Here is a 144,179-nt window from a genome sequence, read left to right on the forward strand (position 1 = left end):
CTGAACAAGCCAACTGCATTTGTTTTACTTCTCTTTCTCAGTGAACCCTGCTTAATGGAAGCCTTGCTCTTCAAATTGAAAACATAACAAAAAAGCATCTGGTAAAATCTTCCCTAAATCGCAGGCAAAGTTATCAAGAAGAAAATAAGTAAGTGGATGATACAAATTGATTCCAGAGGAAACATACTTTCCTTCTCAAAGCAGAGATGAGAGCCTACTGTTATCAACTATTGTATATGCTATCATATTGTTTTTATTTTATGACAAGGGACAGATCTGTGGCATTAAAAAAAATGCAAAAGGCATCTACAGAGCTTGGGGCAGGGGGGAGGTCATCCTTATCCTGAGGACAGAAATATGTATCAGAGAAAATAATAAACCCAGTGATAAGGGGAAGTTGGATTGAGCGCTGAATTTGGACTGTATTGTATGAACTTAGGTAAATCATGTAATCTTTCCGGGCCTTAGTTTACCCATCTGTAAGAAAAGTGGTCTTGAGACTCAATGAAAGCTAGAAATTCAGGATCCTCTGAAACACATTGGCCAAGCAAGTCTGGGGTAATGGTCAAAGATGTAATATTGTCAAATGATCACAAGATAGAGCTAGTGTGCCATAAGACACACATAAGACATAAAAGCTAAACACGGCCTGGGTAGAAATCCACATTCTGGAACAAGGGCAGAATGTCTTTAGCCAATAGGATGTAAGACATCTCCCTTTTCTCCAACCCGAAGGACTTTTGGCTCCTAATCTAAAACCAAGGGCGAGGTCAACCTGCAAGACAAGTGGGACATGGGTTGTAAACCTTTTCATTGATTCGGAGATCCAAGCTTGGGGTTAGGAATTAAATTAAGAAAATTGTTGGGCAGGGCAGTTAGGTGGATAAAGAACCAGCCCTGAAATCGGGAGGAGCCTGGTTCAAATCTGACTCAGACACTTAACACTCCCTAGCTGTGTGACCCTGAGCAAGTTTGCCTTAGGGGAAAAAAAAAAAGAAAATCATTGGGTCCCTAAACAGTATTAGCTTAAATTTCTTTACTTCAAGAGTTATTCACTTGCTCATTCATCTCTCAGATATTTATTAATCATCTAGTATGTTGCTTATGCCAGGAAGGATCTAGGTGCCTCGTTGAGTAGCATGCTAGGCTCAAAGATAGTGTAGGCTGGATCATGGAAGGATTCATGAAAGCCTTTTCCTGTGGTCCTAGGCCACATGACCTTTAGAGAGGAGAGAGTACAACTGCTAATAAGAAAGAGAAGGGTATTTTGATGCAAGACTGGAATTAGCTAATCTGCTAATAAGTGTTTTGGAATTTTTTTTATATTTTTCATACTTAGATCACTCATATCTTTTGTTTTATTCATATTACATTTATTTCTTTGGTACTTAGATCACTTATATTTTTTATTATATTTATATTATATTTATATCTGGTACTTAGATCACTCATATTTTTAATTTATTTATATTATATTTATTTCTTTCATACTTAGATCACTCATTTTTAAATTTTATTCATATTATATTTCTTTGGTACTTAGATCACTTATATTTTTATTTTATTTATGTTATATTTCTTTGATACTTAATCACTCATATTTTTTATTTTATTTATATTATATTTATATTTTTGGTACTTAGATCACTTATATTTTTTATTTTATTTCTATTATATTTCTTTGGCACTTTAGATCACATATTTCTTATTTTATTTATATTATATCTTTGGCACTCAGATTACTTATATTTCCCAATGCATCCCTTCCCCCATTCCCTCCTAAGAAATCTAGTAGGTAATTTGCATTTCTCCAGTCAGTAATGAGTTAGAATATTTTGTTTCAGATGACTTTGATTATTTCATCTGAAAACTGTTCTTATCTTTGGATCATTTCATACAACAAATGAAAAAAAAAAAAAGAGCAGCAAAATTAATGCATAAAAATTTGACACAACAGGGAATGTTCCACACTCACTGTTCCTCACCTCTCCAAAGAAGTTTAGAGTACGGATTATCACATCTCTTCCTTTGGTCATGATCCTTTTGTAGCATTCAGTTTCAATGATTTCATTGTTGCTTTCTGTTTCCCTTGTTGCAGTCATTGTATACATTGTTGTTCTGGTCCCGCTCATTTTACTTTGTGTCAACTTACAAAAAGCTTTCCATGCATCTCTGCATTCATCACATGTTCCAAGTACATTCTTGCCCCACAAGTCATTGCCCAATCAATGAGTATCCATTTTGCTTTCATTTCTTCTCTTCCATGAAAAGTGCTGTTATAAATATTTTGGCATTTTTGGGGGCGTTCTTTATCCCAGTGACATTCTGGGAGCATATGTCTCACAGTAGAATCTCTGAGTCAAAGAATATGCACATTTTAGTTATTGCATTTTAATCATTTCAAATCACTTTCCAAAATTATTGTCACTGATACATAGCTCACCAATAATACATGACCGGTACTATTGCATTAATATCACAATCTTTAGCTATAATCACCAGCACTTATGCAATACTTTAAGGAGTGCTGGTGATTATAGCTAAGGATTGTGATGTTAATGCAATTGTTAATGCAAAGATGCTTTACAGATACTATTATTATCCCCATTTTACAGGTGAGGCTCAGGGAGAGTTAGTTGCCCGGATCACATGGCTAGGGTCTAAGGCCAAATTTGAACTCAAATCTTCCTGTCTAGTATCCTAACCACTGTGCCATCTAGCTGCAATTCTTCCAACACTAGCTAATTCCTGTTTTTGGTCAGTTTTTGCTAATTTGTTGGAAAGAATCTGAAATTTCAAGGTTGTTTTGGTATATATTTACTACTGATTTGGGGAATTATTTTATGTGATTATTACCACCTCACTCACTTCTCCCACACTATTTTGAGGCCTCCAAAATTCTGAGCTAGTTCTGGTGATGTGGATTCATCTACTTTTATCTATGTGGATGTCTCTGGAAAGTATACTGCTGAGGTAATAGGGCACATGGAAGTAGACTGACCCTTGCTGCCTTTCCTCAGGAAGATGGGAGGCTTGAGATCAGAGAAAGGTCTTGCTTCTCTTCTCTGCAGCTATGGCCTTGCTGCTATTTTTCTACCACATGATAGCCTTGAAAAATAGAACCTCTTAGTGTGAACCACTATATAACATTCCCAATCCCTCTGTTTTTGTCCACCTACATTTTTTATTTCCTTCACAGGTTAAGTGTACATTATTTCAAAACCGATTCTTTTTGTGTAGCAAAATAACTGTATGGACATATATACATATGTTGTATTTTACTTATACTTTAACATATTTAATATGTATTGGTCAACCTGCCATCTGGGGGAAGGGGTGGGGGGAAAGAGGGGAAAAATTGGAACAAAAGGTTTTGCAACTGTCAATGCTGAAAAATTATCCATGCATATATCTTGTAAATAAAAAGCTATAAGAAGAAGAAGAAAAATAGAACCTCTTAGCTAGACACCCAGAGCTTACTGTTACTTCTAAACAGGTTTGGGACAGATGCTTCTGGGAGTGAGGGAGGAAAATTTGGAATACAAAATCTTATAAAAAATGAAATGTTGAGAACTCTCTCTACGTGTGTTCAGAAAAAATAAATACTATTAATAAAATATTAAAATAGATATAAATTATAAATATAAATAAATAAAATATTAATAAAATAAAGGGGAAATTGATGCTAAGTCATTTAGAGAGTATAATTTTTTTGCTGATATTGGTTTACTGTCTGTGGTTCCTTTTAGTACAACATAGTTTCTCTGTTTATCCCTTTTTATTTTTGAATGTTTATTTTCACTTTGATAGCATGATGGTATTCTGCTTTTTTGGATTCACCTGATGCATAGTAAAAAAAAAAAAAAAAAAGACATTTTATGTTTGCCTTTATTTTTAAATGTGTTTCTTGTAAGCAAAATGTTGAAGTTTTCTTTTCTTATAAAATGTCACTTTTTTATTGGATTGTTTAATTCATTCTTATTTAAAGTTACGAGCTAAGTTTATATTTTCTTCCATTTGTCTGATAGCATGATTACAACTCTTACTTTTTTGGACTCACTTAATGCACAGTAGATTTGTTCTGGGTTTTCTCACTTTCATTTTCCATGTCTTTATTTTTAGATGTTTTAAAAAATTATTTATGGATTGTGTGCATGTGTTTTTAATTGTTTGCCCCTCTCATTATATTGTGTTTATACACAGTTAAACTTCTGATTATCAGGCTCGTATTTTATCAGTTTTTCTTCAAAAATTATTTCCTTCCTTTTAAGATAGTATTTTTTTCCTCCTACAAATAGTTGTGCTTATTTCTTCCCACAAGGCTCACATGACCAAAGTTAAGGCCTTTATCATTTTTCATGTCTACATGATTACAAGAGCCCTCAAATAAGCCTCCAGTCTCTCTCTATCCCAAATCATGTTCCATGCAGCTATTAGTGATTCTCCTAATGTCCAGCTCTGACCATGTCACTCTCCTATTCAATAAACTTCAGTGTCTCCTTATTGCTTTTAAGATCATGCATAAATTAGATCAGCTTTTAAAGTCCTTCATACACTGATTCAAAGGCCCTTTTCCAAATTGTTATACATCACTTCCTTTCTTGCACTCTGCAATCAAGCTTGACTGACTTGCTTGCTGCTCCTGACTCCCCAAACCTACCCATCCCTATGCGATTGAACTGGCTAGCCCTTGTTACTGTGCTGTATTCCCTCCTCATCTCTGCTTGTTTCCTTGAAATTTTAGCTCAAATGTTAAATTTTGCTGAAAACTGACTTTCCTGGCTCCCTCAGGTGCTGAAGGCCTCATCTTAAACAATTTGCATTTATTTTATATACATTTACATATGTTTGTAGATGTGCATGTTGTCTTCTCTGACAGAATATAAGGTCCTTGAGAGCAGAAATTGTTTACTTTTTTCTTCTTGTATCCCCAGAATGTAGCAAGCATTTAATAAGGAATAAGAGCATATAACTGCTGTTAAATCTGTATAATATGCACTGTTCGTTTTTGTTTCTTTTTGTAATTTTACCTTGCTCATTTTTTCCATTTTGGTAACTTAGTTTTCCTTCCTCCTTTTAAAAAAAAGTTTGCTAAATTTTTGTTGATTTTGGTGGTCTTTTGAAAGGCCAGTGGTTAGTTTTCTTTTGTTATTTTATACAGTCTTTTTGTTAGCACAAATAATACATATTATATATGTAGAGAGAGTATCCATAAATATATATACACATATATATGTATGTGTATATATATATATATAAATACATAGTCTTCTAATGTGTAGTATTATCTTATAAATCTTATCTTTATCTAGTGTGTAGTGGTCTTATCTTATTAAAGATAAAATTTTATCTTTAATCTTCTCATTTTAAAGATTTCTCCTTTGGGTTTTGATTTTTGTTTTTGGTTTTACTTGATTTTCTACTTTTAAAAATTGCATAGAGGTAGCTATGATGTCATGGGTAGAGAATTGATCATACCATCGGCAAACTCTGAATTTAAATACCTCAGACATCTGGCTGTAAGCCAGTAAGCCACTTGACTTCTCAGAGTTCTCAGCAAGTCTCAAAGACTATAAATTGCAGAGGAGGTGCTGACTTGCATTCATTGAAGAAGTTTCCTAATCATGGTGTTCCCCATATCAATCATAGACCCACTCTAGCCCAAGCTTACATTTCAAATTTAAGTCCATTAACCCTTATTTTTATGTTTTGTTGATGTATACATGCTGAGATATAATCATTTCCCTTGAGGACTTTAACAGATGCATCCCAGAACTTCTGGCATTTGGCTCATCAGTATCATTCTTCTTCACATAAAGTGTCTATGATTTGCTTGTTGACCCACTCAGTCAAAATATCATTATTATTTCTATTTATGTCTATGTTTTTGTTGCATTCCCTGTTTTGATTATTATTTTTATTGTGTAATGGTCTGTAAAGTACCACATGTTGTAGAGAAATGTATTTTTTGTGTTCCCCTACAAAAGATGCCATGGATCTTTCGGATATAAGATCTCCAAAGGGTTTGTCCAGTTTTTTTTTTCTTTTTGTTTTTTTATTGGACTTATTCATACTTGGGAGAAACATTAAAATCTTTGGTTATTACCAAAATTCAAATTTTTGGTTACTGTTTCTAACTTTTGGCAATTCAATTGACTTTCCCATTATAATTTAAATTTTGTGCATTTTGGTGAATATATTTAGCATAATAGCATTTTCCTGTTTACATTTATTGGTACTCCCAACTGAGTACTTAACAGTAACTTTCAGTAACATAGAGTGTGGCCCATCTATGCTCATTGATGCCATTTAGCTTCCATTCAAAAAGTCGTGACGGGGTCCAGCCAACATGCTGGAGGACTTCCATGCTTTGTCCCGACATCGTGAGGGTTCCCTGATTCTCCAGTTCCTTGATGACATTTTTACTCTTGTTCTCCTTTGCAATTCTTTGTTGGTTCTAAGCTGCACCCTGCTCATACACATCATTTACCTTTCCACTGACTTTCTCTTGATGTTAGTTTTTATTTTCTTAAATTTATTTCTACTTTGATAGCATGATTGCATTTCTTACTTTTCTGTAATCATAGATTTTGTTCTATTCTATCACTTTTATGTTGTATGTCTTTTTTTATTTATAGATTTTAAAAATCCATTTTTACTGCTCATTCATTTAATCCTTGCATATTTAAAGATGTTAATCAGACCTGTAGTTTCTTTTATTAGCTAAAAAATTTACTCTTTTTAACTTTTTAAAAATTCATTCATTTTTTTTTCCTGAGACAATTGGGATTAAGTGACTTGCCCAGGGTCACAAAGCTAGGAAGTATTAAGTGCCTGAGACCATATTTGAGCTCAGGTCCTCCTGACTTCAGGGCTGATGCTCTATCCACTGTGCCATCTAGCTGTCCCTCTCTTTTTTATATTAAGATAATATTTTGTCCCTGCAAATAGTTTGACTTACACTTTGATACACACACACACACACACACACACACACACACACTCTTCCATGCCCTCATTTATTCACTGTCAAATTCTTTTAAGTTATTACTTTGTCAATTTTCTTTTTAAAAAATTCTCTCCTGTCATTTGATCTTTCTCTTTCCCCATCTTGTAGCTCAAAATCTGCCCATCCCAGTCTATTATCTCAAGCAGCATTCTTTTGCTGCATCCTCCTTTTGCAAAAAAGCCCAAAACTTTCCTTTGCTTTCTCCTCATTATGTTTCTCCCTTACAGTTTATTCTTAATTGGATTCTCTAATTTATGAGCTTATATTTTTATTTTCTTACTTAAATCTGTCCCTTGTTAGGGGTAAATTTTAAATACCAAATTTGAGCTTTCTCTTCTATCCCGTGACTATGTACTGTTTTTCATAGATCTTCCCTGATCCTTTCTATACTCTGCTGAAAAATATCAGTTTATAAAAGAAGGACTCTAGGAGGCATCCTTACTCCCCCACATTTTGCCTTTTTTTTGCTCCTTCTCCCAGTGAGTCCAGATTCTATTCGAGACGACTCAGGAAATGGTGAGCACATATGCACCAGCGAGCCATCCCTTCCCTCTTGCTTTTCCCCTTCCCAACTGCTCATAGATGAGGATGAGAGGACAATCAGCACCTTTTCACCAGATGTGATGGAAGAGCTTCATTTCCTCCATCTCTAGGCCCCGCAGTCTCCAAGCACTGCCATTTGGCCTGGTGATGTCCCTTAAGAACTTCTGGGTCTTTCCATCTGCCCCACAGCTGAATTTTTTTAGCATTATCTTTCTCCATTACAGAGCGAGCTCCCTGATTAGAATAGAGCGAACTCTATTGATTTTTCTATTTGTCATCCTAGGGCTTAGCAGAGTGTTCCATTCATTCACCAGATGGAAGCAGCATCCTCTGGTGGGAATGTCCTAAGTCAAGATGTCTGGCCCTCCCTTCCCTATCCTTAGGATGAGTGAGCCCACCTGTAAGGGCTCATTATCTTACCCCGTTTCATGTTTTATCCTCACTGTCTATCCTCCCTCGTCCCCAGGAACTCTTCGGTCCCTTCTCCTTAGGTAGGATGCAGCATTAAGAGGGGGCCAGCCTTTTCTTTGAAAATTCGATCTTCTCATGTGCCCCCAAGAGAAAATGCCTGACAAGGCCCTTTTGTTGACCCACTCTTGCTGCCCCATAGTGCCTTTCCTTTCCCCTTTGGGGCAAGATCCCACTCCCCACTGGGAAACTGTCCCATTTATTGTTTTTAGACTATTTTCCTACAGCCTCCACTCTTATGCCCTTTCTTTGGTAGCAAAATCGGTGCCTGCTGCCTCTTTGGAGGGTATCAGAGTATGTGGCTGACATGAGGGGATGGGGCAGGAATCCTCAAAACCAGACCCTGAATGAGCGGGCAGCAAGGTCGCTTGTGCTCACTGCTCTAGTAATGGACTGAGGGGTGAGGATGCTGAGGAGGCAGCCCTTTGGGTAATCGAATTATCTACTGATAATTTCATGTTTTATACCTGAAGTAGTGATTCTGGATTTAATCTGGGGGAGGGGGTTTAGCTTTAATTACACCATATTTGGTACATGGCTTCATTCCGTGAGGTGTGTGAGTTTGCAAGAAAACAAATATTCAGCCATCTTGCTGGTCCCCCAAAAGAAAATGTCTATAACCCAAGTCACTCCTTCGGAAATATCCAAAACATAAAATTCCATTGGAAAATCAACCTTTATTTAAAAAATAAACTTTAGAAACAAAAGGAGAAAATAATTCTCAGTACAGAAAAGGTTGTGTTAATTGCTGGCGATTCCATCAACTTTTAAAGGGCAAGGAAGACACTGACAGTGGATCATTGCATATAATCAAAATGAACTGTACATGTGATCGAAGTGATTCAGCACAAAAGCTCCTTAGTGCATCTCACGCTGCTCTCATCGCTCGCTCTGCAGATGTACACGTCTGCTTCCCGTTCTCTTAACCTGATCATAATTTAGTCCCAAAATAAGCTTGTTGTACTTATTAGAATCTTGTTTTCCATGTTCATCATTTTCAAAGCCAATGAGAGCGACTTTTACATTTCTCTAAAACTCCATCAAAGCCAGTCATGCTGTTCTGGCCGCTTTCAGGTGCTGTGTTCAATGATGGTTAGAACTGGCCCTTCCATAGATCTTCCAATGGGAGATCTCAAAGCACATTAACAATAGTACCCTATTTTCTGAACATTTCTGTGAGGTAGATAGAATTATACAGGATGTACACTTAAAAAAAAAAATAAACCAAGTCAAGCCATTTGGCAAGATTACACATAGTTTTAAAAACCCAAGGACACTTTTTTCTACCCATCAACTTTTCAAATTACTGCATTTGTCCTGGAAAGGTGCCTAAAATAGATTGCTCCTTATTTTGGGCTTTTATTAATGAACAGAGGATGGTGAAAATGAATGGGCAAGAAATGACTTACTTTCCAAATACTGTACGATAAATTCCACTATAACTACTTTTGATGCAAAAATCTAACTTTAGGTACAAAAAGTCTTCCAGTTAACAGTCTAGATGCCAATGCAACATATTTCTATTTAATTTTTAGCTTTTGTACATCTTTTAAGAAGTTGGGCAAATATCAATTCCACATATAATCTACAAGTCTTCTCCATGGGATGCATTAACAAAACCTATGCGTTATTTCTTCCCCTTTAAAAAATCACTGGAATTTCCAAATTTCAGGAGGAAATGACTTCATTATTTATTGCTTTCCATGAACCATATTCCATCCTTATCCCATGAGTGGATGAGTAATATTCTATACAATTGGTTAATAATGTCATGTCCTGTTTTAATCAAGGTTCAATTATACCATCTCAGCAGATAATCAAACCTGGACAAGTATTTGCTGAGTATTCATAATGTATACAAGATTTGTGACCTCAAGGAAGTTCAAATCTATGTTGTTCATTTAGGTTCAATGGCAATTTTTAAAACCCCACAGCTAAACTAAACTAAATCTCCAATGGTCCTGCTAAGACGGACTATTGATTTACTGTAACTGTGTTGTGCTTGGGTGACTGTTCTCAGCACCTTGTTCCACATCACTGTAGAAGTTAACACTGGTTGGCAGTTAAGGTTGATCCTTTCTGCCAGGGCTTATTCAGATTTTAAATGACACACTATCTTATTTACAATCTTCCCTGGAATTAGTTTTCTCCAGAATGAAGAAATATTAAATAGATAGATAGGCAGGTAGATGATAAAGAGTAGAAATATATTGCAGTTTTTTAAAGTTAGTTCCCAATTGTTAACAAACAACCAGATTTAATACTATTGCTGCTACAATGTGATGTGGCTTAATATACAATTTGATCAACAGTCTATTTTCAGTCTAAAAACAGAATAACTTCATTCTCATCCCAGAGTAGAACAGATAGAAACTATGGTGTTTGGCAGATCAGAGACCTCATCATAACACAGGAAAGCAATACTTTACATTTTCTCCGGGTAGAAAATGATTTCAGAATGCTAGTTTCTTATATAACATTTGTAAAAATATAACTTTAATCAGATGGTTTTAAAATTGGAAAAATCAAGAAATTCCATTATATTAATTACTTTCTGGTTGTTTGCCATATTATTCCTAAGGTGAGCAAAATAAATATTGACTATTATTTAAATAAGGAAAAAAAATCAAACATTTTTTCACCTCATTTCTACTTCTTTGCCTTACAGAGGCATGACAGTAAGGTTTCTGTGTCAAGGAAACATAGACTCTGTCAGGTTCAACTGAGTAGGGAAGGCTTTGGATGCAGACTCGGTGAGGGATCAGCCTGCAATCTGCAGGCCTAGCTGAATTTGGAGAGAGGCTTATTCCTGCTTGGTTGGACATCAGCTTTTCAGCTACAGGGATTCATGAGGAGCCATCTCTGAGGTGGGAAAGGGCTGGAATTTCCCTCCAAGGGAAAGGCTGAAATCACTAGTCCCTGAAGCATTAGGGACATCAAGATTAACCTTTAACAGGCTAGGTTTACATTTAAAAGGCTAATGATTTACCTATGAGTTCATTGTGGTTTCCTACATTGATTTTCAGTCCAGAAAAGCTGCTTATGAGTGCATTTAGTCTGATGTAACACATCACATGTGGTATATCACATGGGACTGCAAGGAACCAGCATCCTGTGTGACTTTTCTTGCGTTGTAAGTGTGAATGTACCTGTGGTCTTGTCTCAGCTGTGAAGCAAGATGTAAATAAGCTGGTGTCTGGCTGGGCCCTGAGATCCGTCCGTCTTTGTTTCACGTGGCCTCATAAAATTCTTCCTATGACATTCAAGTAGTCACCCTCTCTGCAGGAAGGGCAAGAGGTGTGAATAACTCACTACCGAGGAATAAGACTGAAAAAGAACCAGGAGCTAGACGTGGCTCTATGGCTTAAGAAAGTCTCCTTTCATCACAGGCAGGGGAGCAGTCAAAATAACCAGGAGCAAATAAGAGGGCCCTTTGTTTAAAGGGGACTTGGCTTTTCTGTGTGTGTGTGTGTGTGTGTGTGTGTGTGTGTGTGTGTGTGTGCACGGACACATGGGGGGGTATGTGTGGCTGTGTACACATATGTGTGAGAGTGCAGACTCATTATTCTAACCTTTGGACAGTCCTGGATAATAATTACACTAAAAACCTGCTTCATACCAAGGAGTTTTCACTTGCAAAAATCATCACAAGAATTATGATTTTTTCCTCTACTCTATGCTATTTATTTTGATAAAGGAATCATTTTTGAAAACTGAAGAAAAAAATTATAAGATAAAACTGAAAATAAGAAATGATCCTGAGAATCATTTACTGGTCTTTAGCCTTGCTGTTCATACTTTTGCTTTGAAAGTGTCTGAAGCAATTAGCAACCTACAAAGAAAATCCAACAGTTTTTGTGTAATAAGCCAAAAAATTGCTAGTATGTCACTGAAATAAACAGGTATCCTTTGTCAGTTGTTTTTAAAAACATATCATTAGATTCAAAATTCTGTCACAGCATTCTTTTATATGAATGTATCCCTAAACATGCAAACCCAGGTGAACACATTTTGACCAATTTAATGTGTCACATCAAACAATTTGTTTAAGAAAAAGTGGGTTTTTTCAACTGAGTTAGGGTCATCTATGTCAATATGATTTGAGCATACAAACATAACCTGTATCATATTAAACTTATAAAATAACATAAATAAATGATTTTTAAAAAAATAAGTCATTTAACGACAACTAGATTTTTAGAAAACTAAAAGTGCTTTGTTAAGAGCTTGGCTTAATTCCGTTTTTAAAAAACTAAGAGACTATATTTTTTATCCTATCCTCCAATGCATTTTTCCAAGTCCTGTTCAAGGTTCTGAATATATAGTCTTTTAAAAAATAACTGCTAAGTTAGTCTGTATTTTCTAGTGCCATCAAAATACAGCTAGAGATATGGAAAAGGAAATGTTTCTCAAGTTGTTTCACAACTAACTCATTTTATATATGCAAGGGCTTTTTGTTTTGTTTTGTTTCAGGAGGTGTGTGTGTGTGTTTGTGCGATAAACAACATAAAATTGTCATAGTGATATTGTAGCCTTATAGCAATCTTAAGAATCCACAATGGTTCCAGACTCTCAAGTAAAAAAAAAAAAATTAAAGGGAAGAATTTCTGATTAAAGATTTAAGACTCTGATAAATAAGAACAATGGAAACAATAAGAGGAGACCCAAACTCAAAAGATTCCAGTGAAAACCTCAAGAAGCTGTGAAAATCCCTGTATTAGGTACCAAAGGGCTGATAACATCTATAAAAATGACTTTATAGAAACAACCCCCAGAAGCCCAGAAGCTATGGCAACTGGAAGCAAGAGAGACAAAAAGGAAGGCAACCTATGAGCAAAGGGAGAGAAGGCAGGAGGCACGTAACGAGCAGCCCGGGGGGCAGCAGGCTGGGGACCCTGGCAGCAGAGAAAAGAGCATCTCTGTGGCCTGAGGCGGTTAGTGCGGGGAAGAGCCTCTGTCCTTCAGTACGATATAGTCCCCCCCAAGCCCAGACAGAGAGGGGATGTGTGCCCCAAAAGAGAGTAAAGTGCATCTCCCCAAGGTTTCACAGTAGGCCACCAGCCAGGCTTGTTATTTCATAGTGTGGGGAAGTCACTCCCTGTCTCTGTGTGGATGACAGTGAGAAGCAGTGAGGTAAGTTCACACTGACGCTAGCTGATCCCATTCCTATTCCGAGAGTAAAACACACTTGAAATACCTACCATATTTTGGAAAACTCCAATACCTAGAAAAAGTCTCATCTATCTAAAAAGAAAAATCACCTTATCCGGAATGTATTATTCTCTGGAAATTCTGGATAACAGAAGTTTTACATTAACAAAAGCCACAATAACAACCAAAAATTTTTCATAAGCACAAAGCAGAGCAACTTGAATTAAGAGAGTGAATTATCAGGAATAAAAGGAAAAACAATAATCTACAAACAGCAACATAATCCAAGTCTCTTGTACCCCCATTCTGAGCAGCCAAACAGCCACTATTTCTGTGAAGACCGAGTTGTTTGTCCTATTTGGTTACTTAGGTGAAGATGGGGAGACTCTGTCCCAGCCATCCTGGTCCCTCAGTGAGGTTCCCTTATTCTGACTTAGAGGTTCTGAAAGGTCTTATGATAACTAAGAGATGTGGCCATCACCAATCAGGATGGCTCTCTCTGCTCCCTCTACTCCCGGCCTGTGCCCCAGTGAAACCGCATCCCCAGCTCCGCTGGCCTTCAGCCCTTCTCTGCACGGCCTTGGAAGGATTCCACAAATTCATGCAACCACATAAAACAACAAGTTGGAAAATAAACATGTAAAAACCACCAGAGAACCATTGACACCTTTTCCCTCCGGTATTCTATGTGCAGTATACAGAAAATTTCTAAAATGAAAATTCTTTTCCAAAATAGAATAAAACAATATTACATAAATTCTCTTTTAAAAAATCTTCCAAGTTCAGTTCTTAAAATCAACTTACACAAATATTGTGCAAAAACAAACACTGACCTCAAATAAATAACACAAGAAAATAAATCGATTTTTCTTTAAAGAATAAGAAAACCCCCAATTATTTTTCAAAATGCTAACACAATGAAAAATATGGAGAACATGGTCAGCAACCTGTTTGCGGAGTCACGTTCCAAGCTGTCCTCTCAGGTGAAATCGTGAGGTTACTTTTTTCATCTTCCTTAAAATTCACAATGTATTCCTCCGCTCAGGTCTTTCACAGTCCCTTCTTTCACGATCTTTTGCAGAAATTTGGTTTCTGTTGTCAGATTATGCATAGTTTGTTCATTCATTGCTGCCATGCAGAGGTTGTCAAAGTAGTGTAAAGGAGTCTTGGGCTGGTTGAGATCATATCCAAAACCCGCCAAACTGACTTCATCACACAGATGAGTGGCCAGGACAACAGCAACGATGCCCATTGTGGGGACGTTCTGGAAAGGGAAAGAGATTTATTTTTTTTAAAAGGTTGCCCAATTCACATCTTTCCCATAATTGACACCCTACCTTAGAAGAATAACTCTTCCTGTAGAGCACATGTCAGTGCCTTTAATCACTCTTCATCAGTTTCTAGAACCTTTGAAATCCCACACACTCCTATTTGTCAAAATCTCTCTTAAAATGTGACAATCTGGATTGAGTTCCGTACTCTGGAGTGGGCTGCTCAGAGCAGTGTATGGTGGGATTCTCACCTTCCTTGACTTGGTCTTTGCGCTTTCATTAATGCTACCTATGATTCTTCAGCCGCCAAAGTACATTGTTAACTTCTGCTGAACATATCGTCAACTAAAACCTCCTAAATTTTCACACACTCTTGTCAAATCACTGTCCTCGATCCTATGTTTATACAATTGATTTTCTGAATGAAAATATAAGGTTTTACATTTAGAATCACAGGATCAGATTTTAAAATTGGCAGGAAGCCTGGAGAATTTTGAGTCCAACCCCTTCATTTTACATTCGCTACCCCTGACAATGACAGAGAGTAAATGGTTTACTCAGGTTCACATAGCTAGGATATATCAGGGAATGATTTGAACTTGGTTATTCCTGATCATCACTTTATCCACTGGACTGTAAAACTGAAATTTAACCTATTAAATTTTCTTTCTTTTTTTTTTTTTGGCTAAAGCAATTGGGGCTAATTGGGACTTGCCCAGGGTCACACAGCAGGAAGTATTAAGTGTCTGAGACCAGATTTGAGCTCAGATCCTCCTGACTTCAGGGCTGGTGCTCTATCCACTGCGCCACCCAGCTGCTCCTATCATGTTGTTTTAAGACTATTATTTCAGCCCACGAATGTCTTTAAACAATTGTTTTATATCATGTCATTATCCCTCCAAGCTCCATTTCATCTGCAAATCCAATAGAAATGTTGTCAGATCTTTAACAAGAATAAATAATGGGAAGGATAATCAAAACAGGGCCTGGAACTGAGTCCCAGATGATGTTAATAGAGACTGCCCTTCCTGGTGACAATGGTCCAATTAATTAATACTGCTGATACAACTGTTAGACCAGCCTCAAATGGATCACCATCATTCAATCTATATTTCATCAATTTATGTCCACAAGAATATCATGATGTTTTATCAAAGATCTTACTAAAAATCAAGACTCTTCATTTCCCTGATTAAAAATGAGGTGTTTGTCATCAACCAGTGAAGCACACAAACTTTTCTAATCCATTTTACAATCCTATACAAAGAGTCAGCATCATGCTTACAGGTCTGACATTGCTACAAATCACCTTTTCTCTCTTTCTCTTTTTAAACAACAGAACAAGAAACTCTCCAGAATCCTAACAGATGTTGCTGAGCCATCTTTTCAATCTCGTCCAACATTTTGTGCCCTTTTTGGGGCTTTCTTGGCAAAGATACTGGAGCAATTTGCTGCTTCCTTCTCCATCTCATTTCAGGATTAAATGACTTGCCCAGGATGACACAGCTAGTGATTCCTCTCCCAGAGCTCTATCCACTGAGTCACCTGGTTATTCCTAGATCTGCAGTGCTCCAGTCAGCCAGTCATGGATTAAATTATTTCCTGTTCCCTGAGAGGCCAGCCCTGTCTTTCCTTTCCAACTGAATCTGTGGATGGTCTGAGGAGAGACAGCTGTGGAGGACCGTAAACTGCTGAAGAGAGATTCAGGCCTAACAGGAAATGTCTCACAAAAAGAAATATTTTGATGAAGAAAGTGGAAGACTATTTCTGAAGATGCTGCTGCAGGTGTAGAGTGAACTCCTCAGCCAAGTCCCACTAGAAGAGGGAAGCAGATTCATTCTATTCTCTTCTTATTTTTAAGCTGTGGAAGAAGAGAACCATTAAAGAATGGGTTCTTGGCTTGGGAGGTAGGCAAGGGGAAGGAAATGATGAAAGGCACAAGAGAAATAAGGTGCAGGGGCCCGATTCTCTCTTTTACTTCCATTTTCTCTACCAGTGAGTTCTAGGCTTTAGAATGGGAAAGGAGAGAACATCAAAGGGCTGATTGGCAGCCCACGCTGGAGCTGAGCAGAGATAGCAAGGACAGGAATCATCAAGGCCCAGAAGAAGATGCAGATGTAACTGCTGCGCATTGTCAGGGAAATCTGAAGCGTCACTGGAGAGGAGTCAATTCCTTGAGTAAGGTTTACTCTTTCTCTTCTAAATCACTTCTCCTGCTCATTCTTTCCTCTAGAGGCTTTTATTTCATTGATTATCTCTTGCTGCATTTCTTTCAGATAGTCATATAATATTTGTGGAAAATCTGGGTTTTTTTTAAATTTGTTTTTGCATTTGTTATTTATATTTGCAATGATTACAGAGCTACTTGCTCCTTGGCTTTGGGGATCCAATTTGCAGACTGAAACACCTTTGATTTTCTCATTTCTTCCACTTTAATTCCTGAGCTGGGGCTTTGTTCCAGGGCCAGCTCCTCTTCCCCTCTGCTGCACCTTCAAGCTCACTTGGGCTTGCCTCCCACCATTAGGCTTCCAGAATGCTGGATCTTCAGGTCCTTTTCTAGCATCTCTGATGTCAGAGACTTCAGAGCCACTGAGCAGTCTTTTTTGTAGGAGTGCTGGGGCCATAATGGTTGCTGTTTACCACCTCTGTTCTCTAAGATTTTGAGGCTTTTTAGAGGCCTTCATTCTCCCTGCCTTCAGGTAAGAGCTCTGCAGACTCTTAAGTGTTTCCCAGTCTGTCTCTCATCGCTGAGAATCTCTTCCATCTTGGCACTGGCTTTGGTGATAGATTCCTTTTCCAATTGCCCTCTGGTTTCTGGTTGACTTTTGTCCAGTTATGAGATAGAAAAAATTTATTACTGTAGTTTCCCAATGAATTTCTTGATAGTTTTCTTCAGGCATCTGAAGGGATGATACATGAAAGGATTAAACGTGTTTCCCACAGGAAGAATGAGGAGCAATGAGTGGAAATTGAAAAGACATAAACAGGGGTCTGATGTGAAGGAAAGCTTCCTGACAATCAGAGCTATTCCAAGATGTGATACACTAATTGAGGACATTATCTGTGAATGCAAAGATGTGTGAGAACATGAGATGTGGGAGTAGAATAAACAAAAGTTAGCAAATTGGGAGGTAAGAGGAGAAGAAGAACTCAGAAAGGGGACTGAGGTTGCAAATCTGGCTGACTGGATGACAGGAAGAAGGAAGTTTGGAAAAGGAAATACAGTAGTTTGGGGAGAAAGATGAGATCCATTTTGGATATGTCAATATTGAGATACATGTGGACATCCGGGTGGAAATACGTCCAGGAGGCAGCTGGCAATATAGGATTGGAGTCCAGGAGAACGATGAAGGCTTGCTCTTCTACGTCTGGGAGTCTCTAACAAATATGATCAATGATCCATGGGAATGGATGGTCTCACCAAGAGAAGGTACAAGAGAGAGCTCTGGGGAACCTAAACTAATTAGGCTGGGAATACCATCGTCAGATACACAGGAGGAAAACCAAGACAGAACAGTATCATGGACGCCAAAGGAGGAAAGACTATCCAAGAAGAAGAGACTGGAGATTGCAATTATGCCAAAGAAGCTAAGCAGGAAAAAAACTGGGAAAAAGCCATCCAATTTAGCAGATCAGAGACATTGGGTCAGTTTAAGAATTTTCACTCAGGAGGCAGTTTGAAAGGGTGCAAGAAATGTGACGTTTGACATGGGAAGCAATAAGTGTCAACGACATCCTCTAGCAATGTGGCTAAGAAAAAAGAGAACAGATACAGGAGTATAGCATGAGGAGATGAAGGACCAATCAGACCTTTTCTTTCCTCTCATAGGATATGGAAGATCTAGGCAGATTGCTAAAAGGCAAGGGTGGAGCCTATAAATGAGAAGAAACTGAAGATGAAGAATAGAGGGAACAACTAAGAGGGCAAGATTGCACAGACATGAAGGAGAGGGGCATCAAGAACATGAGCTGAGGAATTGGCTTGGCAAGGAGAAGGACCCTTTGGATGAAAAACCTTAAAGTCTATTTAAATGCTGTTTCAATAGTTATATTCACAAATAAGTTAACAATCTTATGCCCTAATCTCTATATAAGAAATCTTAATAAAACTAATTTTTTTTTTCAAAACCACACTAAATGGGACTTCTTCCACATTAGAAGAAGTCTGGCTATTCAGACCAGAAGGTCATGACCTTCTCTAATCCTACTGCTCATTCAAAAATACAGCCAGAGGATCTAAAAGAAAATAAACAGACTCCTGAGTGCTTGACATTAAAGTGACATCAAACACCATGCATCAATTTTCAGCTTAGCACTCAAGTTCCTCTACAAATCCGGTTACAACCTATGTCTAGCCCTCATATTCTCCCAAAAGTGCTTGAATTTCCAAATAAACTTGATTATTTGCTAGTTCCCCAAATAATTTTTTTCTTTTTTTTTTGCATGCTGTTCCCAATCAGCCACGTGTGATTTCCACTTCCCCCTTTCTCTCTCTCTTTGTGTCTCTGTCTCTATCTCTGCCTTTCTGTCTCTGTCTCACTCTATCTCTCTGTCTCTTTGTCTCTATCTCTGTGTCTGCCTGTCTGTCTGTTTCTTCTCTCTCTTTCTCTCTGTCTCTATCTGTCTCTGTCTAGTGTTCACGTCTCCTCTTAATTCCCAAGGCATTTTGTGACCTTATCATGCCCTACAGTGTGATTTTTATATTTATATATTTATATTATAGTTTATATAATTTATATTTCTATTTAGTTTATATAGTTTATATTTATATAACAGGATCAAAACAACAAAGCAACAATAAAGTTATTTTCCCTATGTAGATTCTGCCTATGCTCCTCGAGGGCAGGTCTTGCTCTGTGTTCCTTTTTGCAAATCTCCCACAAGCAGAGAACTTTCATTAAATATTCCCCTGCTTTCACATGATACAAACTGAACCTTACTAGACAGACAAAATTTGTATTTTATTTTTCAAATAAACAGGGTTTAGCACAGTCACATACTGAATTGGGTCTTGTATAATTCCAATAGACTTGGGATGGAAAACACCACCTCAATCTAGAGAGAGAACTACGGAGACTAAATATAGATCAAAGTATATCATTCCCATCCTTTTGCTTGCTTGCTTTTTCTTCTTTCTCTTGTTCCCCTCCCCTTTTTTTTTCCCAACTTGAAAAATAAGGAAATATGTTTAAAGCTTTTATACATGTATAATCTAAATCAGATTGCTTGCTGCCTTGGGATGGAGAGAGATAAAGAAGGGAGAAAAATTTGGAACACAAAGTCTCACAAAAATGAATGTTGAAAATTATCTTTGCATGTATTTGGAAAAATAAAATACTATTGAGAAAAAAACTGAGTCTTGTAGCAACAATTTCCTAAAGAGAGTCATATTGTATTTACTCTTAGATGGGTCACTGAAGCCCAATGAATCATCCGAACAGTAAAAGATGAAGAGCCTTCTATTTAAAGCCCTGAGTCACAGACAGCTATGGTTTAACGGATGTCCTGGGATGACCAGGGTCACTCTCACTGTATCAGGCACTGGCCACTGAGCCTTTATAACATTTAGCAAAGGGCTAACTGTGGCCCCTCCCCAGAAATGGCAGTTTTTGTTGTGTCACCAAGGACCGTACCTGACTCCAGCCCCAGATTCTAGCTTGAGGTTCTGGGTAATGCAGCATGTCCATCGCAGTATTTTTGATGATGGCTGGGTTCAGGATCCTAAACTGCTTTGACTGGAGTGGTATTTTCTCAGCGACGTGCTTCCAAAAGAACAGGCGCACCCAGAGCGGCTGAAGAGGGGAAGCAATTTTTCGTATTAATAACTGGGATTCATGTTTTTCTAAGAGGCAGCAGATCAGAGGGCTAGCCTGGGAGCCAGGAAGCTCAGGTGTCACGTCACACCTCCGACGTCCCCTGGACGTCTGACCCTGGACACGCTCTCATTTATTGGGTCACTAAACCAGGCTGCAGCGGTGCTCCCCTCCTCTCTCCCCGCCAGCGGTGGCTGTTTCCTCACCTGAGAACGCCCTAGGACAAGAAAACCCCAAATCCGATCCCTGCCCCTGTCTGTGTAGCAGCTTTTTGTCATGGGGGGTCCTTGGAAGGAACGGGAACTGATTAACCTGAAAAAGCAACTGAGGGTCGAGGCAGGGTGAGAGAAAATGAGGGTTTTCAAGTATTCAAGGGGGAGACGTGGGAGACAAACCCTGGCCCGATGCATGTAAGTTGTATTGCAGCAGGCCTAGGCTGATAGGAAGGCAAACTTCCAATAATTAGAGATGCCCCCAGCGGACCCCCCAGAGACGATCCCTCCCCAGGGCCTTTAAGGACAATAGGAATGACCACTCGGAGGAGGCGCCTGCAATGGGGTCTGGGGTTAGATTAGCCTTCGTTTTGGGTCCCCTCCAACTCCGAATTGGTTCCCTTTCTCCAAACCAAGTGCGTTTCCCAACCTGTGAGGCCGGTGCTGCGAGCTTTAGGACTCGAGGCAAGGCTGGAGCCCAGACTGGGTAGCACCACACCTGGCACTAGCACTTAGTCTTCTCACTCCAAGCTCCAGGTTTCTTTCCCTTAACCTGTGGTTTACCATACAACTCAGACTACAGAAAAACTTGTTCTCGTGATCTACGCCTGTTAAGAGGGATAATATAGAGAGAACAGACAGCCTTCCAAATGATCACTAGCAATTTAGGTCAACCAAATAGTACATAATATGCTTTTCTTTTCTTTCTTTCTTTTTTTTTTTTTTTTGCCACTGCCTCCAACTTTAGAAGGAAGGTTATTTCCTTCCTTCTTTATATCCTTTCTCCCTCTCTCCTTCCATCCTTCTTTCCTTCCTTCCTTCCTTTTTTCTCTTCAGTTCCTCCTCCCTTTCTCTTCCCTTCCAAACTTACTCAAGGTTTTTTAGAATGGCATAAAGGAGAAATATACAGTTTTGATTTTTAATTTAAAAACTTTTTCAGAAGATAAGCCAGAGAAGATAGCATCCTAACTGCCCTATAGAAAAAGATGACAATTTTGAAGACCTTCATATTGCCAGCTTTGAAGATCCCCGAAGGCATAACAATGTGGTATGCATTTGGAAGGTTAAATAATAGGTATATTTTTAAAATTGTGTGTATATATGACACTCCATTTTTTTCACATGTTTAATACTTCTGTATATCTACAAATATGCAAAAATATATTTGTTGTTGTTGTTCAGGCATGTCTGACTCTTTATTAGCAGATTTAGGGTTTTCTTGGCAAAGATAATGGAATGTTTTGCCCTTTCCTTCTCCAGTTCATTTTACAAATGAGGAAACTGAAGCAAACAGGGTTAAATAATTTCCCCAGGGTCTCAGAATTATTAAGTTTTTGAGGCTGAATGTGAGCTCAGTCCTTCCTGACTCCAAGTCCATTGCTTTATCCACTGTGCCACCTGGCTGACCACAAAAAATAGACATATAACCCCCCAAATATAGAGATAGACAGACATACTCCTGAAAACAGTAACCTTTTTGCAAGGGACATTATGATTTGGATCACATATATAAGCTGTGACAATAAAATAGTGTGTCTTTTTATATTTAAAAAAAGTCCAACAACTCTAAATGATGTTGACTTTGCTCAAAATATTTTTGGAAGTTCTCTTTTGGAACTGTCTTTATAACATGTATCACATCCTTTTAAATATGCTCAGTAGTGGTGTATTTTTATTCTTTGAGAGTAAAATCAATTTTCGAGAATGGCCAAAAGTCATCAGGAACCAGACCTTCATTTTTATATGCATATTGGTTCATAAATGTGGAAGAGATCCATTATCCATAATAAATGAAAGACGATTAAATTGGGGAACGTCATTTTTTCATGATTTTAGTGATGAGGCTGGTTTTTTTTTTTTTTTTTTTTTTTTTTTGGATTGGCTTATTATGTGGTTCTGAAGGCAAATGACGAAGAAATATTCCCAAAATGAGTTGTGCAAACTCTTCAACTTCAGGATCAGGATATAGCTTCCCCAAGGAAGACAGATATTTCATTTGAATGAACAAGGTTTGCCATGTTTGTTTTAAATCAGTCTACTGCTACTTCAGACTTAGCTGATGGTGAAAAAATGAATCTCAATTTCTTCATGTGTAAAATGCATCAATTGGACTGGATGTCTCCTAAGGTCCTCTTCCAGCACTAAATCTCTCTCTCTCTCTTTTTTTTCCTTCTTTAGTTTGTTTGTTTATTTGTTTATTTATTTATTTAAGCTTTTTATTGATAGAACCCATGCCAGGGTAATTTTTTACAGCATTATCCCTTGCACTCACTTTTTCCCCTCCCCCAGATGGCAAGCAGTCCTTTACATGTTAAATAGGTTACAGTATATCCTAGATACAATATATGTGCCAGCACTAAATCTCAAAGCATATATTTTGTAGATGAATTTTTGTTCCTTACCACTGTTTCATTTTTTATCATTGCTTCAAGCCAGTTGAAGTCAACGCTCTTAAATAAAACAGCAACAAACAAGTCATTAGAAAAATACTCGAGGTCAGACAATGGAGCTCCCTCTGGATAAGTCATCCTTATAGTAGTTTTATTCCCAACATGATCTGTATATCCCTGAACTGGTGCACTGTTTAACCTATTGGAAAAAAGTAAAAGTAAATTTTAAAATAAAAACCACAACTTTATTAGACTAATTATCTGTTGCTGACCTTTGTGTTATTCAAACTAGGTGTGTCATGCAGTTAAAACCATAAATGCACATTTATGATGTCTTTTCCATATCATACACAAATTTAAGATTGTTATTTAACTCCAATGAATCAAATTTCCTTTATTTTTGGGTAATAATTAACAAGAAAAAAAACTTACAATCTGGCAGTATACTTAGTACACTTCTCAGTCAGCCAAAACTATGCTTGGTTAAAGAACATTTTTACAAAACCTGTTTCCTTCTCATCTGACATAAACATAGAGCATCCTCACAAATTTTATTTACACAAAAAAGAAGGCATATGGGTCAATACATGTTAATGTTGGCTTGGTCACCATTTTTTTTTGGTAGTAATATCTATATTCTTTTTCATTCTTTTAAAATATTAAAGTTTTTGAAATATTTTGAAAATCAATCCCTTAATTATCCTTAAAATTATGTTATCTGCTGCATGGATTTCTTTTGTTTATATATTTTTTTCTTTATGTTCTTCCTACAATCTCCTTAAGTGCATTTTTTATATATCCTTACCAAATACCTAAAAGCACTTAGATAGTAAAATCAAAACTATGAAAAGGGATTCTTAAGAAATGCTAGTAATAAATGTGGAAATATGTTTAGAAGAACTACACATATTTAACCTCTATCGGATTACTTGCTGCTAGAGGAGGAGGGAAATGGAGAGGGAGGGAAAAAAAATAGAACACAAGGTTTTACAAGGGTGAATGTTGAAAACTATCTTTGCATGTATTTTGAAAAATAAAAAGCTATTATAAAAAATAAATGCTGGCAAATCTACTTCATTTTGCATTTATTTGTTATTCTATTTGTCTGAGAAGTCTAGTCTTTGCTGGATTCTCCACTATCTCCCATTATCTAAGTGTGAATGTCCCTCAAACTGATCTGGGTTCTTTTCTCTATCCAATCTTTCCCTTAATAATCTCAATCATTTCTGCAGGTATAGAGGTAATTCACACATTTAGATATTCAACTCTAATTCTCCTCAGTTCTAGTCCCACAATGGAGCACAGATTTATAGGTTCACGGATTCATAGACCTTCATTTTTATATGCATATTGGTTCATAAATGTGGAAGAGATCCATTATCCATTCCAATTTGCTTCTGACTTCCTGCCCATAGTATAAGGTCACCAAGAAATTTCATTTGCATCTTAAACTCCAAATGGCCCAAAAAATGAGACATCTCGATTTCCCTATCTTTTAAGGGCATTAACTTATCTCCCAAACAGATTTGTAATCTCAAAGTCTTCCTTAATCTTTCACTTTCCCCTAGGCTAATCACTTAAATCCTGTCAATTCTATCTCTGCAATATTTCTCAGATCACACAACTTCCTCAAATGACATATCCACAACCCTAGTTCTCAACCTCTCTCTCACTATAGTATTATAAGAGTCTCTCCTGGCTTCCAGCTTATTTTTTCCCCCATCCATTTTCCACAAGGCTGCTATAAACATCCTAAGACACAAATCTAACCATGTCACTCACTTCCCCACTCACTCCCCTGCTCTGCCTTCAGCAAATCTGACTCTAGGATAAAATACAACTTCCTTAGGCTGGTGCTTTCGGACCTCCACAGTTTGGTATCACTCCCCATCTTAAACTTGAACTTTTAACCAAAATTACTCTTCCTTCTCAACATTCCATTCTATCCCTTTGTATATTTGCATAAACTGTGTCCCAATAGCATGGAATGCACTCATTCCTTTCTCACCTGTTTCTTGGAAACCTTATCTTTCTTCAAGGTTTAATTTGGAGGCGTTCCTCCATAAAGCTTTTCCTATTCCTTCCAATTGCTAATGTTGTCTCCTCAAATTAGCTGATACTTGTAATCACAGAAGATTGTAATCTTCCAGGGAATGCCTTATTATACTTATTTTTTCCTTTCATTCTCAGCTGGAGCTCCTTGTACATAAGTCAAGGGCTTTGTTGAAATGTTTTGGGGATGCCTTGGCTTTCTTAAGTTTAATGCCAAGTTTAAAAAATAAATAAATAAATAAATAAATAACGTTTAATGCCAAGTTTTCAGGAGGCTTGTTTTCTCACATACTGACTTTTACTATTTTATAAGATGCTAGAATTCGTAATCCTTTACCATCTCCCTGTAGAATATTTTGAAAAAAGAGCTTGTCCCTTTATATAAGTTAAACTTACCTCAGAAATAGTGATAATCAGATTCAATAACTTTACTTTTCTCTACTTTCAATTTTTTTTTTTTAGTGCTAACAGTCTGTTTAAATAAGCTGGACTAGAATTATGGAAACTGAACAAAAGATATCTTCTCATTTTAAAATTTTCTTTTAACTTGTATTATTTTGACACTGTTTTAACTATAACCATAACAAAAAGCTAATTTGGGAAAAATCCCATATTGTTAGTCATTTCCTGTCTGTAGAGATGGTCAGTGTCATTTGGAGCATGAAATTGTTGTCATGTTTACCACATCTAATGCTTTGTTTTTGAGGGCGGCATTTGTGAGACAGAGTTTTTAGTACAGTGGGAAAAGCCTGTGTGACCAGGGAAGTCACTTCCTCTTGTCAATTCTTTGGGCTTAACTTTCCTTACCTGAAAAATTGAAGAATTTGGACTGGATGACCCCTAACATCCCTTCCAGCTCAAAAATATGAAACCATGAAGCAAACATTTGGATTCTTTAATTTCATTTTTTAAATCATATTTACAAAAGAAATTTTTAACTGTCTACTTTTTTGGTCGAACAAAATGAATGAAAAAATGAATGAAAATGTTTATTAAATGCTTATTATATACCACGCTTTGTGCTAAGCACTGAGGCTAGAAATTCAGACAGTCCCTCTCTCTAGGAATAGATGCTCCTTGAAAGGGAGGAAGGGAATGAAGTAAAGAAGGAAGAGAAGGAGGGAAAGAGGGAGGGAAGGAGGAAGGGAGAAAAGGAGGAAAGGAAGAAAGGAAAGAAGGGAGGGAGGAAGAAAGGGAGGGAAGGAAGAAAGGAAAGAAGGGAGGGAGGAAGAAAGGGAAGGAAGGAAGAAAGGAAAGAAAGGAGGAAGGAAGAAAGAGAGGGAAGGAAGAAAGAAGGGGGGAGGAAAAAAGGGGGGAAGGAAGAAAGGAAAGAAGGGAGGAAGGAAGGGAGGGAAGGAAGAAAGGAAAGAAGGGGGGGAGGAAGAAAGGGAGGGAAAGAAAAGAAAGGAAAGAAAGGAAGAAGGAAGAAAGGGAGGGAAGGAAGAAAGGGAAGAAGCGGGGGAGGAAGAAAGCCTTCATTTATGGGTCAGGCATTGTGCCGAGTGTTTTACAAACATCTTATTAAATGAAGACACCTTTTATATAAGGAGCGGTGACTCAGGAGTGTTATTTTGATTGGGAAAGTTTCACAGATGGTGAGCGGAGCCACAGGAGAATCAGATATCACACACACCCTGAGAGCCACGACAGCTGGTTTGATTATCATCCTAGAACTGGAAAGGGTGAAGCGCATGAAAGATTCAGAGAGCACGAGTCAGAGCTGGGAAACTGCTGGTCAGGCATCCTGTTGGTGCCCTGCTCATTGCTACCCTTTGGGCCTGTACGGTGGCTGATAAGGAGTAAAGCCATCTTGGCTGGGAGGCAAAGTTACTGCATCTTAACAACTGTGATCGTTAGGTTTAGAGGCCTTGGTGAAGGGAATGTTTGAGAACTTTTTTCTCCTTCTCTATCCACACATTAAATAACATTATCTTCACAATGGCCTTTCTGTAAGCCAGCACAGACAGAAGGTGGAGTGACTGGGCCGCTCTTCCCATGAGCCTTCTCTGAGGAAAACCTGTGAACGGTCAGTCCCCCTGCTCTAGTCCTCGTGCTCCCTGACCTCTTGGCAGCCCCCGAGCCTATCACTCGCCCTTTTCTCCCTAGGCTTCTCCTGGCGCTCCTGCCACATGCTGGATCACTTCACATCCCCTCCATGCCCATTCCCTGGGGGTGTCTCCCCAAACCCTGTCCTGAACCTTCTTCCTTTCTCCCACGAACCATTTCATTAGCCCCCCTGGGTGCAATGACCATTTTATGCTGGTTATTCTCAGGCCTCCCTATGCAATAGCCTCCACAACTGGGTATCTCATATCCCCACCAAACTCGGCCTGTCCAAAGCGGGGCTCCCGAGCCCTCCCCTCTTCCTAACTCTCCTGTTGCTGCCAAGGGCACCATTATCCTCCCACTTCCTCAGGCTTGAACCCTAACTGTCATCCTCGGTTTCTTTCTCACCTCCATCTCCGATCCATTGCCAAGTCTTACTGATTCTACCTGCACTGCATCCTCTAGTTGTCTTTCTGTATCTCTCTCTGTCCTATACATCCACATGTTTTTTCCTTCCTTTTCTCTTTCCTTTCTTCCTTTTTCCTCTCTCTCTCCCTCCCTCCTTTTTTCTCTGTCTCTTTCTCTCCCTCTCTCTTTTTCTCCCTATTTTTCTATCTATCTGTCTGCTTGTCTGCCTGTCTGTCTAACTCAAGGCTGGTATGACGAGAGGCCGTCCACAAGTCTTTATAAAGGGGCACTTAGCCATTAAGCTGATCTCCTTAACGCATGGATCGGACATGTCACACTTCTGTTCAAGCCCCAGAGCAAGTCCCTTCCTTGGCATTTAAAGCCGTTCATCGTCTGGCCTCTCTCCCCCTTTCCGGTCTGCGTTACTCCCCGGCTGTGCTCTCTTGTTGTTCCTCTCACCCAAGGCTCCATCTCCCCGCTTGGGGCAGTGTCGGGGGCTGTCCCCCTCCACCTTCTGGCTCCCTCCAAGTCCCATCACCCTCGCCCTCTCACAGAGCCTCTCCCGACTCTCCCCTAACTCCAGCACCCCTTAGCCGTGGGCGCCACGTGATTTTGCACACAGCCTTGTAAAGGACGTGCTGCTCCCCATCCCACGGACGCCTCTTGAGGAGCTCTATTCTGGCCTGGCACACAAGAGGGCGTAATGGCTGTGCACTTGGCCCTTTAAGCTTCGTGGTCACCCTGGCGTGAGCCTGTCGGGGACCTTGGTCTAACATCACCCCGGGCCCCGTCCGGATCGGGCTCACAGGGGCGGGTGGCTGGCTACTCGAGACTGGCCTTCTGACCCTCCAGCGTGTTCCTCCGCGAAGGCCCCGGGAGAAATCCGCCCCTGCCACCCCTGCCAGGGTTAATCTTTCCGGTGTAAAAATTCCAAATCATCCTTCTTCATGAAGAGGCTCCGCAGACCTCAACGCCGAGGGGGAGAGATTTTTGATAGAGAAATACGAGATTCCAGAGCAGCGCAAAGCTGATCAGAAAACAGCAGAGTCAGATCCTGCCCAAATCAAAGAAATTTCCCAACTCCGTGGCTCCTGCAATCTGTATTTTCTCTCTCCAATGGAGTTTATCCTCACAAACTGGTGTTTTAAATGTCTTACACAGAACTCTTATTAAAATATTTGAAAAAACAAAAAAAACCCCAACATTGTAATAGTTCTTTTTTTTTTTTTTTTTAAGGAATAAAACAACATTAACTAATTCTTAAGACTGTTCTGCCCCCTTTCCTTCCACCCTTCTCCTGTCAAAGCATGAACGGGGTTTGTATTTATTACTTTGGTCAAAAAGCTTCTTATCCTGGGGCCAGTCTGGTGGGTGAAGAGCTTTTCTACACTTTTCTCAGCCGTTCTGAGGCAGCAGTCTGCTGCAGGAACTGACCCCAGAGAGCTCCCCTGGCAGGACTCTCAAATACTCCCCTCCCCGGTGGCCTCAGGAGAAAGCCCAGGGCCGCACTGCCCGACTCATCCTTTTGCAGCACCAGATTCAATATGGCGCCCCTCTGCACAGGACCTAACTGCACCAAGCCCACCCGCCTCTTTTTGGTATCCAGTCCCATCCATATTTCCCACAAGTCCCTAGTAAGAGCCTCCCACTGCTTCTGTCCCATGTTTGTTGGCTTCCTGCTGTATTTATGGCTGGCTTTGCTACACACCTAACTACCTAATGTTTTCAATTGTTTCACGTGTATCGCCATTATCTGATTAGGGACCGGCACTCGATGTATCCCATACAGCATTTATACAGTACTCGTCACACAGTAAAGACCCAATAAGTACTTACAAACTGAATTCTCTAAGAAATAAATTCAATTTTAATAATAGACTAGCACATACCTTATCACAATATCAAACTGATTCAATATGTGGCCCAGTCCGAGTCCATTCAGTATTCCACCATTTCCCATAACAACACAATGTTTACAACGTTTTGCTTTCAGGTTTTCAGGCAAATCGTGTTCGGGCAAAAGTTTTAAAAGATTTTGCAATTTACTGGAGAACTTGCGAAATCCAAATGGAGGATCATATTTATATATATCTTCATTCATTTCCATATTTTCTTTCACAAAAGGGGATGAGTCCATATCATATTTCTGACCAAATAATCGTTCCATCTCCTTTTTCACAAAACCAGGCCGACATTCCCCTTGCAATACTTGGTGAGCGTATTTCTGTGCTCTCTAGAATAAGGAAAAAGCAGAATTTGATCTGAGAGTAAGTTTTAGATATTGAAATAGCCCAGGCAATAAAATTCAAGACAGCCGCAATAAGGAAGATTTAGGATTTATTTGGTACCCAGCTCGGGAAGGCGTGGTCAAAATTCCGTACCCCCACAACACTAAGGACAGCTTTTATATAAGTTTTTTTCTTTGTTCGGCTATTATTACATTGGAATCTGTGATTAGCATTTTACAACAGGATGGGAGTAGGTATTCTGTTGCATAAATAGACCACCCACCTGGAACAGATAATCTTAAGGGTATTGTTGACCCGGTCTTTTGAAATACAAAAGAGATCCCCAATCTAACTAAGCAAACTTTCTTCTGCTGGCCCGAGGCGGAAAGGACGGATTTGTCCATTTCAATATTATAAGTATTCAGTTATAGATAATAAGTGTGTTAAAAAAAAAAAAAAGACTAGTCTATCTTTTTTAATAAATATAAAATACATTTTCACGAGCTAAGATTTATGGAGTCTCACTAGAATGAAAGGGGTGTTTAGCCCATCTGAGATGGAATCTGGAAAAGCCAGTGAGAGGATCTTAAACCCAGCAGATCATCAACTGATGATCAACTGAAGTCCTCGGTCCTGCTTCAGACCAGTGCGGCAGCTTCCAGTCCCAGTTTACAAGGCAAATTTTGGGAAATTAGGCTGTTTTCTGGGAAGACCAGGTAAAGCTCCAGGGGATTTATGTAGAAGAAGAAAAAACTTAAGAGGTTTGGGGTTATAAGCAGACTAAATTATCAAGCACATTTGAGTACCTACTAATATGTTGATGGTCTTATATCAGTTGCCATGCAAGACAAAGTAAGCAAGTACAATCCAATCCTGTTAAGAATTTTATAAGCTCCTCTAAAATGAGCTGAGATTAAAAAATAATAAATCTATGTTTTAATTTTCAGGTTTACAATTTAGTATATCATATCCCATAGAAGGCTCCTAATTTTGGATCATGTCTTAAATTCAGTTAGGCTGGTTAAAAAAAAAAAAAAAAAAAAAAAAAGCAAAACCCAGTCACCATCAAAACCCTTGGGACCTTGACATAACTCTCAAAGGAACAAAATTTCTCATAAAAACATCAGAAGTATCTATCTTTTTCATGTCTATCAGCAAGGTAGATAAGAAAACCTCTTGGTCATGCAAATTAACAGCTTCCTGGCTTCCTCTATGAATACTGAGAAGCACAGACTCACGCCCCATTTCTGCTGCTCTCAGGGGCACTGGAAGGCTGCCCCACTTACTTATGTTTAATGGGGGCCAGAACAAGGTCGGGTGGTATCAGCCACAGTGGTCCAGTCATGAGTCTGTGAAAGGCCAGAGTCAAGGCCAGACTGTCACCGTAGAAAAGGATCCAGTATCAAATTATCTAGAACTGGGGGCAAAGGGCAAGGGGTGGGTCTGTGTCTGGAAAAGACCCGGGAGCAGGGAATCAGGGGCCGAACCCCCAAAAGATCTAGGCAGGGGTCCCCGCCCTTCGTCATGTTTGGCCTTGGGCACAGACATATAGTGCCCCGAGCTCCTCCTTTTCCCTGAGTCATAGTGGGGTCAGACTGACTCCTGAACAGGAAGCATCAGGAACGGCCAGTACTCGGTACGAGTTTTTTGAGGGGATGCCCATAAGAGAATGGCAATGCCCTGTGTCTAACACCCACCAGGGGATAGAGCGCCGGGCTGGAGTGAAGAAGACCTGAGTTCAAGTCCTGCCTCAGATACTTGACACTTACAGGCTGTGTGATCCCGAGAAAATCATTTAGCTTTTGTTTTCCTTAATTCTTTCCCATGTAAAAGGGTCACTGGGAGGATTCGATGAGATAGTATTTCTAAAGTGCTTAGCACATGCCTCCTATGTAGTAAGTGTTACATAAATGCTAATTCCCTTTCCCAAAGAGAAAACCTGGATTCTAGCCCCATGTTTGCCACGAGCTCGCTGGGAACCTTAGTTAATAGTCCCTCTGGAATTCACTTTCCTCCGCCCTAAGAGAGGGGTGAGGGATGAAACCAGGTGATTTGCTTATCATTTTTTTCCTGCTCCAAAGCAGTATTTTCCCCCATCAGCCCACATGAATTTACTTGGAATTCCTCCTGCTTTATCTGTAAACAAGGCTGCACTTGCATTTGCCCGGAGTCAGACATGGACTTCATGATTCTTCCAGGAAATGCTCCCTTGTCTTGTTGCAGCAGGAATTTACAGGAATGTGAAACAACACGCAAAATTCAAATGGCCCTGGAGCCCCGGCACTCCGCGTAGGACGAGTGATATTCCTTTGCCCTCAGTCCTATGGATGCCATCCTTCCTTCATCCAAAAGCAGAGAAGTGAGCATCTGTAACTGGCACACTTGACTTACTGAGCGTTCCCGCACAGGTGACCAGTGGAAATAAAACTGGAAAGGAGCTTAAAGATGACCAACTTCAACCTGAAAGATGAATCCCTCTCTATCTAAACAATATGGAGGATGACTGCACACGAGTACTACCAGATACAATCTATCTTTTACTTCAAAATTCCCAGTCTTTACAGTCTTGCGCAATATACAACATTAAGGTTGAAAACAGAAGAAATTACCTGTTGTTTTTTTCCAAAATATTTTCAGAACAATATTCTTCAATTTCTCTTCTAGCATTACCAGATCATGAAAGTAGATGGATTTCTGTCATGTGATGATGACTTAAGATGGCCACTCACAATACACAGATAGTAAAGGTTTAACTGATCGACTGAGAAGTTTCCAAGACATAAATTGCAAGCTTTGGTAGAAGTGGTTTTTAAGACTATATCTCAGAGAAGACCTGGCTTTAAATCTTAGCTCAGCCATTATCTCACTGTACGTTCTTGTACAGATCACTAAACTCTTATTTGTTGTTTTTCCTTTCTCGGTTTTTTTTTTTCATTTTTAATCTGATTTTTCTTAGACATGATGAAAATGGAAGTATGTTTAGAAGAATTGCACATATTTAATGTATAGTATTGCTTGCTGTCTTGGGGAGGAGGGATGGAGAAAAATTTGGAACACAAAGTTCAATATTCAACAAAGGTGAATATTGAAAATTATCTTTGCATGAATTTGGAAAATAAAATATTATGGCAAAAAATCTCTGAAAAATAAAGGGTAACATCATAAACAAAAAAAAATCACTAAACACCCTATGATAACCTCATTTATAAAGTAAAAGGGATAGCTATTATCTTTAAGGTCTTTTCCATCTTTAAATTCTGTAATCTAAGGCATAAATAACTATAATGTGATTTCCTACTAAGGGTTTCTTAAAAAAAGAAGAAATTTCAGAGAGGGGATTAAAGTTAGTTATTTAAAAAAAAACTAATTAAAGTTTTACTATGTGAAGAATTAGGGATTTTTTTTTCATTTGTTAATAAGTTAATTAATAGCAAATCCCCATGTCTCTAGGACAGAATTTCAAGCTGTAATCAAATAAAACTCAAAGTTACTTGGTCATGTTTAATGGTAAGCACAATAGCAATTGTGCTACATCTGCACAATCTGAGCTCTCAAGTACAGGCCCCAGCCCATATGTCATGGCCAAACCAAAGAAGCGACTGGGAATGTTTAGCCAAAAAACACAGTACAATTGGGACAATGTTAATTTGTGGTTTTCTAAGTCAATCTGGTGACCTGCAGGAATCCATTTCTATTTGAGTTTGCCACCACTGTAGTTTATGATAATTAATCATAACAAGGAAAATTCATGTAAACCAATGCAACTTCTGTACCTGACTTCTATCCAACCAAGCTGAGATTTTGCAGTTTTAAGAACATCTGTTAGTTGCCCAGAATCTATAAATTGTATCAATGAATCTTTAATCCTCATCTTGTGGGGAGGAACATTCACAATTCATCGAAGGACAAAGGACCTGGATATGAGTTTTCAATGATAAGGAGGACATCAACAGCAGCAACAAAGAAAAGAAGAGGCGATGACATAATGTTTGAGAATCCTATCAGCAAGAGCCACTGGCTGGGGTCTCTGCCGGGAGGAGCGGGAATTGGGAAGGCCTGGCTTCCAACTTCGGTCTCAGACAGTTACTCTCTGGGTATCCCTCCTGAGACACTCAACGTCTTCTCTGTCCAGTGAGACCCTGGAGGATTGATAGCAAGGGGGACTGGGCTCGTGAGTCCGTTAGTCTAGCGCCTTCTCGGACTTTTGGAGAAGTTCCAGTGTGTTGGGGAAGCAGGTCAGGAACCCAGGTTCCCACTGTATAAAACTATGATTATCCCTATTTTGCAGATTAGGGAACTGAGGCTCGGAGACTCTGGATAAAGAGTTGGTGCTCACATGGCAGAGACATGATTCGAATCCAGGTTTTCCTCATTCCAGTTCTGCCTGCTCCTCCCTCTTTCCCTCCTTAAAGAGATTTCTCAAGTCGTCCTTCTTTCCTGGTCCATCTTCTGATGCTCAGAGTCTACTCCAGTCACTCCTAGGCCCTTCCCAGCCCTCAAAGTCCTGGTTCCTGGAGGCTTTGGGGTGGCGGACTCTGGACAGGGGGGAGCGGGGGGAGAAGGGGGGAACTGACAGACCTCAGAAGGGGCAGAGAAGTGGGGTCAGAAAGGAAGATCCAGGAGGAGGGGGCCCACCTGTACCTGCCGGAAGGTAGGAGCCCCTTCCCCCGAGCCGCCGCGGCACCCAGAGAACTGAGTGGGGGTCCTGGACTTCCAGGAGGGCCAGCCTGGGCCCCGGCGAACCAAGCCCAGGAACCAGCTCCTTCTGTGAACCACAAGGAACAGCTCCCGGGAAAGGCGGAGCTGGAAGCTTACAAAGTGCCTCTGCGAGGCAGAAGATGCAAACACTGTCATCGGCCTTTTATTAAAGGGGCTAAGCCTCAGAAGCGTGACCCCAGAGCTCCTGGCGGTGAGCCCAGTGCCCTGTGCTCTTCCCTCTTCCTTCCGAATGCCCGCGCCCTGCTCAGGTGGGGGAGGAGGGCACGAGGGGGTCCCAGGAGGGATCCAAGGCCCCGGCCCCTTCTCACGGCCCCATCCCTAACCTGTCACTCGGCCATCCTGGGCTCTCATCCCAGAGCCCCCGCTCCAGGGCCAGGGCTGCAGAAATCAGCCCACGAGGACACTGCCCGAGGCAGGCTTTCCCTGGGTTCCCGGTGCCTCAACTAGGGCAGAGCCCAGAGGCAAATTAAGCTTCCTTCTATGGACAAGGAAGGTGAAGGAAGGGCCAAGCCCCAAGCCCCGCCTTGCTCCAAGCCCAGCTTTCCTCTGAGCCCACGGTCCTCTCCCATCCTCTCATTGCGGCCCTGCTGCGGCAGCCAGACCCACAGTTAATGGGCAGCCACACCAGGGCCCATGTCCTGCTCTTCTCTCTGAAGGCAAGGGTCTCCCCCCTTCCCCTCTCACCCCCCCACCCCTCCCCCTGATCTGTCTCTGTGTCTGTCTCTCTGTCATCCCCCTCCTCCCCCCCATGTCCCTTCCCTCTGGGATAAGGCAAGAAAACCCCCAACCCCCAACATACCCACGTGCCGTTCCCCGAGGCCTCCCCCCCCCCCCCAGGAGCCTCTGCTCCTGGATGGGGGAAATTACATCTTTATCCCATTAACATTCATTTTCTTTACAATCAATTGCACTTGGTTTTGTGCATTAAAGCCCGAGGCCGAGAAGGGTGGGCAGGGTTATGGGAGGGGTCCGAGACACAACAAGGCCGAGTCTCTGCCGCAGACGACGTGGCTCCGGGGCCATGGCTAGAGCTGGACCGCGAGCTACCGACGAGGAGGCCCCGTGCCCAACATTCAGACTGGCGCCCGGAGGCCCTCCCCCGAATCCCACGTGGGCTCATCGTAACTTTCAAAGTCCCTCGGCCCCCGGAGAGACCTGGCTTTGAGATGAGCTCCATCCTCAGCAAGAGGCATCCTGGGATTATTCTATTCTGGAAAGGTTCCGTCTCCAGAGATTCTCCCAGCATCCGACAAGTCTGAGCGCCGCTTCTCTCCCAGCATCCTCCTGGATCCTCTCCGGTCAGGTGTTCCTCATGAGGTCCGGCACGGGAGGGGGGAGGAGGGAGGAGGATAGAGAGAGGAAGGGGGAGGAATCTAAGGTTTGTTGTTGTTCATTTTACTGTTGTTTGTTTTACTTTGGCCAGACCAGAACCAGCAACTGAAGGAATTTCTTGAATATCTGAAGAAAATTCAGCATAACCTTTTGGTGATGACATTAACATTTCATGTAATAATCCTCCAACATGTTTAGCTCATTCAACCTAAAGGAAGCACGCCATGATTTGATAGAGTGTTTCCCTAAACTAAACTGGCCACCGATAATCGGGTTCTGAGAAACATCATGATGGGACCTAGAAGTACGAATAAGGAAGGTTGGGAAGTACAGAAAAATTGACCTTTTAGCACAAAAGAGGTGATAGTCTATCTCCTTACTAAACAATTACCTTATATAATAAACATTTTGTATTTTAGAGGCCAGATGCCACTAGCATTGGAATTTTCTTAAGGAAAATCAATCCACATGTATGGAACAAAGTCTCAAAAATGCAGACAAAGAAAAACGTTTCAGAAATATCAAACCTTTACACGCTCAGGATCCACATAATTCACTCTTTTCATGTCACATTCTTCAGCACTGTAACTTAATTTGAGGATATAGAGGATCCACACTCCAAACACAAGTAGCAAACATCTGAGGGAGGAAAAATTCAATTACTTATTTGTATACAATTCAATGGTGATGACCCTAGAATTCTAGATAGAATATTAGAGATAAAGAATATTTCTACTAGAAACATATTTTACAAGAACAATAAAAATGAAAAATTAAGTGAAGAAATCGTTGTAATTAAAGCATTAATATAACATTTCTGCTGTTTTCCCCATAATAAGATGATAGAGCCTTGAAAATAGGCACCATCTTGTTTTTCTATTTCTTATCTCCAGCCCTTTTTACATGGTACTTGGCACATGGAGGAGAGCCTCTTAAAAATTATATTTTTCTTTCATTCATTCAACTATAAGAGTGAAATTTTAAAAAATATATCTCAGCGTGAAATGAGCAGGACCAGGAGATCATTATATACTTCAACAACAATACTATAGGATGATCAATTCTGATGGACCTGGCCATCCTCAGCAATGAGATGAACCAAATCAATTCCAATGGAGCAATGGTACTGAACCAGCTACGCCCAGTGAAAGAACTCTGGGAGTTGACTAAGAACCATTACATAGAGTTCCCAATCCCTATATTTTTGCCTGCCTGCATTTTGGATTTCCTTCACAGGCTAATTGTACAATATTTCAGAGTCCGATTCTTTTTGTACAGCAAAATAACAGTTTGGACATGTATAATTATTTTGTATTTAATTTATGCTTTAACATATTTAACATGTATTGGTCATCCTGCCATCTAGGGGAGGGGGTGGGAGGAAGGAGGGGAAAAATTGGAACAAAAGGTTTGGCAATTGTCAATGCTGTAAAATTACCCATGCATATATCTTGTAAATAAAAAGCTATTAAAAATTAAAAAAAAAAGACCGATCAAAAACAAAAAATAAAATTAAAAGCTTTAATTAAAAAAATATATATCTCAGCTGGAAAATAAGGGGCGATTTTTTGTCTTGTCTAATTTGCATCAGTCAACTATTTCCTATTTTCTTTTGTTAAAATGTTACACAGTACATTTAATTTCCAATTTCCCCAATAGAGTTAAAAACTTGTCTTCCAATTTACAGCCATTTCAAAATTCAGTTAGTATTCACAAAAGAACGATGAGAAGCAATACATATACTGATATTTATTTTAACATACAGCATTGGCTATTTTAAGACAAATTAAAAGCTTTTCAAGGATTCAACAAACTCACAGAAAGCCAAACACTTAAGAAACAGCTTAAGTCATTCTTCTCATTAGAAGAAGAAAAAATACAGAGGGCAGACACATTAAAAAGCAACGGTCATCTGTATGTCTAAGAAAATTGAGCTGTATTGTTATTATGAGGCATTCAGGCAGAATGCCTCTGTCTTTGATGATGATAATAGGAATTGGCTTAATAGGTTCTAAGTTTCCATTATAACAGACTTCCCATGATAATCTACAATTTCTTCTCCTCTATTGCCAATGAAACAATTATTTATTGAAGGGCATTCAGTGCATTCTGAAGATTAAACGTTATTCATATTCTCATCAATGCAATTTCCTTCTTTTGCCCACAACACACAAAACAAACTAAAAGATGAAAGCGTAAGAGAGCTACACGAGTTTTAAATTACACAACTTTTATCTTCTCGTGGCTTAAAATGGTTTTATTCTGCTGGACACCCTCAGTATTCCTAAGTACAAGATGATATTTAAAGTCAGGTAATTTAATGAAAGAAACTTTTAAAGGGACCTATACATCCTTGTAGTGTAAATCCTTTTCTTGTAACTTTCATCATATTAAGACTCTTCTAATGGTTTTAGATTTTCCCACATCTTCCTTATATACTAGCACGATACTTAAAGATCTAAGCTATAGCTGCCTTAGTGCAATCAATCATTTTTAAATCATTTCTTTCTTCTCTCCCACACATTAAATCTATATAGATTTAGTTACATCTGTGTTGCACCCACACAAAAGTATATAATCTAAAAAAGTTCTACCATGATGCTTCTTTATGTCGTGGAGGTGACTGGGTTTTTCAAAGGCTTTGCCAAAGAAAGAAAGCTCTGGTAGGGCCTCTGAAGAGGTCTCAAGCATGGGATGTAGGAGTCTAGGTTTGGGGCTGGAACTGACCTTGGAAGCCATCAAGTCCAATCTCCTCATTTTACCATCGGGGAACCTGAGGCACAGAGTGTGTGACACTTTTAAGCTTTCTCTATTAGCATTCCTCAAATTTTGTTGCATGCCTTCCTGAGTGAGGAGAGTTCATAAATAAATGTCAAGATTAATTGTCTCACAAATGGATTTAGGAGAACAGTAAAGACCTCAGGGCAAAGTGTCTTAAGCTATTTTTAAAAGTTACCAGCAATGGCGGTTCTACTACCTAGTAAAGAGAGGTGACAACTTTGACGTGATTTGAATGATCCCACGCAAATATTTAAGCTGAGCAAATCTGAGCAAAGTTGAGGCTTTAATGTTAATGCCCCTACACAAATTCTGGTGCTTCCCTCTGCTGATTATTCCCTAGTTACTTCTTTGGGCTTGTGAGTACTTGTTGTTTGCTTGTTATCCCTCCCCCTCCTAGTTTGGCAGAAACAGATATTTTTGCCTTTCTTTGTGGGTTTCTAGCGCTTAATAAGAGCACATGGGATTTAACTGACTTTACTACAGCAACTTTGGTGTTGTCAGGCCGGGGTAAGGGCTCCAGGGACCACCATCAGGTCAGAGAATGTCTTACTTCTCAGAAGGGACACCAAGATTTGCCTCGAGGCTGAGCTGCAGGAAGGAAGAAGGTCTGCCCCAGCTTTCTGCTAGGGACCTGTACCCCGGGCAGGCCACATCCCACTAACCCCAGGTTTGCTAGAGAAGCAGTACAATGTTACCGAAAGAGTCTCAAACTTGGGATTCCAGAGTTTTTAGTTCAAATTGTATCTTAGACTTAATTTTCAACCCCAAGAGTCAATTAACTTCTTGAAACCTCAGTTTCTTCATCTATAAAACGGAAGTCACACTCTGCTTAGTGCCCATCTCAGAAGGGTCTCTTAAGGCTCAAATGACTATGTATGTGAAGGGCTTTAAAATCCCGGAAATTCCCTGGAGCTGCCAGTTATCCTTGTCTCCAAACTGGCCTTCGGGGGTCCCCGGCCCAAGCGCAGGGCATGCGCCCCCTACACACACACACTGGGACACACTCCCCACGCGTCAGGGACCTCACCCGTGTGGGCTTCCCGCCGTGACTGAAAATTTCACCAGCTCACGTCATGCTGTCCCATAAACCCCCACCAAGCTGGCGGCGGCCAGCACCGCTGAGCCTTCCCCGGGCGCTCCCGCCCTTCAGGGGCTGCCAGGGCAGCCTCGGCCCCTCTGTGGGCTAGCCTTGCCCTCGATACCTCAACTGTGTCAATTAGCCAACTAACTGAACTCACCACCAAGACTTGAGTGGGACACTTTCCTCGGGTGAGAATATCTCTGCTGAATCAGTTAATCAAAGGCATTAAACCAAGTCCATAAAGGAAAGTCCCAGATACAACAAAATGATGCTGCCCTGGGGTTGTTTGCAGAGATTCAGCCAGGCCCCTGGGCCCAGCCCAGCCGGGATGGCTCCCGAGGATTCCAGCTGCAGGCCATCTCGGGGGAAGGAGACCCCCTGCCGGCCATCTGGGGTGGGGGGGACGCTGCAGGCCTGGGCCTGGCGAGCCCATCACCTGGGGTCAGGAGGAGAGCGGCCCCCGGGCCCCCTCACAGGGAGTGAACCTCTCCAGTCCTGCAAGCCTGACAAGTCCCATGTGCAGCCAGTCACAGAACCCCTATCTCAGGGGTGGCTGAGGGTGGGGCCCACACCAGCGGCTAAGGACGAAGGGACATCCTGAGAAGGGGAGCCTGGACGATGCGGAAGGAGAACGGGACTTCCAGACAGCAGCAAGGATGGAGTTCTGCTTTTCCACAGACACTCTCCAAGCATGAGCCCACCTTCTTCTGAACTCTGAACGGCTCAGGATAAGAGAGTGTCCCTATCGGCCATACTTATATTTTCCACCTTAGTAAATACTCCTTTCTTTTTCAATACTTTCATAGTATTTACTTCTTTCCAAATACTTGTAGATAGTTTTCAACATTCATTTTTATAAAACTTTGTGTTCCAATTTTTTCTCCCCACCTCCCTTATTTATAACCCCCTCCCCCCAAAAGTAAGCAATCCGATAGAGGTTAAATATATGCAATTCCAAAAAGCATATGTCCACATTTGTCACATCTAACCCATTCATTCTTTTTTTCATGCTTCCATCTGCATTCGGACACAAATCGGTTGCTTCTCTGGGTATGGATGGGATTTTTCATAAGTCTTTCGGAGTAGTCGTGGATCACTGTGCTGCTGAGAACAGCAAAGTCAGTAAAAATGTCTTTCTGAGAGCTATGTGCAGCTGCCCAATCGAAAACAATTGATGAATCCACAATCCCATCCCTGCAGGAAGCTTGCAGGTAATAGCCTTAGAATGACACCCCCAAGCCTCCCTCCGGCCACCCAACCTAGCAGAGCAAGTGGAGACAAGAAAAGTAAGCAGAGCTTAACTGTTTGTGTGTCATGGGCCCCTAAACCTAATGTTTCTAAAGGCACAAAATAAAATGCAGAGGAAACTAATTACAGTGAAATGGTTATCAAATTATCCAAACAAACTCTAGTTCATGGACTCCGGGGTAAGGACCCTTTGTTTAGAGTTTGCACTACATGTCAATGAGTAGATCGTGTCTTGTTCCAACCATTTACAGACCTTTGCACAGAATAAGTGCCTGTTGAATTGAATCATGCATCTTTTACCATGAAATGTTTTATGCTCTTTCTTGAGTACAAGTCTCCACCACTAACACGCGTCAGGCCACGCCTTCCCACTGCCATGCGGCTAATCCATCATTTGGATTCTTGGGTGACTGTAGTGTTCTGTGATTCTGTGAATCATCAAGGGAATATGAGTGTTTAGAAAAAAGATCTTTTTTGGAGCCAGGGACAAGAGCGGGGATATTGAAAGTGTTATGTAATTTCTCAAACTGAACCCAGCCTGTTTTCTTTATCTTTTCAGTTCTGCATCCAACTCGGCATTCATCTGCAATGCCTGTCCAAAATGATTATGGAATAGGCAATAGCCACAAAGCCTAGGTCCTCAAAGTGTAGTCCAAAGAATTGTTGGGGTCTCTGAAACCCTTTCAGAGGGTCTACAAATTCAAAATCATTTTTTATTTCTAATATAGTAAATAGCTATAAATATAACCCATGTGAACAAAAACTCTTTGAACAGATGCTTGATAGTTTTTTAACAACATGAAGATACTGAGAACAAAGGTTTGAGAACCACTGGCCTAGACAATAGACATTTTCCATTCATTTGTTTTTTTCTTGTGTAAATTGTTACACGGAATTATTTTGAGTAGTCAGGGATCCCAAGGCGGAGGTTCCATAATAGTGGGGCTCGATATGGTCAGTTCAAAAAATGCCTCCACAAAATGAGCATCTGAAAGACCTCACATCTGGACATCCTCCATGACAATGGTATATACAATTGCCTCCCTCTTTTATACCTAATTTTATATTAATAAAGAGAAGCTCAGTGAACAATAGTATTGGTTGTATCCATCAAATAATTTTGTAGGAGCTTAACATATACATGGGCAACATCTTCCCCTCCCTCCCACAAGGAGGGACTTAAACGTTCCATTTTGCTCTACCAAGTCAAATACTTTTTTTGGATAACAAACAGTGGGATCTTGTATTCTCCATATCTTTTGGTTAATTGAGTGGCTGTAAATATATGGTCAACTATAGAAAATCACTTGTGTGTGCCTTCTTTTTACCTTCTCATATTGTCACTAAGGGCATTTTGCCATGTTTAAATCATTCTCAAAGATTTTAAACCTATTGTGGCAGATCTCTTTGTAGTGGCCAGAAACTGGAAACTGAGTGGATGCCCATCAGTTGGAGAATGGCTGACTTGTGGTATATGAATGTTATGGAATATTATTGTTCTGTAAGAAATGACCAACAGGATGATTTCAGAAAGGCCTGGAGAGACTTACATGAACTGATGCTGAGTGAAATGAGCAGGACCAGGAGATCATTATACATGGCAACAACAATACTATATGATGATCAATTCTGATGGACGTGGCCATCCTCAGCAATGAGATGAACCAAATCAGTTCCAAAGGAACAGTAATGAACTGAACCAGCTATGCCCAGGGAAAGAACTTTGGGAGGTGACTATGAACCACTACATAGAATTCCCAATCCCTCTATTTTTGTCCGCCTGTATTTTTTATTTCCTTCATAGGCTAATTATACAATATTTCAGAGTCTGATTCTTCTTGTGCAGCAAAATAACTGTTTGGGCATGTATACATACATTGTATTTAACTTATACTTCAACATATTTAACATGTATTGGTCATCCTGCCATCTGGGGGAGGGGGTGGGGGGAAGGAGGGGAAAAATTGGAACAAAAGGATTTGCAATTGTCAATGCTGAAAAGTTACCCATGCGTATATCTTGCAAATAAAAAGCTATAATTAAAAAAAAAAAAAAGAATATAGGGGGGAAAAAAGATTTTAAACCTATTTGAGAGTTTTCTACAAAGTCTTATCCCTATTCTTTGTCAGAGAGTGAAGATAACCCTTGGTTCTCCATGTCAGCTATCTGAGGAACAATAGAAATAAAAGCAGAAAGGTTCGTAACCAGTAGTTGGGCCACTAGGTGATGAATTCTTGTGCCATAGCAACCTTCAAACAAAATTTAGGGGGCAGCTAGGTGGTGCAGTGGATAGAGCACTGGCCCTGAAAGCAGGAGGGCACTTAGCTATGTGGCCCTAGGCAAGTCACTTAACCCTAACCACCTCACCAAAAAAGAAAAAAAGAAAAAGAAAAGAAAAAAGAAAATAAAGAAAAATTAAGACGGCCTCAGTCCTATGTTGGCCACTTCCTACTTTCTAACGATGGTGGAAAAGGGCAGAGAATGGGGCAAGGGCCCTAAGAATCAGAGTTCACAGACACCTCACGAGGATCTCATCACGCGAACGAGATCACCCAGCGGAACGGCACCATGTGAATGTTGCCCTTCTCAGTCTGAATGAAGCCGGAAGACAGAAGCGGCTGCCCCCGATGGGAGGAGGTTCCAGGCTCCTGGGAGCCTGTTTTCTGGGTAACTCTGAGATGAAGTCACCAGCCCAGTACTTATTACCTTTCCCCTAATTAAGCTGAAATGTCATCACTGGATAGACAAGTTTTCTTGATCTGCTGTGATAATAATGAACATCAGCCCTTCTCCAAGAAATCCATCAGGAAAATCACTACGTGTCAGCCCTGCTGCAGAACATGATGATGTAGAACAATTCCAGACCAAATAAACAACCACTTAAAACTCACGGCCGACGCTGTAAAGATAGGCTCGAAGAAGACAGTCAGAAAAGAGGGGGGCCAAGAACCTGGTTTACGGGTAAGAAGAAAAAAGCGGCCAAAGGATTGTGGGTAGCCAGCCTCACTTCATGACTGTGTCACAAATATTCCTCCAAAAGAGAGTCAGACAGCAGCGTGTGCGATGAACCACAATCTCCAATGATGGGGTTTCTGCCCGGGGTGGTGGTTTCCGAATCATTGCCACGTACAGACAGACTGACAAGTTACACTGGAGCGCTAAAGTTGCGGATTTGTGGGAGCCAGTGATTCTAGTCCTTCCAGCTTATGGAGGAGGAAACCGTGGCCCAGAAAGGCTGATGACCGGTCCAAAGTCCCCCGGTGAGGTGGCCAGTTTGTAGACAGTCTATGAACCAGGATGCTAAGACTCCTTGCCCCAGTTTCTGCCCTTCTCCCACCATCACAGAGGAGAAATAGGAGGTGGCACACGTAGGACTGAGGCAGATTTCGGCCCAGGACTTCTGACTCCAAACTCAGCGCTCTTTCCTCCATGATGTCTCCATAGCAAAAGTTCAAACCCACATCAAGATGGAAGAAATGATTGCGATAAAAGACGGGCACACAATCACAAAAGTTCCTCACTGACCTAATTAAAGTAATGGTTCCCAAACTGGGAAAGGGATAAATGAGCATCATAAGCTATCACCCCCGTGCCATAACAACCACAAAAAAGATCCCAGAAACCACCTCAGCCCATAAACGCTGGTCCCTAAGAGAGAGCCAACAAGAGAGGCTGAAAAAGACAGATGGGAGAAGAGTCCACGCAATCTCCCATTGAAAATGTGTTATTAAAAATGCATGTGTGGAAGGGAGATCTCCAGGCAAGTCCCGGGGTATTTGTCAGTCTTTGTGCAACATCCCCTCGTTCCTCAGCTGTTACTACCCTCGTGCTCCCTTCTCCAGGTGCCTTAATTGTGTCTATGTTGCATCCTTGCCGCAGCCGCTCACGCCCCCAGAGAACACGAGCCCCCTCAGTTCTGGGAGGGTCTCCCTTTGCTTAGCGCCTCCACAGGTGACATAAAGTCTTACACAAAACAGACACTTGGGTTTTTTTCCTTTTTAATTTACAACTTTGTTTTCACGGACAATTCTAAGGTAAGTTATAAATCAGGACCCAACCAGTCAGAGTAATACTTTCTCCAGTTTATTTCCCCAAATCTGTAATAGTCGCAGCATCCGAAGTACAACTGGCAGGCGTCCCACTAGGCAGGAAGTGGGGGAGGGTGCGAGTGATAATGGCAGGGATGGAAGAAAAGGGGGAAGCTGTTAGAGGGAGGCGTGATCTCAGGGAAGGGGCTAACCCTTCCAGGAGGAAAGGAGAGAATGGCCAGGAGAGACAGAGATCCCTAACTAGGATGGCTGTTTGTAAACCCTGGCTACTTAGAAGCTGAGTCTGTTAAAGGCAGAGCATTGGTGGGAAAGGCAAAACAAAAGGGAGCCTGGAATCGGAAAGAAAAGAAGAGAAAAAGATGAGGGATGGAGAGGAGTGAACGGAGACGGACACAAATTACTATTAGAGACACTAGAAATATGCTGACCACGACGAAAGGGCCACGGTTTGTCTCCTGCCAAATAGTCCGCTTTTCCCCGTTTGCTCAGCCGAAGCGGGGTTACTGTCACTGTGGGGCCAAAGTTTATGGTGTGGATGTTCTGCCAAGCCCGCTCCCAGCCCCCTCCCTCCGGGGCAGAACTTTCCTTTCTCTGAAGGCCTTGGTAGGTGGCTCTATATGTAGCACAGCGGGCCCCTGGGCAGTGTCCGGTGCAGCAAGGATGACCAATAAGTACGGCAGCTTCCTTACTGAATGAGAAAACGCCAGGAGCTTCCAGGCTGAGTAACAGGCGACACTGCAAGCAAACAGCCCCTCCATAATCCTGAGGGCCTCCTCCACTCTGTTTCTAGCTCAAGGTCCTGGAGTGAGAGCTGGGGAAAATCTCCAAGGTCAGCGCGTCCCCCCCTCAGATGAAGAAACCGAGGCCCAGGGACCGGAGGGACCTGCCCAGGAGCACCCAGCTCTCCGAGCCAGCACCTCTGCCCTCATTCATCTCAAACCCGTCGGTACAACCTGATGGTGGAACAGGCTTTTCAGAGGAAGGAATAAACACCCAAGCGGGGCCTGCAAGGCTCAAAGAACGGAGAGGAGGCGAAAGGGCAAGCGAAGACCCCGCCGAGGAAAGAAAAAGCAAAGGCCGGACGAGAACCAAGGAGGATGCTGGAGATCACCTGATGCAACCCTGCGGTTACACGCTCGGTCTCAGAGCCGAATGTCTCTTAAATCATTTCATCATTTAAAGCCAGACTCTATGAATGTGCTGGTTGAATTTATGAAATTTGATGTATTTTTATAAAATTCCAGTTTATTAAGGAAGAGAGACGGTGTTCGACTGGGTGTCTACACTGCACAATCTACCCAGAGGAGAGAATGCCCGGGCCTCGGAGGTGCCGTCCTGAGTTACAGAACCAGACTCGGAAGCAGGGCTAGTGACTAAGTACAGGCAATGGAATAGCGTGTCATAAGAAATAATAAATAAGAAGCTGGTTGTATGAACTGATGCAGAATGAAGTAGAACCATCTACAACATGACCACAAAATGTAAAGAAAATGATCATGAAAAGACCCAGAACTCTGATTAATGTAGTAATGCCTGAGCTTGAGCACAGAAGACTGATGGCAAAGCATGTCTCCTTCTAGGCAGGGAGGTGGTGGTCTGTAGCTCCAGATGAAGACCAAGTCTAGAGACTAACCATTGTGTGTTTCTTTCTATCCTTTTTTCCCTTCTTTCTCTCTTTTTTCCCTTCCTTCCGGCGCTTTATTTCTTCTTTTTCCCCCTCCCTCCCTGTTTCCTCCCTCCCTCCTCCTTCTCTCTCTCTGTCTCTGTCTCTCTCTGTCTCTATCTCTCTGTATCAGTGTCTCTGCCTCTGTGTCTGCTTGTCTGCCTTTCTGTGTGTGTGTCTCTCTGTGTCTTTTCCTCTCCTGGGAGAGGAAAACTCTCTGTCTCTGTCTCTGTCTCTGTCTCTGTCTCTCTCTGTGTCTCTCTTTTTCTCAGAACTGATCTTTGAATTTGATGCAGATGATCTTCACCAAAGGTGCCATACGTTAACATAAGTCACTTATGTCACTTCATGTCCATTGTAATCCTTGGGCAAGGTTATGGTCAGAACAATTTTCGTGGTCCTCTGGGTCACGCTAAGTCCTGGGGAGATGGCCCGTGTCACCCCCAAAGCGCTGCTGCTGTGAGGTACACCCCCGCCCATGGGAAGCAGCAGCAATCTCAGATTCTGATACAGCCCCATCCAGGAGACTGCTGTGCTCTTAAATGTAGAGTCTGCTGCGCCAATATCTACATTCTTCCCTCAAGCAACAATTGTTTTTGTTTTCCTGTGCTCCAAGGGAGGTAGAGCCCACCCCAGAAAAGAAGTGAGGAAGGGGTGGGAGTGGGAAGCTGGGCAGCATGTAGCTGATAGACTGATTGTATTAATTTTATTCTTTAGCAAATTAAGTGAAAGGGAAGCTGGGGTAAGGAAGAAGGAAATGAAAATGGAAACGGGGGAACGGAAGAAAAGATCAGCTTTCACAATTTGATTTCAATCCTATAAAATGCTTTCTTTCCTTACTAGTTATGGAAGTAAATGCAAACAAAGCACCCTGATTGATTTCTACGAATACTTGAACTTCAGATAATACACCATGTCTTATCAAAAACCAGTTATCAAAATCAATCACCATCAAAATTCATGGTATTTAACATTCAGAAACATATGCAATGATTTTTTCTAGTTTTTTTCAGGATTCTTATGATGAGTCCAACTTACTTGAGAATGCCTTTTAATAACAGGCTGGGTCTTCTCATTTTTTTGGGAGGTTGGGCATACCATGGCAGAGAGGGAGGGCAATCACTCTTCAGTTTCATGTAGTTATATTCATTTGGCATTGCTAGTAAGAAAGAGAAAAGAAGGGAATGAAAAACAGAGGCAATGGAAAGGAGCTAGAAAAAGGGAGAAATAGATTCATTTATTTAGGCAACAAACAAAATCATGCTTCACATTCAGGTTATTCTCAAAATATTTCAGCTGACTAGGCTTATTTGGTAACTACCCTCTCTTACTTCAGAGTGAAACAGCCCCTCTCAGGCACCGACACGCTGAGCCCAGGCCAGACCGGAGCATCAGGGAGAAAGATTTCTGGGCCCTGCTAAAAGGCCATCCCCGCAGCTGTGCAGAATAGCCAGCCCAGAGTCCTTTCCCAAGCTCCCACGAGAAAAGAACGCCAAAGGCTGCAGCAGAATTTGAAGGTCTTTTGCCCAAGACTTGCCCGATTCCTTCCCGGTTTGTCCTCAGCAGTTACAACCGTTCTCATCAAGGGCCAGAAGCTGCCTTTCAGCTCAGGGGGTCCCTGAGTCCCTGACAAGGAACTTAGAAAGCGGCTAGAAGAAGCCTTCCACTTCACAGACGGGGCACTGAGGCAGCAGGAACACCAGGGTTCCCAGGGTGGGACGGCGGGCCCCCAGTCCAGAGCCTGCTCTGTTCGGTCCAAGTTGCTCACAGTCTCCGGGCAATAATATTCTCCCCCAGCCCCATTGTTTCCACAAAAGGCGATACAACCCAACATTAGAAAGAGCTGCTAGCGCTGTGCAAGGAACCCCTGGGGCTGACTCCCGCCCCAGATTCTCAGTAGCTCTGGGACCCCGCGCAAGCCCTTCAGAGCCTCCGTTTCCCCATCCGCAGTAGCAGACTAACCTTCGAGTGTTAAAAATGGTCCGGTCTTTGAGGCACTACATCTCTGTTAATAATGAAGAGAAGGAAGGACTGGCTGTGCAGAATTTCAGCCACAAATGTAAACCTGGCTCCGAGAACGTAACGGAATGATGCTGTCTGTCTGTGTCTTTTTGTCTTTCCTCTGCCTCTGGGTCTCGTCTCGTTCTCCCTCTCGCCCCCTCCCCCCACACCCCAGGGGAGCCCTTTCCCACTCCATCCTCAGCCCCTCCTCCCTCGGGGCTGCATTTACCCGCCGAGAAAGAGCAAAGGCGCTTTTGTTTTCCTGAGACAGGAAAGGGCCCCAAGGCTAATTCCCTTCAGCTCAGGTCAAACTAGTTAGAGACAACAAAAACCTCTTTAGGATACTTGCATCACTCCTTAGTCCCCCATCCTAACCAGGCAAGCTCCCCGTTTTGCTGAACAAAGGCAGAAAGTTGCTCAGTGGAGAGCTCCGGGAACCAGAAAGACGCAAGTACAGATCCGGCCTGGTACACAGCTAGCACCTAATACATGCGCTTTATGTGTCTCCCGACTCCCTGTCCGGACAACAATCCTTGCTCTTTCATTGTCGCTTCTCGGAAGGCTCAGAGGCCGCCATCCCGAGCCCTGCAGACACCTTCCTCTCTCCCTCCTCAGCCCGGCCCTGTAGTCCCGGGGACGCATTTCACCCCCCTCCCTTCAGGAAAGCAAAGTCCTGGACGGCGGCGACTGTTTCATGCTGGTCTCAGCGTCCAGGGGCCTTGCACATAGAAGGCTCATGATAAATGTCGGGAGATCTGAAATTTAAGTCCGAAAGGAAAAACCAGAAAAACAACCCACACAATAACAACAAAAAGGAAAGGAGAACAACAAGCTAAGTCTCGTGCGATGACAGTGGGCGAGGCTGGGAAAAATGAAGATCTCCACCTTCTTCAGGCTCGGCAGGGGCAGCATCCCTCAGCAGCCCCTCAGACGGCTCAGGAGCCCCGAGCCCGAGGCAAGGCCCTCGAAGGGGAAGCCCGGGCCGGCTCTCGCCTCCAGGAAGCTCCCTTTGCCGCCCAGCGGACGCCCACCTCGGCTTCGTGGCAATTTCTGCCCATCACTTCTGGCTCTGGACCAAAGAGAGCCGTCCTGGCCTTTTTCCCCGGCCCTTTTCCCGTGAAAGCCATTCAGACACTGAATCCAGTCAGTGTCTCCTTCCTGGGCTCCTGCCTCACCAAGTCATCCTTTCCCATCTAAACACGCTCAGTTCTTTCAACTGATGCCCGTCTCGTCCTCAAGGCCTTCGCCATCCAGGCTGCCCACGCACACCTTGTCCTTCACGTGTCCGGAACGGGGTAAGATAATGGCAGAAGGCGGCAGAAGTAGCATCATTTAAAATAAGGATAGAAACTCTGCTCTGCTTACCAGGGACCTTTACCAAGCAATCAGCCACCAAGCATTTATTAAGCACTTCCTAGGCCCCGGGGACTGAGCTGAGCACTAAAGACACAAACACAAAGCACCGTCATCTCTGCTCCGGGCGGTTTCTTAAACCTTCTCCACTCACAATCCCTTTTAAGAAGCGGCTCTACGGGGCCTCACATTTTAATGGAAGAGTGAGAAAACTTAAATCTGAATTTACAAGATCAATACAGAGAGGATGAACGTTCACTCTGGAGGGATAACCCCAGCAACTCACAAAGAAGCTCCTGGGACTTCCAGCCTGCACAGAGGCAGCCCATCAAAAACCTAAGCTCGGTATCAGAATGCTGACCAAGAAACGCGGTAAGAAAACTAGTGATTTCTTCCGCCCAGAAGTGAACAAAAATTAACCAGACCTCCCAATAGGAAAGGGGGCCGTCAGCAAAGCTTGGGCCAAAGAAGGCAAACAAACCAGCAGCCTCTCAGCAGGATTCTGGAAGGGTCACGATCACATATTCAAGATTTTGTGCCTGAAGGGATTAAGAGTAGTGGGCTCTCTGGGAAAGGCCCAGGAAAGTCAGAAAATCCCACGGGGGGAACCTCAGGTGGGAGCAGTTATAACTAGAGCAGAATGGTTGTGCTCAGAACAGGCCAGAGCTCTTCAAGCTCCCTCCCACTCTGTCCCACGACACCACAAAGAGTCAAGACCAAGTAAGACTGATCATTCCCTGTTCTTTTCTTCCCCACCCCTACAACTGTGCAACAGTGGGAGAAATTTGGGTCTGGCACAAAATCCCAATTCAGTAAATAAACTGAAATAAGTAAACCAAAGATATAATGCCTTTAAGAAATTATAGCAAATCTAGAGATCATCCCAAACTTCATAATAACTGAAATCAGAGACTCGAAGAAAAAAATGCATTTTCACTAGTACAACATGAATACCTGAAAGAAATACAGCAAGAAACTTTTAAAATGAAAAAAAAAAAAAAAAGGCTCTGGAGAAAAACTGAGAAGATAAATAAAAATGGATAGGATAAAAATAGATAAACTTTACCCAAGAAATGGAATCCTTGAAAATTAAGACTAATCAGACATAAATTAGTGCTTCCATGGGAGCAAAAAATATTAGAGTAGAATAAAAAAAAAAAAAGTAGAAGAAAATATAAGAACTCCTATATCAAAAATAACTGACCAAGAAAATTGGTCAAGGAGAAAATTTAGGAATCACAGACCCCCTGAAAAGTATGATAAAAAGAAGTCTGGACATTACATTTCATGAAATCATAAATAAAAACTGCCCAGCTCTATTAGAGCCAGAGGGCAAAGACAGAGGCCACCAATCAGTTCCTGAAAATAATTCCAAAAGGAAAAGGTCACACAGAAATGTCCTAGCCAAAATCTAGAGCTTTCAAGTCAAAGAGGAAAGAAAAAAGATGCCCAATATTCAGAAAGAAGTAGTTGAAGTACCAAGGAACCAGAGTTGGGATCACACAAAACCTGGCCACTTCTTATCAACAACAACAACAAAAGCAAAACAAACAAACAACAACAAAACCCAAGGTGATTCTATAATACAATATTTCAAGAGGGAAAAGACAGAGGCTTACCACCAAGAAGAATGTACTAATTACACAGGAGGAAATGTAGATCTTTTAAGAAAAGAGGTTATTGTTCTCCAGTTATGACTCCACGACCCCATTTGCAATTGTTTTTGGCAAAGACACTGGACTACTTTTGCCATTTTCTTCTCTTGCTCATTTTACAGATGAGGAAATTGAGGCAAGCAGAATTAAGGGACTTGCCCAGGGTCACACAGCTAGCAAGTATCTGAGATTGAATTTGAACTCAGGTCTTCCCGATTCCAGGTCCAGCGCTCTTATCTACTAAGCCATCTCAGCTGCCTCTAGAATAGAGATATTTCTATCATTTCTGAAGAAAGTCTCAGAGCCTGAATAAGAACAAAGGAAAATAGGAAATAAAAGCACAAGAGTTCAAAGAAATCTCAAAAAATTAACGTGTTTAGGAAGAAGCTGCATGATGGTGTAGCACCATCACTTTGATGGGGGAGAAGAATTCAAGGGTCCTCAATGTTCAAAGCATATCGAGAATGGGGAGTAAGGAACACAGAGGATCTAAGAGGGATTAAGTTGATTAGTTTTGAGGATTTGAAGAGGGAAAAGAGAAGGGAAAGTAAAAGGAGGAAATCACAACATCAGAAAGAAGGAAGCCGGGGCTGGAACTTGTTACTTCTCATGAATGGGGTGCGTGAGAAGAGTATAGACACATGGAACAAGGGGTGGAAGGGGACAGCTGATGGTCCTAACCCCTATCTCCAAGGGCAAAGAAGGCGGGGCACACACAGAGTTGTAAAAAGACGTCAATCTCAGCACAGGAAAACACTAGGAATGGTGTGAGGAAGGGGAATGAAGGGGATGGGAGCAGTTAGGAGGAAGGCCAGGGGATAGCCACAAGCAAAACAAATTTCCTCATCCTGAAGAGGAAATGAAAAGGGAGAAAACAGAATTAAAAGAAAGGGAAATAAAATGAGAAACCGAGTGCCCATCAATTGTGGAATGGCGGAACAAACAATGGCCTGTGATGAAACACATTACCTATCTTCCAACAGAATGCTAAGAGGCTCAAGATACAGAAAGGACAAGCATTTTTAGCCTTGGCCATTATGTGGATTTGTTTTTTCTTAACTATGCATATTTGTTTTAAAGGGCTCACAGTCTTTATCTCTGTCTCTCTGTATTTCTCCCTCTCTTTTTTAATTGGGGAGAGGTGGATCTGGGTTAACAATGGTAAGGATTTTTTTAAAAAGCCATTTTAAAAATGCATAGAAGGTAACACCAACTATGATTTTCAAAATAACATGTGGAATTCTTAAATAACTTAAAAATACAAGTGTTGTGAATATTCACAATTTCATATATAATCACCTTTTATATTCTGCTGTTTACAGAGATTCTTTTTTTTTAGAGTTTCTCTTTTTGAAAAAATAACTTGTTTTTTCTGGTTATACACATATATTAACTTTTAAAAAATACATTTATTTATGAATCACATTGGGAGAGAAAAATCAGAACAAAAGGGAAAAACCACAAGAGAAAAAAAAAAAAACAGGGAAAAAAAGTGAATTTGATTTATACTCAAATCTCCATAATTCTCTTTCTGGATGCAGATGGTATTTTCTACCCAAGTTTATTAGGATTGCCTTTCGATCACTGAACCACCGAAAAGAACCAAGTCTTTCATAGTTGACCATCTTGCTGTTACTATATACAATGTATTCCCAATTCTGCTTGTTTTGCTCAACCTCAGTTTAACTCTTTCCAGGCCTTTCTTAAAATCAGCTTGTTCATCATTTTTTAATAGAACAATAATATTCCATTACTTTCATATACCATAACTTATTCAGCCATTCCCCGATTGATGGCATCTATTCATTTTCTAACTTTTTGCTACCACAAAAAGAGCTGTTACAAACATTTTTGCCTCTTTTATGACAGTAGCACTGCAAGTTCAAAGGGTATGCAGAATTTTATAGCCCTTTGGGCATAGTTCCAAATTACTCTCCAGAATGGTTGGATCCATGCACTCTACCAACAACACTTTAGTGTCCCAGTTTTCCCACATCCCTTTCAACATTTATCATCTTTTCCTTCCCTCTTAGCCAATCTAAGAGTGTATAAAATGGCACTTCAGAATTGTTTTAATTTGCATTTCCCTAATCAATAGTGATTTAGAGCATTTTTTATATGACTATAAATGTCTTCAATTTCATCATCTGAAAATTATCTGTCCATATCCTTTGATCATTTATCAAATGGGGAATGACTTGTATTCTTACAAATTTGACACAGCTCTTTATATATTTTAGGAATGAGATCAGAAACACTGTAAAAAATTTTTCCCAGTTTTGTACTTCCCATAATTTTTTTTTCTAAGTTCAAAATAAAAAATGAGATTAATAAGGTATTAACATCCCTCCAACCAAATAAACAAGAAAACTCGTGGAATAGGTGTCTCAAAAGAATTTGTGGGCTTGGACGCATCTCCAAGTCAAGGAGCAAAGTTTATTATAATTGTAACACGAATCAAAGCAGACCAAGTTCCAAAAGAAGTTAGCAGAGAACCAATAGCAAAAAAAGATACATTAATAGGAAAAAGTTAGAGACACTAGATGCTTCATGTCACTGACGTGCTGACTTTATGGCTTAGAGGTAGAGCTGTGGAAGGGTCTGATAGGCAGCACCTCATTATTATCTCAGAAACTTCACAGACCAACGGATTGTTACCAAACTGCCAGCAACCGTTTGTGGAACTGCATTAGTGTTAAGGCCAGGTGGCCTTAGGGTTATTGCTACATCCTCCCCAGGAGCTAGAGCACATCGAAATGACAGGGATTTGTGTCTCCATTTTGTTGTTCAGTCATTTCAGTTGTGTCCATTTAGGGTTTTCTTGGCAAAGATACTGGAGTGGTTTGCCACTTTTTTCTCCAGCCCATTTTGCAGATGAGGAAACAGGGGCAGACAGGGTTTATCCTCACACAGTTAATAAGTGTCAGAGGTAGAATTCATATCCAGACTCATCCTGTCTCCAAGGCCAATATTCGTCCTCTATGGAAAAGGTGTCTAACTCGTGGTTGCCTCCTAACAGTCTCAAATGTAGCTAGAAGCAAATTAAAATATAATTGGGAAAATGTTTAACAAAATATACAATAAGCCAGAGAAAATGTTAATTTGTGGTTTCCTTAGTCAATCTGCAATCCTCAGGGATTCATTTCCATTTGAGTTCCACACTACTCCTTTATATCATATTAAATCAATGGGAGGTTTTTTAAAAGCTACTTTTAAAAAACACATTTTATTAATCTCACCATTTGAAGTTCAAGTAGCAAGTTATTTTGGTGGTGTTTTTTGTTGTTCTCATTTTTATCTTCCTTTATCAGCCCCATTTGGGAAATTAGCCTGACCTGCTGGTAGCCACTTGTAGTTCTTGCTCTGGGGGAGACAGAAGCCGATGGAGTTTGAGCTGCAGTAGGACCACCAGGCTGTTAAGGAGAGGCCAGAAGACCCAGGCCAAAACTAAGCCATTAGAAGTGTACTGGGGTCTGAGTGGTCACTGAACGTGGGTGAGGTGGGGAGACCTTGTCTGGAGAAGGGAAAGCCATGAAGGGAACAAAAGCAAGAGAGAACTAAATGAAATGATTTGCCTAAGTCACATATTAACATATTTTCTGGTTATCAATGGACGTTCCCAGCTGAGCAGCTTGAGGGTGGGAAGGGAAGGAGCTCACAAGGCTTCCTTATTCCCAGCAGGCAAGGGTTCATCTTGATTGCATGTGGCTCACGTACAACACAATCTCAATAACCCTTTTCTCTTTGGACTCTCCCCTCGGATCCCAGCACCCCCCATGGGGGAGGGGAGGGCATCTCCAATGGAAGCCTTTCCCAGCTCACATCTCCGGCAGGACCCCTTGTGACGCCCAAGCAAGGCCAGAATTCCTAATATTCCTCTAAGGGATTCTATTTAATCCTCTAACTTGATGTGTTTGAGAGCTTCTGTTCTGCCATGAATTCTTAACCTGGGGTCAGTAAATTTAAAAATTGCTCCATTTCAATAGGATTAATTTTATTTATAATCCTACGTTTTTTATTTTATGCATTTAAAAATTGTTCTGAGAAGCGTCCGTGGGCTTCAACCAACTGGCTGCCAGAGGGGACCAGGGTACAAAAAAAGGGAAGGCCCCAGTTCTACAGCAGGCCAAGATCTGCTGGCCGGGGCTCAGATCATGCCAGGATGGGAAGCCGTTACCCCGGGAATGTTGCACTGAGACAACATTCCCTTTCTCAAGAGATTAAAAGTTCTGCAAAACCTGGCGGAAAATGTTTTCTTTCTGGGATTCTGATACTTTGCCCCTTTCCTTGCCCCTGACCCCCGTAGGGTGCACTGAGGAGCTGAGAGGACCCAGCCCTTGGACGGGCGGATTCACATTTTCCTCGTTTGCAGGAGAGCTCATTCCTACATCATTCACAACTGCCGAGGACGGGGCTTTGGAGCCACAATGGATGCCCGTGTCCGGCCCAATGCCTCCCTCCAAAACAGAAGGAAATGGATCTCGGGTGATTGGTCGGTGATCTCTTCCAATCTGTGACTCGGGTCACCCGAGTGTTTGATCTGAGAGGGGCACCGGCTCCCTCGCTCCCCCCGGGGCCCACGCCAAGGCAGGCCGCCATCCCCACCATCTGCCGGGGGGCACCTCGGGCCCATTCCCCTCTATCCTGCTGGGCCACTGGACAGCTCCTGGCGAGTCGTCTGAGAATCACCGGTCGTGCCCTAGACCCCTCACCCACTAAGAGACGGCTATCCCAGGGCACATCTGCCCAAGTTCCCCTGATAGCCTGGATACCAGACAAAGGTGGGCAGGGGACGAGCAAAACCAGCCTCATCTCCAGCACCACCTCGGCAGCTCCGAGCTCCCCTGCCGGTCAGAGGCACCGGACCCCGCTCCCAGCCCGGTGAAATGGGAGACGGTCTTTAAAGGGAGAAAAGAAAGAAGCCCAACTTTGAACCCCGCACATGGATAAATAGACGTGCACTGAGGGCTGGCTCAAGGGGTGGGAGACGCCACCGCTTACCTATTGTGGGCAGGCAGATTAGCCATAAACTTCCCAAAGGCCACACACTGCCTCTCCTTCTCTCCTCCTCAGGACAGGGTTCGTGGGAAAAGTGGCTGCTTGGTACCGTTATATCAGTAGGCCCCAGTCATCACCATGTAGTGACAATCCACCACCTCCTCCCTGATCTGGGCTATGGTGGGGAGCAGCTGGGAGTAATTTTTACAATGACTTTTTTGGGGGGCAGGCTCTTCCTTTCTCTCCCCCACCACTTATAGTTTCAATTGCTTATCTCAGAAAATAATTTCAGGAAATAGGAAGTTATATGAGTAATATGGGGGGAAGAGATTGTTCTTCTTCATTAAAATGCTCCTGAAAAGGGAAGTACAAAGCTGGGAAAAAATCTTTAATTTTTCTGATAAAGGCCTCATTTCCATTTTTTTTTTTAATTTTCAAAAGATATGCATGGATACACCATTAACCCTTGCAAAACCTTGTGTTCTAATTTCCTACCCCCTTCCTTCCACGTCCTCCTCCAGATAACAAGCAATCCAATATATGTAAAGGCCTCATTTCTAAAATATATAAAGAACTGTGTCAAATTTATAAGGATGCAAGTCATTCCCCAATTGATAAATGGTCAAAAGATAGGAACAGACCATTTTCTGATGAAGAAATTAAAGCCATCTATGATCATATGAAAAAAATTATAAAGCAATAATGACTGGTTTGAATTAATGATTACTGATAATGGAAATTAAAATAACTCCCTGGTACCATCTTACACCTGTCAGACTGGCTAAGATGCCGGGAAAAGATAATGATGAATGTTGGAGGGGATGCGGGAAAACTGGGACACTGATGCATTGTTGGTGGAGTTGTGAACGAATCCAACCATTCTTGAGAACAATTTGGAAGTATGCCCAAAGGGCTATAAAACTGTGTATAATCTTTAATCCAGCTGTGGCTCTACTGGGTCTGTATCCCACAGAGATCATAAAGGAGGGAAAAGGACCCACATGTGCAAGAAATGTTTGTGGTGGCTCTTTTTGTGGTGGTAAAGAACTGGAAAATGAGGAGATCCTATCAATCAGGGAATGGCTGAATAAATTATGGTATATGAAAGTAATGGAATATTACTGTTTTATAAAAAATGATGAACAAGCTGATTTTAAGAAAGAACTGGAAAGATTTACACAAACTGATGCTGACAAACAAGCAGAACCAGGAATACATTATACACAGTAACAGCAAGATTGTCAAATGTAACAGATTTGGTTCTTCTCAGTAGTTCAGTGATCCAAGGCAATCCCAATAAACTTTGGATAGAAAATGCCACCTGCATCCAGAAAGAGAACTATGGAAATTGAATATAAATCAACACATGCTATGTTCACTTTTTTTCCTGTTTTTTTTTTTCTCTTGTGGTTTTTCTCTTTTGTTCTGATTTTTCTCTCCCAACATGATCCATAAAGAAATGTATATTTTAAAAGTTGATATATGTATATAACCAGAAAATGTAAAACAATTTTTTTAAAAAAAAGAAACAAAACTTTAAAAAAGAATTTCACTGTTTTCTTCTGTTTTATTTTTCTCTCTCAAAGTGATTCATAAGGAAATATGTAACAAAAAATTGAATTTACATGCCTAACCCAAACAAATAAATAATTAACTAAAGAATTATCCACCTGAAACTCCTAATGTTCTGGGGACATTCCTCAAGGGTCTCTTTTGCAAGGATGCTCTCCTCTCAATTGAAGTTTACAATCCCCTATGACTCTGTCCACTGAAGGAGGGAACCCACAGGACACAAATCCTAGTTTCTCATTCTAATTTAGGATTATGTCTCAACCAATCTATTTTTGATACCCTCTCAGTTACTGCCATCTATCACAGACTGTATAACTATCATGCATAACCTTTTACTTACCAAGTAAGGGGAAAACCTTTGGTAACAAATGGGAGGTCCAAACACTGTCCTGTTTTGTGCAGTCATCACTTCTCTGAAAACATGTGTTCTTTCAGCCAAGTGCCCCAACTGGAGTACGTGTCCTCAAATAATATAAAAACTGAATTTACTGATATTAACCAGATATTCCTGTCTCTGGTATCAACTGCCACCTTTGTGACACTTTTCCAGCACTGGTTTCTTTTTGTAAGACTTTGGACCTTCTGATATGATCACTGCCTTCCTCTCAGTCAGGGCTTTTCCCCAACAGTCAGTTTAGTAGAATTCACAGAGCCCCAGCATGATAATAGCTGTATTTTACCAGACAACAGGATAATGACAGCCTCTAAATATATGCTTATAATTCCCCAGAAAGGGGCTCAGTTTTCACTATTAAAAACCAAACAAAACAGTTCCTTTTAAAGGCCAATCACAAATGTCATTTGTACCTGGTTTACGATTAAGGCAAAGGTTGAATAGACAATAATATCAGCTCCCAGAAACTCCCAGAGCGTATGTTCCTTATGGAAAGAGGGTGCTTTATCAAGTATGGCACAGAATGACTGGCACATACTCTGTCAACTGGCCAGGTCTGTAACTATGAATTTTTCTTTTTAAATGAAGCAGCAGGTGGGCTCCTTAGGATCGACATTTCTTAGCTTCTGCTTTTGGGGGAAGGGAAGGAAAAGGCATAAAGAAGTACAAGAAAGAGCCTCAAAGCAAGAAGACAAAGTAGGAGATTATGATGACAATCAAGCCTCTATGTAAATAGTGACAATGGATCATGAGGATGGGAAAAAAGGAAACAAACAACAGCAAAAACTGAAAAAATTGAGAAATGGCTTACTATGATAGGCAAGACTGGGTAAGGGAGAAGGGAACAGATGAAAAAGAGATAATTGTGAAAGGACCAAATAGGATTCTGAGGTTTGCGAGATGAATGACTAGAAGAATGCTGGTATATTTACAGAAACAGGCAAGTTGGGATCAGAAAGTGATTTGGAAAAAAAAATAGGAACTGGGACATGTTAAAAATGATCTCCATTTCTTTGAGGGACCTGGCTTCTTTAAAAATTTAGCACAAGTATTGGGTATAGTCTCTGTTATTGGGGAGGTTGAAGCTGGCGGATTGCTTAAGCTTGGGGATTCTGCGCCACAGCAGGCTAAACTGATTGGATGTCCACACCATGTTATACATTAATATATATGATAGACCCCAGCCCCAAGACCCACCTGCTGCACCAAGAGCAGGGCCACCAGTTTGGCTAAGGAAGGGTTGACAGGCCATAGTTAAAACACTAGATCAAATTTCCTTGTCCATCAATTCTCACCAAGCACTACTACTGAAATCAGACTTAAGAGTAGTCAGTATATTTCTGGGCAAGATAGGGAGAAAAAGAGAAAACCAGAAAAAGAGAAAGGAGAAAAGGGGAGAAAAGGGAAAGGGAAAAGGAAGGGAGAAGAAAAGAGTGGGGAGGAAGCCTCAGTTCAAGGACTCTGACCCTTGTCAGTTCTGTGATGGCGGAAAAGTCAATTAGCACTTCTGAACTCTAATCTCCTAATCAGTAAAACAGGAATTCTAATTAATACCTGTCAATGTCTATCTCACAGGGTTCTTTTGAGGAAAGGGCCTTGCTCTCTGTGAGTTCTCATTATTACTATGTATATTTATGAAGTATGATTATGCAGCATCAATTCTCTGCCCAAAGAATTAGAGAAAATGGACTTTAATGATGACCTGGAACGTGTCAATCAGGTGCTAGAGGAAGAGATATATTAGAGAAGTAGGAAAAGGGGACAGAATTTAAAATTTTAAAATATCCAGGGAGGATATTGAGGAGAATGACATAATCTGAAAAAGAATCTTCCCCATACCAATCTCACCCACCTGTGCTTCCCACTGAGCTATTTAGTAGTGGGCCATCCCCTGCCTCTGAAGGTAGGCCCTCCCACTTTGGAACAGTTCTAATTGTTGGAATGTTTTTCTCCTTAAACTCACCTCAGAGCAACTCACACCCTCTGCAGCCAAACAAAATAAGACTACATCCCCTCCTACCTTCATCATGACAGCCTTTCCGGATTTTAGAGATTAGATTCTCTTACTGCATCCTTTTCATATCTCACTTTCTCTCTTCTCAAAAATCTCATTTTTGGTTTGTGAACTTCCCGAAATGTGGTGTCCAGATCATGATCCTCTAGAGGTAGTATGACCAGGGCAGAATGCACTAGGCCTCTCACCTTATTCAGGGCCTTGAACTTGGCTTCTCTTAATTCAGCAAAATGAGCAATATTGGCTCACATTGAAAACAGCTTGCTCATACCCCTAGATCTTTTTCATGTTACCATTGGCTATACCCCAGTTTCTTAAACTTATGGTTCATGGCCTCATATGGCATCTCAGAACTGAAGGTGAAATTATGATTTATTATGGTCTGAATAACTATTTTATATACTTATATACCCAGAATCACATAAAAATTTCTCAAACAAAAAGAGGTTGCGAGTGGGAAAAGTTTAAGAAACCCCAGTCTAGACACACTTCCCCACTAACATTCATCAAGTCAATTTTTATAGGAAATTCCTGTATTTTCTTTATTAAATCTGATTGCATTTGCTAGATCCCTTGGTCTAGTCTATTGAGATCTTTATAGATTCTTGATTCTGTCATCCATCATTTTAGCTATTTATCCCAGATACTATATATAATCCAAAGACTCAGGAAGCATCTTCAAGAGTTTCATTGAAATCTCTAAATTTAAAAAGTACAACAAGGCCAAAGACAGATTGTGGAGTACAAATAACTTCCAGTGATTTTGCTTATTCCATATGTATGGAGTCTATCTAATATAATCTCTACTTTGCTAACTCCTCTAGTTGCTTTCTTTATTTTTTTTCTTGTTTCCTCAACCCCTTGAGGATATGGACTTTAATAAGAGGTCACAGTAAAAACTTAAGTTTCAAACATTCAACAAATAAATCTGCTCCTACAACCACGTCACATCACCTTTCACCACAAAGGTTTACTAACAGAGGGCCCAAACAAAATGTCTTCTCACTGCCATCTTCACTCTGAGTGAAGCCATGACTTGAAAAAAGAGTGCGACTGTTTTTTAGAGTCTTCTCAATACAACTAAAGAGCAGAGGAGAGGTTAAAATAAAGAAAAAGATGGAATAGGAAAAACCGTTTGTTTTATTCAACTAAGATTTCTATCTTTAATTCCACAAAGATATCACAATCACAATTTTATTGATGTTAAATGAAATTCATACAAGTCTCTTTATCTGGCTACAAATCATAGAAAACCATAGTGTCAATAGGACTAAAATGACAAATAATTCAAAGGAAGGAGAGGTCATTATGTTACATGGCAGAGTGAAGATATATGATGGGCAGGGCACGCCCAATCCATTATACACCATCCATACAGACTTGCTCTCCAAAAGACACAAAAGACATGTGGCCAGAAGGACACAAGCTATGGCTGAACAGAGAAGACAGCAGGCCATTCATATAATAAGAAGGTGAGCCAGCCTGAGGGGTACACTGATGTACTTTCAAGATGCCCCCAGGCCACCTCCCATTCTGACTCTGTCTCTCTCCTCTCTCAGAAGAATGATGGAAGTCACCCAGGATAAGAAGGCATGGAGGGTTTCCAACATGAGGAAATCACAAGTGGAAAGAATCAAGGACTCTTAGTATCACAGATGCTTAAGAGCCAGAAAGAACCTCACAAATCACCTTGTCCATAGCCCCGACAGAAAACAACAATCATTCCTGTGACAACAGGAAAAGTGATGTCTTTGAAGCTAGAAGACCGGGTTCAAATTTCTGCTCTGTCACTTATTATTGATTCTGGGCCTTAATTTCTTGCTCAGCGAATAGGAGTTGTACTAGATAATCTCTAAGATACCTTCTAGTTTCAAATCTGTGACCTAATTATTTTCAGAGTAGCCATCCAACTTCCCCTGAACACCTCCAGTCATAGATATCTCATATTTTATAGGACAGGCCATTCTATTTGGAATTATTTTATCTAATTATTAACAAGATTTTTCTTATACTTGGCCAAAAGTTGCAACTTCTACCATTGATTCTAGTTAATTTGTACATGTTAAAGTCAACAAGGAATGAATCTATTCTTCTACATAATAGCTCTTCAAATACTGGAGGAACAATCATGTCCTTCCTAAGTCATCTTGTATTTAGATTTAAAATTCTTAGTTCCTTTTACCTTCCTCATACGGGACAGTTCTGTCTCTTCTCACCATTCTTGACTCTTCTCTAGATATACTACAGTTTTTTTTGTTTTTTTTTTTTTGGTTGTTCTCAAAGGCACATATATTTTTTTGGGGGGAGGGAGTTATTATTATTATTATAGCTTTTTATTTACAAGTTATATGCATGGGTAATTTTTCAGCATTGACAGTTGTAAATCTTTTTGTTCCAACTTTTTCCCTCCTTCCCCCCACCCCTTCCCCCAAATGGCAGGTTGACCAATACATGTTAAATATGTTAGAATATAAGTTAAACATATATTGTATCTAGGATATACTGCAACATATCCAACATATAAAGGACTGCTTGCCATCTAGGGGAGGGGGTGGAGGGAGGGAGGGGGAAAAAAATCGGAAAAGAAACGAGTGCAAGGAATAATGTTGTCAATATAAAGTAATCATTAAATAAAAAATAAAAATTTATAAAAAAAAAAGAATAAGTTAAATCCAATATATGTATACATGTCCTAACAGTTATTTTGCTGTACAAAAAGAATCGGACTCTGAAATAGTGTACAATTAGCCTGTGAAGGAAATCGAAAATGCAGGTGGACAAAAATAGAGGGATTGGGAATTCTATGTAATGGTTCTTAGTCATCTCCCAGAGTTCTTTCCCTGAGTGTAGCTGGTTCAGTTCATTACTGCTCTATTGGAACTGATTTGGTTCATCTTCATTGTTGAGGATGGCCAGGTCCATCAGAATTGATCATCGTATATTATTGTTGTTGAAGTGTATAATGATCTCCTGGTCCTGCTCATTTCATTCAGCATCAGTTCATGTCAGTCTCTCCAAGCTTCTCTGTATTCATTCTGCTGGTCATTTCTTACAGAACAATAATATTCCATTACATTCATATACCACAATTTACCCAGCCATTCTCCAATTGATGGGCATCCACTCACTTTCCAATTTCTGGTCACTACAAAGAGACCTGCTACAAACATTCTTGCACATGTGGGTCCTTTCCCTTCTTTAGTATCTCTTTGGGGTATAAGCCCAGTAGAAACATTGCTGGATCAAAGGGTATGCACAGTTTGATAACTTTTTGAGCATAGTTCCAAATCGCTCTCCAGAATAGCTGGATGTGTTCACAACTCCACCAACAATATATTAGTGTCCCAGTTTTCCCACATCCCCTCCAACATTCTGCATTATCTTTTCCTGTCATTCTAGCCAGTCTGACAGGTGTGTAGTGGTGGATATACTACAGTTCGACAATAGTTCCTCATACACCAAAAATCTTTTTGTGATAGCAAGGAATGAAAACAAAGTAGACATCCACCAATTAAGGAATGGCTAAATTATGGCACATGAATGTTGATTGTTGTGACAATTCATATAAGCATAGGGTGGCTTATGTGAATTGATGCAGGATGAAATAAGCAAAACCACATATTTAAAAAACCATTTCCTATGTACATGTGTGTTTGCAAGTGTGTGTATACAAAAATGATTAAAACCATGTAAACAGAAAGAGCAAGGAACGTTGATTATGATGAACTGGATAAACTAGCACTGGAAAAGAGATTTTTAAAAATGTCTCTTCTTCCCTATTGGGGGGAAAGTGCCTATAAGTGGGGGAAATCACTATCAAATACAATTGATTTATTGGTTGGTTTTGGTGAATTGGTGGTTTTTTTCTTATTTCTTTTTTGTTTCAAGATTATCACTCACTGCGTAGAGGAGGGAAGCACATGTTCAGAAATAAAAGTAATATAAAAACAAAATATATTAATAAAACAAGATTTTTTAAAAATGTGCCTTTTCAAACATGTCAAAAAGTAAATCTTCTATCCCATATTCCTAGAGGTTGATTAAGTGATAGGTGTGGGATCAGGAGATAGGATATTCAAATGCTCAACTCTGATACTTAGTTCTGGGACTCCAGGCAAATCATTTAACCTTTAAGAGCCTCAATTTTCCCATCTATAAAATGATATCATAGTGGCACTATCTACATTATAAGGCTGTTGTTAGGAAATAACTTTGTAAACCTTAAAGAAATATATAAATGAGAACTAATATCACCAGGGGAAACTTTAGTAGCATTATCAAATACCTATCCTTGAACATTAGATTGGGAGGGGAAAGGAGGGCATGGAAGGGGAGGAGCCAAAAATAAACAAAGTCCATGATTCTATTGTTATTTTTGTCAAGAAACTATTTTTTTGCATAACAATTGGGATTGAGTGACTTGCCCAAGGTCACACAACTGAGAAGTATTAAGTATCTGATTCTGCATTTAAACTAAGGTCCTCCTTATTCCAGGGCCAGTACTCTAATTCACTCTAGCTGCCCTAAGAAACTTTCTTATAAATATTTGTTTTCTGAGCACAAATCTTATATCAGTGCAATTGATTTTTAAAGGCACAGCTTTCCCCTACTTTTTTTTCTTTCTAAAATCTCATTTACTTCTCTTTTTCTCTACCTTCTTTTCACCTTAAGGAATTGTGACCATTCTCATAAATTTCAGGAAGGCTAATGTGTACAACAAGGAACATTCTTGGATTCTTAAAGTTATTCCAAGTCCAATTAACATAACAAGTTATGAAAACAATGATACTACAAACAAAAATAACATTTATGATAAAAGCACAAAACATCCTAATGATTTAATAATAATAATAATAGTCTACTAGGGAAGACGTTAGATTTGGAAGTCATTTAGCTTCTCTAAATCCTGATTTTCTCATCTGTAAAGTGAGGATAATACTCTTCTTAGTTAAATACTAAGATGATCAAATGAGAATGCAGTAAACACTTGCAAACTTTAAGACTCTATATAAAATGGCAACTATTGTTTATAATTCTTTCAATTTACATATTGAAACAATGGAAGATTTTTTTTGGGGGGGGGGGAGAGTGGAATAAGCAGTTATTAAGTACTTATTTTGTGCCAGGCACTGTGCTAAGCACTTTACAAATATTATCTCATTTGATTCTCACAACAACCCTGTAAGTTAAGTCTTATCATCCCCATTATATACTTGAGGAGACTGAGGCAGACAATAACTGAAGATAATTTGAATTCGGTTCTTGTGGACTCTTGGGCCATCTAGATGATGTGGTAGAAAGAGCAGCAGACTTAGAATCTGGAGCCCTCCTTCAGTTCCAGCTCTTTGGCTACTTAGTCCTTTGATCTTGGCCAAAGTCACTTTGGATAGAGGCCTCAGCCTAAAAACAAGATTTATCTTCCTGAGTTCAACTTTAATCTCTTAGTAGCTGTGTGACCTTGAAGCCCTCAGTTTTCTCATCTGTAAAATAAGCAGGAGAAAGAAATGGCAAAGCAAAGATACATACTCTCTGCCAAGAAAACTCCAAATGGGGCGACACACTGATGCTTTGGAACCAGAAACATAGGAAAGCTCCCAAAGATGTCCAAATTTTCAGAATTATCAATATAAAAACCCTAAGCTCTACTGACTCATCAAAAAAACTCCCTGACACTTTAAGGTTGCCCTGACCAGTGTCGTTTCATAATATCAACAGTACATTATATTCTATGTAATGTTGGAAACCTCTGCTACAACATTGTTTGATTAACTACTCATTTGGAACATTGTTCCTAAGAACTGAGTGCTCCCTTAACAGTCACTTATAAGCATGATTTTGCAAAAAAAAAAAAAAAAAAAAAAAAAAAAATGGACAAGTGTATACTTAAATTTTTTTCTATGTATGTAAAATGGAAATTTTTCCTTCCATAGAAGCCAATTTGAAATAATGAACAAAACACATAATTAAGAAGACAATGATAACTTTTTCACACCTAATGTGCAGATGGATTATGGTAGCAGATCTGGGACTTCCACCTTTGACATTTGCTAGTTATGTAACCCCGGGTAAAGCATTGAACCTTTTTGAGTCCTAGTTTTTGTTATACACCCTGATTTATTTGTCCAAATACTAGAAAATACATTGTGGTATATAAAATAATTATGGAGAAACAGTCTTGAAATAAATGTACCATGTGGTCACTTAATTGCCACAGAAATGTATTACCAGGTAAACATTTTAAACATCACTGAGCCAATAAGCATTTATTAAATATGTAACTACTTAAGCCCTAGGGATAGGGAGGGCCCTCAAAGAAACATTCTAACATGGGAAATGTATATTTCTATATATATTGTCTTCTAATTAAATTTCCCTTAATTCTTCTATCTTCCCTGTTAATTGCCTCCAATTTATTCTGTCTACATCTCATCTATTCATAGTTTCATGTGTGTTATCTCTCTCTTAGAGAGCTCCCTGCCTTTTCCCTGTATTCCCAGGACTTGCCAATACCTGGCACATAGTAGGTGCTTACTAAATGTTTGTAGATAACTTTGTTAATTTAATTAATTAATGACAAAACTGCCATTAAGAGATTTCAGTTCTTAGATCCACATTTAATTTTCAAAGATTTTAAAAAACTGTATCAACACATTTTTACTTGTTTAAAACATATCTTTCATAGGATGACTAGATGTGGAAGTGCCGCCCTGGAGTCAGTAGGACCTGAGTTCAAATCAGATTTCAGACAATACTTTTTTTTTTTTTTTTTTTTAAATATCCTTCATAGGGGCCACTAGATGCAGAGTGCATAGAATACTTGGAATCAGCAGAACCTGAGTTCAAATCAGATCTTAGATCCGTAACACTAGTTGTGTGACCTTGGGCAAGTCACTTAATCTCAACTGCCTCGCAAACCCTCCCCCCCAAAAAAAGAAAAGACAAATATCTTTCATACAGACACATATATTATTTCTAAAAAAATAAATCACAATTTAAACAAGTCAAGGATGCCAAAATATGAATGGAACAAATGAGCAGATTTAAGGTCACAGTGGGGTACTTGTTCCCTCAGACAAAAGAGACGTGACTGCCTTACTTATTTAAAAAGTTTTTTGAATGCAGCTTAATAAATTATGTTTCTATATTATTTCTAACTTCTCCCAGGTATGACCCCCCCCCCAACATTCCGTATTTCTTTTGTATATCCCAGTATTTACCCCACCCCCTCAGTAGAATGAAAGCTCCCTGAGGGCAGCCTTGTACCCTAGAGCTTGGCACTAACAATTTTAATAAATGCCCTGAGAAATTCCCTCGGACCCTGTTCGAAATGTATTTTCCAGTCCTCCGCTGCCTCTGAATTCCACAGGCAGGCTATTTAGTCCGGACTTATCAATCAACAACAAGCATTTATCAGAGGCCCCCTATGTGCCAGGTACTGGCTACACCAAGAAGATTTCAACCAAAACAGCTCTGATCGTCAAGTGGCTTGCATTCATTCTAACAGGGGGAGCCCACACGAAGGCTTCAAACCCCTCCAAGACCAATCTGCGGAGAGACTGCGCTTCGTTAGGGGCAGCTGCCAGGGGCAAACGTGAAGCCCTCTGGAAAGGTTCGATGTGAAAGTCCAAGCGATCCGGAACCGATGGTGACCCCCTCCCCCTCTCCCCCCAGGTTCTCCGCGATTATTCTCCCTTCCCCGCAGCAGGAGGGTTTGCCACCTGGCTCCCGCCACGGACCACTTGGTTCCCCACACCGGCTTAAAATCCTGCTCCTCCGACTACGCAGCTGCCCGGAGGTGCGATCCCACACAAGCACACACACGAACACACACACACACACACACACAGCCGCGAAAGAGCAGCCTCGGAGGATGGGGAAAGGCTGGGGAGGAGGCGGACGCGCTCCGGAGCTCAGTCCGGGTCCCAGGAGGCTTCTCCCGAGCCGTGACACCTCCTCTCCCTCCGGGATCCCTCGGGCTCCCGCACCCCCAGCCCCCACCCGCGGCTCCCGCCGTCCCGGGGAGCGGACTCCGGCGCTCTCTCTTCTCACCTGCTCCGCTTCTCCCGCGGCTGCCCGATCGCGGCGCTCGGTGCCATAACGCCCGGGCCGCCGTGCCTGCGGTGCCCGCGTCCCCCCCTCTGCCCGCGTCCCCCGCGCTGCCGCCGCTGTGTGGCCGCCGCTGCAGCTCAGGCACGCGGGACGAGAGAGGGAGGCAAGGGGTAAAGAGGGAGGGAGGCGGGGAAGGGGTGGGGGGGAGAGAGGGAGGCGCGCGCAGGAGGCAGCGGGGGCGGGGGGAGCCTCGATCTGAGCCGGCTCCGCTCCTCCCCTCCCTCCCCTCCTCAATGACCCGCGGGGATCCCTGCTCGCGCGAGGACACAAGAGGCCGAGCCGCGCGCGCCGCGGCCAGAGATAACCGCTCGGGGTGCCGGACGCCGGGCTACGGCTTCGGCCGGGTCGGGAGAGCAGGAACGGCCAAGTCCGCTACCCGGCTGGCTCGGGGGCACCACCCACCTCGGTCGGCAGGTGCCGCAGCCGCCGCCTCGGGAGCCGGGGCCGGGTCCCAGGTGGGCTGCGGGAGAGCGCGTCCCACTCCACCGCCGGCCCTGGGCTTCCTCCTCATAATAAAGCCCGGAAGGGTTCGGGGCCCGCGCGACTCTAGCGCATCTTCCCGGGCTGCCGCCTGCCCGCCAGCCGGACACTCTAGGGTGACCCAGCCTCGGCACGCGCCGGCTAGGCGGAGCCGGGTGGCCACAGAGAGGCGCGCGCGAGCCGCCACCCCCTTCTCCTTGTCCCCCGCCCCCCTCCCCTCTTTCCCTTCTACTCTTTCCCCCTCCCTTCGTCCGCTTCCGTCCTCCCCCTCCTCAGGGGCTCCCCCGCCTTCCCCAGGATCCCTGCACGGAGCGAGAGAGGGGCGGTCACGGGGAAGCAAGCCAGCCACTCAGAGCCCGCAGTGGGCTTCTGGACCCAACCATTGGGACCGTTGTGGGGACCCGCTTGTTCATCCGAGTTCACTTTGTCGGAATCGAGCAGATTAAGGGGGAGGCGGGTCGGAGGGAGAGGAGCCCTGAAGGTACACTGGGGGTCTCGGGCCGGACCCAAGTCCTGTTTCCTAAAGAATTAGCACCACCTTCATTACCGCCGGCGGCAATAGCATCGTCATCGTGACTGCTGACGTCTCTATGGAGCTTGGAGGTTGGCCGAGGGCTTTCTTTGCAGCCCTTCCCTAATTCGAGCCCCTTGACAGGGAAGGGCTGTTATCTCTATTTTTACATGAGGCCCTGGGGGTACCCCTGAATAACAATTAGGAGGTGAAAACATAACCTCGTTTGTCCTGAAGGGACCAACAGCTGGTCCAGGGTTACCCACAGGGGTATGCGGGGAGGTGTGTAACAACCAGCTGTCTTGGGGGACCAGAGGGGGAGGATGCACCCTCGACACACTTTTAATCTATTTTATGCGCATTTCTACATCACTTAAGTCGAAACGCTGAACAAAACAAATCATAACCCGATTTGTAACGATCGCGGGTTTCCCGGATGTAGATGTTCACATGAAAAATATAGCAATCAGTTCTTTTGAGTCGGTTAAGTAGGGCATCCAGACTCACCTCTTCAAGCCTCGGTTTCTCATCTGCAAAATGAAGAAATTGGATTAAATGGCCTGTGAGGTCTCTTCCAGCTCCACAGATCCCACTCTCTCTAGTTTTCCATCTCTCCCTATCTACTAATTGCTTCCCTGCTAGCTCCAAACACGCCCCTGTGCATTACCCCCAACCATCCGTTCTTAAAAACTGGATCACACCATCTTCACTTACACTCGATACCTCTACTTCGTAGCCTCCTATGGGATTTTAAAACTTCTGATTTCATCACTTAGGGAAAACTGCTCCAAAATTAACTGAGTTAATTACCGGATCTTATGGTCTTCCTCAAACCATATTCTTCTCAATTCTCATCCTTGTTGTCTTCTTTGGGAGCAGGAATTGTCTTGTGCCTTTGTATCCCCAAAGCCAGACACAAAGTCTTCAGTTTAATAATGACTTGTCAGCATTTGACAGTTGATTATTCTCTCCTTTCTGGGTTTTTCTCCTAAACTTTTTCTCAATTATCTTTGCTGTACCATCTAGGTAAGTCTACTACTAACTACAAGTATGTTTTTCTCTAACTTTTTCATCAATTCCAGTGTATTTCCTTTATCTTTATGCAAATAATTTAGTTATCCCTAATCACTCTCTGTCTATATCTCTCACTCTCCTTTCCCTCTCTCCCTCTCTTCATCTCTTCACCTCCTTTGCATGATTGAACATTTCAAACTAGATTTTTCAAGCATCTCAAAGTCAACATGTTCAAAAAATAATTCATTGTTTCTTCCCCTCAATGGCAATCCTCCTCTCCCTCCAAAGATCACTGCTCTTCTGAATTTCCCCATCATTGTCTATTGCACAAATAACCTTCCAGTCACCTAGGCCCTAAAAACCTTTGTGTCACAAGCAATTCCTCACTTTCCCTCACCCCACATAGCCAATCAATTGCCAAGTTTTGTTCTGTCTTAAGATTTTTTGCACGTATTCCTTTCTCTCAGTCACCTCTCTAATTCAGGGAGTTTTGCAATAGTCTTTTAAGTGATCCCTTCAATTTTTCTTTCCCTCTCTGGTTCATTCTCCACACAATTGCTAGTTTCTTAAAGCACAGTTCTAACCATATCCACCACCCCATTCCCCACTCCATTTAGTAAACTCCAGGCTCTCTGTTATCTCTAAGATCAAGTATCTTTTCTTTTTCACATTTAAAGTTTTTCACAACCAGACCTCTTTTAATGTTCCCTGTTTTTGTTGGTTCCTTTGTGAGAATGTAAGCTCCTAGAGATGAGACACTTCTTTGCTGCTTGTTTCCTTAATAAATTCTTATCCATCTCTTCACAGACTGTCCTTTTACCTTTAATGCACACCTCACTTCATTTCCTCTCTTGGAATCCTTGACTTCCTTCCAAACACAGCTCAAATACCACTTCTATATGTTGTTACCCCATTGGAATTTAAGCTTCTTGAGGGCACAAACTGTACTGTTTCACTTTTGTCTTCCTATCTCCCGGTCTGGCATATTAGTTGGCTCTTAACAAATGGTTTCTAATGATTGAAATACTGTTCATCCTTTGAGAGCAAGCTCAAATACTACTTGCTTCTTGCCATCTTGAATGATCCCTTTCCATTGAATGATAATAGCGTCTTATTTGTATTTTTCATATATTCCAATTGTTTGAATACCTAAGTCAACCTGAAATAAAGACCACTACTAAACTAACCACAACAAGGGTCTTGACCGAGGCAAAGGAATTGGAATTTGAGGCCATTCACAGAACTGGAGTTCACAAGAGATGGAAAGGAGGACCTGGGTTTAAATACACTTCAATAAGGAGGTGTGCTTGGGAGGGGCAGCAACAGGGAGGAATGAAATTGTTTCTCGAAATATTCAAAGGCTGAGGAGTAGTTGACATCTGCTTAGAACAGAACTCCAGGTGTAGACAGTTTCGAAAGATATCACAAGATCTACACCGATCATGAGGTCCAGATAACCCCTTTTGATTACTGCATTTACCACATCATCAATCCAACTGAATGATCATCTGTTTGAAGATAGGGATCATATATTTGTTTTTGTGGTTCTCTGGCACAATTCTCTATGCATAGAAAGTGGCCAATAAATGACTGATGCACTAAGATGAATTCTTGCATTTGCTTAGCCCTCTACTACCTGATATCCAGTGTGTGGGCAAAACCAGGAAGGAAGATATTTCAGAGTGAAACCACCTTTTCGAAACTAGACAGAAGCAGCTTGCTTTACATAACTGACTTTCTATGCATCTTCCTTTTTCCCAAGAAGAGCCCTTCATTCTGCATTACTCTTTGATATCTAAGCTACAGGGAATCCAGAATTTCCTGAAATGTCAAGCCAAGGTTAGAATGTCAAGTTTTGTAAATATTAATTTTTCTTCCATTTTTCAAAATACATTCAAAGATAGCCTTCAATATTCACCCCTGTAAAACCCCACATTCCACATTTTTCTCTCCCTCCCCCAGACAGCAAGCAATCCAATACAGGTTAAACATGTGCAGTTCTTCTAAACATACTTTCACATTCATCATGCTGCACAAGAAAAACCAGATCAAAAAGGAGAAAAAAATGAGAGGAAAAAAGAAAAAACAAGCAAGCAAACAGTATGTTGTGATCCACATTCAGTCCCCACAGTCCTCTCTGGAGGCAGATGGCCCCCTCCATCACAAATCCACTGGGATTGTCCCAAATCACCTCAATGTTGAAAAAAGCCAAATCCATCATAGTTGATCATCACATGATCTTCTTGTTGCTATGCACAAGGTTCTTTTGATTCTACTCATTTCACTTAGCATCAGTTCATGTAACACTCTCTAGGCCTTTCTGAAATCAGTCTGCTGCTCAGAACAATGCAAATATTAATTATTCTTAATCTGTCCCCATATGATAATGGCATCTGGGTGGTGCAGTGGATAGAGCCTGAAATCAGAAAGACTCCTGGAATCAAATCTGGCTTGAGACTAGCTATGGGACCCTGCGCAAGTTCCTTGATCCTGTTTGCCTCAGTTTTCTCATCTATAAAATGATCTGGAGAGGGAAATGACAAACCACTCCAGTATCTCTGCCAAGAAAACCCCAAATAGATCACAAAGACTCATATGATTGAAACAATACAACAAAAAATGACTATGGCTTATTTCCATTCAGTTTCACAAAATTCGTAGCAAAGAACCTACTGTTCTCATACCATTTTAGTTGCTGTCATAAACTTAAGCAGTATTTGTAAAGGACAGGTCAACCAGCTGACAAACATTAAGCAACTTAAGTAAGCCAAAAACTGTGCTAAAGTGCTGGGGATACACATTTCTTAACTTTTCCTTTTTTCCTTCCTTTCTCTCTTTTCATTTTTTTTCTTTCTTTAAAGAAAGTTTAAGAAGTTTACAATGTAAAGGAGGCACACAACACACAAAAGAAGCCTGAAAGGGGGGAGAAGGAAAGGAAGTATTCTGTGTTACCTTCACTGGCCAATATTTCTTTTCTGTGAAAGCTTATAAATCTGCCAAGGGACTCCTGAAGACGAGAATACATATAGAGAGAACTCCTCTGCCAGGACTGATCATTGCCAATCCTAAAATGCTGCTGTGCTTCCTGGGAATCAGCCTCAGGACCCCACACACATTCAGTTTCAAGGCTTGGAGTAGCTTTGATAGAAGTCCAAGTACCAGCAGGTCCATGGGTAGGAAATGAAGAGTTGGCTGGTCTGTGATAGGAAGCGCTTCTCTGCTCTGTTCTCCAGTTCTCCAGTCAGAGGGGACCGGATCCTGAGCAGGTACAGACACCAAAGCGCATGGAATCCGACTGGAGGATGATTTACCGGTAAAGATGTTTCTGGGAAGCATGATGATGGTGGAGTCCAGTCTAAGGCAGTGGGAGAGACTTTGTAGGGGAATGTCACCGTTGTGCATTATTCTCACTTATTTCCAAGATGGCTCCCAGCATGGAACATCTCCGTGTTCTGTCCTGGAAGGAGTTCGTCACGATTACAGCCGTGAATCTAGATGGGACCTGTGTGGTTTCCCTGGGATAGAAAACGGCTTTGACAGAGGGAAACCAGAGGGTTACTTAGAGCACCCAAATGTTATGAGATGTATGTGTGGAGGCAAGTCTTGAACCCAAGTCTTCCCGGCTCTGAGCTTGCCTCTCTCTTCTCTGTGCATCATTGCCTCCATATGTCTGTAATCTTAGAAGCTTTCACAGAAGAGGAAGACTGGCCAGTGAACACACACGCACACACACACACACACACGCACACACACACACACAGCCTGATCTCAGTCTTGGAAGGTGGATGAGGAGCCTCAGGTATGAAGATTTTTAGACCACAGAAGGAGGAAGAAGGGAGCTTATGATGGTGTATGTGTGTGACGGGCGAGTGTGGGTCTGCCCTTTGGACTTGCCAAAACCAAGGTTCTTTTACCAAACCCTTTACTCTTATTAGTTTGTTGGGAGGTTTTTTCCTGCTGCTCAGAAGTATAGACCAGGGCCAGGGGGATTTTAGAGAAAGTCTCACTTAGCATATCAGATTGGTTATTCATCTTTAACCAGAGAGGTAGGAATATTCTGAAGAGTTATCAGGGAATGTCCTCTCCCTTCCTCCTCCCAAATCATGTGACAGTTCCAATACAGAAGATTTCAAATATTGAGTTCTGGGGGGGGGGGGGGGGGGGGGAGAGGGGGGAAAGGGGGGGAAGGCAGAGTTGGGGACATTCTCAAAGTGGGGTAAGGAAAGGAATCCATTTCTCCATCACTCCCTGTCACTATGGAGGTACTGGTAGAAATGGGGTAGAATCTGGAGCTCCAGCTATTAATTTGGGAATGGACTAAGTAGCAGAGAGGCCTTGGACAAACAGAACACAATACCCCCTTGTTACTGCTTTGGAGGAAAAAAGGAAAGAGCACAGAGACGGCCAGTCAAGCCCAAGGTGCATCAAACTAGGGGGAGGGAGGACAGGAGGAATCATACAACGCTATAAGAATCACACTTCATCAAGAAAATCTGGGATTTTTAATCTGACAGGGATCTGAATGGAAAATGGAATCTGAAAAATGGTGGGGCTTGAGTAGAATGAAGTAAAAAATTAAAAAAAAAAAAGAATTAAGTAAAATGAAGAAGACTGAAAGAAGCCCAGAACCTGCCAGGACTGGTGATGAACCACAACTAAAGAGAAGACCTCAAGGCCAGACAAGCTGGGGAAGACTAAAAGCAGAGCCCAAGCAAAGGAAAGGATCCAATGATATGGAAGGGAAGCATGTCACTGCTCCCTGCAATGAACGCTAGCTATGGACAATCATTGGATAAGGGTTTAGATCCTTTCGCTGCCACTTAGCAAGCAAGTATTTACAGAGAATTTGTTTCATGTCAAACTCTGTATCTAAGCTCTGGGAATAAAAGAAAGGCTAAAACACAGTTCCTTCCCCCAAGGAGCTTATGTTATTACAAGGAGAGAGACAATAATTGAAAGTAACTGCAGGACCAAAGCCCATTGGTTGGGGGATCATTGGTGCAGATTGCCCACATGAGGGGCAGGGCAAAGCAGGAGACACCCAGCTTTCCTTGGTCTTTGGGGGTTCTCTGAGTCACTTTGGGTGCTTTTGGCTTTCAGCTTTGAGAGGCAATATGGCAGAGGCCAATTATGCTTCAGATAGATGAAGGAAAAGATTCTGGAAAGACACAGAGGGGTTGGCAGGCTTCATGATTGTGTGTGTGTGTGTGTGTGTGTGTGTGTGTGTGTGCACGCCCACCTTGCTAGGCTAGAGACGTCAGGGCGTTCCCTTTGGGTAAGTTCTAAGGCATTCTCTTGGTTGAGCCGTTATCTCGCTGCCAGCGGCAGAGCTCCTTCACGCTGTATGGTCTGGTGTGTATCCTCCTATCACACGTTCTTTAATTTCTATTTTGCTACAATTTGAATAAATGTGTTTCTTTGCTTTTCACTATGTGAATTATTATGAAACTTGTATTTAGTGGGAAAGGGTCAAGCCTTGCTTATAGAGCTTGAGGTCCTGCTTCCCCTCCAGTAATGATATGGCAATCAGGAGTTAGATTAAACCTGACCACATCCCCTAGACTAACAGTATTTAAGAAAATCCAAACATATATATATATATATATATAAAATAAAATAGATGTAAATCTCTGAGGAGAGCAGAGTGGCCTCTGACTGTAACTATCTCCTCCCCTGGCAGGAATTAAGACCTGGAGTAGAAAATGGTGGAGGAAGAAGAGGCAAGAGATAACTACCCTACTTCCCATTTATATGGAGTAGAAAGAGATAAGGTGAAGAACTTACAGGAATGTGTGAATTCTTTTTCTGTATTTTATTTTCTTTATTTCTGTGTTTCCCTATGACCTGTATAATATGTACAGGCCCATATTTACTTAAGCCTTGGCCAGCTTTAACCATATTTACTTAACCTGAGCTGATGACATTTATGACTATTTGACATTTATCAATATTTAGTCTATTACAAGGGTCCTCAAACTTTTTAAATAAGGGGCCAGTTCACAGTCCCTCAGACTGTTGGAGGGCCAGACTATAGTAAAAACAAAAATTATGAACAAATTCCTATGCCCGCTGCATATATCTTATTCTGAAGTGAAGAAACAAAACGGGAGCAAATACAATATTTAAAATGAAGTAAAGTTAAATCAACAAACTCACCAGTATTTCAATGGGAACTGTGGGCCTGCTTTTGGCTAATGAGATGGTCAATGTCTGGTTCCATGTTTGTCACTGCTAGTTGTAACAAGTGATGCAAGTGGGCATCCGTTAGTCTTGATCTGGTTAGAGATTTCAAATGTTTCATTCTAGAAAAAGTCTGTTCACAGACACAAGTGCTACCAAAGATGTTGCCATTTTGAGTGCATGGTTCCTGAGATGAGAATATGTCTCAGAGAGGAGAGATGCATAGAAATTATGAAGGCTGCTTGACTTGAATGCATCTTTCAGAGAGTCACAATTCTGCAGTTCAGCCAGTTCCATTTGGTAAATTGTATCCACATTTTCAGTATCAATAGAAAATGGGTTACAGAAAAGCTGTATGTCCTGTTCATGGAGATGGAGCTTTTTAAATCTAAATTGGAACTCCTTTTGTAATTTTTCCAGTGAATCCACGCATGTTTTCTTTGGGAATGCAATCAGCAGTTTTTCCACTAACAGATTTTGAGGTGTGGGGAGACGGCAGAAGTTTTCCTCCTTCACCTATTTGATGAAGAGGCCTAATTTTACTTCAAATGCTTTGACATGTGATTGCATATCACAGATGAGCTTCCCCTTTCCTTGAAGTTGCATATTGAAATTGTTGAGTAGCTCTGTTACATCTGTTAGAAAGGCAAGGTGCCATTTCCATTCTGCATCAGTGAGCTCTGGTCCTTCTTTGTTTTTTGAAAGCAGAGGAGTTGTAATCTGTGGAAGTAGGTCATAGAAACGTTTCAGAACTCTCCCTCGACTCAGCCAATAGACTTCTGTGTGATATAGAACATCTTCATACTCAACATTTAGCTCAGACAGAAATTCCTGAAATTGTCTGTGATTTAGTGCATTAGCTCTAATGAACAGAGTCCCACGTCAGTGATTTACTACACAGCGCTTGTTGGTGGATGAGGCAGTGTATGGCTATTGGATGAGAATGGTTATGTTTGTCCATCTCGTGGTTAATGCGAGCAATTACTCCTTTCTTAGACCCCACCATGCTAGGAGTTGTCACGCTGGCTAGTTTAGCCCAGTCCAGCTCCAAACCATTCATAGTTTGGCAAACCTTTTCATAGATATCCTCTCCTGTAGTTGTTCCTTTGATGCTTTGCAGTGCAGCAAGCTCTTCTATGACTTCAAAATAATCATTCGTCCCATGAATAAAAATTAGAAGTTGTGCAGAATCACAAACATCATTGCTTTCGTCAGGTGCCAAGGAAAAATCTGAAATTTTTTTATGGAGTTTTGCAAATGCTGGTGCAGATCGTCTCCCATTTCTTCAATCCTCCGTGTAATTGTAAGTCCTGAAAGACTCACTGTACTAAATAAATCGGCTTTCTCTGGACACATCTCTGGCAACAGAAAGAAGGCATTCTTTAACAAATTCTCCCTCCACAAATGGTCTGCCAGTGCATGCTATTAGCTTGGCAACTTAAAAACTTGCTCGCAGTGATGAAATATTTAGCTGCTTCTGCTTCACAAAAGTATTTTGCTGAATTGTCAATATATTTTTCAGTTTTAATATTTTATCTTTTCTCACTTCTCCAACCAAACCATCATATTTATCTTTATGTTGAGTTTCATAGTGTCCACACAAGTTATATTCTTTGAACACAGATACTATATTCTGGCATATCAGACATACAGGTCTTTCCTTGTACTGCATGAAAAAGTAATCATAAGTCCACTGTTCTTTGAATATCCTACACTCCGAGTCAATTTTTCTTTTTCTTGACATCATTATTTCCTAGGGATTCCAAATTGCTATTAGTAAAATACCAATACACACACACACACACACACACACACACACATACAGAGCTACAGAAACAATATACCAGCAATAACTTTGCCCACACAGAGACATACAGACTGCAATGCCCAACTCCCTCCAAGCTGCCTCTGTGCTGTGATGCCTCCGTTTCCCGCACTCTCTCTCCCGCTCTTCACGCTCCCGACCTTCACTGCTGCAGTGAATTCCCCTGCAGCAGCCGTGACATGAGCAGCATGCATTGTACATCCTTCGTAGCTGTCTGTTGTGGGGCTGCCGTTACTGTACAAGGCCGCCGGCCGTCAGTTCTCCACTTTCTGCATCTCTCTCCCTTCTCCACCCCACACACCCCGGCCTGGGAACTCACCTCACCTCGGTGTCGTCTCACACTCTGTCTCCGCCGCCTCAGCCCAGTGCCGGAAGTGTGCGTTGTTAACGCGAGTTTAGGTCAAACATCACTTCTGGTCTGATTTTGCCACAACCCGGCGGGCTGCATAAACGTCCTCAGCGGCCGCATCTGGCTCACGGGCCGGAGTTTGAGGACCCCTGGTCTATTAGCTGGACCACTGTCTGCTTGATTAAGTCTGAAGGCCTGACTTTCTGTTTCCTAGAAATCAGGTGATTTTGGGGAAACAGAAACCATGCATTCCAATCTCTCCAAATAGCAACAACCAATTAGATGCCTCCCCCTCCCCTTCTCAATGTTCTCTTACTTGTGATGTAATTTCTTGTATAAAAGCTGTGTCTCTTTACTACTTCTTTAGCCCTCCTATCATAAGCTTTCTCTTTCCCTTATCTTGGGATAGAACAGCTCATCCTCCGGAGGTTTTCAATAAACAACTTTTCTGCCTTCTACTGAGTGATCTCTGAGTAGTCCTTTTGGGTAAGGGTCTTCTACATCCCTCACACATTGAATCACACAGATGCTACAAGAGGAGGAAAAGGCCCTTGCGATATGTGGGACTGTCCTCTACACTACTATTTAAATAAAAGACATGTAGCATAAATGGAAAGTCATCTCAGAGAATTCTCCCCCAGATCCTATGATCTTTTAAACTTTCCTGTCATTGAAATGGCAAACCAAGCACCCAATCTACGTATTCTCCTTGATTCCTCCCTTTCTTTCTCACCCTTCATATTCAATTTGTTGCCAAATCTTACTGATTTTACCTTTGAAACCTCTTTTCTCTAACATTTACATCCCCCTGGTGCAGACCCTCATCACATCCCACATAAACTATTGCAATGGCTGCTGGTAGGTTGGTCTGTCTCAAGTGCCTCCCATCCCAAGCCATCCTGGACTCAGCTATTAAACTGATCTTCCTAAAGCAAGGGCTTCCTAAAGCTCTTTATGACTTGTTCCCCTTCCACCATTCTAGCCTTTTTAGAATGTTCTATCTTTCAACTCCATGTACTCTGCAATCAAGGGACACTGGTGTTCTCTCAATCCCATGCATTCCCACTGACTAACTCCAGTGCCTGAAATGTTTTCTCTCCTCATCTCTACTTTGTGGCTTTCTTCACAGCTCCACACAAGTTACAAGAAGCTTCTCTTAATCCCCTTTAATACTTAGGACTTCTCTCCTGATTATCTTTAGTTTACCTCGTATAAATCTTGTTTGTATATAGTTGTATGTTGTCTCCTCCATAAGACTATAAGCTCCTCGGAAGTGGGTTTTTTTCCTTTCCTTATATCATTAGTGCCTAGCATGGCACATAATAATAGGCATTTAATATTAATATTATTAACTCAGTGTTAAAATTATAATATTAAAAGTGATACATTATTATTAATAAATTATTATTAGTATTTTATAAACAGAACAAGAATTTAATCATTAATAGGACTACAACAGAATAACTCACCATTTAATGTTACATTTTCTTTTATTCTCAATTCATAATTTTAGCAAAAATATCAATAACATTGCAAAAATTGATCTCTTTTACATTTTCATGTTCAATATGTATACTGAATAGTATTGCCAGATTTACCCATTTATATTCACTCATAATTGGTCAACCAACATCTGTATTATTTTTGTCATTTATATGAAACAAAAAATACACACATAAAAAATCCTAACATATACATGAAGGAAGCAGATAAGTCACTATTCATAATAAATATTCATATATTGATTATAATATTTAAATTACTATAATACTAACTAATATATTATCATAATTAACACTAATACTTATATAATAGTAGACACTTAATGTTTGCTGATTGACTGACTAACCAAGATCAGGCAAATGTGAGATTTCTGATTGACATAGCTATAAGTGGTTTCCACACAACAAGAGAATACTCTGAATATAGCCTCAGAATCATGTGAATAAATGAAGTGAGTCCATATAATCTCCTTTCTCCTCACTACTTAGCATCTATGGCTATCTGACTGAAAGCCACCAAGGGCTATTCTGCTGAGCCAAGAGATTTTCCCTCTTCTCATTCCTTGGAATCATCATGAAATGACTAGATGGAACCTCTTAATTCACAGGCTCTGGCTGTAGCATGTGACACATTCTATAGGTCCAAGCCAAGTTCACAGAAAACTTTCCATTCACATGTAACATCCTGTTACAATAATTATCTGCTTTTAAGCCTGGGAAATATAATGGTTCCTTAGGTCAATATACTTCCTTCTTCTGCTGCTTTAGAAAATTTATATTAAATGATGTACAATTACAATTGCTTAGAGCCTCCAATTAGAAACATTCCTAATATTTAAGCACATGTTTGTCTCTGTCTTAATTTACATTTGCATTAATCTCTAGCTAACCCTTGGCCTTTCTGTATTGAGGCAAAATATAGGTTATTGGAAACATTTGTCTAAAGAAGCAAAGCCAGGTGCATAGATGAGTCCTTCAATGATCAATGTTAATATGTGCCAGATTAGTAAAAAAAGAAAGAATGACTTAATAGTCTATTTGCTTAGCTACTTTCAGGTTAAACAAGAGTCCAAAGAACTTAAAGGAAGTTGTTTATAGAAGTTTCAAAAGATAAGGTCCACATGGGAGGATCTATGAAGAAAGAGACTACATCCTGTTTTAATTACACTTGTAAGTCCTGGAATTAACTTCCTTAAGATAACACAGACCTTGACCTATATGTAACATTCTGCATGGATCATTCTATTTTCCCTTCCAGAGATAGTTTGGTTTCCTCATCTGAAAACTACCTGTTCTTATCCTAAATGGTCATTTACCAGTTGGGGAAAAGTTTGCATTTTTAGAAATTTGACTCGTTTTATTTATTTGAGAAATGAGGCTTTTATTAGAGAGATTTTTTTGTAAACAAAAATTTTCCCAGTTCTCTGCTTTCCTTTTAACATTGGTTTTGTTTTGTAAAATCATATACCACAGTCTGCCCTGCCATTTCCCAATTGATGGTCACCCTCCTCAATTTCCAGTTTTTAGCCATCAAAAAAACAGAGTGCTGTAAATGGTTTTGACCAAATAAGTCTTCCCCTGCCCCCACACACACACTTTTTTTTTTTTTTTTTTTTTTTTTTGTCTTTGGGATATAGAACTAACAGTGGTAGTACAGGTTAAAAGAATATGCACAGTTGTTCTGGCCCTTTAGGCATAGTTCCAAATTGTTCTTTAGAATGGTTGGATATGTTCACAACTCATCCAATAGTATATTACTATCCCAATTTTTCAATGTGCTCTCCCATATTTATCATTTTTTGGGTCATATTAGCCTATCTGATAGGTATGAAGTGGTACCTCAGAGTTGTTTTAATTTCCATTTCTCTAATCATTAGTAATTTAGAGCATTTTTTCATGTAACTAGAGATAGCTTGATTTCCTCATCTAAAAACTACCTGTTCTTATCTTTTGACCATTTACTAACTGGGGAAAGGCTTGCATTTTTAGAAATTTGACTCAGTTCTCCACATATTTAAGAAAGGAGATTTTATTAGAGACTTTTTGTTTAAAAAAAAAATTCCCCAGTTTTCTGCTTTCCTTTTAATTTTGGGCACATTAGTTTTGTTTTATAAAAACTTTTTAATTTTTCATAATGAATCTATTTTACATTTTAATAATGCTTTCCATGTTTTCTTTAGTCCTAAATTCTTCAGGGACCTTTGTGGGATGAAGGCAAAGGAAGGGTTTGAGTTATCTACAATCCATTATTCCCACAACTGTCCCATCCTTCTCCTTCTACTCTGCTATGAAGTACGTGTATTAAATGTCTGTATTCTCTGAGTTTTCCCCCATGGGTAAAACCTCAGTATCCCTGTGTTGATTATGGTTCTGGTAATTGTTGTTTCCATTTATTTTTGTTGTTTAGTCATTTTCAGTCATATCTGACTCAGCCCCATTTGGGGTTTTCTTGGCAAAGGTACCGAAGTGGTTTGCCATTTCCTTCTTTAGCTCATTTTACAGATGGGGAAACTGAGGCAAACAGGGTTAAGGGACTTGCCCAGGATCACACAGCTAGAAAATGGCTAAGGCTAGATTTGAATTCAGGTCTTCTGACTCCAGGCCCAGTGCTCTATCTACTACACCATCTAAGTGAACTATCCAATTCATGCAATTCATTGATAAAAATGTTAAATAGCAAATGGTCAAGTATACATAGATCACTGGGATCTATAATTGCAAATTCTTGCCGGGGTGAATTGAATCATTAGCATCCATCTGTTCCTATCACTTTATTTTATAAATGAATTTACACAAAATAAAATCATTTATAAAATTATAAAAATTACTAAAATTTGTTGCATTGTGAAATTACAAAAGCATCTATATAAAACATTAAAGTTTGCAAAGTACTTTTATAATTACCAGCTCATATTATTTTCACAACAATCCTGGAAGGCAGGTGCTATTATTATTATTATTATTATTATTATTCCCTCTCTCCTTTTCAGGCAGGAATCTCTTTCCTGCATCCCTGTGAAAGCATCAGGATTTCACCCAAGTGAGAATGAGCAATAATCCCAGCATTGTCTTCCTCGACAAGGTTCTTTCATGGAACAAAAGTAGCATAAAATTATAGATCTTGTGGCTTAGCCTGGATGCCTGCTGGGACAGCATGACACAGTGGAAAGCCTCCTGAATTTGGAGTATAGATACCTGATTTCAGATCCCATCTCTGTCATTTACTGCCTTGGGCCAATTATTTCATCTCCTTGGGCCTCAGTTTCTTCATTTGTAAAATAGGGATAATTATAGCACCTCCCTTCCAGAATTGTTGTGAAAATAAGATGGGCTGGTAATTATAAGAGCACTTTGCAAACTTTAATATTTTGTATCGATGCTTTTGTAATTTTACAACAAATTTAAGTAATTTTTATAATTTTATAAAGATTTTGTTTTGTAGAAATTCATTTATAAAATAAAGTGATAGGAATAGATGGATGATCTCTGAAGTTCCTTCCAACTCTGTATGTGTATATAATGCATGAATATGGGGGATGTCCTTTCTAACTCAGAGATTTTATCCTTTGAGTCACTATAGTAACAGTTTCTCCCTCTCCCTTAATTGGATGTTTCTTAATTCCCGTGTGATTTTTCACATTGTCCGTTGCAGAGCCAGTTTTGAGGGTTTATTTCATGCTGCCCTTCTCAGACACCAAAATTGCTAGTTATGTCCTCTCTGTTTACTGCAAAAACATATTCCCACACAAGTCCTCAAGGGACCTGTTTACTCTTGGGCTGTTCACTTATCTCTCTCTGAGTACTTTATACAAAGTGCTCTTCGATTATGAACTGGACACGTTTTCCTCTCCAGTGGCCTGACCCATGCTAGGGGCAATGGGAGAATGACCTGACACTTCCTCCCTTCTCAGCTGTTTGCAGAACATCACAGACACAAACTGTCTCTCTCTGTCCCCTCCTCCTTCCCCTCCCCCTTGTCTTCACTGCAGCATTATATTGATGGTTTATTTTTCCACACTGTTATTCACTCTGATTTCTGGATCTTTTCTGGCTGGATGTGCTACAACCATGATTTTTACTCTTCCATTTGGGCTCTTTGTTTCATCTTTCATTCGATCTGTTTTAACTGAATTACATTCTAAGTGTCTGTATCTTATTCCACAATTTACCAAGGTCATCTTGAATCCTTTCTTATCCTCTCAGGTTCCACAGTAAGTCTGTAATTTTACTCTCCATTTATCCTGGCATAGGACTGATTCACCCAAAGTAGGTCAGATAAATCGGAATACAAAAAGTCTAGAACTGGCAGAGGGGATGATGGGAGGAGAAGAAAGGGGAAGGGTGGGTAGGTGACAGCTGCTACTATCCCTCATTCCCTCCCCCTACTATCCCTCCTAGCCATAGGATCTGTAATTCCATTTCTTTGGGTATTTCTTTCACCGATAAAGCCTACACCCCCCGAGGAAGCACTTAGTAGGTGGTCTTTAAAAATTGCAGTGAAAAATTCGAGATCTTGTGACTAACGTGAATGGGCTCTGCTAGTGCTTGGATAATATAATATTATATATGTATAGTCCTTATGGGTCTGGATTTGATGACTACCTAGCTTTTTAGAGAATTACCAGAAACCATTTCTCCCAGCAGAACCTTCAAAAACCCAGGACTATCTCCAATGTTTAATCACACGAGAGGAAGTCTTTATAAAAAAATTCCACTTTGTTCCCTTCCCCACCCTTCACCTTTTAAAAATGCAGAAAAGATTATCCATCAAGAGACAAGTCATTATAGGCAGCTCAGTGGTACAGTAGAGAGAGCACTGACCTTGGAATCAGGAAAACTCAAGTTCAAATACTACCTGAGATACTTATTCACCATGACTTATTTTTTGCCTTATCTGAAATTTATTCTTTGGGATTAAGTTATTTAGTCTCTAATTAACTTTTAATTGCTTTTTAGCAGCTCTTTATTGAATACTTTTTTTTTTGCATTGTGATTGGTTAATGATATGTTTAATAGGTAGAAATGGAATTGGGCAGCTAGATGGTGCAACGAGTATCTGGAGTCAGAAAGACTCATCTTCCTAAATTCAAATCATTTACTAAGCTGTGTGACCTTGGACAATTAATTTATTTCTGTTTGTCTCACCTTCATCTATAAAATTGCAATGCCAGAGAAACTGAGGCAAGATAGAGATTAGAGAGTTATAATATTTTATTTGAAAGGAAGAGATTTACTGGGACAAAATGGATCCATGGTTTGGTCCCAGGGCTGAATGAGAGTATGATCTCTAAAAATCCAGGAGCAAATGTTGGATATAAAGATTCTTTTATGGGGTAACAAGAACAATAACCTAACGGGGGAGGCACCTGGGATGACACAATGGAGGGAGGTACCTGATATTCTAATGATGTCTAAGATAGAAGACTTTTATCTTATCAAACATTTTAATGATTAAGAAGGAATGGTTATAGCCTTAGGCAGAGTGACTGAGAGAAGACAATTAGGGAAACTGGGTCAGGGCATTAAAAGGGAACTGTGGCACAACAAAATGACCCGGAGAAGGAAGCGGTAGAGTGTCTTTGCCAAGAAAACCCCAAAGGAATTCATGAAGAATCAGCTATGACTGAAAATAAATAAACAACAAAAAGGAATGGAATAGGTGAAGAAGGGGAGAGAGAACATTCTAGGCATATCCTGGTGAACAATGAAAATAAAGATATAGAAGGGAGAGAGAGTTTAGAATATCAAAGGTTATCCATACTTTCCAGTTTACTCAAGTGTAAAGGCTGGGGAGGTTACAGGGTGGGATAAATCTGGAAATCAGGGTGATGGCAGGATTTTAACTTGGAAAGTATCAGCATATCAAATATCAGAGCTTACAGAGAACTTTGTATTCATCTATCCAAGCCCATCCTCCTACTCTGCAGAAAAGCAAGCTGATTCCAATGAGGTGACCTGTTCAAGGTTGCCCAACAAGAATCCCAATTAAGTTTTCTTCCTACTTCCATCAGGAGGCATAGAAGGCACTCCTGTGGGAATGAGGAACAAAGCTAGTAAGTTATGATGGGGAGTGGGGATGTGCAAGGGGCTAGAGCAGGGAATTTCAGGAGCATGAGGTTCCAAGTAGGGAAGGTACGGCAGGCTGTCCTAGACAAAAGGGAGGACTTTATGAGGGAATGAGGGAGAGACACTGAAAGGGGAGAAAAGAGAGCCTTTCTCCCCTTCATTCATTTCAGTCGTAGGTAAGTCGTTGTGACCCTACATGGGGCTTTCTTAGCAGAGATACTGGAATAGTTTGCCATTTCCTTCTCCAGCCCATTTTACATGTGAGGAAACCAAGGCAAACAGGAATAAATGATTTGTCCAGTCACCCAGCTTGTAAGCATCTGAGGGCAGATTTGAACTCAGGTTCGTAACTCCAGGCCAGGCTCCCTGGACACTGCGGTGCTACCTGGCTGCCCATCCGAGAAAGCAGCCAAAGACATTTTCTCATTTTTTTCCCCTGGGAGCTAGTCCTACTCCCAGCCACCCTAACCAGATGTCAAATGTCTATCTCTGGCTCAGTCCCCGAGGGAAGCAAGTAATCCTTAATTCTAATCCCTTCCCTCTGTGGGGATTTCCAGTTTATCCTGTATTTAACTTTTTCACACGGAGTTATTTTCATGTTATCTTCCCCTTTAGACCATGAATTCCTCTTGAGGAAAAAATACTTTTTCTTTGCATTCCCAGCACTTAGTACATTGTCTCACATCTCCAACTGTCTATTAGACATCTTGGAGCATCCTGTAGACATCTTTAACCGAGCCCATCCAAAACAGATTTTTTTTTTCTCCCAAGCCCTCCCTGCATCCAGACTTCCCTATCACCAAGAAAGGAACATTATAGAGTATCTTCAAAGATTATCAACCTTTTTGGTTTCCCAGCTGCCCAGGGGTCATCCCTGACTCCTCGCTACCGCCCACTAAATCATTGGTTGCCAGGGTCTTTTGATTTCCCATTTGCAACATTTATCGAATACTCTTCTCTGACACTGCCTTCCTCTGGTGCAGACCCTCATCTCCTCATGCTTGGGCTGTTGCAGTAGTTGCTGGTCCAACCTGCTCCCCACTCTGCCATCGGAGTAGTTTTCCTAAAGCGAAGATCTGACCATGTCACCCCTACGCAATAAACTGCAGGGGCTCAGGATCATATACAAAATCTCTGTTTGGCATTCACAGCCCTTCAGAGACTGCCCTCTCAACACCTTCTTAGTCTTCTTATCCCTCACACCCCATCAATAACCTTCTATTGAATGGCACTAGTTTCCTTGCCGTTTCTTGAGCTCCATCAATGGGCATTGGCTGGCTGCCATGCTTAGAATGCTCTCCCTTCTCTTCTTTACCTCCTGCTTCCTTCAAATCCCAACTAATGGATAATTATTGATTATAATTAATATTGATTTATTAATTAATAAATTAAATTGATTACAAGTATAATAAATATGATTATCCTGCCCATAACTTGTTTGAATATACTTCTTTTCCTGTTGTCCCCTCCCTGGTTAGAATGTAAGCTCCTTGAGAGCAGAATTGCCTTTTGCTTTTCACTGTATCCTCAGCACTTAGGACAGCTACTGGCAAAGAGTAAGCAAAGCCTAAGTGCCCAGTACATGTATGTTGAATTATTATAGAATTATTCATAGTAAAAATATGAATGATCTTAGTTGTAGAGCTGGAAGATCTCGTTTTTGTTGTTGCTGCTGTCATTCGGTCATTTTAGTCGTGTCTGACTCTTCATTTGGGGTTTTCTTGGCAAAGATCCTGGAGGGGTTTGCCATTGCCTTCTCCAGCTCACCTTCCCAGGCTTTTCTGAAATCAGCCTGCTGGTCATTTCTTATGGAACAGTAATATCCCATTACATTCATATACCATAACTTATTCAGCCATTCCCAACTGAGGGGCTTCCATTCAGGAAACGGAGGCAAGCAGAGTGAAGTGATTTGTCCAGGGTCACATGGCTCGTGAGTGTCCCAAGACAGATTAGAAGCCCGAGCTCCTTGACTCTGAGTCTGGCCCTCTATCCATTGTGCCATTTATGTAAACTAAGGGCCAAATATATTAAATTATTTGCCAAAATGGATGTAATTAAAATGAGCCAGATGCAGGATTCTTCATTTAATTCTCCTTGGGAAGAGCACAATGTAATCTCCTTGAGACCAGCCACTGTCTCACTTTTTTATTTGTATTCTCACCTAACATGCAGTAGGCACTTAATAAATGCTTGTAGATTGGTTGGTTGGTTAAGCAGAATCACATGTCATTGATGACTTCAGATTAGAAGTGGATTCTCCAACAAAGCAAAAGAAAGAGAGAAAAATAGTCAGGGAGAACAAGATGGATTCCTTACTATTATGTCTTCTCTTAATCCGAGTGGCTACAGGTCTGGAGACTCACCTGCTTCCCTCTCAGCAGGGCATGGGGCAGCCCTTTCTTTCCCACAGATAACTAGGGATATCACGTCAATCCCCAAATTCAGTCATGTCAAGCTAAGAGAGAGTTTGTCAGCCCCCAGGGGCAGTGAGAACTCTCCCTACACAGCGAGTCCTCTTGGTATCTGGATTCCTGTCTGCCCTGTGGGAGGACTTGGTGGTTCCTTTCAACTCCATCTGCCCTCCCATGGCTTCCTGCCAAGATGAAAACTCTCTCTTACACAGACCTCTTCTCATTTCCTGAAGGAATGTATTACCCAACATCTCCCTCAGCAGAACTCTCTGCAGCTCTGTTGCCTCTCTTAAGCCCCCGTTGAACAATCCCTTTTCTTCTTCTCAGACCAGAGCTCAGATGAGAAGTCTGGTTTTCAAGAACAGGTCTGATGGTCACCTTTTATCAACACATTACCGTCACCACCAGCAGCAGCAGCAGTTACCATTTATAATGTGTTTGAATTCTTCTCATAGGTAATCTCATTTGATCCTTTCAACAACTCTGTCAAGCAAGTACTACTTTTATACCCATTTTATAGATGAGGAAATTAGGCAAATAGCAGTTAAGTGACTTATCCAGGGTCATAGCTAGCAAGTGTTTAAGGAGGACTCAAACTCAGGTCTTCCTGACTCCAAGCCGCTTAGCATTCCACTCATTTTATCACCTAGCCTCTATATTTTTATAGATGAGGAAATGGAAGTTAAAGGGTCATATAGCCAGAAAGCATAAGGAGCAGGATTCAAACTCAGGTCCTCTATTATGTCAGCCCTATTATGAGTAGAGAATTGTGATAACTCTCATTTATATATTTCTTAATAATTACAAAGTGAGATCTCTATCTTTCTATCTATCTATCTATCTATCTATCTATCTATCTATCTCTATCAAAATTCATTTGACTCTCATAAGTGAGGAAAGTAATGCAAGCTTTATTTTTCCAGATTAGGAAACCCAGTGGATAGGTGACTTATCCAAGGTAAGGACTCCCAACAAAACCACTGAGTCCTGTTACAAGACTTTTAGCTCTGTCAGACCTGGCTTCCTTGTTCTCCCAAACATAAATGTCTCCCCACTGCTAGCAAATAGAATATTAGATTTTCACTTTAAAATGTAAAAACCCAGGTTCAATTCAGAAGTATGCATACAAAAATTGGAATGATGCAGAGATTAGCATGGCTCCTGTGCAAAAATGATTTGCCAATTCCTGAAGCATTCCATAATTCAGAATAAGGTATATTTTTAGATGCAGCTAATGTGGAAATTTGATTTGGTTGCATATATATATGTATTTACAAGGACAGCACTTTTTTTTTCCCCCCCAAGGAAAAAAGACTTGGAAGAGAGAAAGGAAAGCTAAGGATAAAGTAACAAAAAAATAAAAATAAAAATAAAAAATAAAAGAAAAGAAAAGAAAAAGAAGAAAAAAAAAAGTCAGTGGGACATATTTTTTAATGCACAGAAGAAAACAGAAAGAAAGCCAAAAAAGTATAGCCAAATGGTGCAGCTTTAAAATCTATAGTTTGAATTTGTTATGTGAATATGAAGAAAAGCAAATTAGACGTATAATAGAGATTACTAATTTCACAAGCAACCATCTTTTTCTCTCTTACTACTCAAATAGAAATGCTCATTTTATTTAGCGTTTCTTAAGTTCAGAATTTCTTTAAAAAATTGTTTTAAAAAGAAATTTTGTTTATTGTAAATATAAGACACAAAAGGATGGTTTTTAGGAAGAGGTTTAGAGTAGTAACTTGAGTAACTAACTAAAACCATGTCAAAAATACTAAAAAATCCAAAATTTCCTCCTGGTAATTGGGGAAAGGGAAGAAAAGGTTCAGTTAGCAGTGAGAGAGGTTCTGAAGGTAGCATTATTAACTCAGAAGTCTGGATGTGAATCTGGACACCACCATTTACCAGCACCTTGAGTAATTCACATTGATGCTCTATAGATCTTGGTTTCTTGACTATAAAATGAGAGTTTTGGACTTTTTTGATTCTAACTATATGATTCTATGACTCTAATACTCTGGAAAGCAAAGGATTAAAGTCAGGAGATCCCCAGACAAGGTCTCGGGTGAGCTCCAGGTCTTGAGAAAAGATCCTAAGCTTTCAGTCTTTCACAGGAATAGGCTCCCAGAAGTTTTGATCTTGGAGAGAAAGATAGATGATAATTAGATAAATAGAGAGACAGACAGACAGACAGAATAGATAGATAGACAGTATGGATAGAAAGAATAGATAGATGAAAAGACCGAGAGATAGAGAGCTCACTTTGTAATTATTAAGAACCATGTAAATGAGAGTTACTATAATTCTCTATTCATAATGGAGCTGATTTGACTTGGATCTAATTTGAGGGATTTTGGCAATCCCTGGTGCTCAGCATAGTGCCAAACCCATAATAGATGCTTCAAAAAATTAACTGAATCAACAGGCATTCATTACACACCTACTGTGTATAAGCACTAGGTTTACAAGAATCAAAATAAAACACCTTGCACCCTCAGAGTTTATAGTCTGTTTGATGGAAACAACACGTACACAGATTCTTGTTGTTCGAGTGTATCTAACTCCTCATGATCTGATGGTTTTATTGGTAAAGGTACTAGAGACATTTGCCATTTCCTTCTGCAGTGGATTGAAATAAATAGGTGAAGTGGCTAGCCCAGGCTAATACGACTAGTGAGTGTCTGAGGCTAGATCTAAACTCTGGTCTTTTGGCTCCGAGACCAATGATCTATTCACTGAGCCATCCAATTGTATTCCGATAAACAGATAGGGAAATATAAAATATGTAGAAAACAAGTTCAAAGTCATTTTTTGGAGGGTAGCAGACTAGCAATTTGTAGAATTCAATTCAATCCAATGATCGTTGTATTTCGGAGAATAGCTAAGTCATTCACAGTTGATCATCTATATAATATTAATAATATATAATATCCTAGTTCTGCTCACATCACTTTATACCAGTTCATAAAAGTTTTTCTGAAATCCACATTTCTTAAAGCACAGTAATAGCCCATTACATTCATATATCACAGTTTGTTCAGCCATTCCCCAATTGATGGGCTTCCCCTCAGTCTCCAGTTCTTTGCCACCAAACAAATATAAATATTTTTGAATTTTTATAAATATTTTTGAACAAATTCCTCTTTTACTAGATCAAAGGATATGCAGTTTTGCAAGTCCTTTGTTCATAGTTCCATATTGCTCTCCAGATTGGTTAGATCAGTTTACAACTCCAGCAGCAACGATTTAGGATCCCAGTTTTCCCATATCTTATTCAACATTTATCATGATCTCTTACTGTCATCTTAAACAATCTGTTAATTCGCATTTCTCTGATCAATAATGATTTAGAACAAAGAGGAATTTTGTTACTACTCTAACAATTAAAGTTAAGCTAGATTGAGGCACAAAGTTCCAAGCACAATCAGTTTATAAATAAAGAAAAAATTTACCAATAAATAAGATCTTAGTTTCCCTAGAAAACTAAGGCATCTGGATGAGGGGGACAGCTCTCTTTTATAGTTTTGGGGAACACAAAAATAGGAAGGCTGGCATCATGGCCGGAAGAAAATATAATGGAATGGAAATTGGGAACAAAAGCTAGCAAATTCTTCCCTCCTGTAGTCAAGAAATTTTCATTGTCTGCAAAGACAGAAATAGGAAACCAGACTTGCATAATAAACAAACCAGACATCCTTGAAAGATAGTAAAGATACTAGACTAGACTTCCTATTGACCACCTGCTTCCTTCAAGGGTAACAGATTTCCTTGACACAAAAATAGAATAATGATTAAGAAGTGAACAGGATTTTTAAACTTAACTTATTACAGTCCAGCTGAATCCTGAACTAAGTTCAGAGACAAAAAAACATGACTTAGGTAGTAGCAAGACAAAATCAAATGTAACTAGGATCAATTAAAAATAATACCAAATCAGTCTGATTATTTCACTATCTTATTACATTTAATACACACTTAAAACAATTAATTTCATCATGGAAATTCAGTTTCATTTATAATCCTCTTTTTGAATTTCACATATTTAAATATTTATGTTTGTTGATGATTGTTAGTATTTTTTCTTTTTTTTTTTTTCCTTTTCTTTTTTATAATAACTTTTCATTTACAAGATATATGCATGGGTAATTTTTCAGCATTGACTTCCAACTTTTCCCCTCCTTGCCCCCACCCCCTTCCCCAGATGGCAGGTTGACCAATACATGTTAAATATGTTAAAGTATAAATTAAATACAATATATGTATACACGTCCATACAGTTATTTTGCTACAAAAGAAGAATTGGACTTTGAAATAGTGTACAATTGACCTGTGAAGGAAATCAAAAATGCAAGTGGACAAAAAATAGAGGGATTGGGAATTCTATGTAGTTCATAGTCATCTCCCAGAGTTCTTTCACTGGGTGTAGCTGGTTCAGTTCATTACTACTCTATTGGAACTGGTTTGGTTCATCTCATTTCTGAATCATCCTGTTGGTCATTTCTCACTGAACAATAATATTCCATAACATTCATATACCACAATTTATTCAGCCATTATCCAATTGATGGGCATCCATTCAGTTTCCAGATTCTAGCAGGAACTGCCACAAACATTTTGGCACATACAGGTCCCTTTCCCTTCTTTAGTATCTCTTTGGGGTATAAGCGCATTAGAAACACTGCTGGATCAAAGGGTATGCATAGTTTGATAACTTTTTGAGCATAATTCTAGATTGCTCTCCAGAATAGCTGGATGTGTTCATAATTCCACCAACAATGTATCAGTGTCCCTGTTTTCCATATCCTCTCCAACATTCCGTATTATTTTTCCCTGTCACTCTAGCCAATCTGAGAGGTAGTGGTACTTCAGAGTTGTCTTAATTTGCATTTCTCTGATTAATAATGACTTGGAGCATCTTTTCATATGGCTAGAAATAGTTTCAATTTCTTTATCTGAAAATTATCTGTTCATATCCTTTGACCATTTATCAAATGGAGAATGGCTTGATTTCTTATAAATTAGAGTCAATTCTCTATGTATTTTGGAAATGAGAGCTTTATCAGAACCTTTGACTTTAAAGATGTTTCCCCAGTTTATTGTTTCCCTTCTAACATTGTCTGCATTAGTTTTGTTTGTACAAAAACTTTTCAATTTGATATAATCAAAATTTTCTATTTTGTGATCAATTCTTTGATGACAAATTCCTTCCTCCTCCACAGGTCTGAGAGGTAAACTATCCTATGTCCCTCTAAATTATTTATAATCTTGTTCTTTATGCCTAAATCATGGACTCATTTTGACCTTATCTTGGGGTATGGTGTTAAGTGTGGGTCCATGCCTAGTTTCTGCCGCACTAATTTCCAATTTTCCCAGCAGTTTTTGTCAAATAGTGAATTCTTATCCCAAAAGTTGGGATCTTTGGGTTTGTCAAACACTAGATTATTAAAGTTATTGGCTGTTTTGTCCTTTGAACCTAACCTATTCCACTGATCAATTAGTCTATTTCTTAGCCAGTATCAGATGGTTTTGGTAACCACTGATTTAGAATATAGTTTTAGATCAGCTATAACTAAGCCACCTTCATTTGATTTTTTTTTTCATTAATTCCCTTGAAAGTCTTGACCTTTTGTTCTTCCAGATGAATTTTGTTGTTATTTTTTCTAGGTCATTAAAATAGTTTCTTGGGAGTCTGATTAGTATAGCACTAAATAAATAGATTAGTTTAGGTAGTGTTGTCATCTTTATTATATTTGCTCAGCCTATCCAAGAGCATTTAATATTTTTCCAGTTGGTTAGATCTGACTTTATTTGTGTGGAAAGTGTTTTGTGGTTTTGCTCATATAGTTCCTGACTTTCCCTTGGCAGATAGATTCCCAGATATTTTATACTATTGATAGTTACTTTAAATGGAATTTCTCTTTGTAACTCCAACTGTTGGGTTTTGTTAGTGATATATAAGAATGCTGATGACTTATGTGGGTTTATTTTATACCCTGCAACTTTGCTGAAGGTGTAGATTGTTTCTAATAACTTTTTAGTAGAGTCTCTGGGGTTCTCTAAGTATACCATCCTATCATCAGCAAAGAGTGACAATTTGGTTTCCTCATTGCCTATTCTTATTCCTTTAATCTCTTTCTCGACTCTTATTGCTGAAGCCGCATTTCTAATACAATATTGAATAGTAATGATGATAATGGGCAACCTTGTTTCACTCCTGATCTTATTGGGAATGATATGATTGTTAGTATTAAAAAATTATAATGAGATTTATTATATCTTACCATTTGCCTCATTTTCAAAAGAACCAGGTGAAGTAGGTGATATCAAGGGTGGTTTGCAAATCTAATAATCAGTTCAGTTCATTTCAGTGAAATAAACATTTATCAGTCAGCCAACCAGCATTTATTAATTGTCTTCCTTGTGCCAGGAATTGCTAGGCAATGGAGATACAAAAGCAAGAATGAATTAAGTCCTTTACATTTTATCAAGGAAAACAATATTCTTATGTAGCACCTCCTCTCAATTATTCTGCTTCCCTATTGCCTCCATCTTGACATTACAAGTTATAAGTTGGGCCCCAGGAGGCAATCATTGCTATAAATCCCACAGATTCTCTGGGTCCACATTCTTAATATTAGAGCAAATGAGCCCCTATGGGGGCACTTATCTTTAATAGTCACCCAGTAGACATAATTAGCCCAAAGGAAAGGCATTAGCTAAAGCTGATATAGTAAAAACAGTAGCTACTAGTCAGCTCCCTCACGATGCCCCTGGAGAATACTATATCCATAAATACACAGAGTATTGGTTCTAAGACTAGGCACATGTGTAGAATATACTGCAGTGAAATACACATGTAGGAAAATATATGGTCAAGGCAGCTCCTATTTCTGCCCGTGCAGGACCCCCGTCCTGCTCCCTTTCTCTTCTCATGTCGTTATTGTGTGACTTTTCCTTTGGATCTCTTCTGGACGTCTCATACTTGTACCTTCCTACAACTTGACTCCCGACTCAGAGTTCATTCTCTCTTAGATCCATAACTGTTTCTCCTTTTTATTGCTAGGGGTCATGTTCCTTGAAGATGCCTCTCCCGACTATCCCAGTCCCTATTGGATATGATGGTTTCCTCCTAGGGGAGTAGTTGTGACTCAGAGAAATCTGTTAGCAACCCACCCCCCTCTAGAAACCCCCTTCTCAAGAGCTGGACTTTTTGGTTACTGGCTCTCCTTGGGATCACCAGGGTTTCAGGATTGCTTTTTACAGGTTACCAAAGGGCTGCCAATGGCCACCTGCCCTCTGATTACGTCAAAGAGGACTTCCATAGATGTGGGAAGTGGAAACCCTTCCCCAGGTTCTTTAAAATATTAATACCTATTTGCTTCTCTCATTTCCCTCCCTTTCTGGGATTTCATCATCTGGGCTGGGAATGGGGAGAGAAGGCAAGAGGAGTTGTAAATTAATGGATGAGGAGTGTCCCAAAATATAGGTACACAAAAGGAATGAAGTGTCTTCTACGTGTAAGGCAAGATGCTTGTGATGGAAAAATAGAAAACAAAATAACCCCAGCCTTCAAGAAACTCGAGGGCAACTGGGTGGTGCAGCGAATAGACTGTGGTTCTGGGCTCAGACAGTTACTACCTCTGTGACTCTGGACAAGTCACTTCATCCAGTTTGCCTTAGTTTCCCCATCTGTAAAATGAGCTGGAGAAGGAAACGGCCAACCCACCAGTATCTTTGACTAGAAAACACAGGACTCACAACTAAAACCAACAAGAACAAATTTAAGAAGCTTACACTCTGCTGTATAAGTAAATACAAAGTAATTTGAGGAAGGATAGAACCTTCATAACTGTGGTAGAAAAGGAGGCAAGGAAACAAGCACTTATTAAGTATCTATAATATGCTAAGTTAAACACTTTGGGAAATATTATCTCATTTGATCTTTACAACCCTGCGTAGCATATATTATTATCCTCAGGAAACTAAGGCGGACAGAAGTTAGGTGACTTGCCTAAGGTCACACAGCTAGTAAGTATTTGAGGCCAGATTTGATGAGTTGGACAGGACCGTAGCCTCCATCTAGTCCCACCTGAAAAAAATACTGTAATTCATATTACACAGAGGCTAAATATGCATACATGTCTATATATGTCTACATTATATGTATCCTATAAATACATATTACATAGTGTATATGTGTTCTCTGTGGTATGCATACATAATAGTACAATTTTTAAAGGGTTATAATTTAATTGTTGTTCAGTTATTTCAGTCTTCATTGACTCTTCAATCCAATTTGGGGTTTTCTTGGCAGAGATATCAAAGTGGTTTGCCATTTCCTTCTCCATTTCCTTCTCCATTTCCTTCTCCAGTTCCCTTTCTCCAGGCAAATAGGGTGAAGTGGCTTGTCCAGAGTCATCCAGCTAGGAAGTATCTGTTATAATTTAAAAGTCACCTAATTTTTAAACTTTCATTGAGAGGGAAATCCTCCACTTCTCAAGGCAGCCCATTTTGCTTTAAGACCATTCTAATGGGTTTGCTTAATATCAAGCCGATCTATATTCATCTGTGTAACATTCACCCATTGATTTGGATTCTGTCATCTGGGGCAAAGCAGAACAGCCCCAAGCTTCGGATATCAAGGGCTGCTCTTTTGCCCTCCCCAAACTTTTTCTCCTCTGGGTTCAATATCTCTACTTCCCTCAAACAATCCCCGGAAGAGATCAACCAGTCACTTTTATTTTCCTGTTGCCCCTTTTCCATTTTAGTAAAGTCTTTCTTAAAATGCATCACCTAAAACTGGACACAACCCTCCAAATGTGGCCTTATCAGAGCAGAACATAGAGGGACTTTATCGTAGTCTTAATTCCTAGACTTGGAGAGACTTACATGAACTGATGCTGAACGAGATGAGCAGAACCAGGAGATCATTGTACACAAAAATAACAAGATTATATGATGATCAATTTTGATAGATGAGGCTCTCTTTAACAAAGATATGATTCAGACCAGCTCCAATGATCTTGTGATGATGAGAGCACTGTGGGAACTGAGGATGAATCGCAACATAGCATTTTTACTCTTTTTGTTGTGGTTTGCTTAAATTTTTTTTCATTTTTTTTTATCTTTTTAATCTGATTTTTCTTGTGCAGCAAGATAATTATATAAATATGCATGCCTATATTAGATTTAACATACTTTTTATCTCGTTTAACATATATTGGATTATTTGTTATCTTGGCAAGAGGGTAGAAGAAGGAGGGGGTTGGAACACAAGGTTTTTCAAGGTCAGTGTTGAAAAATTATCCTTACATATGTTTCGAAAATTAAAAAATAATTTCAATAAAAACACAAAAAGAATTTAAAAAAAAAAAGAAAGAAAGAAAAAAAATGACCCTGACATTCTTAATGCTTTGTAATCTAGTTCCTCTGTTCTTGTATCCTGAGAGTGAGCACGAGACAGGCTGTGGGCCCCAATATTAAGTCAGGATAATCGGGGCCCAAAATGGGGTGAGAATTGTTTCAGAGTATAAAAACTGTGCTCTGTTGCCTGTCCTCTGCCTCCCTTTATTAGACTGCACTGGTGAAGGTGACGCCTGTTTCCTGCAGGAATTGAATAAAATGCTTTCTGCTCTGGCTCTGAGACACATCTATTTGAATTATTTTGGATTAACGGTCACTGTCCCACACCCTGTCAAGTGCCTGTTCTTCCTCTCTATCAAGCCGCGCCCCAGAAATGCTCCCCGCAAACCAAGCTATCTCTGCTGGCGGCCTCCCTTGAGTCACATCATATCATCTCTGGGATCTGCCCACAGGATGGACAAAGAACATCTTGAAAGAGGAGATAAGAAGACCCTGAATAGTCTTTCAATAAGCTCAGGAAAAGCAGTGGGGATATGATTCAGCAAAAGAGACCAAGTGATTGATCTGACAAGGAAGAAGAGAACCAAGAGAGAGCCCTGTGTCACAAAGTCAGCCAAGACCGGGAGGAAAGAGTGAACAAGAGTATTGCAGGAGGATTTATCAGATCAAGACGGTCAACCGCATGTCAAAGGCAAAGAGACCAGAAGGATCAGCAAGATTAAGGAATTAAGAATTGGTCATCCAGTCCAGCAGTAAAGGCTTTAGATATTCCTGCTTTCCTGTGAATCACATCTAGGCAGATCCGTGTAGATATACATAACCTACAAACATCAGAATAATACATAATACATACATACCTACATACATATACATAAGCAACACACCTTATATTGAAATACAGCTAGAGAAATATCTTTATCCTTTCATGGATGTGAAAAATTCCTGCTCAAATTTTACCTATTTTTCTTATGGGGTCATTGAAATAATCCAATGAGATAATATATTGCGAAAGGACTCAGTCATTCTAAAGTACAACATAAATGCAAAGTATTATTGTTCCTGGGTATCCAATATTCTGCCAGCCATCTTTGTTGCCAAAGATCTCGAGAATATGGGATTACCTCAGTTTGCTTGTTCTCTCCCCTGGTGCTGATATCTCCCTCTTTATAAGTAGACAGTCTTCAAGTATGGTCACCACCTGATGGATGCTTTCCCTCCTAAACTCCCCCTCTTGAAATCTCAGGTTCCTTCCAATTTTCAGATCAGATATCTCCTTGTTCCCCACTTAGCTGCTAAATAATCTTCCCTCCAGGGATTAATTTGTACCTACTTTACATATGTTTTATCTGTATATGCATATACATATCTACACACATATTCCGCTGATCAGATCAACAAGTTGTGGTTGGAGATTTTGTATCAATGGGTGAGATTATTAACTAACAGCAGAGGAGAGACTGAGGATTTGGGACTTTTAGGAAAGAGAAGAAGATTTGAAACAATTCATTTCAGGAGAATGAGAAAAAGAGGAAAATAAAAGAATTTTTTTTTTTTTAAATAGAGGATCCTTCTGGGTTTGCATAATATTAAAATAGCCATTTTTAAGTTTTAAGGATTCTTAATTCAATTTTCACTCTTTGTCAAGTCAGCTGCCTAGAGCATAGCTGGCTACAGATTCCCATCAGGAATTTAGGGACATCCCTGAGAGGTTAGAGGAATTTTTCTAAGGTATTGGCTTGAGTTCCCCATTTTGGTGAATTCACCCCAATATTAAATACCAACTATTACACAACAGAATAACATCAATTAGCTTTACAACAGATCTTTGTTAGGAAGATATAGCAAGAATGGAAATATAAAATATTCCTCCAACAGTTGGAGCAATTTTTCCTCTACCATCTCTGTCCCTGGAGAGAAAAGGCTCAAATTTAATGCATTTCTTCCAATTACTTTCAAACATAATTCTGAAGAGAGTTCCACAGGTTTCACCTGACCAGCTGCCCAAAGGCAATGTTATGGAAAAAAGTTAAGAATGCTGCAATAAGGGGCAGCTGGGTGGTGCAGTGGGTAGAGCACCAGCCCTGAGGTCAGAAGGACCTGAGTTCAAATCTGACCTCAGACACTTAACACTGCCTGGCTGTGTGACCTTGGGCAAGTCACTTAACCCCAATTTCCTCAGCAAACAAACAAAAAAGAACCCTACAACAAATACTTGAAGAGAAAAGAGGGCTATCTAGACCAGTTTAAGTTTAATGCCAAGATACTGACTTTCAAACTCAAAAAGTTGTTTGCAACATCTGGTCACCAGCAAGGCTGAGACATTTTCTCTCCATTTACTCAGGCCTTTGGTAAATGATTTATGATTGAATTTGTGGGAAACAGAGCATGAAGCCCATCTTATTAGGGCCTTAAAATAACCCTAAAAATAGATGTTGAATTTTGCTAAATGAGCTAAAATGTCATTACAGAGGGCTCTGATGTCACCTCTATGTGATAGCTCCAGCCTACAAAGCCACATTTAATTAAAGAGCCTCTTGATCTGAGTAGAAAGAGCCTTTGAAGAGAAAGAACCATTTCCTAGAACAGAAGGCGCAGATCTCCAGCCTGAGGCAAAAGAATGAATTCTGAAAGCCACAAGAGGCCAGAAACTCAGTCTTCTTCCCTTTAGCATTCTATTCGATCTAAGTTAAGTCAAGAAAACATTTTTTTTCAAAACAGCCTGCTCCACACTCAGCTCTATCCTAGGTAGTAAGCACACAAAGACAGAAATAAAATAGCTCAAGTCCTATTTTTTTTTTTTTTTTTTTGGAGGGGGAGAGAGTGGAGCAGAGGGATCTAATACTAGAGCAGACATTGTTTGTTTGGTTTTTTTTTTTTTTTATTAGTAAATAAAATTGTTAAAAAAAAATTTAAAAATTAAGGGTTTGGCTTGCTCTCACATTGTAACCATCCCCACAGTATTGTGTCTATCTTCCCTTCTGTTTTATTTTCAAGATTACTAGATAGTTTTAGGGAGTAGGTGAATGAGGAATATAAGCTAACTTTTGATCTTGTAACTCCCCAAAACTTGAATCTTGACCAAAATATACTGTGAAATTCTGAGTTTTTCTTGCCCTTGAAGTCTGTTTCCCCCTTTTATTCATGGGACTACCCCCTTTTATTCATGGGACTACCTAAAAGTCATAAAACTCCATGACCTAAGTCTCTTTTCCTTTGCATTTCTTTCTAAAAAGTGATGAGAGCCATTTGGATTTAAGCAAATTGTTAAGAGTACCTGGAAGTATACCACTACACACCTCTCAGATTGGCTAAAATAACAGGAAAAAGATAATGATAAATGTGGGGGGAGGGGATGAGGGACAAATGAGGGGTTGTGGGCAAACTGGGACACTGATACATTATTGGTGGAGTTGTGAATTTATCCAACCATTCTGGAGAGTAATTTGGAATTGTGCCCAAAGGGCTGTCCAACTGTACATACCCTTTGATCCCACAATGTCGCTACTGAATCTATATCCCAAAGAGAGCCTAAAAAAGGGAAAAGGACCCACATGTGCAAAAATGTTTGTGGCAGCTCTGTTTGTAGTGGCTAGAAACTGGAAATTGAAAGGATGTCCATCAATTGGAGAATGGCTGGGTAAATTGTGGTATATGAATGTTATGGAATATTATTGTTCTGTAAGGAATGACCAGCAGGATGAATACAGAGAGGCTTGGAGAGACTTACAGGAACTGATGCTGAGGGAAATGAGCAGGACCAGGAGATCATTATACATGGCAACAATAAAATTATGTGATGATTAACTCTGATGCATGGGTTTCTTTTCAGCAATGAGGTGATTCAGGCCAGTCTCAATGGACTTGTGATGGAGAGAGCCATCTGCATCCAGAAAGAGGAATATGGGGACTAAATGTGGACCACAACATAGTGTTTTCACCTTTTTTATGATGCTTGTTTTTTTTTTTCTTTTCTCATTTTTTCCCCATTTTGATCTGATTTTTCTTGTGCAGTATGATAAATTGTTTGCCCTATATTGGTCTGGGACAGGGAAGGGAGAAAAATTTGGAACACAAGGTTTTGCATAAGTGAATGATGGAAAAACTCTTTGCATGTATTTTGAAAACAAAACAAACAAACAAACAACAACAACAACAAAAGGGGGAAAAAGAAATTACCAAAAAAAAAAAAAAAAAAAGTACAAAGAGTATTGGGGTGGGAAAGGTCTATTAAGCAGATTCAGGATCTTGGAATGTTGAATTACACCCTATTAGGATCTTTAAGAAAACTGTTAGTCTTGAGAAATATTCCTGGGTGTGGGCAAAATGGTGGGAGGTGGGGTCGGCCAAATGGTGGGAGGTGGGGTCGGCCATTGTATTACAATGCAATTCTGAAGTCTTTCACCGTTGATTTTGAGACAGGAGTCGTGTATGTGGCTCTAGATTTGAAATACAAATTTAGTTAGTAAAGGTTCTTGCAAACAATTTGTAAGAGAGAAGACAGTCACAATAATTTCATAGCTTCACAGGGGTCTCAGAAGTCATATAATTCAAACCCCTCATTTTATAGTTAAAGAAACAAGGTTCAGAGAACTAAAATGATAAACTTAGAGAGGAAATGACAGTCAAGACTAGATCCCAAGTCCCCTTAGTAATTCCAAATCTATTACTCTTTATCATTGTATCTACCATTTCTTCCAGTAAGACAACAAGCTTGGATGTATAAGAAAGAAGACCCCCCAATTCTTATCTGAAAAGTGTATAAGGAAGGAAAAAACCAGAGTTACAGAAGCCTGGCCAGTGGGAGCTCCATCAACAGTGAGTGAGCAGTTGGTCAAGCCTCCCGCCTGCCCACAGGAAATCTCTTTCCAGAAGGGAGTGGTGATTTATAAAGGAAGGTCCCTGCTCCCCAGTATGGACCACAGGGAGAAATTCTGTAATTGGTTTTGACCGGCTAACTTGATGATAAAGACAGGAAGTTCATAGGCTCAGAACATATAGATCTAGGTTTATAGTTTTGTTGTTGTTGTTCAGTTATTTCAATCGTGTCTGACTCTTTGTGGCCCAATTTGGACTTTTTGGGGAGAGGTACTGGCGTAGTTTGCCATTTCCTTCTCCAGCTTATTTTAAGGCAAACGGGGTTAAGGGTCAGAGGTAGTACATGTCTGAGGGAGGATTTGAACTCAGTTATTCCTGATTCCAGGCTTGACGCTCTATCCATGTGCCCTCTATGAGCCCTAAGAGCCAGGAGGATGTAACAACACCAGCTATGATGAATTTGTTTAGGAAAATTGTTTAGAACTCCTTATATTTCTAGGGACCAAAGGGAAGAATGTGTTTCCAGACATTGGGAGAAAATGTTTGTATTTCTGTTCTTCAGAAAAGAATACCTATATATTCCTTTGTAAACAATAATAATAATAAATAGCCAACATTTATTTATATCTCTGGGCAGGTTCGGTGGCTCAGTGGGTAGAGTCCCAGGTCTGGAGTTAGGGACCTGAATTCGGGTCAGCCTCAGACACTTACTCGCTGTGTGATCCTGGTAAGTACTTGTCTCTCCACCCTCACAACTTCAAAAATTCTAGGGGAATGTAAATCACTGGAGAGTGCTCCAGCCACATGCACTCCGCATTGCTTGCACTTAAGATCACTTCTCTCTCCCGAGGCTGGATTGTTTTACTTTGCTGCATGATTTGAATCTCACATCTTGTTTGTGGCCAAAGGGGATTTTAGAAGAAGTCCCAGAAAGGTCGTTATCCATAGAGAGCAGAAGACTTTTACATTCTGGTCACTCAGTACTTTATTCAAGTTGTTCAGTCTTTTTAGTTGGGTGATTATTCATGACCAGTTGGGATTTTCTTGGCAAAAATACCAGAGTGGTTTGCCATTTCCATCTCCAGCTTAGTTTACTGATGAGGAAACTGAGGCAAACAGGCTAAGTGACGTGCCAAGGGTCACCCAGCTAGGAAGTAAGTATCTGAAACTAGATTTGAGTCTTCCCGACTCCAGGCTCAGTGCTCTATCCACTGTGCCACTTAGTTGTCCTGACATCCATTCATCTATGAAGCTCAAAATTTTGCTCTGTCATCTTAATTGCTATAAAATGCTTCACTATCTCACTTCCATCTTTGGAGTTATCATTTTTTTTTTCTTTTTAAAAATGGTATTTTATGTAAAGACAAATTTTAACATTCATTTTTTTTAAATTTGAGTTCCAAATTTTCTTCCTCCTTCTTTCTCCTCTCTCCTTTTGCTAAGACAATAAAAATATTGTATGTATATGCCATCATGTAAAACATGATTATTCATCATATTATGAAGAAAAAACAAACCAAAAGAAAAAAAAACATGACAAAATGAAATGAAAATAGTATTCTTTGATCTGCATTCAGACCTCATCAGTTCTTTCTCTGGATGTGGATAGCATTTTTCATTTAGGATTATTTTGAATCATCATGTTGCTGAGAAGAACAAAATCAATCATGTTGATCATTCCACAATATTGCCATTACTATGTGTAACATTCTCCTGCTTCTGCTCACTTCTCTTTGTATCAGTTCATGTAAATCTTTCCAGTTTTTTCTGAAATTTGCCTTCTCATCATAATAGTATTCCATTGCATTCATGTACCACAACTTGTTCGGCCATTTTCCAATTGTTGGGCATCCTCTCAATTTCCAGTTCTTTACCATTGCAAAAAAAAAAAAAAAAAAAAAAAAAAAAAGCTACTTTAAATATTTTTTATACAAATAGTTCTTTTTCTCTCTCTCTCTTTGATGTCTTTGGTATACAGACCTAGTAGTAGTATTGCTGCATCAAAGAATTTGCACAGTTTTATAAAGCCCTTTGGGCATAGTTCTGAATTACTCTCCAAAATGGTTAGATAAGTTCATAATTTTACCAACAATGCCTCAGTGTCCTAGTTTTACCATATGCCCTCCCACATTTACCATTTTTTGTCATCCTAGCCAATCTGAGAGGTGTGAGGTGGTCCGCCAGAGTTATTTTAATTTTCATTTCTTTAATCAATCATGATTCAGACATTTTTCATATGACCATAGATGGCTTTGATTTCTTCACCTGAAAATCGCCTGTTCGTATCCTTTGGCCATTTATCAATGGGGGAATGATTGTATTCTGATAAATTTGCCTCAGTTCTCGATATAGTTGAGAAGCGAGGCTTTCATCAGCGTTTTCGGCATTACTGAGGTGGCCATTGGCCCATAATGTCAATAGATTCTGCCTCCGCTAATAATCTAATTGTGCTTTGGAACGAACCTCAGCGAGCTTTGTTTGCAACTGCGACACTGTCTCTCCGGGGTCTCTTCCCACCCCTCTGACCACTCTGTGCCTCCTTTGCTGGATCCTCTTCCAGTTCATGTCCCAAACATAGCCGTCTCTCCGAGTTCTGTCCTGGGCCCTCTTCCTTCTCTTTCTATTGCTACTTTACTTGGCGACCTCATCAGCTCGAATGGATTTAATTACTAATTCTATGCTGATGATTCTCAAATCTACAGATCCTACTCCAAACTCTCTGGTAAACTTCTGTCTCACGTCTCCAACTGCCTGTCAGACATCTTGAACTGGAGGTCCAGTAGACTTCTAAAATTCTAAAATGGAAATCACCACCTTTTCCCCTAAACCCCCACTCCCTCCTACCTCCCTTATTGTTGGAGAGGGCAATACCGTTTTCCTAAGCCCTCAGACCCAATCCAAGGGTCGTCCTCTCTCCGCCCCAATCTCTCCCCCTTCCCATCATATCCATTCTCTTGCCAAGTTTCCATCTCAAACATACCCCTGCTCTCTTCCAGCACTGCCATCCCCTCACTGGGGCCCTCCTCACCTCACTCCACTCCCATCCCTCCTCCATTCAGACACTCATTTTCCTAAAATGCAGTGGGACCATGTCACTCTCTACCTAACAAACTCCAGTGGCTTCCTTTGCCTCCAGGATCAAACACAGGAATACTTTTTGACATTCAACAATCTAATCTCCATAACCTAATTTCTTCCTGTATTTTCCAGTATTCTTATACCTTCTTCCCCAACACATTCTATTTGATCCAGCGACGCTGACCCACAGGCCATTCCAGGAACAGGATCCCTCCGTTTCTCTGCTGCTGCTGGTATTTTCTCCGGATGCCCCCCGTCACTGCAATGCTATCCCTCCTCTCTCCAGCTATTGACCTCCTTAGCTTCCTTTAAATTATAACTAAAATCCCGTGTATCACAAGAAATCTTCCCCAATACCTTTTTGTCCAGGGCTCTTCTTTCTGCTAATTATCTCCATTTGTCCTGTGTGGAGCTTCTTTGGACACCTGTGGGTGCAAGAAGCAACCATGCATGAAAGGGAGTATTAAGAAAAAAAGGGGGGGGGTCCTGGAAGGTAGAGTCACTGACACCCCCCTAGGTCAGAGCTTTATCAACATCCTTCTGAGCTGGTGCATTTCTGAATCTCAAAGAACCGAGATCTGGCCAGAGTCAAGGCTAATCTAAATACAAACTCCTTGCAGCCTTGCCCCTTCCTACCTTTCTGTTCTTATGTAGCCTGACAATGCATCTCCTGGAATGGCAAGAAAGGTATCTAATGATGACGTTTCTCTTTCCCCATATTGTCTTCCAAGGAATGAACGGGTTTAAGTGTGTTACCCTTTCAACTGAGTGTGATATAAGTTATGGAATTCTGTTCTGAGCATTCTCCCTTCTCTGGCTGGGAATAAAGCCATTTGTTCCACACATCATTTGTGTTTATGTTGTTGGTGCCTTTTAAATCTCCCTTCTTCTTGGAGAGAATGCTGAATAATTATTATTTTTTATTATTACAATATATCAAACAGTATTGTTTATGATCATGTATTATATAATAATAATAACAGAATTATTTCATGGGAACAAATGAATTTGAGATAGGGGATAACATGGAAGCATTGAGAAGCCCAATTCCCATATTGAGAAGTCGGGAATGAGTTAAAGGATGGATGGATTAGCATTGGATGCCAGCCCACATGACCAGTGATACCTGGCTAATCACTGGCCCGGAAATGACAGTAACAAGGTTACCGAATCACTGGAGACATTGCTCTCAAGTAGATGTCACGTCTCCGCTGTCTGTCTAGGTGAGCTCTGGGAGTTATGAGAACATGGAGGGCACCCAAAGATCGTTCTCCCTCCTTTTGTCCAAAAGAAGAGGGAAACAGAAACTCCATAAGAGGCAGGGAGTGAGCAGTGCTTAAGGGCAGCAGAGGGCATCTTTCTGGGACGACCAGGACAGAGGATAAGAAATCTGGTCCCTCCTAGTGCTATGGCCACTGCCAACCCTGTGAACTTGCAGGGGGGAGCAAAGGGGGAGAATGGCTGCTTCCACCCTGCTAACCATCGCCGGATCCCCATCTATCCCCACTCCCTGCTGGCTCTCTCTTGCTCTCTCTCTCTCTCTCTTTCTCTCTCTCTCTCTCTCTCTCTGTGTACGTGTGTCTCTCTCTCTGTCTCTGTTTCTCTCTCTCTGTCTCTGTTTCTCTCTCTCTCTGTCTCTCTTCTCTCTCTCTCTCTCTCTCTCTCTCTCTCTCTCTCTCTGTCTCTCTCTCTCTCTCTCTCTCTCTCTCTCCTCTCTCTCTCTCTCTCTCTCTCCTCTCTCTCTCTCTTTCTCTCTCCCTCCCTCTCCCTCCCCCCGCTCTCTCTCCCATTTCTCATTGCTTTTAGGCACTTTGTTTGCTTTCTGTATTGGCCAAGTGTTCTCCAAATGAAACTGGTTTCTCTATTGATCGCTGGAGGGGGAGTCTTTAGGGAGATTATAGGAAGCAGTTAGAGCTAGAAGGATGGTTACTCTGAAACACACACACACACACACACACAGAGAGAGAGAGAGAGAGAGGAAGCAATTATCTTTTCAAATCCCTGTGATCATTTGAAGTCCAATATGAGCCAAAGAGATCTTTCTAATGAAATAGTGTATGATTCCCACAAATTTAGGAAAAAGAAAAAAGAAACCACATGAATTCAGATCTAATGGATTCCTCTGGGCCTCTGAGCTAAAAGGTGTTTTAACAGAGAAGAGACTTGGTATTATTAAGTGAGATAATGTTTGTGAAGTGCTTAGCACAGTGCCTGTCTTAGCACATTCGGAGTTTTTTCCCCCAATTGTGTCCAACTCCTCATGGCTGCATTTGGGGGTTTCTTGGCAAAGATCCAGCCATGGCTTGTCATTGTCTTCTCCAGATGATTTTACAGATGGGGAAACTGAGACAAACTGCTCAGGGGCACAACTTAGGAAGTGTCCGAGGCTGGATTGAACTCAGGAAATGAGTTTTCCCTGACTCTACTCTATCCACTACCCGCCTGACTGCCTGCCTGGGATAATTAAAAAGTATGTAAATGCTTATTTCTTTCTCTTTCCTTTCCTTAAAATCTGGGTCAAATCATTTTTCCCATTGTTTTTCTCAATCAGATTTAAAAGCTTTATCCCCTCCACCAAGGACCTAGTGGAAGATGATTAAGTAAAGGGAAAATCAGGCCTAAAGGGGGTGGGAGAGAATGGTTCCATCCCACAAGGCCTGGGGCAAGAGAGAAAGTGGGTGATCTTTTTCTTTAGTCAAACTCCTGTTTGCTGCTAGACCAGGCCACTTAAAGAGGGGCAGAGCACTAATAGTAGGAGATTGGTGGCGAATGAGGAAAATTTCCCATTGAGGTTGAACCCTGAGATGAGAATCAAAGCAATCGTTTCAATAAAATGGAATTCTGCCTCAAACAATCTCTTCCTTGCTTATGATGAAGTAAAATAGCCAGATTTCCTTCTCCCAGGAAAAGTTTTCCAAAAATTCAGGGGAAAAAATAGGCTTGACCCTATTCCAGAGAGGAAATATAGCTGGGAGGGAATGGGAGGGAGAGGGGGATGGTGGGCATTCTGAAACAAGAGTGGCTGTGTCCACAAATTATCCCAATGAGGAAGTCAAAACAGACACGTCTGAAAACAAACAACAAAGTGACTGCACAGGAAATTCCCCAAATGAGCTCAGATCATAAAATGACAGAAAGGGAAAGGAAGTGGAAAGGTTACCATCAAACACAAAAGAATGTTTTAGCTCTTTAAGGAACTGTCAGGAAGCAGAAAGCACAGAAGTAGCTGAAGCTTGCAAAAAGACTAAAGGATACAAAAAAAAAAAAAAAAAAAGAGAGGGGGAGTTTTCTCAAAAAAAAAAAAAAAAAGATTCAAAGCTGAAAGAAGACCAAAAACCCCCCATAAATTCGCTATTTGAAGTAGTTACAATAGTTTGGTAAGAGACTTCAGAAAGAAAAAAGATCCTCTCCCTCATTTGTTTTCATATCAATCATCGAGAGGTAGTGAGCTCTCCGTCAGAGGAAGTCTTCAAGCAGAAATTTAGATGACAATTTGTGTATATTGCCGAAGGGAACCTTTGGGGCTCATGGGCTAGACTAGATGGCCACTGAGGTCCCTTCCTCCTCTGAGGTTCTGAGATGTCTCCCTCTGACAGAACCTCTCCCTGAAATTATCTTAGAAATTTTGAAAATATATTTATTTTGCAAACACACTCATACATGCTTTTCCCAATAGAATAAAAGCTCCTTCAGGTGTAACGGTTTCATTTTTGCCTTATATTCCTAGTGCCTAGTACATTGGGAAACACATAGTAGGTATTTAATAAATGTTTGTTGATTGACTCACAGAAAATTCCCCAGTCTCCACTGGTTCTAGCTACCTACATTCAGTTTGATTTGTTGAGATTCTCCCTAGACTGGCTCCCTTGTGGTAAGCTTGAGTGCTCTCAGCATGAGATGAAATCTCCATTCTTTTGGGGGAATGGGAACTTGGAGGTCCCTATTGCCACTGAAAAGAAAGACTTGAGAACTTCCTAAACTCATCCTGATGAGTTTCAGGCAGCATCCAGATGCCCTCTGGCTATTAGAGGATAGAAAGTTTGGGATGAGTGGGAAGCTCTAGCAGAAGTGAAATATTCACTGATTTGTCCCAATTTGGTTGCTAATCAAAGCAGTGTTCTAAAACAGTACCGTGGAAAGATCACTGAATTTGGAAATAAAAGTTACAAGTTCGAATTTTACCCTTGCAAGTATCATCTCTATGAGGAGGATCAGATTTTTTAAATTTATTTAACTTTTTAAAAAAATTTATCTGTAAAATGGACAAAATAGCTTTTAAAGTCTCCTTCAGCTTTAAGTCTATGACTTTATGATCTAATTCTATCAATGATCATGACAAAAAGTCAAAACTGAAGTTGATATGAATGAATGAATGAATGAATGAATGAATGAATGAATGAATGAAAAGGCCTTTAGTAATCTCTGTGCCAGGCACTGAAAAATGCTAGAAATACAAATATTTAAAATCAACTCCAAGGAAAAAACATGAGAAGATGTCATTCTGTCCACTCCTTTGCAGGAGTGTGGGACATTGCTCTGGGAGGGATTAAAATGATCCACCTACAGTAAAAGAGATTGAACCAGAGCTCTCAATTAGTGGCATTTTATTAAAGGGTCAGTGGTCCTCTCTCAAAAAGTGGACTTCAGACCTTCCTCACAATCTGAGACCCCTCCTCCCTATTAAGCCCTATTTTTATAGGGTTAGATGTCAGTCATTCAAGAACATCTTTGCCAAATGCAGAATAATTCCATTAATTGACATGTGACACATAAGCTAAAATAAACAACATAATATGTCAGCAGGGTCACAAGTTGCGTGGGCAAGGAATATCTTCACATAAGAGGCTTCTTCTTTATTTGGGCAGGAGGAAATGGTGCAAGTCATCACAGTCAGTGACCCAAGTGATCATAAGATGGTTGGTTATCTGTTCCTAGGGACAAGTGTTTGGCCCTGAGATACCAAAATATTTGGGGGACTTTCCACACAGTTGTGATTTCTGTCACACTTAGTCACCAAGGCAAAACAAAGGTAGAGGGTCTTCCGTTAACTTCCTAGATTAAGCAAGTGAATTTAGAACCTGCAGCTCACAGCTCCTGGGCCTTATAGACAGAACTTTGATATGATTCTTCGGAATGATTAATACTGGTCGGAATAAAGTAGGGTCCAAATTAATTATTTCTCTCAGCATATATTTGACTTTTTTCTGATATATGCAATTTTGTTGATTTTTTTTTCTTCTTCCATATTTTCTTTCACAAAAAAGTTCCTTATCATAGGAATTATTATCTCTTTGGAAAAGAGAAGAGGAAAATTTGGGTGATATCAATAAAAATATTGTAAAAAGAAAAAAGAGTTGTTGTCCTCAAGGAGCTTACATTCTAATAGGAGAAGGCAACACATCGGGGGAAAGGGGGATGGATTGTCCTAAAATAGTGGGAAATAGGGGAGGGACACACAGATGGTGGCAGGAGAGAGAACCTGGACGTGGGGAGTAGCTAGAAGGGTATGAATAAGGTAGGAAAATAATAACCCTAGTTGAATGCTTATGGGGATACTATTTGTTTATGGTGACTAGGTTGGGTGAGAATTCTGATGGGGCAAATGAAAGTGGCTGAAGAATAACAGAATGGAGAAAGCTATAGTCCATGAGGTCATTAGAATCCATGTTCTCAAGGGAAAAAATGTGGCATTTGCATGTTCTGGGCAGATAAGCAAAGAAAGACCCTGGGCAGCCATATCTACACAAGCCCCTTTTAATAGAGGCAGTTAAAACTCTGGACCTGGAGTCAGCAAAACCTGAGTTCAAATCTGTTCCCCAACATTTATTAGCTATGTGATCCTGGGCAAATCATTTAACTGCCTCAATTTCCTCACCTGAAAAATGGGGATAATAATAGCACCTACCTCTTAGCATTAGGTGGATTAAATGACCCAGCAACCAATTTGTTTCACTTCAAAGTCCAGTGCTGGGAGTGGGGCAGGGATGGAGTGGAATGGGGCAAAGGGGTGGACATGGGGTGGAGAGGAATCAATTCTCTTTGTCCTACGGAAAACCAGAAGGTGGGACTGGAGACAGCCAGATTCCAGATGTTTTATAGACTCAGATTCTAAGTGGAGCAGCCACTCTGGGTCTGGGCTCTTCAAAGTACAAGTAGCTTTCCATCTAGAACCAGGACAGACCTTCCAAAACAAGTAGTTCCTGTTCCCAGAGCCCTCGGCAGGAGGGAGGGAGTTTTAGAAATACATTCACAAGCAGCTGGTAATTCAGCTGAGCTCAGACAAGAAGGCCCTCAGGAGACCCACTCAAATTGTAATAGGAGCAGCTTACTTTCCCCAAAAAATATAATTGATCCTTCCACAAAGTGTGGCTAACATCTCTGCTGGGAAAAAGAAAATGGAAAAAAAAATCAACCTCTATATTATCCTCTGTCCTCCATAGCCTTGAGGTAAGTGGACAGAATTATGGCCTTGGAAGCAGGAAGATCTGCTTCAGATTCTGTCTCTGATACTGTTCCACTTGGCTGGTTGCCTGGGTTTCATGGCCTCCAGAAACCCTATATATCACAAGATAAAATAACCCTAAAACTCATACCTTCTTAGCACTTTCTCTTTGGGGTCTCTCCTTCCCTCTGATTGATTGAAGATGCTGGAGTTTAGACACTGGAGAGCTCTTGTCTGATCTTGCACCATTTAAGGAGGGTTTCCAGGGACTTCTCCTCATTTCCCATTCCAAGATTCCATCATGTCCTCCAAGGCATAAAATGAGATACACCTCGCTCTGATTTTCAGCTTCTTTTAAAGTTGTCTTCTATTAGATTGTGAGCTCTTTGCAGAATCTATTATGTTTCAACTGAAATGAAAAAAAAAAAAAAAAGCAGGGATAGCCATCCTTATCTCAGGTCAAGCAAAAGCAAAAATAGATCTAATTAAAAGAAATAAGGAAGGAAACTTTATCTTGCTAAAGGGTGCCATAGAAAATGAAGCAATATCAATACTAAACATAAATGCACCAAGTGGGATAGCATCCAGATTCCTAGAGAAGTTAAGAGAGCTGAAAGAAGAAATAGAGAGCAGAACTATTCTAGTCGGGGAATCTCAACTTCCCTCTGTCAGAATTAGATAAATTGAAGCATAAAATAAACAAGAAAGAAGTTAAGAAGGTAAATAGAATTTTAGAAAAGTTAGGGATGATAGACCTTTGGAGAAAATTGAACGGGGAGAGAAAGTAATATTTTTTTTCAGTGATATATGGAACCTACACAAAAATTGACCATGTATTAGGGCATAAAATCCTTACAATCAAATGTAGAAAGGCAGAAATAGCAAGTGCATCCTTTTCAGATCATGATGCAATAAAAAATTATATGTAATAAAACTCCATGGAAAAATAGACCAAAATTAATTAGAAGCTAAATAATCTAATTCTAAAAAATGAGTGGGTAAAACAACAAACCATAGAAACAATAATTTCATCTAAGAGAATGAGACAACATGCCAAAATTTATGGGATGTAGTCAAAGCAGTTCTTAGGGGCAATTTTTTATCTCTTAGATGCTTACATGAATAAAATAGAGAAAGAGAAGATTGAATGGAAGTGAATTGGACTTGCAACTAAAAAAGCTAGAAAAATAATAAATTAACCCACCCAATTAAACACCAAATTTGAAATTTTGAAAATAAAAGGAGAGATTGAATTGAAAGTAAGAGAACTGTTGAACTAATAAATAAAACTAAGAGTTGGTTTTATGAAAAAGTCAACAAAATACATAAACCTTTAATTAACTTGATTAGGAAAGAAGAAAACCAAATTACCAGTATCAAAAATGAAAAGGGTGAATTTACCACTAATAAAGAGGAAATCAAAGTGATAATTAGGAGCTATTTTGCCCAACTGTGTGCCAATACATTTTATAATCTAAATGAAATGGATGAATACTTAGAAATTACCCAGATTAACAGAGGAGGAAATAAATTACTTAAACAATCCTATTTTAGAGAAAGATATTGAGCAAGCTATTAATGAACTCCCTAAGAAAAATCTCTAGGGCCAGATGGATTTAAAAGTGAATTCTATCAAACATTTAAAGAACAATTAATTCCAATACTATACAAACTATATGGAAAAATAGGGGAAGGAGTTCTACCAAATTTCTTTTATAACACAGATAAAGTGCTGATACCTAAATCAGGACGGGCCAAAAGAGAAAAAGAAAATTATAGACCAATATTGATGCAAGATTGTGAGTTCTTTGAGGGCAGGTATTCTCATGTCTTTCCTTATAACCCCAGTGCTTAGCACTCTGTGTGGCACATAACAAGTGTTTAATAAGTGTTCAATGCCTCTGACTCATTGTATAAAGACACAAAAAAGTGAATCTTCATAGAAGTCATTCCTTGAATATATACAAGTCTCTTTATGTTCTCTGCTTCCATCCCTTTCATTATTTCTTATTGTACAGTAATATTTTACTGTATTCATATCATAATGTGTTCAGTCGTTCCCAATTGATGGGCAATCCATTTGTTTCCAGTTCTTTGTTTTAAGAAAAAAGTATTGTTATACGTTTTTGTTCATAAGGATCTTTTTTATAAGCCTCAATAGTGGTATCACTGGATCAAAGAATATCAACATTTTGGTGAGTTTTTAGTTATAGTTCCAAACTATTTTCTATAAGGTTGAGTCAATCCAATAGCCCTTCCAATAGTGCATTAATATGCCTGCCAACCTTTAGTCCTTTCAACAATTGTCATTTTCTTTTTCTTTTCTTTCTTTTTTGGGGAGAATGGGGTGAGGGAGTTGATTTTAGTGTTGCTTTAATTTGCATTTCTCTTGGTGATTTGTAGCATTTTAAAAATGTGGTTGCTGATAGCCTACATCTTTTTTTTTTTTTTTTTTTTTTTTTTAAAGAACTGCCTATTCATATTATTTTACTATTTGTCTATTGGGCAATAATTTTGTTCTTATAGATTGATATTATATTGGATACTGGATATTATGTCTTTATCAGAGAACTTGCTGGAAAGATTCCTCCCCCCCCAAAAAAATTAATTATTTCTTTCCCTAATTTTAATTGCAAAAATTGTTGGTACAAACATTTTTCAATTTTATGTGATCAGAATTGTCCATTTTATCTTCTCTGATTCTTTCTTCCACTAGTAATAGTTGTGAAATGTAACTCCTTCTCTGCAACTCTGTTTGTAATATTATTTTTTATATTTATTTTATTCTATATTTACAGTTTTAGATTGTCATATATCTATCTATCTGGAGCTTATTTTAATATGTAGTAAAAAGTATTGGCATAAATCTAATTTGTCCCAGATTATTTTCTGACTTTTCCAGCAGTTTTTGTTAAATAGGGATTTCTTATCTTAAGAGTTGGGAGTCTTTGGATTTATGGAACACTATTCTACTACAAGAGGCAGTTAGGTAGTGCAGTAGATAGAGCACTGGGCCTGGAGTCAGGAAGACCTGAGGTCAAAACCAACTTCATACAACTTGAACAAGTCACTTAACCCTGTTTGCTTTAGGTTCCTCACCTGTAAAATGAGCTGGAAAAGAAAATGGCAAACCATTTAGCAGAAGCTATTCTGTTTGATGCAATCAAAATTGTCTATTTTACCTTTTGTTATTGCCTTTATCTCCTTTGCTTGGTGCAACTAGGGGATTGAGTGGATAAAGAGCACTGGGTCTGGAATTAAGAAGACTCATATGAGTTCAAAACTGGCCTCAGATACTTAATTCTGTCTGCCTCAGTTTCCTCATCTGTAAAATGAGCTGGAGAAGGAAATGGCAAATCACTCTAATATTTTTGCCAGGAAAATGCAAATGGATCACAGAGAGTCATGTACAACTGAAAATGACTGAACAACAGCAACTTATTTAGTTACATACATGTCTTTTACCCATAACTGTAAGAGGCATATGATTTATTTCTTTTCTAGTTTTTTTTTTTTTAATAGTATACTCTTTGATATTAAGATTGCGTTTCCATTTAGAATGCAGTATGGAATATAGTGTAAGGGGTTGCTCTAATCCTTATTTTTTTTAAACATGTGCAATCCTTTTAAACATATTTCCGTATTTGTTATATTGTGTAAGAAAAATCAGACCCAAAGGGAAAAAAAAAGAGAATGAAAAAGCAAACACACAAAAAAGTGAAAATAGTATGCTCCAATCCTCATTAAGTCTCCCTAGTTCTCTCTCTAGATGGGGATAGGATTTTCCAACCCAAGTCTATTGGAATTGTCTTGAATCATCACGTTATTGAGAAGAGCCAAGTCCATCACAGTTGATCACACAATCTTTCTGTCACTGTGTACAAGGTTCTCTTGATTCTGCTCAGTTCACTCAGCATCAGTTCATATAAGTCCAAGCTTCATTTCTACAGAATCGCTTTCCAGTTTCCCCAACAGCTTCTAGTCAAATAAATGTTTCCTTGGAAATTTATATTTTGGGGGCAGGTAGGTGGAGTGATGGATAGAGCACCAGCCCTGAAGTCAGGAGGACCTGAGTTCAAATCTGGCCTCAGACACTTAACACTTCCTAGCTGTGTGACTCTGAGCAAGTCACTTAACCCCAATTGCCTCAGCAGACAAGAAATATGTATTTTCCATTTTATGAAATACTAGATTGTTGAACTCTGTGGTTACTTTAGTGAGCCTTACCATCAACAATTCATTTTTTTCTATTTTACTCATTATTTTTGCTGTTAAGGACTAAATTTGCTTTCATAATCTGTTTCCTTTTAAACCACACTAGGTAATTCACATTTTTAAAAGTTTTCCAAAAGGAATTTTATTCAGATAAAAACATTTTAAACCATATAGCAGACACTACATCAAAAATCTGTCCATCCATCCTAACCTTTACACGGACTTGTACAAGACTTAGAACAATCTTGGTTTGGTGATCAGACTTGGCCCTGGTTGGTTGTTGAACATTTTCCTCGGGCGTGGTAGAGTTCCTACAAGGGTTGGCAATGGGGGCACCAACACTTTATTTGTCCCACTCCTGATCAGTGATTTCAGAGAGCTGCCTCCATGGTGCCGTGGGGTAGATTTTTCTAGTTTGGGTTTCTGAGGCTCTGGGGGGAGGAGGAGTGGAGCAGGATGTGGTTTTGAGTGCCATTTCTAGCTCTTTTTTCTCATCTTGTTCTATCTGTTCCACAGAGAGCTTTCACAGCACAGAATGCTGACCAGTGCAATGTTGGCTGTGAGTTTCCATAATAAGCTTTCCAGTGGGCATTCTGTCCTGGCTGGGAATTCTGGACCCTGGACTTGGTGACTCCATGGCAAAGAGGAAGGGGAGCTGTATCAGAGCATGGGGTTGGGTTTTGTTGTGAACCCATATGGGTCAGTGAGTGTAATCTTGCTAAGAGTGTGGGTTTTGGGGGATGGATGCTGAGTAAGCTCAATGTAGAAGTCAATGGGGAGTTTGTGTGGTTTTTTTTTTGTTTGTTTGTTTGTTTGTTTGTTTGTTTGTTTGTTTTTTGTCTTTTGGATTCCAGGAGTTCTAAATCATGGCAATAACTGAATTTTCTTTGGTGTATAATTTCTGCTTTAGAGAAGTTTGAGAGGTCAAGGAGATCAGAGAAAGTGCTTTAAGAAAATAATGAAAGGGATAGTTTCAGAGAAAATCTGGGAAGATTCATATGAAATGATGCTGACTGAAGCAAGAAGACTCTGGAAAATATTTTATACAATAGCAACAGTATTGTAAGCACAAACACTTTAAAAAGATGCAAGAACTTTCATCAATACAAAGACCAACCACACTTCAGAGGACTCATGCCATTACAAACCACCTCTGACATGGTAGGCTCAGGGTGAAGTTGATGTCTGTGTGTGTGTGTGTTATACATACATATTCTATCTATCTATCTATCTATCTATGACATGGCCAATATGAACATTGTTTTGCTTGACTATATATTTTTGTTTCAAAGATTTTGCTTTTCTTTCTTTTAATGGGAATAATTTTAATAGGTGGAAGAAAGGTAAATTTTCACTAATTGAAAAAATGAAATCTCCACTGTTTTTTTCCCCAGAACAACAATATTCCATTATATTCATTTGTTCAGTCTTTCCCCAAACAAAAGGCACTCCTTTGTTTGTTTTTTGTCACCATAAAATAAAAGTTGTTTTAAATGTTTTTGTAGATATAGGTTCTTGTCTACTTTGATCTCTTTGGAGTTTAGACAGTAATGATATTACTGAGTCAAAGGATAAGCCAAGTTAGTAATTTTGGAGACAGACTTCTAATCTGCCTTCCAGAATGCCTGGACCAAATCACAGCTCTACCCAAAATGCTTTAGTGTGCCGGTTTCCCCACAGCCACCCCAACATTTTTCATTTTGTCATCTTTGCCAATCTTAAAATTAATTTACTTTGCTTTTCTCTAATTATTAGTAAATTGGAACGTTTTGTCATATGACTATTGATAGTTTAAATTTCTTCCTCTGGAAAATGCTTATTTTTAATCCTTTGTCCATTTACTAATTAGGAAATGGCTGTTATTTTTATAAATTTTTATCAGTTGTTTATATATCTTAGAAATAGGACATCTTTGCCAGAGAAAACTTGCCACAAAGATCTTTTCCTGATTTACTTGTTTTACTTCTAATTTTAGCCACATTGATTTTGTTTATAGTAAACCTTTTTTAAGAATTGCATGTAATAAAAAATATCCATTTTATCTTTTGTGATTCTCTGCCTCTGTCTCTGTCTCTTTCTGTCTCTGTTTCTATCTCTGTCTCTCTCTGTCTGTCTGTCTGTCTCTGTCTCTGTCTCTATCTCTGTCTCTCTGTCTGTCTCTGTTTCTATCTCTGTCTCTGTCTGTCTGTCTTTCTCTCTTTTTCTCTCTTTTTTCTGTCTCTGTCTCAGTGTCTCTCTCTCTTTCTGGTCATGAACTCTCCCCCAGCTATAGATCTGGCAACATTCCTTTCTTGTTGATCTAACCTTAGTTTCCGTCAAACTACTTTCCAGTTTTCCTAGCAGTTTTTGTCAAATAGTGAGTTCTTATATCAATTGCTGATTCTTTAGATTTATCAGATCACATGTTACTGTGCTTATTTGCTGTTTCACTTTTGATTTGCTGATTGTCCAGTTGAGATGTCTGGACCTTTTGTGATTAATTGGGGGTGATGACAACCTAATCCTTACACAAGGAATGAAGCAACCCTTATGTTTCAGGAACTTACATTCTAATGGGGGGGAAGAGGCGTGAACAGGAGAGATTGTTAAATCTCGGTGTATTTCCACTTCCAAAATCAGCAAATGCTGTAAATCAGATCTGTGGGTTTGTTGATTGACTAAATTAAAAAAAAAAAAAAAACGATGGGAATATTGTTACGAATGCAGATTAAACCTAAAGTGTTCAGCATACGTTTCTCCCCTCCAGAAAGCCCGTTGTTAATCATTTAAAGCACCCCTCTGGACAAAAGCAAGTTACATAAAAACACTATAACTATAAGATAATTTTGGAAGGAGCAGGTGGGGATTGAGTTGAGTTTTAAAGGAAGAGCAGTAATCTGTGAGAAGACGGTAAGAAGGGACTGTGTCCGAACCCGTGGGAAGGCCATGTCTCCTGAGCATGGAGACAGTAGATTGAGCCGAAGCAAACTCTGGGCCCGGGGCAGTTGGAAAGATGGAAGGTGGGTGGCCCAGGGAGCCAAAGGCCCTGACTACTTCCTCCCTTTCTGAGCTCCGGGCCAGTTCTCTGTCCCCCCGTCCCACCCCTCCCCACCCACATATACCCTAGGTCCCCTTAGACCTGACTGCGAGAGTCCTGGCTGGTGTTGCCAGAGACAGAAGCTATCAGCGGTCCCCAGTGGGGTCAAAATAACATTCTGGAATATTTGTATCTGGCAACAAGCAGTCTGACTCTTAACCAAACCCCAGAGCTGACAGGGAGAGCGCTGCCGCTGCTGGCCCTCTGCCCGGCCTGGACCGGAGCCAGGGCGTGACTGGTGTGAGATTAAGTCCTGTAATGTAATAGCAGCTGAGGTGCATTTAATAAAAGCCACAGAGAGCTCGGGAGAACGCAGGCTGGAGAGCTACCTGGCCACTGCTCCTCGAGACCCGGCTCTCGGGCTCCGACCGCCTCCCCAGAAAGCCCACGTTACCCTCAGTCAGGGGGCAGCGCCGGCCGGCCAAGCTGGCCCACTTGGTCTCACTGTGGATAGAGTAGTGGACGAGCACTCAGGAAGCCCTCTGTTCCCATATGTCATCCCAGGCACGTCACTTAACTTCTGCCGGCCTCGGTTTTCTCAGCTGTAAAGTGGGGATAAAGATAGGACCTACTTCCCAGGGTTGTTGCCAGCATCAAATGAGATCATATCTGTAAAGTCATTAGCATAGTGCCTGGCACATAGTAGGTACATAATAAATGTTTCCCTCCTTCTTTTCTTCCTTCTCTTTCTTCCCTCCCTCCCTTCCTGTGTTCTTTCTCTCCCTCCTTTCCTTTCTCCCCTCCTTCTTTTCCTTGTTCCCTTTCCCTCCTTTGTCTTTCTTTCTTCCTTCTTCCCTCCCTGTGAGAATATGCCCCAGGAGGAAGGAGTGGCTATTTATCATCACTATTCTTGCCATGCTATTTGACTAAATGCCCTTTCTGGGCATCTGGGGGCACAGCGGATAGAGCGCTGGGTCTCAGGAATACCTGAATTCAAATCAGACCTCAGACATTCACTAGCTATGTGATCCTGGGCAAGTCAGTTAACCCTGTTTGCCTCAGTTTCCTCATCTGTAAAAAACCAAAAACTAGAGAAGGAAATGACAAACCTCTCCAGTATCTTTGGCAAGAAAACCCACTTAGGATCATGAAGAGTCACAGATGATGAAATAACAACTTTTTTAAGAGTTAATTGAGTCTACTGACTGATTTTTAAAAATTTTTTTGCTGAAGCAATTGGGGTTAGTGACTTGCCCAGGGTCACACAGTTAGAAAATGTTAAGTATCGGAGGTAAAATTTGAACTCAGGTCCTCCTGACTTCAGGGCTGGGGCTCTATCCCCTGCACCACCCAGCTGCCCCTCTTAACTGATTTTTAACTGGAAACACACCAATGGGGGCTTGTGAGCTCCAGTGTTAGGAATAGACACTTAGGGGATTGCACCTGAAGCCGGAGTAGCAGTTCTGGGAATCCAACCTGCCAGTGGGAGTAGAAATTGAATTTATAGAATGATTATAATATTGTAAATAAAAACAATTCTGAAAGACTTTAGAACTCTTCAATGCAGTGACTAACCAAGACTCTAGAGTAGGGATGTTAACCCAGATACAAATAAATCCTTTCATACTACATAATTAGAAAACCACAATTAACCATGTATATTTTAATCAGCAGTTTTACTTATTTTGTTAAATATTTCTCAATTATATTATATATAGAAAACAGCCTGAAAATGTCCTCCACTGGCCTGGAAGTTTTCTTTATAGGGTGACACAGTGTCCCTAAAGTGGTTTTGGAAACAGAAAGGAAGGAATAGTGTTATGGAATCATCTCCTCTAGAAAAAGGAAAAAATTACTTTCTTAGAAGACTCAGAGTCTTTGAAAGGAGAGTTGGGGAAAACAAGTGTCCCCATGTCAAAGGTCTGGTGAAATGAACTTAGGGGAGCAGAAAGGTGGTGGATCCTAGGAGTGGAATTAGACTTACATATTCAGACATGGCCAAGGAGTTTCTAGGCAGCCCTGCCTTACCCTGCAGCCCTCACCCCTGGGCCAGACATTAGTCTCTGAAGACTTTAAGCCTTTTGTGACTGGGACATTGAAACACCCACATTTTGGAGGAATATCACACTAGGCTCCCTCCGTCTCAGCGGTCTCCAGCCCTATTTCACTTTCAGGACATTCTCTGTCCTGCCGCCACTGCCCATCATTCTGTCAGATTCTGGAACTACAAGAATAAAGGGTGGGAAGTCTCTGCTCTTGGGAGCTTACACTCTCATGGGGAGATGATCCGGACTAAGTATCATGCTCCCAGTCTCTCTTTTTCAGCATCTTTCTGGACTGGTAAACTAAGAGCCAAGTTCTTTCCCTGACCTTGTTATTAGATAATTTAGACAATGTCCCCACTTCCCAGCCCTACAGATAATAGGGCAGTTTCCAGCTCTTGGGATAACGCTCTATATTCATCTGAGTCCGGAGGGGCTCTGGGCCTTCAGCAGAAGCACAGATACCCCTTTTTTCTCCCTCCCATCTACTGCAGAAATGGAGGCAACCCACCCAGACTGGTCCTGCTAGCAATAACTCTTCTCTTGCGAGTAGAATAAAGTTTGTTAAAAGTTGTCCGAGTGTGCCAGTCTGTCTGGCAGACCTCTCTGCATTGCAGAAGGTGAGCAGCAAGGTGGGACTGGGACGGCAAGTTTATCTCTCACACATCCACAGGTACCCGTCATCCACATCAACCTAATACTTTCCCCCCTTCAGCCCCTTCTTGCTGCTGTACAAGCTCCAAACCCAGCCCCTTCTGAGCCTACATTGGTTCCTTAAGGCGATCATGACCTAGTCCTGCCCCAGGCACCTGCCCAAGAACATTAGGAAAATCTCCTCGCTCACCACCCAACTCCAGTTTACTCATCAGGAAAAAAAAACAAATGAGTCTTAGGGGTGTGTGATCAAAAAAGTTCAGAAACTATGGACTCTAGAGCAGGGTTCTTTAACATTTTTTTGGGGGGGGATTCTGGACCCCTTTGAAAGTCATGTGAAGGTGATTGACACTTTCTCAAAATTGTTAAATGTGCAAAATACAAGGTGTACCAAAAGTACGGGGTTTGGAACACCTCCTATATAGGATTACAAAGGAAATCAATTCTATTGAGATGAGATTGTTTTTTCTATTCAAGTTGATGGGCTCTCTGAAATCTCTCCATGGACCCTATGGGAATCTATGAAGCCCATGCTAAAAACCCCTATCTCAACAGTAGTCCTGCTCCATCCCTTTTCCCATTTTCCTATTTCACCAAATTCATTTGGAGAGATCATGAACCTCATTTAGATAACTCTGCAATGTTCCAGGCTCAGAACTATCAGCCCATAATACCGAATGGCTCGTCACCAGAGACAACTTCACTTGTTCAATCTGTGATTATTAATTTTTTTATTATAGCTTTTTATTCACAAGTTATATGCATGGGTAATTTTTCAGCATTGACAATTGCAAAACCTTTTGTTCCAATTTTTCCCCTCCTTCCACCCATCCCCTCCCCAAGATGGCAGGATGACCAATACATGTTAAATATGTTAAAGTATAAATTAAATACAATATATGTATACATGTCCAAACAGTTCTTTTGCTGCACAAGAAGAATCGGACTTTGAAATAGTGTACAATTAACCTGTGAAGGGAATAAAAAATGCAGGCAGACAAAAATAGAGGGATTGGGAATTCTATGTAGTGGTTCATAGTCATTTCCCAGAGTTCTTTCGCTGGGTGTAGCTGGTTCAATTCCTTACTGCTCTATTGGAGCTGATTTGCTTCATCTCATTTCAACCAGTGATTATTTACATCACATGAGCCATAAAGTTGCGAGAGCCAGATTGTCCAAGCAAGATTGTCAGCATTTTCATGAAATAGCTCCAAGGATGACTGGGCAAGAGCCAGCAAGGGAGAGGAGCTAAAACATCAGGGCTTCACTTTTATAAACTTTACTCATTTCCTCAGATTCCAACTCCAGCTCTCTTTGCACCCAGATACTTCTCTTGGAAAGGACCTTTGAGAAGCTCATCCTGCCTGGTGGGACCAATAGAATTTCATGGCTTATTCCCCTTCATTCCTGGGAGAGAAGGGAAGGAAGGGGAGAAGTGTTAATTTAGAAACAGTAGAGACTTTAGAATTCCAATTTCCTCATTTTCCAGATGAGGAAACAGAGGCAAGGGATGGTTAAGGGTCCCACAACTAGGAAGTATCCAGGAGGGATTTGAACCTTCCTGCCCTGACACCCCTGTGGCTCTGGGAGGGAGGGAGAAGAAGGAAAGGCTATAAATCCTTTAAGAAAAGATCTCAATTAAGCCCCCAGAACCAGGCTTCTTGTTACAAGTCCTGGGCTTGAGGTGAACATCTCCTTAAAACTGCAGGTTCAAAAGACTCTGCCTTTAAATTTTGAAAAGAAAAAAAAAAGATTCATTTCTGCCTTCCTGACCCGGGGAAAAGGAAGGATGCAGCCCTGCTCCCTCAGAGCGGGGCTAGCCATGAGCATAGGGATGGGAGAAGATACTCACGTGCTGTTCCCATTAAGGTAGGTCATACAATATGTGTCCATTGAAACCATAGACCAAGCAAACAAATTCTTTCTCGTATTTTTAGACAGTGCCTTGGAAACTCCCTAACCAAAGGGAAGGTAGGGAGGCTGGGAAATAAACAAAATAATCCCAGACACATTCTTGGGTTTCACTGGATATTTTATCTCCAAAACCAGCCCTTTACCAAGAGACGCCCTTATCGGCAGACCTTAACTGGGAGAGGGAGGCAACTGGCTGGCTGGGCCCTGCCTTTCTGTCTGCTGGGCTTCCCACCAAGAGGCTGCCTTATTTCAGGACGCCTTCCTGCATTTCCTAGGGTGGTGCACCTTCTGTGAAAGATTCTGTGACAGAAAGCCTGAAGTCCACAGTCTCCCCTCCGTGTCTCACCCACAGCTCTCTCACAATCAAAAAATCAGTCAGTTTTCACTGTCGGTAAGCATTTGAGAAAGACTAATCATGAGAAATGAAATAAGCCTGTCAGGACTAACCAGTCATTTTCTAACCACCAAGGGAAAGCCTGGTATGGGTAAAGGGAGAGAGAAAGAAATAAGATGTAATTGTGTTTTTGTATTCTTCCAGTCAACCCTTCAAGGATCCAAAAAAAGAAAACTGCTTTCCTTGAATTCATCTACTTGGGATATCCTGAAGGTGGCTCAGTGGATAGCGCTCCAGACTGGCAGTCAGGAAGATCTGAAGTCCAGCCACAGTCACTTACTAGATTCTGGGCAAGTCAGTTAACTCTGTTTGCCTCAGTTTCCCCATCTGTAAAATGAGCCGGAGAAGAAATGGAAAACCAGTCCAATATCTTTTTGTTTTTATTATAACTTTTTATTGTCAGAACATATGCCAGGGTAACTTTTTACAACATTATCCTTGCACTCACTTCTGTCCTGACTTTTCCCTTCCCTCCCTCCACCCTTTCCCTTAGATGGGAGGCAGTCTTATACATGTTAAATATATTATAGTATATCCTAGATACAATAAATGTGTGCAGAACCAAACAGTTTTCTTGTTGCACAGGGAGAATTGGATTCAGAAGGTAGACATAACCCGGGAAGAAAAACAAACATGCAAGCAGTTTATATTCATTTCCCAATGTTCTTTCTTTGGGTGTAGCTGCTTCTGTCCATCATTGATTAATTGAAACTCAGGTTTCTTTGTCAAAGAAATCCAATTCCATCAGAATACATCCTCATACAGTATCGTTTTGAGGTATATAATGATCTCCTGGTTCTGCTCATTTCACTCAGCATCAGTTCATGTAAGTCTCGCCAGTCCTCTCTGTATTCATCCTGCTGGTCATTCCTTACAGAGCAATAATATTCCATAATGTTCATATACCACAATTTACCCAGCCATTCTCCAATTGATGGGCATCCATTCAATTTCCAGTTTCTAGCCACTACAAACAGGGCTGCTACAAACATTTTGGCACATACAGGTCCCTTTCCCTTCTTTAGTATCTCTTTGGGGTATAAGCCCAGTAGAAACACTGCTGGATCAAAGGGTGTGCACAGTTTGATAATTTTTTGGGCATAATTCCAGATTGCTCCCCAGAATGGCTGGATTCGTTCACAACTCCACCAACAATGCATCAGTGTCCCCGTTTTCCCACATCCCCTCCAACATTCATCATTATCTTTCCCTGTCACTCTAGCCAATCTGACAGGTGTGTAGTGGTATCTCAGAGTTGTCTTAATTTGCATTTCTCTGATCAATAGTGATTTGGAACACCCTTTCATATAAGTAGAAATAGTTTCAATTTCTTCATCTGAGAATTGTCTGTTCATATCCTTTGACCATTTATCAATTGGAGAATGGCTTGATTTCTTATAAATCAGAGTCAATTCTCCATGTATTTTGGAAATGAGGCCTTTATCAGACTAGGTCAACATCTTTGCCCAAAAAAACTCAAAATGAAGTCACAAAGAATAGGTCACAAGTAAACAACAAAAATCCTTAGCTGAGCCCTTAACACCTTAACTGTTCCTGAGTCATAGAATTGGATATTCCACCCAAACCAATCTAATCCAATGAGCATGTATTAAATGCCTACTATGTGCCAGACACTGTTCTAGGCATCAGGGATTCAAGTGCAAAGCCCGCAAATGAAAAATAATCCCTTCTCTCTAAAAGCTTACTTCCTATAAATGTTGCTTTTTTGTCTTTCTTTTATCCCCAAGGCTTAACACAGTGCCTGGCCCATAGCAGATGCTTATTATTTAATAATATATGATATTTTTCCTGCTACTTTTCTTAACATGTTATTTCATCACGACTTTGCTTTAAACTGTGTCCTCTGAATGGCTGACTGATTACTTCTCACTTGAAGGACATAATCTGTTTACTTTCAAAGGGATTTAATGAAATCTCATGTTAAGAAAAGTAGCAATAAAAGATTTCCTCCCAAAACTTGGAGCACATTCTTCCAGAACTCCACACGCCATCAGTTGGAAGAGCCTCCATGTCTCAGGAACACATGTGACCGGGGTCATCCCAGTCCTGGTCACTGGAGGGGCAGCTCTGGCTTACAGAAAAACAGCCCAGGAGCGGGACCAAGATGGGGACAGAGTAAACAGCTGGCTGGGCTGCAGTTGGGATTTGTCCTGGATCGGGTGGCATTCCTCAGGATTTGGCACTAACTGGGGCAAAGTGTTCACGCCTGGAATGTCCAAAAAAAACAAGCCGGTCACTCCAGGCTGAAACTGTAGCCGGGCTCACCCTGGGCTGCCTCTGCTCGAGGTTAAAAATAACATTTCTCAGTTTTTTTTTTTTTTTTTTCATGTGCTTACCACAGGGGATCAGGGGAAAAAGAAGTCTTCTCATCTCAACCATGCTCTGCTTTAGCTGGTAAAAGCCTGGGGGGTGGGGGTGCTGGTGGGTGGGGCGGGATGATGGTGTCTGAGCAGATAGGTGCCATCCTGTCCAAGGGACCAAGAACAACAGGGATCCAGCAGGATCGTACCTTATTCTCTTCCCTGTGGAGAATTCTTATTTCAGATTTACTAGGACACAGCTTTAGAATTGGAAGGATCCTTAGAATTTAATCCAATCCTTTTTTTCCTTTTATATATAATATTTTATCTTTTCCCCCAATTACATATTAAAACAATTAAAATTTTTTTCAAATTTAAATTTTTTTGGAAGTTTTGAGTTCCATAGTCTATCTCTTTCTCTATCCCCACCCCGAGATAGTAAGCAATCCAATAGTATATACATGTGCAATCAAGTTAAACATTTCCATATTAGTCTTCTTGTACAAAAAGACTTGAATAAGTTGTGGTACATGAAGGTAATGGAATATTACTGTTCTATTAAAAATGATGAACCAGCTGGTTATAGGAAGGCCTGCGAAGATTTACAGGAACTGATGCTGAGCAAAACGAGCAGAACCAGAAATACATCGGACACAGTCACAGCAAGAAAGTGTGACGATCAACTATGAAAGACTTGGTTCTCCTCAGTGGTTCAGTGATCCAAAGCAATCCCAATAGACTTTGGATAGAAAATATCTTCTACATCCAGAAAAAGAACTGTGGAGACTGAATGTAAATCAACATGTACTATATTCTTTTTTTTTTTCACTTAATTATTTTTTTTAATAAGTTTTTATTGATAGAACACATGCCAGGGTAGTTTTTCCCCTCCCTCCCTCCACCCCCTCCCCCAGATGGCAAGCAGTCCTTTACATGTTGAATGGGTTACAGTATATCCTAGATACAATATATGTGTGCAGAACCGAACAGTTTTCTTGTTGCACAGGGAGAATTGAATTCAGAAGGTATAAATAACCGGGAAGAAAAACAAAAATGCAAGCAGTTTATATTCATTTCCCAGTGTTCTTTCTCTGGGTGTAGCTGCTTCTGTCCATCTTTGATCAATTAAGGCTCTCTTTATCGAAGAGATCCACTTCCATCAGAATACATCCTTAAACAGTATTGTTGCTGAGGTATATAATGACCTCGTGGTTCTGCTCACTTCACTCAGCATCAGTTCATGTAAGTCTCGCCAGTCCTCTCTGTATTCATCCTGCTGGTCATTTCTTACAGAACAATAATATTCCATAACATTCATATACCACAATTTATTCAGTCATTCTCCAATTGATGGACATCCTTTCATTTTCCAGCTTCTAGCCACTACAAACAGGGCTGCCACAAACATTTTGGCACATACAGGTCCCTTTCTTTTCTTTAGTATCTCTTTGGGGTTATTCACTTCTTTTTTCTGTTTTTTAATATCTCCCATTGTTTTTCCCTTTTGCTCTGATTTTTCCCTCCCAATATAAATAAATAAACTTACTACAATAAAAAAAAAAAAAGAAAGAAAGGGAGAGAAAGAGGGAGGAAGGAAAAAAGGAAAGAAGGAAGAAAAAAAGAGAAAAAGACAAACAGAAAGAAAGAAGAAAGAAAAAAATGGCATGCTTCAATTTATATTCAGATAATATCAGATCTTTCCCTAGAGGCAGATAGCATGCTTCCTCATGGGTCCTTAGGGATTGCCTTGCATCCCTATTTTGCTAAGAATAACTAAGTCATTCACAGTTCTCTATCATACAATATCTCTGTTACTGTGTATAACATTCTCCTGATTCTGTCACTTCACTGTGCATCAGTTCACGCAAGTCTGGTCCAGGTTTTTCTGAAATCAGTCTGCTTGTTATTTTTTACAGCATAATAACCTATTACAATCACATACCCCAACTTGTTCAGCCATTCCCCAATTAACAGACATCCTCTCGATTTCTAATTCTGGCCACCACAAAAAGAGCTACTATGAATACTTTTGTACAAATAGGTCCTTTTTCCTTTTTTAGTTCTTTGGAACATGGAAGTAGCAGTAATATTTCTGGATCAGTGGGTTATGCACAGTTTTATAGTCCTTTTGGCATAGTTCCACATTTCTCTCCAGAACAGCACCCCCTCTTTTTACAAGAGAAAAAACTGAGACCCATTGAGGTTAAATAATTTTCCCAAGGTCAGATTGTAAGAGCGAACTAGGATGCGAACCTGGATTGGAATTTTTGGGCTTTTTTGCTGCACTGCTCATTCAAGCAACATCTCCCTAAAGGAAGTAGAGGGAGGCAGCAGACAAAGAGGTGGCTCAATGGACAGAACTCTGGGCCTGGATATGGAAAACAATTTTAAGTCTGGCATCAGATATTCAGCAGCTGTATGACTCTAGGCAAGTCACTTAATCTGTTGGCCAAGAAATAAACCTCTCTCTGCCAAGAAACCTCGTGTGGAGTATGGCCCACAAAGTCACAAAGAGTCAGATACTACTGAATCACTTAATAAAAAAGCATGAGGCAGCATAATTTGGTAAAAAGAATTCCTAAATTTGGAGTCAGAAGGATTCAAATCTCTACTCAGTAGCTTCTTACTTCTGATAGTAAATATTCATGCAATCCAAATCATGAAGGAGTCAAGATATCGCCTTGGGATGTCATCGTTCATCTTCCAAAAGGAAGAATGAGCAACAACAATTAAGCACCTACTGTGTTCCGGATACTGTTCTGACCACTCAGCGTACAAAGAAAGGTTAAAAATAAGTCTCTGCCCTCAAGAAGGTCACACACTAAAGGGAGTGACAAGGAACAGCCAAGCTATACACAGAATAAATGGGAAAATAATCAATAGATGGAAGCCACTAGAATTAAGATCGATTGAGAAAGGCTTCCCATAAGACTTTAGGAAAGCCATTCCTTTCCCATCAGTTTCCTAACCAAAATTGACATTTATAGGGACCATTAAAGTAGAGACAGGGTTTACACATATCATTTCATATGTGATGTCACGATACCTCCATGGTTACTTGTATGAGCACTGTAATGTCCATTTTCATGTTCACAGTCATGCAGCTCATCAGTACTATTTGAATCCAGTTCTCCTTAACTTCAAATCCAGTAGACAGATTCACTCCTTCCTTTTTTGTAAAATGAAGAAACTGGACAACATTATCTTTCAAGTACCTTCAAATTCTAAAATCCTGGGATTCTCGCAATATTAGAAATATATCGTCATAACACTAGGTCAAGCTAGCTTAGAGGGCATTCCCAACTATTTTCCACTGAACAGGCTAGTGAGAGGAACTGCCCCCATGATTTTACTGTTGTGGGGATCTAGAGTGTGAGGAAACTTAGCCTTTCTGTCTCATGGAGGGGATGAGTTGGCGATCCCTTCTAAGTCTACAGCTATGAGAAGATATTAAGAGTTGCCAGATCATCTATACTTTGTCTTTGAAATATCTCCTCTCCCCCTTCCTTTATTTATATTCCCTCTACCACCATCTTAATTCAAGCCCGTTTTGTCCCTCATCGGAATTAATAAAACAGCCTTCCTAAGCTTCCCTGCTTCTTGTCTCTCTCACAACCAAAGGGTTCTTCTCATTGCCACCAGAGCAAATTGTAAACTCCATGAGGACAGAAATGGTCTTCTTTATGTTGGTCTTTGTATCCTCAATGCCTGGCATTTAGTAAGCGCTTAATAATTGCTTTCTGAATTGGAATACAAATTCTGCTTGTATTCTATTAGCTCATGACCCATTCAGAACCATTCATTGGTTCCTTGTGCCTCCCAGACTATAGGACAGTGAGTGATGTATTAAATGACAGAAGAGTAAGTAGTGATTCCTGTTACACAGAACTTCATCGTTCTTTGGGGAGGGGGATATTCTTCCCAGAGCAATCAGCTCAGTTTCTCTTCCTAGTGTCTTCTCCCTAAGATCAATCACCAGTCCCAGTTAAGATCTCTCAGGCATTATTGTTTGCCTCAGTAATTAGTGTCCCAGGATTACTTAACAAATTAAGGCTAATTAACTTTTACAAAGGGGTATTTATGGAGAAGATAGCACAAGAAGAAAAATGTAAGCATTTCTTCCTAGAACCTAAAAGCACACTCTTCTCTCTGCTACTTCAGTCCCTGGGGATAGTGGGCTCAAACTTAATGGAGTTTCTACAAAGCATTACCTCCCAATTCCACTTCTGAAAGAGGAAAAGCAGTGGCTGATTTTTTCCTCTCTTGGCTGTCTTTAATCCACGATTCTGTTGGGTTCTACGGATTCCTTGGGGATTTGCTCCTTGGCTGCCTGAAAACTTGGTAGGGACTATAATCTCTGAGCCTTGGGAGATATACTTCTTCCTTTTGTAGTTCACAAGCTCCTGATTTAGTCAACTCTGTGTCCAATAATCCTTCACCTAAGGGAGGAAGAATATATAGAATTAGGAGCAAGTCCTTGTTCACATAGCTCCGGCACTAGCTCTCTCCCCAAACTAGGATACTTTTAGCCGTCAGTTTTGTTTTACTATTAAATGCCTACTATGTGTCGGGCACCGTGCACATTGTACATATTAAGGATGATACAGGTTATAAAACTTTATATATAAAACTTTTATAAAACTTCAATGTACCCAAGCAGGAAAAAGAGAGAGAAACAGAGACAGAGACAGAGACAGAGACAGACGCAGACACAGATAGACAGAGACAGAGAGAGAAATAGAGAGAGAGAGAGAGAGAGAGAGAGAGAAGAGAGAGAGAGAGAGAGAGAGAGAGAGAGAGAGAGAGAGAAAGAGAGAGACAGAGACAGAGACAGAGACAGAGATACACAGAGAGAGAGGAGACAGAGACAAAGTGAGACAGAGAGAGAGAGAGAGAGAGAGAGAGAGAGAGAGAGAGAGAGAGAGAGAGAGCGCCCCACTTTGGCTAGTAAGTGCCTTTTGGATGCACACCCAATTCTAAATCAGCAGCCAACCAAAAGTCCGTTCTTTTTAACATGGTCAGTGAACAAGAAACAGAATCCTCCAAAGTCTGGAAATAGAGGTTTTCTCTTCTGCTTGCCTGGAAATAAACTTTTCTAGCCTCTGCCTGAGTACATAATGGGCAAGAACACTGTGCCTTCTCAAAAAAGAAGACTCATTGGACAGTTCCCAGACTACTCTGTTACAGCTGTACTGAATTATATTTCAAAGACTTTTGTGGTCAAGAGAGAAAGGTATTGCAGTGGGCAGAGTGTAGAACTTGGATGTCTGAAAGAGCTGAGTTGAAATCCCACTTCTTACTTGCTGTATCATCATACAGAAGTCACATGGCAGCTCTAAGATGCTTCTTCATCTGAAAAATGAGGGACTAATTGGATTAGATGGATTCTCTGCTGCCTTTTCATCCTAAATCCATTTTTTTGTAATCCATGTGACTTGATTCGTGACAGAGACTGGGCATGTCAGTTCCCAGAGATATAACTAAGAATTTTGACTTCAGGGCAAGTACCACCAACTGAACCTAGAAATAGCCTAAAACGTTGGGACAAGTCCCTGCTGGGGAGACTGCCAAGCAGGAAGGAGAGCAAATATCAACTGTTCATAGGTAGGCTGACCTAATAAAATAAAAATGACCATTCTACCCAATTTAGTTTACTCATTCGATGCTATCCCAAACTGTGAGGGGAAAAAAAAAAGCTATTTTATAGAGCTAGAAAAAATAACAACAAAATTCATCTGAAAGAAGAAAAAGGTGAGAATATCAAGGGAATTAATGGGAAAAAATATAAAGGATGGTGGCCTAGCAGTACCAAACCTAAAACTATTATAAAACAGCAGTCAGAACCATGTGCACTGGCTAAGAAATAGAGTGATGGATCAATGAAATAGATTAGAGACACATGGCATAATAATGGATGCCTACAGTAACCCAGTATTCTATTAACCCCTAAACTCCAGCTTCTGTGATAAGAACTCAAATTTCTGGAAAAATGGAAAATGATATGTCTGAAATTCAGCATAGACCTAAATAAGATCAAAATGGGTACCTGATTTTGGGGAAAAGGGTGATATCATAAGCAATTTAGGAGAGCAAGAGAGAGTTTTACCTTTGGAGAAGGAAGGAATTTAATACCAAAGGAGAGCTAGAGAACATTATGAAATGCCAAATGGACAATTTTGATTACATTAAATTAAAAAGGTTTTCCTCAAACAAGATAAAGAGAGAAATACAAAGCTGGGAAAAGTTTTGGGTTTTTTTTAACCGATAGTGTTTCTGATTAAGTCCTCATTTCTAAAATATATAAATGTGTCAAATTTATAAAGATACAAATTATTCTCCAATTGATTAAATGGTCAAAGAATATGAACAGACAATTTTCAGATAATGAAATTAAAGCCATCTACAGTCATACAAAAAATGCTCTAACTCACTATTGATTAGAGAAATGTGAATGATAACAATTTTGAGGTATCACCTCATACCTCTCAAATTGACTAAGATGACAGAAAAAGATAATGACAAATGTTGGAGGGGATGTGGGAAAACTAGGACACTGATGCATTGTTGGTAAAGTTGTGAAATGATCCAACCATTCTGGAGAGCAATTTGGAATTATGCCCAAAGGGCCCAAACTGTGCATACCTTCTGATCCAGCTGTGCCATTACTGGATCTGTATCCCAAGGAAATTATAAAGGAGGGAAAAGGATCCACATGTACAAAAATGTTTGTAGCAGAAGGAATAGAAGTAGATGCTCATCAACTGGATAAGTTATGGCATATGAAAGTAATGGAATATTACTGTTTTATAAAAACTGATGAACAAGTTGATTTTAGAAAAGCCTGGAAAGATTTACATGAAATGAGACTGAGAGAAACAAGCGGAACTAGGAATACATTATATACAGCTACAGCAAGAAGGTAGAATGATCAACAATGGCAGATTTGGTTCTTCTCATTTGTTCAATGATCTAAGGCAATCCCAATAGACTTTGGATAGAAAACACCATCTGCATCCAGAAAGAGAACTGGGGAGATTGAATATAAATCAACACATGCTATTTTCACTTTTTTTCCTTTTTGTTCTGATTTTTTCTCTTCCAACATGATTCATAAAGAAATGTATATTTTATGTATTGTATCTAGGATATACTGCAACATATTTAACATATATAGGACTGCTTGCCATCTTGGGGGGGGGGGGGAGGAGGGAGGGAGGGGAAAAAACGAAACATAAGTGATTGCAAGGGATAATGTTGTGTAAAAATTATCCTGGCATGGGTTCTGTCAATACAAAGTTATTATTAAACAAAATAAAATTTTTAAAAAAAAGAAATGTATATTTTAAAAGCTAATAATATACATGTATAAACATAAATATAAATATAAAATAATTAATAAAAAAGCCTGCCCTCGAGAGATTCCAGACTAATGAAATATACCAGGTGTTGGAATCCTTACTAACTGCTAAGTAATTAGAGTTGATCTAATCTTACAAGAAGATGTTTTGGGCAGAACCTGAAACAAGGTACTAAGTAGAACTACCCATAATCCCTCTCTCTGGAAGGAGCATAAATAGGCCAATGGGCCAGTCGGAGAGTGCTCTAGAGAGGAAGAAGCTACAAGTCGAGATTTCACCGGAATGACATGAAGACTGGAGCTGGGGAGGCTGAAGAAAGCAGAGGCAGAGGCTGAAGGACCAGACCTTTGGATTTGGTGACATTCAGAGAGAGCTCTTGGAACCAAGCAGAGAGATAGGCCTCTAAGCTAACCGGGCTATATTGGAAATAATAAAAGATCTGAACTTTGATCACCTGGCTGTAATTTTGAGAAGAAAAAGCTCACCACATTTTGGCGCCCGAACAGGGACATGAACCCTGCTCCGACTGGCCCATTGGCCTATTTATGCTCCTTCCAGAGAGAGGGATTATGGGTAGTTCTACTTAGTACCTTGTTTCAGGTTCTGCCCAAAACATCTTCTTGTAAGATTAGATCAACTCTAATTAGTTAGCAGTTAGTAAGGATTCCAACAACCAGGGTACAATCCAGAATACTGGGGAGTCCCTGTCGCCAATAAGGAGTCTGTCCCTTTACATCTCTGCCTCAGTGGGGTTTGGAAGAAGCCATGTGCAAAGAATCAAGAGGACAAAGAGTGACTTGATTCCTATGATACCAACCAATCAAGGGGGACCCCAGCTACTTTCCTGTTCTGGACTACATAGAAGAGCAACACCTGGAGCCCTTCAATAAGGACCATCCTAACAACCAGTCAGGGAGCCTAATTAATTGTATCAATACAACACTGATATGGGACTAAGATCATAAATTCAGAAAGATCCTGGAGTCACTTTCAAAGGCTCTGGATTCAAATCTCATCTCCGACACTTTATTACTTAAAGAATTTTGGACGAGTCATTTCCTGGACCTCAGTTTCCTCATCTGTAAAGGTGGGATATTGGAACTCTGATCCTAGGGTCTTAAATCTGTGTTCCTATGTGCCCCTGAATTCTACAATTTCAGCATTAGAAAAGAACTCCAAGATCATATAATCCACCCATTCTTCATCAAGACACCCCCTCTAAAATATGAACAGCAGCAGGGTCCACCTTTTTCTGCAAGGAATTCTCAAATGAGGAGGTCTGTTCCACCTGGAGGCACCTTCCTCTGTATTATGTTTAGTTAACAGCTTTCCCATCTTTTCCACAAGAATAATATGAGAGACTTTGCCAAATGCTTTGCCAGGACTTACATAAACAATAGCTACAGCGTTTCCCTGGGTAGCAATCCTGTCACAGCTAAAAGGGACCTCGGAGGTCAGCGCCCAAGCCCTCTCCCTTATAGTTGGGGAAATGGAGAGCCCAGCTGGCACGTGCCAGGGCTGGCGATGAAGTCCTGTCCTTCCTCGAATCCGATATATTGTCCCTGGCAGCGGGCCACTAAACTGGACATAATCTGTTCCTGAGGCTATGACTTCTCGGGACAGACAGGTGCTGCCGTGTAATCAGCTGGCACTGGACGTGGACTCACGCCTTCCCAGCTCTGATGGAGACAAAGGTCAATTCCAAGATCTAATAATCATGTTCATTGGAACAGATGTAGCCCTATCAGTTTGTGAAATCTCTCACTCACCACAATCCTGTGAGGTAGGGATGATCATGATACATCTAGCTGTTAGTACTGTGTTCCAGTCAACTTGTATTCTTAATATCTATACATATATGTAAATCATATACACATTTACATATATACGCACATGTATAAGTACATGTTTTCTGAGAAAGTGTAAGCTTATTCAGGAAGAAAATGAGCATTTATTAAGCACCTACTACATGCCAGGCTAAAAACACCATGCAGAGTGTTTTTAAAATTGCAAAGTAGGTCCCCTTTTTACAATTAAGGAAATTGAGGCAAATAGAAGTTAGTGACTTGCCTAGAGTCACACAGCTAGAAGTAAATGTCTGGCTCTTCAGATTTAGTACTTTCTCTAGTGACCTTAGTCTAGCTGCCTCATTAGGGCAAGAACTGTTTCATTTTTGTCCTTATATACCCATCACTTAAACATGCTGCCCAGCACATAGTAGGCACTTAATAAATGCTTGTCAATTGACTGATTGATTGAACCACCCCCATTTTACAGAGGAAGATACTGAGAACTGTGAAGATTAAACTGTTTTCTGCTTCTCAGTAAGAAATTTCCCTGACAGCCCCATGGCTTTGTTATTTGTCACTAGGAAAAGTAAACAAACGCCCACAAAAATACTTCCATTCAAATAGAAAATGTTAGTTTCCTCAGTGCCTTGGTCAAGAGCAGCAATCGGCTGTTTAGGCTGAGGTGTCAATGGAATAGAATAAGCTGGGGGCCATGAAGACTGATTAATATATATTTACATACACATATATATTACATGTATATGTAAAATATATATATATATATATATATATATATATATATATATATTATATATATATATATATATATATATATGTATGTAGATTGGAAGGCCTGAATTGAAGAGACATGAAGCACAGAAAACAGCATTAGAAGGGAGAGAGCTATAGGCTGATGGCTCCTTAGGAAAAAAAAGTCTATTCAGACACCGAAGTTCATTGGAAGACAGGCTAATGGAAGGTATATAGGAATAACTAATGGATAACTGGGTTATTGGAATCAAAATAGCTCACATTTCCATAATGCTTTTAGGTTTGCAAAGCTTTTACAAATATTGTCTCATTTTCTTTTTCCAACAACCTGAGGAGACAGGTGCTATTATTATTCCCGTTTTAGAGATGAGGAAACTGAGGCAGACAGAAAAATGATTTGCTCAGGCTTACCCACCTAGAAAGTATCTGCAGCAACATTTGAACTAGGGTCTTCCTGAGACCAGAATTAGCAAGCTTTCTGCTGTACCACCTAGCTATGTGAACATATGTCAAACATATGTGTGAATTTAACATGTGTTAAATGTGAGTGAATGTAAATCTGTGATACACAGGATCATGGATTGAGACCTTAGAAGTCATATTTCATTTCACAAATGAGAAAACTGAGGCTCGGAGAAGCAGAAAGGTCACATAGCCAACCTGGTTGAGAACCACGGTTGTCTGGGCTCCAGCATGCCGGATTATAAAGCATTTGGCCCTCCTTAAAGCGATGAGAAGCCAGAACAAGACTAAATAGAACTGGGCTGCAGGACTATAAATCCCATTCCAGTTCTTCATTAAATATCAACATCACATCATCTGAGTCAGGATAAACAATGGCTCAGAAAGCAACTGGCTTTGAGCCCAAATTGACCCCTCACAACTCCCATCCATTGTTTCATTCTGCTAATTTGGGGATCAAAAGACCCAATTTTACACTCCTGTACAAGGATTTGGCTGCAATTCAAAGGGCTGAAAGAGGACAGGGAGCTCAGTATTAAAGGAGGAATTCAAGATAGGGTAGCCAGCATGGACGGAGAGGCAGGAGAGTGGGCGTTTTGGCAAACTGACTATTTGATTCTGACCTGTTACCAAAAGTCTCAGTGATTTGATGACTTTTATGATGACTTTATGATGACTCAGTGTATTTCTTTCTCCCACTTTCTGCTGACAAGTGGGCAGTAATAATAATGATAATAACAGTAGCTAGCATTTATATTGCACTGAAATGATTTACATACTTCATCTCATTTGATCCCCTTGAAATTCTTGAAGATAGGTGCTTTTATTACCCCTGCTTTACAAAGGCGGAAACTGAGCCTGGGAAAGCTTAGTTGGGAAAGCTTAGACACTAGTAAGTGTCTGACACAGGACTCAAAGTGGGGTCAAACTGACTCTTAGTTGGGGCTCTATTCATTGCACCATCTGTTAGTCTATCAATTAAATCTATAAGCATTAATTAAGCACCTACTATGTGTCAGGCATTGGGGTAAGCCCCGGAAGACACAGAAACAAATCAATGTCACTGCATGTAATTGGAAACTTTCCCTCTCTCTCCTTCCTGCTGAAATGAGGACATCACTGGTATTCCATATCCAAGTGAAATGAGAGAAAGGGAAAGCGATGGTTTGGACTCTACTGCCCAATAGCTAGTGAGGACATCTGAGCTGTTAGTAAACCTTAAGACAGAACAGAAGAACTTTGACTACATAATGAGCAGGCAGGACTCATTTAAAAAGACCCAGAAGTTGGAGAAGATGGAAGGTAAAAAGAAAAGGGAACGGCAGGGGGTAAGATGGAGAGAATATCATGGAAGCAATGAACATGAACTTGGACAGACTTCGGAAGATAGTGGACAATAGTGGGCTTGACGTGCTATGTCCATGATGTCACAAGGAGTCAGGGACATGATAGAAGGAACAGCAACAAGAAGGAAGAAGAGAGGTCTCAAGAGGAAACAGAAAAAATAAGGACCATTCTACCATGTCTAGGTGGAACAGCCTCCAAGAAGCTGGGATAAAAGTAGAACAATCCCTTCTCAACCTAATGGTCCTAGAGCAAGGGAAGGGAGATTTAGGAAAATCTCTTTTGCCTCCAGCTCTGAAAATTCACAAGTTGCCATAATTATCTGTTTGTTAATTGATCATTCATTTGTTGCTTGAAGATCTCTTCCCGTGAATCTGTGTGTAAATTACACAATAGGGAGAATCCAAAATATGAAATCCCAAAACTTTAACAGTCACCTCTTTATCAGAATGATTTCCTAGATATGAATAAAAACTCAGTAACTGATCATTCAATAACATGCAAACACAAATGAGAACTTCTGAGAAGATCTATAATGTCCAGTGACTGTATTTCCTGAACTAAGAATCAAGATACAGGCTCTGACAAAGAATGCTTCCCATAGAGGAATATCTGCTTTTTTTGAAATGCAAGTTTATGTCACTTTGCCTTCATCCAGAGTTTCCTTTGGAAAATGCAGCATAGAGGTTGTTTCTTGATCTCAAATGTCATGTCAGTAAAAGGGCCCCAACTTCCTTTCAAACCCTGAAGGCAATAAAGCATGTTGGATGTAATTTCACCCTATAGAGATTTTGAAAAATAAAAGGATTCCCAGTAGCACATAAACAGTCTATACAATTTCCTTCCACTTTCTGCTGACGCCTACTTTCCCAAGGTTCCATCCCAAGCACTTATTCTGGCTTCCAGCCATATAGAACCCTTAAGGGTTGTTGCTGTTGAGACATTTTTTTCAGTCCAATCTGACTCTTGATGACCCCATTTGGGATTTTCTTGGTAAGGATACTGGAATGTTTTACCATTTCCTTCTCTGGTTCATTTTACAGATGAGGAAACTGAGGCAGAGTTAGGTGACTTGCTCAGTAGCTACTAAGTATCTGAAGGCAGATTTGAATTCAGGATGATGAGTCTTCCTGGTAGTCTATCCATTAAGCCAGGTAGCTTTCCCATCCTAAGGGGTAGGGGGTCACTTAAAAGGGTAATGAATTTCAGGCTGCTAGAGAAGCAGTCCCCTAAAATCCTGTTTTCATCCAGAGGGTCCTAACCAGGTCTTTAGTCATAGAATCCCACCTTAAGTAACGCTTGGGAAAAAAAAAATAAACTTGGGATCACAGATTAAGACTTGAAAAGGACCTAAAAGCTCTTCTATTCTAATCTCTTCATTTTGCAGGGGAGAAAATTGAAACCCGGGAAAGCTGTGACTTGCTGGAAAATCACACAATAGGTGGGATTTGAACTCAGCTTTTCTGACTCCAGAAAATATGATCTTTTTACAGTTTTATGCTACCCTCTCCTCACTTTAACATTGAAAAATGGGAAAAGGTCTTTCAGCATTGAGCTACATAAATTGCTTCAAGTGGCTGTGAGAGCCTGGCTTAGCCCTACAAATGCACTCAAGAGCTAGTTAGCAAAGAGTAAGTAGGGAGGACCTCTTCAATCCCCCTGTAAATATATGCTGCCAGTGAAAGGCTACTTGACTTCCTCTTCCTTTCCGAAAGCAGCTGCTCCCTCAGTGTGGCCGACTATTGCATCAATATGTCAAACAAAGCCTTCTTGAGTTTTTGTGTGCATCTTTGTGGGTGTCTGCAACTGTATATGAGCCAGTGATTTAGAGCTGATACTCCTGCAGACCAACCAGCTCTTGGATATATGTGGTGAGTTCAAAGAAATCCTCTTTCGTTATTGTTGCTCAATTGCTTGAGTCCTGTTTCACTCTATATGACCCAATTGGGGATGGTTTGTCATTTCCTTTAAGAGCTCATTTTATAGCTGAGCAAACCAAGGCAAACAAAAGTTAAATAGCTTGTCCGGGGTCACATAGCTAGTAACTGTCCAAGACCAGAATTGAAATCCAGAAAAACAACGTTCCTTAAAAAATAAATAAAAATTTAAAATAAAAAAAAAGAATGTTCCTGATTCTAGAACCAATATTTTATCATTGTATTGCCTCATTGTTCATACTACTTATACTTCTCTATATTCGAGTTATGTCACATTCCCTTTCCTGCCCACTTTGTGCTAAAAAAATAGAATCAAATCAAATGATGCCTTTTAAACTGTATTCTTTAGAAATCTACAGCTGTAGAACAGCATCATTACATTTATACAAATGTAAAATATTTTGTTCCCTCTTATGATACATAGGGTAACCATGCATTTGAGAGCTGTTTTTAAATGATGTTCTAGATAGACTTTTGGTTTTTTTTTTCCAGATTATGAGTGAGGAGTTAATAAGAAACTTCAGGTACTCTATCAATAAGAGAATACTGTTTATCTGGGATAAAAACAAACAAACAAAACTTTCTTGGGAAGGAAGGAGATGTTTTCATAGGGTTTTGTTTGCTTTTTGTTTTGGAAATAGTGAGTTGAGAAGTTAATGGGTATAATTTTATTCAGTGACTGAAGCACCTGGAAAAGCTGTTGCTGCTATTGATGACTAGCATTACTTTGTATGAATAAGAAAAAAGTTTAAGTTTAATATTTCTAGACCAATATGGCTGGTAATTTCTGTACAATGGAAACTCAACAAAGTACAAGTTGATATCATGGCTAAACTTTCCAAAAAATTCAAGGAAAGATGGAAGGAAGGAAGGAAGGAAGGAAGGAAGGAAGGAAGGAAGGAAGGAAGGAAGGAAGGAAGGAAGAAAACATGTCTTAATCTATATTCTAAATCCATCATCTCTCTATCAGGCAATGGGCAACATATTTCATCATGAATGTCATCGGTCACTGTACTGATGAGTTTCCAAGTCTTCCAAAGTTGTTTATTTTTACAATATTGTTATTATTGCCTAAATTATTCTCTTGGCTCTGCTCAGCTCACTCTATATCAGTGTCCAGATTTTTCTGAAACCATTCTCTTCATTATTTCTTGCAGTCCAATCACATTCCATCCCATCTCCACTCCAAATGTTCATGTGGACTATTTGGGCTCAACCAGTGGCAGAACATTCTGAGCGCATATTGGTCTGAGCAGCCACAGTCGGACACACTGTATCTCGAGCCCAACATAGGGATGTCATTCTGATCCTCTTCAAGCCTGAAGGACAACCACTACCAACTCCATCGTATTCATTATATATCACAACACATACCATTCCCCAATTCATGGGCATCCTCTTAATTTCCAAATCTTTGCGACCATGAAAAGATCTGCTACAATTTTTTTTTTTAACATATGGATCCTTTCCCCCTTCCTCTGATTTCTTGGACTATGGGTCTAGTAATGGCAACACTGAGTCAACAATTACACAAAGCTTCATAGCTTTGGGGACACAATTCCAAATTGCTAAACAGAATGTTTGGACCAATTCACGCTCCATCAACATTGTTCATTGCCAGAGACCATGTCCTTGGAATCAAAGAGCTAAAGAAGAATGTGATCGCCTGCACATAAATTCTGAAGCTACAACCTTATCGTAAACAAACTATACACCCTAAACTCCTGAGACAAGATGATGTGTGTCCCAGAAAATTGGCCCTATCAGCCCAGGTGCAAGATAACAATTAGGCTCCAGGATGTCTGCCACACATCTGGTGTGACATTCTTTACTTTGCTACCCCCCATTCAGAAATGTATTTAACTAGACCCTCTTCACTCATTAAACTGAGACTTTGTTTCACCCCAACTGGTCTCCCTCCTCATTTCTAACCCCATTACGTTTCAGGCATAGCCTTACAGACAAATGCCAGCCTCGGAGCCCACACTTTGATGGCCCGGTGGACGGGTCAATTGGCGCCCATACGTGGGGCCCCGAGACTGAACATTTGTCCGGCAGATTAAGAAGAGTTAAGAAGAAGCTCGTCCGGACCCCTACGAGATCGCTCTACTGCAGAGAGCCCCGCAGACCCCTCGCTCCACAGAGAGCCCCGCAACTGAAAGGTGAGTGAATCATCTGCCGCATTCATGGGAACTAGAAAGAGGAGTAAAAATTCCCCCTCGGGGATCTTTGAGATCCCCCCCCCTGTCAAGTCTATCTACCCCCCGCTTCCCAAAGTAGGGACTCCCCCCCCAGACAGCAATCTCGCATACCCCGTCTTCCCCGCCCCCCAACCTAAACTCCCTGTAAAAACTCAGAATGCCCTTAGTGCCTCAGAAAGCGAGGCTGCAGGGTATATTCCACCTCCTTACACCTTGCCCTTTCTTACTGCCCCGATAATTAATTACCCAAAACCGTGAGACCCTTGAAGAATATTATGTGTTATATGTTTGTTTAATGTTGTAACTGTGTAGTCTGTGTGATGTGTGTTCTATGTTCTGTGTGATTTGTCTGTTTTATTGGTTGGAAAAATTTTTAAGAACATCGTTGCAACTATGCTTACTAAAACGGAGCTCCATGTCTGTCTGTGTGTGTCTGTGTTAAAAGGTACCAAACTTGTAAGAGATAAGGATTCAGCCTCTGTGTGCAGGCTTAGCAAATATCAAGAAGCTTGAAAAATCTTTCTCTCTCCCTCTCTCTGTCTCTGGCTGACTGCAGCAGCCTGTGAGACAAAGGGAGAAAAGTGAGAGAAAGGACTGAAAGGGATTTGGAATTTCGGAAAGTTAAAATACAGCCCCTAACCTGTTTTTGCTGATTTAAAAGCTTTGTCAAGTTTAAGAACAATGATTAAGAAATTTGGGGATTGGTTGTTTGAAAATTTGCTTGTGATTTTAAAAAAAACTTTTAACCTGTTGTACTAATTTTGTAAGTACATGGATTTTAGATATTTTAAACGGACAGAAAAGGTTTTTCCCCTTGAAACAAAGCCTACTAGAGTAAAGAGCAATAAAATTCAAGCTTACCCTGGCCTGGGCAATAAAAGCTCTGGAGATAAGATGCTAATAGCTGTTAGTAGGAATGTGGTAAAAGAAAAGAAAAACTTTTAAAAACAGCTGTATTAGTTTGATTCAGTTTGTTACCTTCTGAAATATATTGAGTTATTTGTTAACATAAGTTATACTTTAAAACCAGCTCTGCTGGACATGTGTGGGTTTGGATTATTCACTATAGTATGAATCTTACAGGTTTTTGAAGGGAAAAGGAAAGAGGAATGCAGGTGATTTAGGAAAGACTGATTAGTAGGGGCAATTAGAGGTTTGCATGATTTAAGG

The 144,179-nt window shown here is 40.4% G+C and overlaps 1 protein-coding gene, 1 long non-coding RNA gene and 1 other non-coding gene across 7 annotated transcripts; 2 read left to right on the forward strand and 1 right to left on the reverse strand.

Annotated features, from left to right (window-relative positions):
• Window positions 1–1,676: 1,676 nt before the first annotated feature.
• On the reverse strand, window positions 1,677–69,282 carry ST3GAL5 (ST3 beta-galactoside alpha-2,3-sialyltransferase 5). 5 transcript variants are annotated; one of them, XR_007950186.1, is made up of 8 exons: window positions 68,963–69,282; window positions 47,503–47,623; window positions 36,170–36,281; window positions 29,253–29,596; window positions 22,870–23,056; window positions 20,076–20,234; window positions 14,119–14,435; window positions 1,677–2,354 (listed from the first exon to the last, which is right to left on the reverse strand). XR_007950186.1 is itself a non-coding variant. In XM_051974381.1 (7 exons), the coding sequence occupies exons 1-7, from the start codon at window positions 69,069–69,071 to the stop codon at window positions 14,187–14,189; spliced, it is 1,281 nt and encodes a 426-aa protein (XP_051830341.1). In that variant the 5' UTR covers window positions 69,072–69,282; the 3' UTR covers window positions 12,718–14,186. The 5 variants fall into 5 exon arrangements, 4 of the variants coding, with proteins under 4 accessions (XP_051830341.1, XP_051830343.1, XP_051830345.1 ...); XM_051974381.1 differs by lacking the exon at window positions 1,677–2,354 and having other exon boundaries at window positions 12,718–14,435; XM_051974383.1 differs by lacking the exons at window positions 1,677–2,354; window positions 68,963–69,282 and adding an exon at window positions 68,501–68,944 and having other exon boundaries at window positions 12,718–14,435.
• Window positions 69,283–90,005: 20,723 nt separating this feature from the next.
• LOC127552624 (U6 spliceosomal RNA) lies at window positions 90,006–90,107 on the forward strand. Its single transcript, XR_007951482.1, has one exon. It is a non-coding gene; the product is annotated as a U6 spliceosomal RNA (small nuclear RNA).
• Window positions 90,108–124,656: 34,549 nt separating this feature from the next.
• LOC127552344 (uncharacterized) lies at window positions 124,657–125,186 on the forward strand. The gene is made up of 2 exons (XR_007951334.1): window positions 124,657–124,822; window positions 124,970–125,186. It is a non-coding gene; the product is annotated as an uncharacterized LOC127552344 (long non-coding RNA).
• The last annotated feature ends 18,993 nt before the right edge of the window (window positions 125,187–144,179 follow it).

Source organism: Antechinus flavipes, chromosome 2, assembly GCF_016432865.1.
Source record: "Antechinus flavipes isolate AdamAnt ecotype Samford, QLD, Australia chromosome 2, AdamAnt_v2, whole genome shotgun sequence".
Lineage (NCBI taxonomy): Eukaryota > Metazoa > Chordata > Mammalia > Dasyuromorphia > Dasyuridae > Antechinus > Antechinus flavipes.

Bases quoted from the DNA above. Each gene is read 5' to 3' on its own strand.
- ST3GAL5 (XM_051974381.1), bottom strand. From the start codon at position 69,071: ATGAGGAGGAAGCCCAGGGCCGGCGGTGGAGTGGGACGCGCTCTCCCG. The intron at 36,282-47,502 runs GTAAGTTGGACT...TTCCTCCCTCAG, and splicing joins TTATTAAAAGGCATTCTCAA to ATGTTTGCTACTTGTGTTTG. The intron at 23,057-29,252 runs GTATGTGCTAGT...TTTTTCCAATAG, and splicing joins CAGTTTGATATTGTGATAAG to GTTAAACAGTGCACCAGTTC.